Source organism: Thunnus albacares, chromosome 10 (genome assembly GCF_914725855.1).
Source record: "Thunnus albacares chromosome 10, fThuAlb1.1, whole genome shotgun sequence".
In the NCBI taxonomy this organism is placed as follows: domain Eukaryota; kingdom Metazoa; phylum Chordata; class Actinopteri; order Scombriformes; family Scombridae; genus Thunnus; species Thunnus albacares.
This window is the reverse complement of record NC_058115.1, coordinates 3708874-3853052: the sequence shown is the minus strand read 5'-3', so window position 1 is coordinate 3853052 and position 144179 is coordinate 3708874. Positions and strand designations below refer to the sequence as shown.

Sequence of the window (144179 nt, the reverse complement as noted above, 5' to 3'; positions counted from 1 at the left end):
GGCATTTCTGGCCGCCTCGAGTCTGGCCGCCTCTGGTCCATTACCAGTTGTACTGCGCTGAGTTGTGCCGAGTTGCATCCAAGATGGACCTTCTCCGACAAAAGCGCACCCGATCTCCCTCCAACGGGGTTGTGGTGACATCTCGCCGACAGCAGCCAACCCATGACAACCCCTCTTCTCCTGCTTCTCCCACTCTTGTTTTTAGACTCAACTATGTCTGTGTTAGAGACCTGAGAGGAAGCTGTTTTTAAAAGTCTCTCTGTGTTCAGCTCTCAGTGCTTTTGTAGATTCTAACTGAATCTCTGCGGTTTCAAGTTTAGTTTCACCTGCATCCCTGTTTGTACTTTCAGATATCTGCTTTATTTTACTGTTTCCTCGCTTGCAGACTGCAGATGAAAATATTTCCTGCTGCTGCTGCTTCATAGTAAAAGCTATTAAATAACAGGGGACTTTTATTGTGAAGAATAAACAGGAAATGAAATGTGTTTATCCACTATTTTACAGCCACAATTTTGACCACTAGTCACAGCCATGATGTATACAGCCCACTGCTTTTCGACTCAAGACAAGCGAATCATCAGTTAAAGACACACGTTCAAGCATGTAGCCCTGTTATAATGAAGATGCAAATCCCTGCCGCACTGTGCTGACATGCCGAGTCAAACCGCGTCAAGCCAAGCAGGCACATGTGTATGGAAAAGGCCTACAGGTGTCCTGCCTGATGTTCATTTGTAGGCATTCAGCATGCCTGCTAGACTCTATGCATACAGAGGATTAAATAAATTCAAATGAAATGTGACATGCCTGACAACAGTAGTGCCAGTGCCAGTTAATTATAATATGTTCACTTTATATAAAAGATACTGCAGCTGCATATGGAATCTCAGATAATCATTTGAATCTAATAACTAATAAGAGGTACTGGCACATGGAGACACTATAAGACTTTCTTTACTTTGCAGATGTTTCAACCAAAGCTGGTCTTCTTCTATCAGCAGATGAATCCTGGCAAAATATCATGTTAGGTTCTTCAGCCAGCAGTAATCACATCTCAGTGAACCTTCACAGACCATGATATTGCCTTTGCAAAGCCACAAGGCAGCTTCTTGGCTGTTGTGGGAGTGTCAGTGAGAGATTCATAACTCTCCAGCAAGGATGGAGCTGAGAGAGACAGTTCTGCCCTCCATTAAATCTTTACAGATTTAGCAAGGAGGGAAATACTGGAAGCTGCTGACAGCAAATGAATGCTTTCTAACACTTTTTTAATGTATTTTTTATTTTCCAAAACTCATCAAATGGAATGAAATTTGACATAAAACTCCTTTGATGTCTTTAAGATTGTCAATAAACATGCATTGAGAAAAAAGGTGAGGGAACACCCTGGAGAGGCTGCAAGTTCATTACAGAGTGAACACAGACAAATACATGTAGGTCATTTGGAGTAGTCACGCTGAGCCATGTCAGAATGTCTCGCCAGTGTTTTTCCACTGGCAAGATAAAATAAGTTGTTTACTTGTTGGAGGTGTGCTGGTTTGAAGAAAATGCAGTAAGAGTCTGTTGTCTGCAGCTCTTTATCTAACATCTAACTGTGGCTGTTTCTGCTTGCACTGTTCCTCCCTGAAGTATTCTGCTGACCAAATAGCTCCAAATATCTCCATATGTTGTTGTGTCAACCTGTTTTTTATTGAAGGATAGCACCACTAATAAAGCTCTGCTAATTCAGTGATAAACACATTTCATTTCCTCTAAGTACTTCACAATAAAAGCGTCCTGTTGATTTGTCAGCGGGAAGCTTTTAATATGAAGCAGCAGCAGTAGGAAATGTTGGGTTTTCATCAGCAGGCTCTAATAGGCCTGAAACAATAGTGAAACAGTAAAATAAGGCAGATATCTGAAACTCCAAACAGGAACGCAGGAGATAAACTAAACGTCAAACCACAGAGATTCACTTAGAAGCGACAAAAGTACTGAGAGCTGAACACAGAGAGACTTAAAAACATAGCTTTCTGTCTGGTCTCCATCACAGATACGACTTGAGTCTCACACCACACCGCTTGTTTGGCAAGCAGCGAAGATGATGCAAGCAGCAAGCACATTTGATCACAGGTCGACATGTTTAAGCAGACTGACTCGGGCAAATGGAAAATTATGCATTTTCTAATGAAGCTGTTGATTTTTTGAAATTATGATTTAAAAGTGAGAGTTTCATGTTGATCTAAGCTGTAAAAGTGCTCAAACTGTGAGTCACGTATAGAGCTGCCGCAGTATTGATTTTTTCCTTACCACACAAATTAGCTAAGCCTTTCAAACCATTGTGGTAACCGCCACTAAAAAAAACCCTCAGACATTATAACATAATTGGTTCCTATATATTATACTATGTAAATGCTTTGATATGTGGTTTCTTCTGCCGAACTATGTCTGTCATGTGACTTCACCTGTCTACATTAATCATGTGACTACTACCTGTCCATACTGATCATGTGATTACTTGCCAACATATATAAGAAGCAGCCTAAAGGCAACTATCTTGTACTTACCCTGATGAGGGCCTTAATGGCTGAAACGCATAGGCATGTTTTAACAATGACTAAGTAGCCATGAAATATTAAAGGCTTTTTATATTTATGACCCTCTCTTGGGGCTGCCTCAGATCTTTTCAATATCTCTAACCCATTAGGTTGTTTAGGTGTAGGAGTTGGTTTTTAAAGCAGTACTTTACATACAGCAGTCTTACATTTGGACTTACATGGTAAACTTTTTGAATCATTTATTCCTGTAGTCTATTCTTTATAAGCTCTATGGTCTAAATGTCTCTCTAGTGTTGTCATTAAGAGGCCGACTGCAGCAGGAATATTGGCGGGATTCAGCAGGCACATCATTCTTTACGTCAAGCTTGAGAGCATAACTAATGTCCCATCATTTGAGTCACTCACTCAGCGGTGATCAGCTTGACTCTGCGGTGGGCATGACATGATTGCGATACCACGGTAACCGCAGCAGCTCTGGTCATATGATGTTGTCTATGGGAAAAATGGATTATTCACTTCCAGAAGCAAGGGCAGCCGAAATAGCTCCTAACACTTTGCAACTCTGTTATTTCTGGCTGTGACTCTGAGTTGCAGTTAGAATCTATTGTAACTAATATGAATCCAGTGCTGCCCTTCTCTACCACAGAGAGATCCTGCTCGACATTCCTGCATTCTGTGTATGTGTGTGTGTGTGTGTGTATGTGTGATATTTACTCCGTCACCTCTCATTACACACTGAAGCAAGCATGGATTACTGTCACATACTTGAATGGGAAATGAAAATACTGCACACTTTTTCATGGTCGATGAAATCAAAACATCAAAATCAAAAAAGAGACAGACAGAAAGAAGAGGAGAGAGAGAGAGAGAGAGAGAGAGAGAGAGAGAGAGAGATAGAATGAAAGCACACACACAAATGTGACCTGAAATTCTAAAAAGCCAAATTACATATTTCAGTTGAGCAGGGGATTTTGTCGCCTCATCCAACTGCTGTCCTGTGTTTGTATTTATTCTATTTCTCCTAGTAATGAGTCTGTCCTCTTCATTGATGTGTCTCTCCTAATTTTGTCAATTTAGTGACCTCCATCGTAAACATAATGATTGTCATTGATGGAATATTGTTTATGACAGACACTACCTCAAATCAGCTGCTTTGTGGTCCTCTGTGAATGAATAGATGAACCGCTGTTCTCCTTTACATTGTTTATTCATGCCAACAGATGGCATAATGATGAGCCACAGGCTTAGTTTTGAATTTAAATGCCTATCACTAAAAATTCATTTGGTAAATGTTCCACCTTCACATTGTGAGGGTCTGCTAAAGATAAACTGTTGGCTACAGGGAGCTGCTTCAGTCAGAAGAGGAGAGCAGTAAGTACAGTAACTCTACTGTATTTGTACTCTTTACCCTGCTGTCATTGTGACAAAAGATTAAAAAATCCTGCCTCTGGCTATTATAAACAGTCGTGCAGTGTTTTGACATCTGATAAGCCTTCAAATTCACAAATCTGTTGCTCAAACTGGACTTCTTGGATTGTATTTCATGCCTCACAGGTACCTGAAGCAACACGTCTTTATTGTTTATTTTATTTGGTCCACTTAGGAATCACCCTCCCGACCATATACTGAACGTTTTTGTTACTAAGCTGTTTGGTTAGTAAGAAACTGCCAAGAGGAAGGTGGATTTTTAAAGACAAAGGATTACAGTAAAATATAAGTTAATTATTAAAAAGTTGTTCAAGAAATGACACCAATACCAAAGAAAAGCCCTGTTCTGTTCAGTTTGTTTCCTCAACAGAACCACTTTTACAATATGTGGAGTGTTCTAGTCAGTCCCTTCAGATGTAGACCTCCCTCTAGCAAGAAATATAGATAATCAGCATCCCAAGGCCTTTATCAGTGAAGCTATACAATCACATTGGATGACCACCAAGGTAGTAGCCGGAGGCTGGAGGCCAAATTCTGAAATAGCGCTCATGCATTCTCTCACATCATGTTGAATTGTGCATCACTTTACATCTGCTAGTGTGTTTGGACTGTTCTCCCTACCGCAGTTTCATCTGCAAATTATAGGTTTGCTTGCTTTGTTCCCTGCTTGAATCCTCATACCCTCATATCAGCACCATTGTATCCTGTTAACACAGAGCGACGGTCCACTCACCAACCAGTCGAGCAACGCGGGAGCTACAACACACAGGCTGTAAACACTGCAGGAGCCACTTTCACAGAGCAAACGACTGAGCCAGAGGTCAGAGGAGACATATGACATTATGTGAAACATGCTGCATCACAGTTTATCAAACAAAAGACCGTGGAGTGAGTGGCTGTTTAGGTGCCCTTTTTAACGTCCAGTTTAGCAGCTTGTTGTTGCTTTTATGTAGCTTGTTAGTTCAATACATTACACATTATTATGCTAATTGCTGTAATTAACATGATGCAAAGAAATTTTTGAAAGTGAGACTTTACATTGGCAGAGAATGAAGGAGTGAGAAGAGAGGAGACATAACTGAAGGAGGAACTCACAAATGCAAAAATTGAAGACAGAAACATGAAGGAGTGTACAGAAGGTGCGACTGATTCAAGATTTAAAGGACGAAAAGAGACAGAGACCAATTCAGAACCAGCCCAGTGATCAGCTGATAGAGAGACATGTTTAAATGCTCAAATTGTAATGGTCTAATTTATAGCTTTTCATGACATAACTTACATTCAACAAACATCTACAAAAAAGTCTTAATTTGCTATAAAATGATGAGATATTTCCATACAAGGGTCAACACTGTGGGATGTGTGCACAGCAGTAAATTGGTCAGGTAGTTTCAGTTATGAAACACACAAAATGCTGACTTCTCATTCAGTAAAGCTCTTCATTTATGAATGTGATGCAGCTTTGAGCTCAAATTAATTCCCCGTCAGTTTTATGTTGTATTCCAAACATTGATACATAATTCAGACCATATAGACTGTGTTTGATTCCAGAATATTTTTGCAATAAACACTTATAGGTCCATTTATCATCCATCATGGGCTGCAAAAGTGATCCTGAGGTAAGATAGGGTTTACCTTTTTATTTCGATCACTACACACTTGGTGACCACTATGAGTGCCTCTTGATCTATCTATATTTCATTGTCAAAATGTTCATGTAATGTTAACATGTATATATATATAGTATTATTACACATACATTGAAATACACGTAAATGCATGCTGAGTGGACACATCAATAACGTATTTAAAAAAATATGTAAAAAAAAAACCCAAGAGGGTAAAACATTACAAGTAAACAGTAACAAAATTTTAACATAAAAAAAAGTTCATGCCTAAAGAGGAGTGAATACACATAGAAAACAAATCTTGACTCAGGGATAATAATTCACTGACACAGAGGGAATACTGTGATACTGTGAGTGCAGCATTTTCTGTCTCATTATATACCACACCACCACACACCCAGACCTCCTCACACTCCCACTCTCCCCATTGCTTTCACCCTTCCCCTCTCAGTCCCCCCTGCTGAGCTCCTTGGACCCAAACCCTCACCTTTGAAGTGCCTTTCCTCTGCTGAGATGACAAGCACCCTCCCCTGTGACTGTGTCTACTGGCCAGGTTGGGAGACAGCTGGAGAGACTCGAAGGCAAGGCTGCAGGCCCAGACGGTATCAGCCCCAGGGTTCTGAGGACCTGTGCCAACCAGCTATCTGCTATTCTGCAACACCTCTTCAACCTGAGCCTGAAGCAGGAGAAGATACCGGTGCTGTGGAAGACAGCCTGCCTGGTTCCTGTTCCCTGTTCCCAAGAAGACGACTCCATTTGGCCGCAACGGCTATCAACCAGTTGCCATCATCTCATGTGATGGAGGTGCTGGAAAGGCTGCTCTTGGCCCACCTTAGACCGCAGCTGAAATCATCACTGGATCTTCTGCAATTTGCCTACCAACCTCATCTGGGAGTGGACGATGCCATCTTCTACCTGCTGCAGCCAGTTCACTTGCATCTGGATGGAAGAGGTTGCACTGAGAGAAGCACATTATTTTGATTTCTCCAGTGCATTCAACCCCATCCAGCCTCTGCTACAGAGAGAGAAGTTGCAAGCAATGAGGGTAGACATGTCCACCATTTCCTGGATTATCGTCTGACAGAGAGACCGCAGCTTGTTTGAAATCTTTTACCAGTCTGTTGTGGCCGGTGCACTCTACTTCGCTGTAGTCTGCTGGGGGAGCAGCATTGGAGCCGATGACACCACCAGACTTAATAAACTGATAAGAAGGCTGGCTCTGTAACCGGCTGCAAAAAAGACACCTTTGAAGTTATGGAAAATCCTGACCACCCTCTCCACCACCTACTGGACAGACAGCGGAGCACTCTCTCTACCAGACCGGTTCAGCTTCACTGTCACAAGGACCAACACAGGAAATATTTCCTGTCCAAAGCTTTGCACTTTGTATACTCATCTAATGTATATAATATGTTATCCTATGGTTCTATTTTATATTTTATTATATGTTTAATGTATTCTAGTATATTATTTATATTGTGTTTATGTTGTATATTTGTTGTGTTTATTTCTCTATAGACATACATTTATTTATTTTCCCTTGATGATATGTATATTCACTCAATCTATCTATCTAACTATCTATCTGTCTATCTATATATCTATCTATCTATCTATCTAAATGGCTGTCTGGTTTTTCCTCTAGTGTTGATTCCACCTTCATGACTTGTCCTCCTCACCCTGCTCCATGCTACCTTTCAATCTGACTTACAACACTAGCAAAGCATGGAGTTAAACTTTATAAAGCTTAACTCTAACATGTTGATGCAGTGGATAGGGCTGACTTGACTGACCACTATGACCAATATGTTTTTGTTTTTCACTAAGCCCTCCCCTGCTTCAGACAATACTGCCATTTCATACTGCCACAAAAAAATCCTCCCATGTATCATCAGCTTTATGAGGGATAGGAGACAAGCCATCTTGCCATTGAGATGTGCACAAAGCTGCTGCGATGCTCATATCTTGTATGAGTAGGTGGATATTCGTACAGAAAATATCTTGTGGGAAAAGACTGAGAGAGGAAGGGAGTGTGTGTGTGTGAGGGGGACTGAGTGTGAATCAGAGATAATGTTGGAGTGGAGATGTGGAAGGTAGATTACAGAACAACAGGTAGAAGGAGTGCAGGGTTTAGCTTCCCTGTTCACTTCAGTGAGAGAGAGGTGGCAGAGGGAGGGGAGGCAGATTAAGATTTAGACAGCTATTGCAAACAGGGGAGCGAGAGCGAGAGAGAATGATTGGCAGACCTTCAAAGGGATTATGGTTAGGAGGCATGTGGGGGATTGTGGGATAGATAGATTGAGTGGTAAACTGAAACAAAATGAAATAAAAAGCTTAAGTGGACTCCCTCCTCTGTGAGTTTTTTTTTTCAGCAAATAATCCCTTTGATCTGCAAAAAAAGGAAGAGTTGCTAACTTCTGAGCTCAGTGTACAGTATGTTTTGCACCATCGTACAACCATGCACGTAGACACAGAAAAAATCTCTAATGGTAAAAAGGAGAAGAATCCACAATCCACCCAAATTAATTTTTTTTGTGGTGTTTTTTTTTTTTTCTTTAGTTTTCCTGTGGCTAAGAATATTGGGGGTAGAGGGTGATTTACACCTCAGAAGATTGCAATGCAGTATTTTTCATTTTGAGCAAATGTTGCATTTAAAAGCCCATACATCTGTTATATAGCAACAAGTTCACACACCTGCTCCTAGCATTCTGGGAACCCCTCGAGAAGTCAACACATTTTGTTTGGTGACAAACTGGATGAAACATAATACAAAGTGTTCATTAGGTTTGTACATGACTGAAATTCTATGTTGCATCTCGTCTATAGTGACCTCATGTCTGTGTCTTCAAAACCCGTTACACATTACACATTAATAGCCTATGCTTTATGTTTTGACAACGCAGTTCCCTGGTTAGGTTTATGCACAAAAACCATTTGGTTAGCTTTAGGAAAAGATCATAGTTTAGGTTAATGTAAGTACTTTGTTATGGTTTAGGGAAACATGGTATTTTGAGGAAAGCAATGTTGCACTTTGAGTGTAAGATTGGGGCTATTTTGAACTCAAAAAGGTCTCAGTAAACAACAGTTGTTTGTTCATTTTTGGCCAGCACTTCCCTTTAAGAGCTTAGTGAGCAACAATTTACACTCAATAGTCATATTTACCCAGAGTGCAATGAAAACATTCATGATCTCCTCTGCACAATGTGTGATGGCTTATCAAGTTGTATATAATTGTAAGTGAGCAAACACTCTTTATTATTAAAACCTGTGATAACTTTTCTTTTGGCCACTTTGGGGCAACAAAAACAAGCTGCAAACACAACATGACATCACCTTTAAGTGATTAAGCTGATAAGGTGAATGTTTTATCAAACAGTTGCTTATTTAGCAATCATTTGGAGTTGTGTCTCTGGCCACCTGATGAATATAAATTCAGTGTTCAGCCTCCATTAGCTCTGCTTTTGGTCCTTCTGAGGGAAATATCTGGCTCTGTAGCTGCTAAATGTTCCTTTATGTTCACAGCTAGTCATCAACTGTGTCTGTCTGTTGTGATTATTCTTTTGTTACTCCAAGTGACAGTGGTGTCATGCAGTCCATTTTTTGTGGGGGAAGTTTCACATTGCATGTGTTAATCTTCACACCATACCAAGTAGCCTAGCAGTCTCCTTATTATCTGCTTTGGCTTCTATGTTTATGATCAAACTGTCCTCTTATCAGTAGCTATCATAGCTATGATAGTAGTAACTATCATTTAAAGTAATTTATTAACACTATATTGCATTTAACAGCAATATTGAACAAGAAAATATGTCCATCCCCTGTTCGTAGGAGACATTTCAGTGCTGCAAATTTGTTTTGACAAATACGATAATTTAGCTACAGATAATAGTAAAAGACTTGTGGGTTATAGTTAAAACTGCTGATAAAAGTCACTTTTAAGAGTCACTAAGTCACTTTTATAAGAGTGACTTAGAGTGACTTAGACTCAGAGTTAGAGTTTTTTTTTTGTTCTACACAACTTCAACAGCTGCCACTGAGCTCTACGAGCTCCACTGATACTACGTAGAGCTTTCTAGCTTGAAAGAACAAAGTAGCCTAAATGGAGAGAAGAGGTTTGTGTGTAGCAGGCAGAGTTAAATACAAATAAAAACATGCAGAAAAGCAACTTTTCCTTATATATAGATTTCTCTATGGTGAGAGATTTTCTGAACTGTATTTTTTTCAGCATCTCTACAAATGTGTCTTGGCAAAATAAGTTAAGAATCTGAGAATAAGAATCTGATTTAAATATGACATACGATGCACTGGAACTGAGCTAATGATTAGATACAGGCTGAATAAATGCAGACAGTGTACCATCACACATTTTTGCTTGTAATTTTTTATTTTATTGAAAGCATATAATTACAGAAACACATGCACAGTATATACATCCACAGACATACATTGTTCATTTTCATGTGTTGATGCTAACTTCTACAGACAAACAAACATACCATGAAGAATGACGTTATATTATGCCAGCTTGGTAATACTGTTTCTGTTGTTCCAACACTCGCACTCTTCAATCAGCATATAATGAGCTCATTCTTTTCACAGTTGGTGACATTTTAAACATGCATGCATATGTATTAGATGAATAATAGTGGACAGACTGGACTGATGGGAACAGAGGAGGAGATGAAAAAAAATTATCTTGGTCAGACTTTGGATGCTGCAACTACATGGCAGTATATAACAGATGAAACATCAAAGTCCTACTCACTTGTCATCTGTTGCCACACACACATGCATAAAGAAAGAGTTCGTAGCAAGGTCAGAGACTTTGTTTGAATGAAGGCACTGTCACGCTATGGGGATTTTTAAAGCTGCTGTTCTTTGTGTGTATGCGTGAGATGTATATTTCTGCTCTCTGTAGTTCATGATGGTGAAGAATTCTGGATCTATGGATAAAACAGTGCAGTCAAATCTAGGTCAGTTAAAGGTCCATGTTGTATAAAAAAAAGTTTTTTTCTGTCCTATTCTCTTAAACCAGAGAAATCCTGCTAATTAATAATAATCAGTTCCACCTTAAAGGTTTTCATTATAGCATTTTGAAACATCAATATATTATCAGTATATAACAAAGGTGCTAAAAGAAAAAGTGCACAAACAGAAACAGTTTTAGTAAAGAAACCATCATTAGTCCTGTAGACACAATATCAGGCTATAACAAGCCTTCACTTACCAACAACCAGTCAATCATTCAATGGGAGTGAAAATACCAGGAGACTTCCTGGTATGGTAATACCTTATCTCTTCACTCACATTGGAACATTGCTTTTTGCTGGAGTACCAGTCAAGACGGGCTAGTTTAAAGGCTTGGTTGTCACACCAGACATTTGTGCTAGTTAGTGAACTATTGTAACCAGCAAGCTAACTCACCGTGCTAGCCAGCAGAGCAAATGTCAGTCACAATTGCTCTCCAAGCTAGCTAGCTCAGTTGTTAACAGGACAATACAGTAAGTTCCCATAGTTAACTGTGTTATCAGTTATATTTTTATCCACCGGTCCCCAGAACAACACAGTTTAATTGAATAAAAATTTTTTGAGACACTTTACTTACATACTGATGTTAGCTCATTTACAATATATTGCATGTTACTTGTGTTTGGATTAAATCCAGATGTAATTTAATACACTTTCGGTTACACCTAGCCACATATACAGTATGTGTCTCTCTTGGTCAGATCACAAATCAGATTGCATTCCATCTTGGTTTTCCCGACTACATGCAATACAGGTCAGGCCTACTCCTTTCCAGAGGGTGGAGGTAACGCACCTGAAGCTGTTGTTAACTGCCATACACAAGGGAAGAAGAATACCCTTTGCTCTTTTTTTTTTTAGCAAAGTTACAATAAATGGTTAGCAATAACAGCTAGCTAGCTAACAACTATCCATAAACTAATACAAACACATTGATCAATCACGTTTATGAAGAGCGAGGCAAGAGTTTTATTGTCTTCACAGGTTTTCACTCACAGTGCTTCCTCATCCATACAGAACATTCAATAGACAAACGGATCAGGGCTCAGATAACAACAGCTCAGTGAGACTTCTGTATGTACTGAAATCAATGGAGGCATTTTTTCCTTTTGGCTAATTTTATTGTAACTTTTGTGTAACTAGCTCTTGAGTGCTTCTTGGATGCATTTACACTTAGCTTTTTTAAGATCGGATAGCTATCTGATCTGCCCAAAACACATGAAGACAGTGACTAAGTGTAAATGGGGTCATAATCTTGTGGAAAGCCCTCCCAGAAGAGTGGAGGCTGTTATAGCAGCAGGTTAACAATCACATATGGCTGTAATGTGCGGGTGTCCACATACTTTTGGCCATATTTTGATATGTAAACTTCACTGAGTAGTATATATTTTGTTGCTGCTTTAGACTTGGGCAGACTGCCTGTCTCTTGCTCTGTCTGGTCAATAGATGTGGTGCATATAACATAAAGCTGGTTCAATTTCTTGCATGCTCCTTGTGAACTGTTTTGTTTGCCTTGTATTTTCATCTGCTCCTCCAGAGTGTTTGTATTCTTAAAACTCCTCTGACTCAGTTATACCACCACACACTGTAGAGAAGTTTCCCCAAAACACCAGACACTGATGATCATCGTATCTGCTTGATTAATCATAATCAGAGCATTCTCCAGAACCTTTTGACTTGACAACGTGCTGGAGGATGAAAGAAACAGGGTTCAAAATCAGAGTAGTTTCCAGCAGTGAATCTCCATAATCGCCACCCATTTCCAATAAAACTGAGACACAAGTGATTGTAAATCCACTACTGATTGTACCACATTATTTCATGTGTTTTTTAAACCACTAAATGTCAGTGTTTTTCGTCCTGATGCTGCTTCTTCATAATAGCTTACTTTTGACTCCTTCAATTAGCTGTAATTGTTGGCTGACATGAGGGACAGAGTTTGTCTGCTAGCGATGGATGAGTTACAAAGATATTTATTAAAACTGGACATTGGGGTAGTAATTTTAATTTTCTCATGGATATGGAGGATATCTTAATAACAGTGTTGTACTTGGTCAGTGTTATAGGTCTCTTGTTTGTCATTCTGATGGCAGCAACACTGCACAGTAACCAGGGTAACCAGGCTACCTTACACCCATGAGCTAGCATACACTTATGAGCATGCTACAGCTAAGTGGTGCACTGCCAAAATGTTCCAGGTGAAACTTGCACGCTAGAATTATTGTTCAGCACATCAGAGTAAGTGAATTATTAAACTGTTTTGACAGTAATAGTTTAGGTCACGGAACATACCGAACTGAAGAAAGTCATGTACCGAACCAGACATCCTGTACTGAATGGTTTGGGATGAATACACCTACCGTTACACCCCTATTTTTGACAGCAACAGAGAAACTGAACAATTAAGAGCAGATGTTCTGGAGAGCATGCATCTCTCAGTGAATGTGCACATCTGTATCAGCATTAAGATCATGTTTGGAGCACAGATTCTGGCTTTGTGGAACACTGTGTACTGCAGTAGACTCAGAATTTGTTTGGCTTGTTTGGATAGTTAGTTGGCATCGGGGAAGAAAGGCCAGGATCAATTAGGCCTTTTTTTTTCTGAGGACAGGACCTCTGAGGTGACCCTCTGGCAGAATAGCCCATTTTACTCCTCCATTAGTTCTTTTTTCTTTGACACAAAGTTATGAATGCATTTAAATGTGTTAGGGGAAAAGATGCTGTGAAATTGAACAACCAACCAACAAGCACACGTGTTAAAGTAACAAGACTGCAGCAACTAGAGCACCAGTGCAAAGGTTTGTGAAACTGACACAAACCTACAGGAATATGATTAAAAATAACAATAATAAATATTTTAAACAAGGAGCTGGAAAAGGTGTGTGATTGAGTATGTAAAAATAACCTTATACAAACCCACACCTATTGTTTTTGGATCTGGAGCCAAACTAGTTTGCAGTTTCCAATTATGCCATTGTCATTGTTTTATGTCCAATTAACTGGTTAGAGAAGCCAGGTTAACAGCCAAAATGAAGGTTTAAAAAAAATGCAGTTAGTTTATAACAGAGCTGCTAACTAACCCTGTACTGCCCATATCACACTATCATTGCTATCATGCTTTCCAAATGATTCTGGCTACCTGTAAAACCACATTTCATGTTAGTATCCTGTTTTATTGATCAGGAGAACTATCCTCTCAAGTAAATCTGAATTCACTTGTCAGACACTAGCCAGAAACAAGAGCATCTTACTAGGAAGGCTAAGAAGGGTAAATTATGTCTCTCCAATACAATTATTTTTAAGTCACAATTCTATACCTGTCACATCTTGAATGGCCTTTTTGTGTTCTTTAGAGTTTCCTGTGTTTCACTTCTGTTGTCAGTCCTTCTGGTCATATGGTTTTGCTTATGATTTGGGTGGTGGGTTTAGAGGACTGCATTATTAGTTAGTTTATGTAATTCTGGGATGGTTTGATTTATGCTGGGTTGTGATTTAGAGTATTGTATTTTCTGGGTTTTGGTTTTCTGTTGCTCTGTGTTTCCCCTGTGTGTTCATGTACTCCTCCACACTTGCCCTGCATTTGGGCTCATTAGCCCTGCCCTGCACTGTTTTCCCTACACCTGCCCTGTGTTAGCCTCATCAGCCCTGCCCTGCTCCCTGTGTTTCCCCAGCCAATCGGCTCCCTGTCTGTTCCCTCCCCTCTCCTGAGTTCTCCACTCATCTCCCCACCTGCACCTCATCTCCGCATTAGTTCAGTTACTTTTTAAGCCCTGATTTTCTGTTTAGTCTTTGTTGGATCATTTGTTTTGGTCTACTAGTTCTGTTCAGTTCTGTTTGCCTTCTTCTGTTATTGACCATTTCAAGATTAAAGGAGATTTTCCTCAACTCTGCATTCCAGCCTCTGCATTTGGGTCCATTCCCGCTACCCCAACTTGACAATACCCCCTTAACATCCACCCTTTTTTTGGAATTTTCGCCTATTTGGCATACCCAAATTGAAATGCTTATGATGGAAGAACTGTAAGTCCAAAATGCATGTATGAGGCTTCATTTGAAAGGTAACATCTTCTAGTTTCTGAAGGAACAGTTTTAGCCAAGCATGGGCTTAAATACAACCTCAACTGCATCAGTTCAAACATGGCTCAAAAAAGTTTTTTGGTCCTTGTCTTTAATAAGTCATTTTTGTATAACAATTATTAGGACATGTTTTATGCCAGAACTATGCAAATCACCACGTAACTTCCACATTTGTCAACCACACCTGTATAAAATTACAGACCTATAGGCTTGAGTTCTGACTTTTCATACTGTGAACATCACATTATTAACTAACATTTAGAAAATCAATTTTTGACATTTGTGAATCGATGCAGAATCTTCCACATCCGCAGTGGGATGCATCTTAGAATCGATTTTTTTTTTCCTCCACCCCTAATGCCACCACTGTTTTGCTGCATGGGGAGCATGAGGAGAGCCTGATGTGCTGGGTGTCCTGCCTCTACCACGAACACCTCTGGCAGCACGGGACCCTTACAGACTAAAGGAATATAAATAATTGAGGGATGGACACATTCAGACTTTATGACCACTCCAAAGGTAGGGCACTGTGCAAAATACCCCAGAATCCAGAGATGGTTTTGTTCGGATATTTCGAACTATAACCCATGTATGATGAAATCTGTGTTAGATACTCTCCGACCACGGCATTGTAAGATCATATCTGGAGCATAACTTATCTCGCGAAAGCGTTATACGTGTGGGATCCATGGCAGGAAACATTGAGATATGAGATTCCCACTGGCTCCTGAGTGTGACAGTCAGTGAAGAACATCTGGTTTTTACAACATCAAAGTCCACAAATGAGATAGAGGATGAATGGGAAGTTACCTCTCTCTCTCTCTCTCTCTCAACAACTCCCCATCACCACATCTTTTTTTCCTCGGATCTACTCTGATTTCATAAATGGTCTCTATGGATTCTGACAGAAATCTATCGTAATGACGGAGAACTTTAATCCCTACCTTCTGTCGGATAATTATAGATATGATTCAAATCTGATCAAAGTGACTGTGGATATTCACCATTTATGACTTATTTCTGGATCATATTGGGATTGGGACCACTTTGATGCTATCAGAATATGGAGTTAAGATATTTTTCTGATAGGACTGGTGCTGTATTTTGAATGCCACACACATTTCTGGTGTGAGCATATCACATGATACTACCAAAATGTCTCACCCCATATATGTTAATATCTGGAAAGCATTATACGTGTGGTATCCATGGCAGGAAACTTTGAGATATGACTAATAGCTGTGTTTTGGATATTCCAGGATATGATTCAAATCTGATCAAAATTACTATACTCCCTGGTTTTAACTGACGTTTGGATTATATCTACGGGCTGGAAGCACTTTGATACTGTTAAAATGTGGAGTTAATATACTGTTTGAATGGCTTGCAGTCCTATTATGAGCCACACATAGCATTTCTTTTGTAAATATACTTCATATTAGGTCAGCCTTATGTTCATAACCAGAAAGTATTATACAGACAAAACTACAAACTTTATGACTAATAGATATATGTAGGATTCTCAAAAATATAATTACAACCTGATGAAAATTACTGAGGTTGCTCACCGTGTATGACTCATATCCTAATCAATAGCTATTTGAAGCACACAAAAAACTAATTTCTTGTAAATTACTCACATATCTTGATTCATATATGTAAATGTCTATTGAGAAGAGGATGCTTTCATATATGACTAATAACCTTGTAGTGAATATTCCATGATATGATTAAATGCTTTCATTCCCTGCTATCAGTCTGGATTGAGACCACTTCTAGAATCTAAAGCCTATTTACTCCTGAACTGTATGACAGTAAGAGTAAGATTTACATTTTGTGTCAGTTACAAGGAGACTTGACAGATTATGATCATGTGTCTGATATAAAATGTTCAATTATTAAAATCCTTTAAATTACACCTATTCATTCTCCCTCATTGAAAAATACATAATCTATGAATATGCAATTTTTTTTCAATTTCAAAAGTTTAAAAAATACTTAGAATAATGGCAGAACAGTAGAAGAACAATAATAAGTAAAAAACTGAGAATAAAAGCAGAACAATAACAATAATAACAAGCTGTAAAACTTCAGCTGCAACCATCCTGTCTTCCTCTGGAGCACAGTATTCGTCCTTATTCCTGCAAGGATGCAGAAGCTATTCTTTTAGAATACCGTCCTAGTGTAACATGGTGACGGATGGAGCGGAGATTCAGTCCTTCCCATCCAGCACCTTCTGGCAGGACATTACAATCCTTATCAGCCATGGTGCCCACCATTTTGGTGAACATTCGTATAGAGCTTTGTCCTCATCACTCCCCTTCCCTCACTGGCATCTGCTCCCTTCATGTCGTCACATCCAAGAAGCTTTTCCCCCACCTATTCAAAGACAGAAAGAAAAAAAAGAGTTGTGAGCTGGTAGCAGTGGTCAAATGATGTTTTCATACTGGCTTTGCAATGTTAACTCCCCAGCATTAGCCAAAAGACAATATGGGGGACATGATCCACAGTTCTTGTCCCATGCACAACTTAGTTCAGCCATACCTAATGTGATGGAGTTGCAAGTGCAAAAAGTGAATTTATAGGAAAAATATTAAACTTTGAAAAAATAGCTAATTTAATTTTCAAACTGTACTGAATGTGCTGATGCACCACATAATCTTTTTTGGCTGAACTGAGTGACCCAAACACTCAGGCTTGTAAGGAGTTTTGGCCTCTGAATGACCTCCTTATTGCCCTCAGAGTCTATCCTTGACTGGTTCTTGATATTCTCATATGCCCTGTTGCAGGCTTCTGGAAATAGATAATAAAACAAATGGAACAAATTATCAGTAATAGTAGAGTGTTTTCATCAAATCAGTGAGAATTGAACTCCTAAGGCTTGGTATCAACGAAATAACAGTGAGAACAGTCCTGTCAGCCTGGGCAGAAAGAGAGAGAGTGAGAGAGGGGAACAGAGTGAGAGAGCAAGAGAGGGAGAAAAAAGAGCGAGAGGGTGATCAGAGAGAAGACAGCACAGAGAGAGAGGGAGGAAGCAAAAGGAGAGAGATTCCCTCAACAACTTAAAATTGGCTCTGTTCACACAATATAAATTTATTAGTGATCTTGCCAGTACAAGATCTGCATTTCTTTCTCTCTCTGTGGACAGCAGATTGTAGGGTTATAATAATAATAATAATAATAATTATAACTTTATTTATATAGCAAACAGAACACTTGCTAATTAGCTGAAAGCCATAAAAACTAAGCACATTATAAAAACACAAATAAAGTAAAATGATGCTATAAAATATAATAAGATCATTGACAAGCAACTTTAAACAAGTGGGTTTTTAACATTGATTTAAAAGTTGAGACAGAGTTGGCAGCCCTGATCTCCTCAGGCAGGTCATTCCAAAGTTTAGGAGCCCTGACTGCAAAGGCTCTGTCCCCTTTGTGTATCAATCTGGACCTTGGAACAAGAAGCGATGCCTCCGATGATCTCAGGGAGCGGGAAGGGACATAAGGCAATAAGAGATCTGATAGATAGCTTTGGGTGAGGCCTCTCAGGGCTTTGTAAGTAATCAATAAAACCTTTAAAATCTATTCCAAAAAGCAACAGATAGCCAGTGAAGGGAAGCCAGGATTGGTGAAATGATCGAGTTAAAATTCTGGCAGCAGAGTTTTGGATGAGCTGGAAGCAAGAGAGAGATTTTTTTGCTGATGCCAGAGAGCAGGGAATTACAGTAGTCCAATTGAGTGGTTATAAAAGCATGAATGACAGTTTCCAGATCTTTGGCAGAAAGAAATGGTCTAATCCTCAAATTCTTTCTGATAAAAGAAGGACTGAACCATTGAATTAACATGTTTATCTAGGGTGAGGTTTTGATCAAAAATGACACAGAGGTTTCTGCAATGCTGAGTTATTGAATGGGATAATGAACCAAGACTGTTACAAAGTTGGTTGTTTGCACTATATGATTAATATCTCTGTCTTATCAACGTTTAACTGCAGAAAGTTTTGAGACAACCACACATGGATGTCATTCAGACAATTAAGCAGGTTGGCATTCTTCTGATAGTTGTTTTCAGGGTCACAATTTAGATAGATCTGAGTATTGTCTGCATAAAAATGAAAACTGATATTATGTCTGTATATGAGGTATCCTAGAGGGAGCATATAAATGGATTGGACCTAGCACTGAGCCTTGGGGCACCCCTCAGTGAAAACCTGTTGTAGCTGACCTGGAATCAGCGATACCAATGCAGAAGTGTCTGTCCTTCAGGTAGGACCTGAACCATTTCAGAGGAGTGCCACTGGTAACAACCCAGTTTTGAAGACAGTCCAAGAGAATATCATGGTCAGTGGTATTGAAAGCTGCACTTAGGTCCAGGAGAATAAGAATGGGTTTATGGCCAGCAACAGCTAACAGCAATAAGTCATTCACGACTTTGAGAAGAGTGGTTTCAGCACCATGTTTTTTTCTAAAACCAGATTGGTATTTCTCAAAACTACTATTTTACAGAAGAAGAAAAAGAATAAAAGAATAAAAGCAAGCAGTTGATCTGTTATAATCTTTTCTAAAACCTTAGCTAAAAATGAGAACTTAGAAATAGGCCTCAAACTGTTAAGATCAGAAGGAGGACAAAATGTTTTCCCCAAGGCCCCCCACCCCCGCTCATAACGCTTACTTCTCATGAGCTGCATACCATTGCCCTGATGGCAGTTTTCCTTACCTCCTCATTATGCAGTGTCCAGAACCTGGAAGCATAAGCATTTGTAATATTGGTAATAAATCAGATCACTCCATTAATATAACTGAAAATCATTGAATCAAATATATTAATTTTTATACCACAAAGGTTTTATCAAAAATATTGCTTATGTGCTGACAGGAAATCACAGTGACATACTGTGGGATAAAATAGACTATCAAATAGAAAGTTGAAAATTTAACTAAAAGAAACACAGTGTGTGCCATAACAAATGTATGTGATAATCTATTATAGATTATGTGGATTTTCCACTGAAGCTGTTCCCCCAGGCTTCTGTGAATTTGACAGACCAGAGTCTGCAAAGGGCATTCATTCAGTGAAACATTTAACATTTAATAATAAAAGAGAATTTAGTTTGGAACTCCCAAACTAAAATATTATTATTATTATTATTATTAATAGTAAGTATAAATGATATCAAAATTTGCAACGTGAACTACACATTCTTAATTCCTTGTCACATCTATTCCACAATTTAACCCCTTTGACAGATATACACCTATTGTTTTATATTTGTCCTTACCCTTGTTTCCAGTAATAATGGCAGTGGTTGTAACAAGAGCAAGATGATACAGAAAAACAACACACATAAAACAATGAGGTTAAAAATCAACAACAAAAATGGATGGTGTAAATAGGTAGTGAAATGTGCATTAGTAAAACATGGCTGTACAATTACTGAAAGAGAGGAAGTAAACCAAAACAGTCAAAAATAGCGCCAACTACTGTCCCAAAAACATTTTAAAAATTGAGTGTGATTTGAGATTCAGCTGGTGAAAAAAGTGGAACATTTACAAAGAGGCTAATAGGATACCAAACCAGATAACAAGAGAGTTAATTTTGGACATTATCTTCACCATGTGGTCACAAAAGCCACTCCAAATCAGTGATAATGATAATGAATTAATTAGGAATAATCCAGAACTAAACTGACATTTAGGCAATGTGTTTAGTTATTCACTTCCTTATTTTTAAGATGACTGATGTGTGTTTTACTTCAGATTTCTGTATAAGAACCAGGTAGACTTATTACAGTGAGGATGTTACACTTGCCTTGTGAGGGACAAGCTTTCAGTGTCTTATGGCAACAAAACTTCAGACACAAATATGATTATCAGTTGATCATACAGACTCATACTGGCCAAACTTACCGACAGCTCAAAGGGAATCTTTGTGATGCCTGTGCTGCTGCTTCCACCACATGCATCAACCTTCTCAATTACCTCTTCAACCTTTTTGTTGATTGATTTAATTGATGATTGATTGATTCAATTGATCCACTTTCTGAGTAAGAAGATGGATTTCCCTAAAAGGGGGAGCAGTACACAAGTTACTTGTCCGAGTTACATTTTACAAAATAATTAAATAAAAATATATTTACAATCAGAAAACTACAGTTACTACAGGTACATATGTAGACAGATAAATCATGTGTGTCATGGGCATAAAAATGGTATTAATAGGAACTTTATAACCTTGGAATGTAGCCATTATGTCTCAAACAACTTTATTAATTCATTTTCAGTCCATTATGTTTACTGCCACAGTAAAGAAATACATTTTTTATTCAAGTACAACCTCTTTTCTCCAACGTCATTTATCAGACTTGTTAAAGCTGCTACCAGCTATGTGTGATAGGCAAAAACTGAGACTACAGTAATTCAGTTTTCTGGTATTTCAGTTGGCTAAGCAGCTGACAGAAAGAATAGGCTTTTAAGGAGGAGCCAGAGAATTCAGTTGAACCAAACTGTCAAATCCAAGCAGATTTAAATTAGCTTTAGCTAGATTATAGCAAAGGGCAGTTTCTATATTTCTATTGTTGGAAAAATAACCTGTATCAACATTATATGCCAATATAAACCTATGTGATTATTTTGTACTGCACAAAAAAGTGGAGTTACTCTTTTACATTTTTATAGATGTTAAATAGGAAAAAATAGCATATGGGATTGGTATATTATTTTACTCAATGATATGTATGGTATAATGTATCAGAAATGCAACTGAACTGCCTATCACTTCTGCTAAACTACAGCATGCACTTTATTTAAATAAAACCAAACCAAAATGCTCAATCCTAACCAATCATGAAGTCCAACGACAGCAAACATAAGGAGAATTTAGGTTTATGTTGTCTTGAATAGCAAGACCAGTTTTGCACCAAGACAATAAAATCATCATCCTCATTCACTACATGATGTTAACATTATCATGAGAGAGGACGAACACAACACCTTGCTTTGCTTGGTCTGACACACGCACACACATACCATCCCACTATCTTTCCCTCTCTCAGAGTCCATTCCTCCAATCTCCTGTCTTTATCCATTTAGTAAAGCAACCTAAGCCTTAGAAGCTCTAGACACATTTCTGCTAATTTTATGTTTGTTTTAACAGAGCTAATAACAGCTAAGTTTGCCAAAATTAACATTGAGCATCTGTGAGGTTACACACAAGCTGGAGACTGCTAATGTTAGCATAAAATGACCTGCTCTTGCTAACGTTAGCTTAAAGTTTGTAAACCTTGGCCTAACCCAGTTGCTATTTATTTCAACATCACAAACTTTTAAGTTATAGCTACAAACTCCTTAGAAGCAGCAGCAGGCAAGCAAAAACTCTAACATATGAATTTTATGTCTTCTAACAATAACTTACAAGTTAATAAGTTATTGTAACATAGATCCTTACACAACAATGTTCCGTATGGATGACCTTTTACCGCTGATCGCTGAATAAATACTTCCAGGTCCTGCATAAAATATCTATCTGTGTCATCTTCATATCTCCCTCTTTCATCCCCAACCAAGACAGAGACCCCCTTGCCATTTGTTCCCGTATGATTTCTGTAAGTTTGCGAGGTGCGCTCACTATGTTTAAAAACAGGAACTGGGCAAGCTCCAGTCCAGACAGCGGCATGGGTGGGGAAATAACTAGAGCAGCGAAAACATACAATATGATTTATTTTACGCCTCTCACAGTACTACAGTCTGTATGAAATTATTATTATGTTATTAACAAATTGTTAAGTATATTAACTTTTGTTAAATAAATGCTTTGAAATGGGCAGTTTTTAATGTCACTTCTGGGCGATGACTGCTTGGCTCCACTCTCTGACTGACAATGAGACAAGCAGCAGTGAAGCAGCAAGTCTGTCAACACAGATGCTGTTTGCATGTCATCCTGCACACAGTGATGATGTTAACATCACAGCACAGCAGTGTTATTTATCAAGGGTCAATTAATGTTAACTTAAGTTAACTGAATATTTTAACATTTTAAATTTTCATTCTTTAACAGATGAAACATTAATTAATCTCTAAGGAGATGCTAGAGAAAGCAGTTGAAGAAGTTAAGGCAGGAGCAAGTTTGAGGGCAACATCCAAAAAAAATAATATTCCTCACAACACACTGCGGAACTACAAAAAAAAAAAAAAAAAACGCACACAATCCTCATCCCTTTTCGGCCCTTACACCTGTGGAGGAAGATGCCCTCATCTCCATCATATTCTGGATGGAAGACCATGGTTTACCAGTGACTAGATCCCTTGTCAAAGTGCTGGTCACTGGGATCATCAAGGAGAATGGAAGAACTGAGAGGACAATCTGGAGAAGGGGCCAAGTGATGTCTGGTGGTCCAGGTTTAAAGCCCGCCATCCAGAACTTCCCTCTCAAACTGCAGACACCCTGGACAGAGCCAGAGGCCACTGAAGGCTTCTTTAAGATGTATGAGGCCCTCTATGTGAAGCACCATTTGGAGGACAAGCCCCATCTCATCTTTAACTGTGACGAGACTGGATTTGGGGGACAAGTCTCAGTCCAGAGAGAAAGTCCTGTGCCAGACTGGGAGAAAGCATGTGTACCAGCAGCAGCATACAACCAAAGAGCACATCACGGTGTACTGCTGTGTGAGAGCAGCCGGGGAAAGCATTCCACCTTTCATCATTTACCCCAACTGCCTCCCAAGCAACACCTATAGGCTGGATGGGCCCCCCAATGTCCAGGAGAAGGAGTACATGGACACAGAGCTCTTCCTCAAATGGTTATGCCACTTTCTGAATCATGCTCCTGAGGAGAGACCAGTCATGCACTGCAGAGAAAATAAAATTGAAATACTGTGCTTGCAGGCACATACAACACACATTCTTCAGCCCCTGGACACCGCTGTCCTCAACCCGCTGAAAACTGCTTTCTCCACCATGGCTTTCAAGATGAGCGTGCGAAGGGATCTTGTGGTGGGGAAGAGGCATTTTTCACCTCTTCTGAAACATGTATACCCCACTGCTTTCACTGCCCAAAATATCAAGGCTGGGTTCTGGAAGGATGGAAGTGATGCCACGCCATCCAGTGCTCTCACCACTCTTACTCAACACATATAGCACTCCACCTACTGAAATAAACACCTTGGCCACTCCCAACACCTTGCCACATCTGTAAGAACAACTAACAACTGTAAGCTAGTTGTGAGTTAGCCAGCATGCTAACTCAGCTATCAAGATGACCGGGTGATCAGAGCTCACGGTACCCTGCCGAGAACAGCCTCATCTCAGGAAGTCCTTCTGAAATTTGCTACTGGCTCTGATGTCAATGTAGTGGTTAAATATGATATATAACTCTTATTGGGTATGTCTGACAGGGAATCTTTGGTCTCAGAGTCTGAATCTGTTCTTTTTCCAAAGCAAATCGGTTTGGCTGAAGGCAAAGTTAAGGTTTGGTCAATTAAATGTCTCTTGTGTTTTTCTGATGTTTTTCTGTGAACCAGTGGACTGTAGCACTGTGTGCCCAAGACAAATTTCTCTTTAGGGACAGTGATGTTTACTCTACTCTATTCTACTTTACTATACTAGAGTGCTTCCTTTGTGCTTTTGACCAAATTGTTTGCATTAGTCCCTATTGTACAAACTTGTTATAATGGTTATTATTGTGCATCAAAACTAGCATTTAAACAATATTTTAATCAAGGGACATTTGAGGAAACCCGGGCCTTCATTGAGTGGCGGGCAGCCAATGAGAAACTTTTCACTGGCTGGTGAAATTCATCAAAATCTGGATGGGAGTGAGGATTGATTTTGAGTGCTTGTATCATTGCCTGTAAGTCTGGGGAAGGGTTGGAGCCAGATTTTGGCAGTCTCCATCCATAATGATTAATATCTTATTGAAGTGGCAGTGTGTCACTCTTTGTTGATGTTTTTGTTATTCCCAGGGACTTTGTTACCACTTCTGGCCTGGCAATAACTGCCAAACAGGTCAAAAAGAAGTGGAACAATTTAAAAGAGAAATATAAGGTAATCTGTTTCTCTACTTTGTATTGTATATAGAGAGAGCCTTCCTCAGATTCATTTGAAAGAAAATACTTAACTTTAGTTTGCCAGGCTATATATGAAACCTAACACAGACAACAACAAAGATGTGATGGCTCTTGAAATTAAGTGTATTTTGGGATTGTGAATACATTCAAATATTCAGGTTCACAGTACTAATTTCAGGAGCTTAGGGACCCACAAACAGGCGAAGGGGTGGAGGCCGGTAGTGTGACTGCTGCCACCTGGCAGTGGTACAAACTTATGGATGCTGCACTCCAGGGGCAGCGCTCGATTAGTCCACCCCGGTTGTTGCAGCAAACCTGACTGCCACTACAGGTGGCACAGTCTGCACACCAGCCTCTGCCCCTTCTGCAGAAGAAGCCAGGGTCAGCCAGCCACGCAGGAAGAGGCCCAGGGAGAGTCCGGCTCTTCTCCTCATCCTTGCGGTTTCCTGGGCCTGGGCCTTCCTCCTCCTCCTCCTCACCTGCTGCCACACAAATGTTGTGGAGGATGTAGTAGGCAGCAATCACCTTCAGATTGACCAAAGTAACAATTTGCTGTGTGTGTATGTGTTAAAGTGTTCTTACTTGCTACAGGCTGGCAGTATGGTGACATAATAGCAACAGGACACTGCAGGCACAGGTATCCTTCATCTCCCTGTAGAAAGTACCCAGCTGCTGGATACAGGGCCTGTTGGTACATGGGGGATCTGTGTAGGACACATGCATCATGTACAGATCCTGGATTTCCAATGAACACATCCATTAATGCACCCATGGCATCATAGATTCCCTGCAGCATCACTGAGGGGAAAAGTTTTCTATTTAAGTAACCATCTACTGTGGCTCTGCAGGAGGAAGAATCCTGATGTGGCACCCATTGATCATACAGGCAGCACAGTGATATGCCTCATGGCCAGCAAGGCAAACACAGCTGGCCCCCACCTCCTCCATCTCCTCTGGTTTGGGGAAATAAATAGCTCTGTGGAGGATAGTCAACATTTCCTCCACGACGTTGTGGCGCAAACTGTGGTTAATGGTATGGCAAAGATGTCTGCAGTTACCCCGTAGGAGGCTCCACGGGCAAGCCAGTAGACTTGCTTATGATTGAGAAGGTTTCTGTTTCTTTCATTACTTGATAGGTAGTGTAAGGGCACACCTGTCTTCCCAGGTTCTAAGTCAAAAAGTTACTGTAGCCTACATGATTACTGTATCACACACATGAAATGTCCTGTTTGTGTTGAAGTCTATCCTGGTTAATGACTAATGATGTACATGACACAGATGAGGTACAGGTACTTCTTGCATTGATATATAGCAATGTTTGTGCACCAAAGTGTTCAAGGCCAGTCAGACTGAGTATTAACTTCTTGATGTTTGAGTACCAATAAGACAAACAGCAGGTATGTATGTGGAATGTAGACTAATCCATTTCAATATTAAACTATTAAAAGTATCAAACCTCCCCTGTACTTGCTAGTTTATTAGGTAGGCCCCAATAAAGCTGATGTAGTCTAATAAAACAGCCCTGCAATAAATGTTAACCTCAGCAAGGTTAACAAGTTTTTTATGTCATCTGTTTTTGAGAGGTGTTTGTCCATCCCATTTATATGAATGAGGATAGACTAAATATTAAAAACACCTCAGTATAACCCTGTACAGTTCCAACAGCACCACAAACTACAGCTGACACAAAAAAATAAACCAACACCTATCTAATAAAGACCCTAGACAATATTAAACTACATTAGTTTTATCTAAGTGTACCAAGTGAACTGTCAAGTCTACACACAAATGGGTAGACTGGTTAACAAAAAAGCACAATGATTAGACAAACGTACAAAGTTATGGAGACATGCTAAAATGGCACGTCTCCTCTCCATCCTCCGCCACATCCTGGCTCTCCTTTTGACAGATTCCTCTCCTCAGTTGGGCAGCCTCCTCTTTAGCTTCTTTATAAAATGTTTAGATTTTCCAATGTCTGATGTCTACTTTTGTTTCTCTCTGTTCATTCATTCACCAACAGCAATCTTCCACAAACTTTTTCCCACCACTGGCTTTTTACATGTAGACTACAGATCTTGTACACAAAATATATACATACATATATACATATTCATATTTTTTTTTATATGAAAATGTAAAGAGGCAGGGTTGTGTTTTATATTGTATTTCGTTCTATTGTAAATATACATTACGGTGAAGATAACCAGAGTAGACATGTACGCCTATTGCCAAGACAAGCTGTGATGGTGACATCATGTCCTCAAGTACGTTGCTGTTCCAACTGCAGAACGACCATACTGCATCCTCTCGTCCTCGGGAGTTTGTACTCCTGAGTCGAACTTGCCAAGTCTGAACTCCCAAGTGTGCAAGTCCGAACTTGGCGTACTTGGTATTGAGAAACGGCCTTGGAGAGGAAGGAGAGCGTGAGGCATTGTATTCTGCCAGCCTGTGTTATCACCAGCGACAAATATTTAAACCTGCTGGTCGAGAAAGAAGCTGAGGAGAAAGAGAAGGAAGAAAAGAAGAGAAAGTGAAAGAAAGAGATGGCAAAGAAAAAGGAGGGAAAAAAAGAAAAGTGCAAAAGGCCAAAAGGCAAAAGAAACAGCCATCTCCTCCTGCTGAGGAAGATGGGGAACACTGCAGTAGAGTGGTCCCACCTGGCACAGGAGGTGACGCCATTGATGAATGGGTCCAGTGTGATCTCTGCCATCTTTGGTTCCATGTGGAGTGTGCAGAGGTGGAGGAAATGCCAGATACTGAGTGGCTCTGTCATAAATGTTGTCTGTCTGCCTAAAAACACATAATGTTACACACACACAATGTATTTTTTTTAATCTTTAATCAATTTACTGTTAAATGTAAGTTGTAGTTGTAAACCCTCCACACACACACAGAAATAACAATCCTACTGCTCATGAATCGACTTCTATTTTGTCTGTTCACTATTAAGTTAAATATAAATAGTTGTAGATAGTACACACACACACATCCTGTTCATTTACGTTTTTTAAGGTTGTTTCAATTGTTTATAATTTCAATAACTATATTTTCTCAATTAATGCAAATTGTTTGTCCTTCTTCTTGTTCTACAGAAAGATAAGAGATGGTAACATTATTCACTAACGTTACACAAGGTTCATACTTAACTCACATGCCATAATTAACATGACAACATGATCATACCGAACATGCCTAACTCACATGGTGCTCTAGCTAATTAACGTAGCTATTAATTGAAGTCTTATCCAAATAAGGTACTCACCTTTATACTTTGTACTCATCTTCTTGATATAAGTATTCATTTAAATGATGTTTTCTTCAGTTAAAATAAATAAACAGCCCACAACTGATCCGTTTGAACATTCATTTTTGCTGCTGAAATCGAGTAATGCACTCTGTATGGAACATCATTGGCCACCTGTACGGACGACCGTTAACCCCTATGATCTTCCGTGCACAGACAGAGGAGGTTCTTTTCCCCAAATTTTTCAAATACTATTGGTCCAAAAGACATCCATCAAAGTGTTGACTGTACAATGGATATTCCCCAGGAGAACAAGCACACAAACTGCTTGCCTGGCTCATAACAACAGAGGAGTAGTCGCCGGCATGCAGTGAGGGGCGAAGAGTGTACGGAACATGGTTAGTCTACGTTACTAAGTTCATCTTACCTCTAGATATCACTCCTTGTCACTTGGCCAATCCTTCTCAGTGATAGTCCCTGCCTTCGGAGTGATCTGGGTGTGCTGGTAGATGGAGAAGAAGTTTGTTTAACATTTCTTTTTCTGTAAAATGAATTTTCCTCGTAAAATATCGGTGAAGTGGTGCATGGCATGTCTGCAGCGTTCAGTATCCTTCTAAGAGAGGCTGTCCCACTTGCAAGCAGTCTATATGGATGTCAGAAGATAACCAATCAGAATAGATGTCATTTAAAGCAAAAATCCACAAATCAAGAACCTTAGAAGTGGAACACATTTACAAGCTTAAAATGTTTTTGTTTTTTTTTAGAATTTAAGCATCAACACGAAAACCTCAACAAGAAACACAGTAATATGGCCATGTAACATTAAAAATTAAAGAACTGAATAAAAAACTGAATCCAAGAATTGTCTAGTGGGTGTGTGATTATGATAAATTAACATACAAGACAAAGATGTACATATATCAAGACAAGCTTACACATTTTTAATAGTGAGTTTAAAGTAAGTTTACAGCAATCTTTTCCTAGCTCAGCAAAGTGCTTTGAGTTGCCTAAACATTACCATAAAAATGTTAATTATGCTTTAGTTGCCACCAGAGCAACTACCCAGTTATTCATTTGGTCTATAAAATGTCAAAATGGTGAAAGTGCCCATCACCTAAAACCCGTGCTGACTTCTACAAATTGCTTTTTTTGTCCGACCAGCGGTAAAAAACAACAAAAATCAGTTTACAAAATCAAAATTTAAAGAAATGCAGCAAAGCCTCAAAATTCAGAAGCTGGAATAAGGGCATGTTTGACATTTTTTTGTTTGAAAAATGACTTTAATGCTTAGTTATGCTTGCCATTAAGTTTTCTATCAATGGATTAGTCAAGTAATTGTTTCAGCTGAAGCTGTCATGAGCAAATATGTGGATATATATAAACATGTTGCTACTTCTTAGATACTGTATGTTTTTTAAAAACATATTATTAAACTGATGAAAAAAGTACTATGGGTGAAATTACATTTCTTATTATCTTATTATTTTTCTTAGTAGTACATCAACAGTATTGGGGAGATCCGGTTGTACAGCATATATTGTGAGATATATAGTAGGCCTTTATTTGATAGTTGACTGTCTGTTGCGGTAGAGTACACTAAAGACAAGTGGCCACATGTGCAGCAGTACAAAGAAGAAGTGTTCATCTCCAAGGTGATTCCACTATTGGGAATGATAAAGCAGTAAGAGCAGGTGGACATTTGTACAGTGACAACATGGATAGAAATCCAACTGGGAGAAAACCTGATCACATTAATAAGCAAGCAGCTGTCCGGTGTGGAATCAATGAATATCATGTCAAGCACAACAATGTGTGACCCATGATTTAAACCCTGGGATTCTTCCACAAAGCTGCTGAGGCAGTAAAATGGAAGGCAGCTAAGTGTGCTTCCATAATCAAAGTGTCAAACCACTCCACCACCATCATCATCATTCATCATCATCGTGTCCATCTCCATCACCTATCTCAAAAGCTGCAGCATCTGCAACTTCCTCATGTGCTCTCATAAGTTTTTTTTTAACTATTATTGTCATTAAGTGGGAAGTTACCTCTTGTCTGTACTTGTGTTCTTATGGACATGTGAAATGTCATCAGTCACACCCTAGTACTGTCCCAACTCAAAGTCTGCTTTTAGTGAAGTATGGTTCAAATGTGCGGAAGTGTTTTTGCTCACACCATTTTCATGCTTTAGGAGCTGACTTCTGTGAACTTTTTTTTTTGTAGGTGAGAAATTAAACGTTGACTTTTCCAATATGTGGTCTATTTATCAAAACAATGGCTACTTAAAAATGTGCTCCAATTTTTAGAGTTGTGAGGACTAGATAGCGAGGGAAATATACAGTGAGGAAGGTGTATGTGTTGATGACATCTCAATGTCAATGTGGTTGAAAGCTTTGACAAGTATTAATCAGATCTTGGATGAGTTACTGACATCAGCAAGAATGCTGTACTCCTGATCATTTCCCCCCATTCTCGGAAGTCTGGACTCCCAAGGTCAACTTCCCAAGCATACAAGTTCAAACCTAGTGTACTCTGTATTTGAGAAAGCCCTACAAGGCCAGCACATTTTCATTTGCAATTCACTTGCAAATTAACCAACAGTTAAACATGCCTGTATTTCCTAAAATATCATTGTCAGTACCCAATGGAGAGCTACATGAATTATGGTGCATCTCAGTTGTCTAATATTTGCCGAAAGCTAAAAGTTAATTTACATGATGATTTGAACTGAGTCTGGAATATCTTCTGCTTAAGTCTGTTGTCCTTCGTCCTTGCAGACTTCACATTGAGCCTGCATTTCCTCCTCAGTTGCTATGTCCACTTCATTAAAATTAATGTGTGCCCATACATTTATTACTTTTTGTACTGTTGTAGAGAGTTAATGCTCTTTTACTGCTCCATTCACTTCAAAATGTGAGAGAGAGATATTATATTGTTAAGTGGAACCTGGGAGTCATATAAAACAGCATGTTTATCACTACTCTGAGATTGCATGTTCCCGCTTCAAATTAAACGCTGAAGTATCTCTTTATTATGTCTGAACTCTTGCATCTTGTCCCTGCTTACAGAAATGAGACAAGAAACATTAAAGGTACCATTAGCCAAACCATTCAGAGCCACAGAGATATCACCTCTTGCATTTGAAACTGTTTATCATATTGTTGGCAGTTAGACCATATTTTTACCACATTATATAGTTGTTCCTTTAAAAATGTACCAAGCTCTATGAGCAGTTTGGACTGACAACATTATCGCTGTAATAAATTCTGCCAAGATTATTGCAGACAAAGAGATGGTTGCATTTGAAATTACGAGCACCTTCTTTGCTCTCCTCACACAACTGCCTTCATTAATTTACATCCATTGTCTCCAGCATCTGCCTGCCATCATCACATTTAAGCCTTTCATGCATGAATTATGAGTCACGATTTTTTTCCTAAGTGTTTTTATTTCTCTTTAGGCAAGAAAAAAAGAATTGAACTTTTTTTTAAACACACATTTTCAAGGAGTTTTTTCACATGTCCACTCATACGGACAGCATGCGTTTGAGCTTTCAACTGAGGAATTATGTATTTAACAAACCAGTGAATAAAATGATCTATTATGTGAAAACTATAAAATTATATGTATATATATATAGATAGATAGATAGGTAGATAGATATAGATAGATATAAATATAGATATATATTTTTAATGTAGTTAAACTAATGTGTACACATATTTGAACATATTCTAATACTCTTCAATACAATGCAAAAACGTTGAACTTGCCTCCTGACTCCTCAGCCTCTCCCTTCTCTCTCACTACTCCTCACTCCTATCTCCTCCCCGCCTCATTCAGCTCCTCGCTCTTGACTCCTCAGCCTCTCCCTACCTTCCCCTGTTGAACTGTATATTTTTTCAAAGGACATTTTCTACAAAAAGTAACAAAAATATCGTCCATGGCTCTCCAAACACACTCTTTCAGATGTAATTCAGCAGTGTAGTCTCTTCACTTTTACTTGACTTCAGTTTTGACTTGACTTGTACATCAGTTCACCAAGTCTGTCTTTTATGAAAATTGGCAAAGCACCCAGAGCACAAAGCCACAAGACAATTGGAATATTATTATGAGCGTTACATAGCCTACATGTTTGACTGCACACACACAAACACACACCAAAAAAATGTTAGGCAGTAAAACAGCCCTGTGATCACACACACAAACATCACACTGTTTACATTTTTTTAAATAAAAGAAATTAAAAAATCAATAAAACAGAAAGTTATGTTGAATATGAAAACTCATTCATAGTTCATGCATTTTACTTCATACTTCTTAATACTGCATGTGTTGTGTTCATTGATATACTGAAGTTTATTCATTCAAGTTTATAAAAACTTATTTTTTTTAATGAACAATAAATATAGCAAATATAGCAACCCACATCAATTTCAGGCTTAAAATACAAATGTCTGGTTAGACCCTGCTCACTCTGAGTACAGATACGGATACAGATGGTTTAGTTGTTGAACGGATACAGATACAGATAACGGTGTACTTGATCAACTAGGGAGGAGATGTGGCATGTGCTGATTCACATACCACACTGTAGAAACCATCTAGCACAAACAAGCATTATACTGGTTGGTTTTTTGGATAAGACTTTTGGATTCTTTGCCTTCATTGTTTATGAGTTCCATGAGGTTTGGTAGCATACATTTCAAACTAGTGTGTTTGTGCTTCTCAAATATTAAGATTTCCCAGACATTTCATTTCTGGTGGTGTTGCAAAGAGCCTGCATCAAGAACAACAGCCAAAGTAATAAAGAATGCTGATTTATTTTTTTATACTTAAGAGTCTTTGATACCTAAGAAACTTAATTGACTAGACTGTAGTAAGTTCTGGGATTATATTACCCAAACAATTGTCAGCTTGGTTTCAGCCTATCTAAGATTAAATCACAGCTTGAATTCATTTTCAGCACTGTGTTCCCAACTTGTCCTTCAGTTTGTTGCAACCTTTTAGTAAAAGCAGATGAGCTTCCTATCATTCCTCTCTTGGGGAAGCTGCTTGTGTGTTGGGGCATATCGATTTTGCCAACACAACGTGTGCTGTGAAAGTAATCACAAGGCAGATTAGAGGGATATTGGAGGTTTGTGAAGGCTGCTGTCACAGGCAGGTATGAGCAGATGTGTGTGACTTGTGGTTTTTAAAGTTGAGATGAAATGAAAATACCTTTTTAATCCTTTTAGAACACATCCGTGGTCATGTTGTGCACCTATTTAACAACATATGCAAAAAAAAAAAGAATTTCTTTGTATTCTTATATCAAAATCCAATCATGTTTTCTCACTGTAAAACAAAATATGACATGCTTATGTAGGCTTGAACCAACAGGTTTCAATCAATAATATGATGACATCCACCCATCAATCAATCTTCAACTTTTAGCCACATGGAGCTAAGATTCATTAGGATAGGATGCAGGATTTCTTAATCAATATCAATTTTAGGGACTGAAGCTGCCAAAATTTGACATTTTCTGTTACAGTTCTGATGTCATAAAATTTGTGAATTTGAAGTTTGTATTGATGGTTAAAAAAGGCAAATTTAGCCTACTGTGCTGCTACTGGAATAGTTTCTTTTTAGTGTGTGTGTGTGTGTGTGTGTGTGTGTGTGAGTGAGTGTGTGTGTGTCTGTGAGAGAGAGAGAGAGAGAGAGAGAAAGAGTGAGTGAGTGTGTGTGTGAAAGTGGGTGAAATAATTAATGTTAAGACACACAAAACACTAGAAAACCAACAGCAGATGAAATAGTACATCCACAGTAAACAACAATACTTGAAGGCTTTATGTGTCCCCTTTTTCGTGCCATGAAGCATTTAATGCTAATGAGGTTGTAAAAAGCATCAGCTAACCCAAAGTATGCTTTGACAAGTCTTAGCCAACAGATCTCATAAACAAAGTATTTCAATCAGGCCAAAAGACACTGCATCCCTTAATCAACGGTCCAACCATGTCGACTGCAAAGTCTTTTTCATTGCCAGCTGCTTTCATGTCATACAGTGCTGCAAGTCACTTCTCAGTTAGAGTTTTATAGGAACAAAGAGAAGTCTGAGCGGGATAGTGGAAGACAAAAATAAGAGAGACAGCAGGAAATGGGCAGGAGCTGTGTTTCTATCCTGCCAGAAAAGTTGATTGAACTGTGTATGTATAATGCGCCCCAAATCCCAAGTCACTGTTTTTTCCAATTCAATTATAAAACAAAATGTTTCTTGCTCAGAAAAAAATAGACTGAACATCAGTGAAAACATAATTGTCAAAATATAATAAAACAGGGTTGCTTTGATTCTCCTTACTACATAGTTTATTGCAAAACCATTCCAGATGGCTTTAGGCTTTCTGGAGACTCTCCTCCAAAGAAAAAGGAAACAATGGGTTGTAATGTCAGTCAGCCAAAACAAAACATATAGTTACATTTGGATGACAGATGCCATCTTGTGGCCGTGGAAATTATGACATGGAGCAGTAGCGCTGTTAAGATGACATGTAAGTTGAAATTTTTCTTCATTTGAGGGTGGTGGGTACACAACAGTTGACAGTGGCCACAGGAGACCGCTGTTTGTTTCCAACCGCGAGTGTCACATTTCCAACCATGATGCGCAAGTTTTTTAAAAAGCGTAACTACTATCCTCCCCTAACCTTAACCCTGTGGTTATTACTGTAGCCATGATGACGAAGGTGGCCTAACTTTAAGGAAGTAGAAACTTTAATCAACATCATATTTTTCTCTAATCTTAACAAAGTGATCATTTTAAATCAAACCATTATATTTCCCTAAACCTGAGCAAGTGGTTTTTGTGTCTAAACAAGACCTTAATCACAGCATCATGACACCATAAAACATTGTTTTTTAACAGTGATTTGTAAGGCAAGGTATATACTAGCTTTTTAACCATGCATTCACGTAGACAGCTGTGTCATGAACGTAATTGTTCACATACTTGACTATGTACCGTATTGGCCCCGTACATAAGACAACCTCTTCAGACGTATTTCCAGGAAACTTCGGACCTATACAGTACTTTGTGTATTACTGTAGGATTCCACTAGGGGGCACACCAGAGAACTAAAGATATAAATAGAACTTTTGGATATGCATGATGTAAAATCTGCCAGAAAAGCATAATGTAAAAAATACATGATGACACTCAATGAGGTTACTACTGTGTTAATTCAAGCATATTTGCCCCTACCGTTCATGTGTGTATTGCAGCATGGTGTTAATTTCTGAGGATGTGCACAACCAATGGATGCAGGATACACAGGGCAGCAATCATACACACACAAACATGTAGTTAAAAGCAAGTATATTTCCAGCCTAACGGTTTTGGAAAGTACAGACAAATGATGTTGTCCTGCCGATTACTGCCAATGGTGCCAGATTAGAAAATGCTCCTGTGTGTCTTTCTGGAGTGCACAAGGTCAAACTCTGTATTTGGCTGTTAATTTTGAGGACTTGTTGACTTTCTGACATGACAAGTGGCCCCTCATAGTGAGAAGGGTGCGACTGCAGACCTGCAAAACTTCTTTAGCATATGAGCCCACTTATCAACTTTCACTGGAATTAATAGCATGCCATGTTGGAACAAGGTATCCTGTTTTTAATAAATCAAAGCAACCCAAGCATGAGGTCACTTCCTTTAGGGTTCACGAAATTGAGGTGCATCACTTCCTTTGGTGGCAGAAAACTTTAACTTTTACAGTTAATTTAATCCCTAACCCTTTTCACTCAGGAGAAGAAGGACACAGTACTAAGATCTTTGTAAACAAAGACTGCTATCATGCCCACAATGAACATGTTGATGTTTAGGAGGTATAATATTTACCATGTTCACTATCTTACATGTATAGAATTTTAGCATGCTGACATTTGCCAATTAGCACTAAAGAGAAAGTACAGTTGATGCTGATGGGAATGTCAGGAGTTTTGCTCAAGTATTTGGTCATAAAACAAATATTGGACAAACTAAAAGCTATTATAGTTCCTCCTGTGGTTAGCCATGTATTTGTTCAGCCATTTTAGCATAGTATTTCTTTGACACCTACCACACGACAAGACAGAATATTTAGCTCATTTTTGAACAAACAACATTAAGGTAACACTTCTTAAAGTCCTGAGCAGACAAACTCTAAACATTCCCAAATCTGGTTAAAAGGAGAAGAAAACAAAAAAGGCAGCTAATGGAGGAGATATACTGCAATTCTGGGACCCCAAAGGAAGTAACACATGTCACACCAGGGGACTCCACCCTTCCATTCAGCTAGAAACCAGGTATGAGGTCTGCAGTTGGACCCTCTTGCTTGTGGTTGCTCATGCATTAGCTTAGCGTCTGGCCTTTGTCTTCATCAGAAAGTGAATCACTGTATTCTGACATAGCTGATCTTATGCCTTTCATTTTTCCAATGGATGACACAGCTCTACAAGCTTGTTTTGTTGCCTCCACACCGACAGCTAACAGCTGCACATTAATTTGTTCTTTAGTTTCCATTTCAAAAGTTTGCTCAAAAATTCATTTGACAGCTGGATGGCAACATTGCTAAGAGCACAGACATGCAGAGAAGAGAGGAAAGGGGACTTAATGTGAAAATCCAAGCACAAGAGTGACATAAGGAAGAGGGGAATAGACCAAAGATAAAAGAGAAACACCAATGAGGGTCATGGAGAAAAAAGGAAGAAGACAGTGATAGATAGACAGGAGTGAGACAGAACACGAGAGAGAGTGAGAGAAACTGAAAAGAAAAGGAGCAAAAATAAGAGAGGCAGCTTTGCAGATGCATTGCAGTGTGGAAGAAAAGTATATAATCGCGCAGGAGGGGATTCCATCCCTGAGCTGCCTAATAAGGCCCCCTGTTAAAAGACATGTCACTCTGTGAAGAGAGGGCGGCATAAGGATGACTGGCACACTGAATAATACAAGAGCAGCCACAGAGGGCCGCTGCTAGCAGGGAGGCTATAAGGACATGGAGGAAACGGCTGAGAGAGAGGTTTTAACTCTGACTGCACTAAGAGAATTTACTGGTTTATTTGGCTCCAATAAGATGCCACTCTCTTATTTAAAGGATCAAGGATGACAGAATACACTTGAGGCAACTAGTGAGATTGAAACTCCACCTTTAAGTGAAATATGAATTTAAGTGCTATAGCAGTGGTCTTCATAAGCTCTATTTACCCGCACACATTATTTTGTCTGATCTCTGCAGTTGAAGATATTTGAATTTGAATTTATTAATAGGATAGCCCCTTGAGATGTAGCATCTCATTTTCAAGGGGGTCCTGAAGAAAGGAGAAGCTGAGAGTTTTTAATATCACCAACAATGAAATCCAACTGAAATTAACTGCATGTTTTTTTCTACTCTACAGCATACGGATCTGTTCTGCACTTAACATGTCCTGTGCTCTCTAGAGAGGAAAACATGTTTTATATGTTTTTGGTTTCATGACTGTACATATACTGCAGCAGTCAGGATGTTGTTGTTTGTCTTCATAGGTATTTACATAGCCAATCAAATGATTTAAATTTAAAGTGTATTGCATAAAGCAGTAACGTCACTGTTCATTGGCTGACAGTGATACTAACAGCCAGACTATCCCCTTCAACCAGTGGTGAAAAGTAACTCATTCACTCTACTTGTAGTAAGTGCAATTTTCAATCAGTCAATCAAACTTTATTTGTATAGTACCTTTCATACAGGTCAATGCTTCCAAGATGACTAACAAGCTGATAAGACAGAACAAATCTAAACTGTGAAATAACAATTTGAAACAATTCGAAACTAATGCACACAAGAAATAAAAATTATGAAAATGTAATAATAAACCAATAAAATAGATTTAAAAATAAAGAAGATAAAATATATAGAAGACATTGAAAAATAAAATCGATAAGAGGAAATAGAACTGGTTAAAACATGAATGCAACAAAATAAAGGATTCAGTAAAATACCTGTAAGGCCATAAAGCCTTCTGATCAAAAGCCAGGCTAAAGATGTGGGCTTTAACACTTTCAGCTGCTCTCAGTTCCTCATCAGACTGTTCCAGTGGCTCAGAGCATAAAAACTAAAAACTGCCTCAGCAAAACTTTGTGTCCTGCACTTTGGAACAACTAAGAGACTCCATCCTGGTTCATACATAAACAGCATGTCAGACATGTAGGCTGGTGCAAGATGTCACGAACCAGGCCACATGGTCATGACAAAGAAGGGTGACGCGCACAACAAAGCCAATTAATAACCAATTTATTTAAATAAAAGAAAGTAACCTAAGAGAAAAACCCAACCTAACAATGGCATGTCTAGTCAGTGAGATCAGTAGTGTAGGTGAGTGCATGAGTGGAACAGTGTGTGAATGTAGTGTTGTATGGTGCAAAAAAACAAGTCAAATATCAACCCAAAAGCCAAAAGGTGTCTCAGGGAGGAGAGCACCCCAGCGACTGCACTACAAAGGGTTTTTGAAGAGGCACTGGCACCCAGAGCCCCAGGTGTTGCCAGTGTTCCTGATAATGCTGCCACACCCACCTCCAACACCTGCAGAAACAACAGAGCAGCCACACAAATTGAAGCCACAGGCAGACTGGGCAGAGAGGGTCGTAACAAAGACCATGAATGAAGTGCTTTAAAGACAAGTAACAGAATTTTAAAATCAATATGAACACTGACAGGCAACCAATGTAAGACCTTTAAAACAGTCGTAATGTGTTCTGATCCTTCCTTCTGGTCACAGTCCTAATTTTGAGGCACTTATTTGAATATTTCCCTTTTCTGCTATGTTCTACTTCTATTCCACTACGTTTCAGAGACAAATACACTTTTCACTCAACCACATTATACTTGTTACTTTGTGGAGAAAGGTTTTACATACAAAACATATGATGAGGTTATGAGATATTATACAGTATTATTTATTAAAGTACATTATACGATATAAAGTAGTTAAAAAAAATAGGTCTGCATCAATGTAGGTAGTTACATATATTAGCTTTCTAGTCAATGTCTCCTTAACTCAGACAGATCATGACTTTCTGAACGAGCGCTGAAACTCAGTAAGTTAACAGGCTAGATAGCTAATTAGCAAGTCATCTGTTGTAGCACATTGAATAACTTAAAATTTCACCTGCAAATGCTTCCTTTGTCTTTCTACTTTTCAGAGTTTACCCTTTGCTAACTAATATATCTAAGGATCAAACCCATGTTTGTGTGGAGTTTAGTGAAAGAAAAGGGTTTATCTGGCTGCCAAAACACTCTTTTTCTCTTTATTTCCATCTTGCTGTCTGTCTTGTCTTGTGTACTCTCCATTGCAGCCAGTCACAAGTGTTATTTGATGTTATTTGCCTATTTGAGAGCATTAAGCTAAAGGTGTTACCTGCTACCTTGACTGCTATTGTGAATGACAGCACAAAGACAGTGACATGTCACATATCACAGAGATGAGGTCTGACAATAGGGTGGTGTTACTTTGGCTTTGGAATTGTTCTATAAATAATATAGTGTAGCTGAGATGTGAGACAGAGGTCACTGTGTAATGAGGCGGTTCAAGGTTGATTATCTGTCAGTGTGAATTATTAACATCAACACCAAAGAGAAATCAGAGATTTCCCAAAGTAAAATATAAAATATTATTCAAGAGAGGCCAAATAAAACAAAGTTTGTTCACTTTTGTAGATAATTCTAGTTTCTTAAATTCTTAAATCACAAAAAAACTGTGCAAGACTCAGTAAAAATAATTCACTTTAAGCTGCACTTAGAAATACTTAAATACTTTATAAATGTTGATTTAAGCGTCAAATCAAAAGAGAGAGAGAATTTTCACCCAACTCTGCAGTTCCCCTCAGCTCTACTGAACATTCCAGAATCTTTTATCTCAATGTTTTGGTATTACTGCCCAAAACTTTCTTGGTTGAGTCTCACTGCTCTCATCAGTGTTATTCCAGCAGCAGCAGCAGGCAACTGTTCATAGCAAAAAAAATCTGTTTAATCCACCATACACTCCCTGTTCAGCACCAAACGGCAGACAAAGTTAGCAGCTAGCGGAGATGTTCTTCTCAGGAGTCCATGGAGACAAAAACAGAACTATAAAGAGAGTGAATATTAGACTTATGTTCATCAGGTGGGCAGAAATAAAAATGTTAATGCTGCTCCATGTCTGCTGGATATGTAAATAGGCAACTGTTTGCTCAAATTTTCATCTTTATAAGGTGATGTCAGTGTGTTTACAGCTTGTTATGCTGGCCCTAAAGAGATGCTGTGTTAATTTTTTTTTTTAAATGCAGGATTCATTATAAAAATGTTTTTCCCCCTTTTTAAGTGTTTTTTTCTTACAAGACTAGGCAGGGTTTGTGTTTGTGATAACTACTATGCTTCATTTCTTCAACAGCTGTTGATTTACCCACTGTTAGCTCTCCTTTCACACTAATATTTCTAAGAACTCTGAGACTTTTGAGAGCTTAGTCCTGTGTTTATTCAGGAAAATATTTAATTGCAATCAATAAATGTGTAATTTTGGGTTCTGACACTCATTTATTAGTAGAGTAAAATATCTCTCATATCTGCTGTGTGGGCGTCTTTCTGTCAGTGTTTAGCTTTAGGAGAAATTAAAGCTGGCCTGAAAGGGCAGAGAGATGCTTTTTGAAAGCCACAGGAGCAACACAACACATACGCATTGATAGAAGCACATGGCACACACACACACACACACACCTGCACACACTCACACACCCACACATAGTATTAAGCACATACTGTATTCTGGATTATTCTGGATTAATCACACACTTGAGGCCCACTCAATATGCAACCTACTTCTGCTTTAACAACCAGCTCTTTCTGTACGTTTGTGTTTCCTCAGAACAGTGTGAAACTGGATTACACTGTCAGCATCAATCAGAAAATAACCCTTCATCCTGCCTGCATATACGCCGCGCCATTCGTCCACATGGGTTCAGAGGTATGGCTGTGAAGTGTGTGTGTCCATCTCCGTTCCTGTGTGTGCTTGTTTTTGGATACGTGTGTACGTGTGAGTGTGTGTTCCTCATGTCAGTGGTGAATGCCAGTAATAGCCCATGGCCTGCTGTCTGCTCATTGACATTTGACAAAGTTGAAGCAAAGGAGTGATGATTGACAGGAGGCAGAAGACGGAAACATTTGTCAGTTTTTCCCTGAAAGGAAACAGCACACTTCATAAAAACTGAGTGACAAAAAATGGAGGTTTCTCCCATTCATATGATCACTCTTTGTGTATTAGCCATATTAGGTGTGATGTCAATATTGTATTATGGTTGTTGATTGGTTAGGGAGGACATACACCATTGGAGCCTCATTTTATGTGTTTTGGCCAATAACAGATAAGTATGAAAAAATTAAGTACCACCACTTCACACACACACACACACACACACACACATTGTCCTTTCTCCTCCTGCCCTGCAGGTGTCGCTGTTGAAGCATTTTAATCAGAATTTCAATAATGGATTTTTCCCGAAGAAGAGAGAAAAATTATTTCATAAATGATACTGAGATTTGGTAATGGTTTATTTTAACCAAAATTGAAGTGAATTGAATTGTACGTCCTTGTTTGGCCTTTATAATTTACCTCTAACTATAGAGCACACAGTCTGTTCTGGTATTCTCTCCCACAGATGTTCCTCTACCTTCCTCTATTTCAGCACAAATGTGTGAATACTTAAAGCTGAAAGCCTCTTTCCCATTTTGAGCTATATTTCAACTCAGTAATTTGAAAAAAAAATAGGATTCAAAATTATTTTTGTGAGAAAGACAGAAGTTACAGGACAGGATTGGGATTCATTTGACATTGTGCTGGTACAAAAGCAATCGACTGTGTTGTGACTGGTGAAGGTAAAGTGAAAAGAACAAATAATCTGCCAAGATTTGATTCCTCACTTCTGCCCAAAGACTTCCCACCAATAGTCACACCATCACCACAGTGTGATTTGGATTTTGACAAGATGTTGCCATCACTCCGTATGAGTTCTTTTCATTAAGAATTGACATAATTGCAAGTGCATTATCCAATATTATTATTATTACTCAATCCTATTTCATGCCATGACTAATGACAAATGGAGCCATGATTAGAAAAAAGTAATAAGTGAACCTTTGAGTTGAGATCATTTTATTATTGTGTTGTCAGTCTTACAGACATCACTGGTACGGGACTGACAATGTTGTTTCAAATCACAGTGGATATACTGACGTAGGAAATGCTTAGTGTCTTTTTTCTACAGTAGCATTGAGCTGTTTTCCTCTTCATTTTCTGTCTTATATGTCTTTTTCTGGGTGTAAGACCCATAAATGAAGGCAGCTTTACCAGATTTTTAAAATACATTCATAAAATATTTGTCATTTACGATCTGGAAGTAAAAAAAAAAAAATTTAAAAAGTAATGAGTAATTGCCCAGAAGTTTCAACCATAATGTCCTCTGGGCAAATTGCAGGTTTAACAGATGTCTTGTGACTGTCTTTGAACTACAGCAGGCATCACCTTTGACCAGCTGTGCCATTAAATTTACGGTCTGAGGTATAAAAATGAAGTTTTAATCATCTGTATTTAAGTAAGTGTCATGTCTTTAATGACTGCAGCTCAGTCTTTCTCTCTATCCCTTTTTGTCCTTTAAATATTCAGGCACAAAGCAAGCAAATGTCAGCCTAGTTATACTTACTATTTAATACTCTGTCTTTGCTTATAAAGGACAGAATCCATTAACTCCAGCCATCTGTACTGCAAACTCTGTATACAGTTAAATAGGCTGGAATGTAATTCTTCTTCCTCAGCATGATGTATCATTAACATGGTCAGAGAGCAACACAATGGGGTTCTTTTCTCTGCATGGTCTCCAAAACACTGCAGCATTAAGCACATTTACTCAAAAGAGCACACATAATTGATATTTCCTGCAATTTTGTCACATATAATGAGCTGATTCTGCCATTATTTACACTGTAACCGTACAGGGACTTTCTGTTTTTTAAAAAAATCTTCTCACACAAAGAAAAATAATCTAACAGCTCTGACATATGCTAAATACTAAGAATAGAGTAAAAATGTTTCTATACATACAGTGAAAATGCTGAAAAAACATTCAATCAAAAGAATGTAACGTAATTGAAAATATATGGATAAACTGTGTGGAAAGTACTTTTGGAAGAACATAGCACATGTTTAACCTTTGGAGTGGAATGAGCTATATTTTTTATGCATGGAATAAAATGTCATATATTGTGAATGTTTTTGGAATCTCTTAAAATCCAATGAAATGTGATTTGGGGCAACTAGCTAACCTTGCTAATCATGTTAACCACTCTTGACCATTAGCTTGTGGGTTGTAGTAGCTAGAAGAGCAATATCAGGGGTCAGAGGTGTCTGTGTAGATCTTAGTCAGCAAAAACTTTATACATTTCCAAAAGAGTGTGGTTGTGCTATAACTTGCATATTCATTTCTGTGCCATCCTCCTCCACTAGAGCTAACAACAAGGGTGAGGGAGGTGTAGGTGGAGGCTAACAAACCTCTGCAGCTCTATTTCTCTAAAAACTCCAGGGGCCAGATGCATAAAACTCTGTGTAGATTCAGGACTAAAACTTTGTGTACGCACAAAGGCAGAAATATACATACACATTCTTTTCATCAGATTTATAAAGCTGTGAGTACGCATGGTTCTGTTTTATAAATCTCAGTCATTGTAGAGCTCGAAGCACATGCACAAGCCTCATTTCCACTCCCACAATTAGTCATAAATGGATGAAGACCCACCCTGAAGCAGCCGTTTTCATATCAGTTCACCGCCTGCTCCACCAGTCTGTACAGCTGTCAATGAAACAAAACGGCAAGGAAGACATGCAGTTTCACCAATTATGTTGCACCGGCAAAGTTCTCCAACAGCCAGAACAGCTGTCATTACACTTAACTGTTACGCACGGCCATGTGGCTCTTTATTCAATCCATATAATTAATTTATCACATGGACCCGTAAACCATTGTCATCTGTGATATCTCAGAAATGTAATCAGTGATTGATAATCACTTGTTTGTAGCGCTCATATATAAACTGACTTTAGGTGTGTCACAGCTAAGGATAAAATAAGAAGAATATTAAAAGCAAAATAAAATGTTGATTCCTATGTAAATTTAAAAAATGATCAAATTAATCACACAAAAGTAATTAATCAATGTTATGTTTATAAATGTGCCTTTGATTGGAATTTTACAAACCTCTGTGTAAATGCAAAAAAAAAAAAAAATCTGGTTTCAAGTGGCACTGCAATCTATGCCCCCTTTTGAGTGATCCAATCTGTAGTGAACAGTTTTCAGTCTTTATGCTAAGCTAAGCTAACATTGCTAGCTGTAGCTTCATATTTGCTGTTAAGACATGAGAGTGGTATGAATCTTCTCATCTAACACAAATGAAAAATTTCCCAAAATGTCAATCATTTGCTATTTATAAAGGATACTCTTTTTCCTGAGAGGCAGACTACATGTATAAGCAGTTAAACCAAACCAGAGCAAAGATCACCATGGTGGAACCTGGCTGCTGGTTCTAGTTTTCAGTTTTAGGCATTAGAACCATTCACCAGGATGGTTACTGTTGTTGAGGTGATGCTGTCTACTAGAGGTCTTCACAGTTACAAAATGTTGGACCTGATCCTCCTCCTCCTTGAACCTGACATCCACAAATTCATTTTTTAAAAGTAAAACCCAATGCAATGAAATAGACCCAAGGATATTTAAATCTGTCCCAACAGTCAACAGAGAGACCACCAACACAGGCGGCAGCATGATGCTCCACCAATTACCAAGTAGCTGTGGTCAAAAAGTAACAATACGTGTCTGTTTTTCTGTTTTTCTATGACAAACTTTGTGATCGGAACTGATAGCAAATTTGCTTGAATCCACTTGGGTATTAGACAGATTGACACACAGACCTGAGACCTGCTACAATAGAACATGACCCTACCCAGACCCAAGTAGACTGAATATAATTTAGACTGTTCTCATAACAAGGTCATAATGTTTCGCCAACGAAATGACCTTCCCCGAATCATTGGGGATTTTAAGAGGATTCCCTTATGCAATTATTTGCTGTATTTCATCCATGACTGACCGCTAGCTCGCCAGGCTACTTGACATTGAATATCTATTTGCAAAACATGATACAATAATGCAGATGATTGGCAGAGTCAGAGAGAGAACAAGAGAGACAATTTTATTATTCAGTTATATTCCAAAATAATCCACCCTGAGCTTCACCTGATCCCAAAGCTTTAGAAAAAAAACAACAAAAAAACATCACGAGTCTGCGCCATTGTCAGGACCCCGTCGAGTTCGGGTCAGGTTGCTGAACTGTATGCAGAGCCAATTTGACTTAGTATAATTTGGACTGGCTCCTGGATCCTTAGTCGACCAATCAAATGTTTGAAGAATCAAATAAATGCAGTGAAATCAAACCCAGGGATAAATAAAATTAACAATAATAAACACAGCAGCCCAAGGATGAGTAAAGTTCACAACTTCTCACATGATTATAAATAATTCAACCATGTGCACCTCAGACACTGTCACACTGTGTTTATCTTTGCTTCCAAAGTTTGGTGGAAAAATTGGAAAATGCAGGTTTCTTGCTATTATAAACCAGGAGAGCATCTCTTCATATTCAAAACACACCATTCAGCATAATTGAGCAAAATTGGCCACCAAAAAAGCTGTAAGAATGGGAGAATAGTTCGCAGTGGGCTGCATCATTAGCATGTCTGGGAAAAGAACACAGTTGACTTCTCACTCTGCACGACGCCAAAACACAACAGCATGAGGCCGACTCTGGCAGAAAAACCCAAGGAAACCTATCGATATTTTAGACACGCTGAACTTTTGAACTCTGCCATAATGTGACAATAATGTATGTTTATTGCATTATTCCAAAAATGAATACCAATAACACGGGATGAAGACCAGGAAGAACAACACAGCTGAAATGCTGGGGGGGGAGTTTGCAAGAAGAAACAAATAAGGCGTGAGAGACAAGAGAATTAGAAGGAAGGCAGAGCGAACAGAAACAAATAAAAGTTGTTGGTTGTTATGTTGCTGCCGCTGAGAGAGCTAATGCTAATTTATGGTTCATTTTCATTTTCAGAGTGTGCCGTGTTCGCCGGCTAACGAACAGGCTTCACAGTGACAGGTACCGTCTGTGAACATGAGCTACAAGCCAATTTACCTGCTCTCTGTACAGCAACACACACACATACACACACAAAGACTCACTCACCTGCAGGCACACACACACATACTGTACATGAAAACACTCACATACATGCACAGATCCCAGGCAGACGCTCTCCTCAGAGACAGACATCAAAGTGCAGAGAAAGCCGCGGGAATAAACAGGAAGTAGTCCACGTCATAAGTCAATGGGTTTCAAAATTTTCACTTTGAAGGCAACTTGCGGATTTTTACGTTCCTTCTTTTTGTCGTTTCTTCCATTCTCAATGTCATTTCTTAAATCATTTCACGGTGCTTTCTTTCTTTGATTCATTCCTGTTCATGTCTTGTTCTGCCATACCTGCCTCTGCCTCACACTGACTATGTTTTCATGCTCATAAGGTTACTGGGAGATGTCAGGTTAAGGCAAAAAATCTCTAATGTCCCAGTTAGTATAAAACCTGGTTTTCTAAACTGCTCGATAGGGCACATTTTAAAATCTTTGTGAAAAATTATTGGTACTTGACCTGAACAAAGTAGTTTTCAAAACCTTTTCAAAGGGTTGTCCTTTCAAAGAAAGTTAGTGTCATAAAAATGACATCATGTTTTTTTGGGGGGGGGTTTTTTTGGTTTTCGTTTTTTTCTGCTCTAGTTTTGTCTAGTGTCAGAGGGTTTACGGAACAGAATGATGTAACTGCATACTCAGTCAGATAACCATGTAATCCTTTATTAAGAAAAAAACACAATCAACAAGTTAGAATGGTAATATCTGTGACCATGTTTAACCAAAACTGAATATTGCCTTTGCAAGGCATCAGATAATACTTTGATAAGATTATCAACATGACATCTAAATGTATCACACGTTCAAGTCTTTTAGGGCCACAGATGCAGGGCAGACAAAAAACTACTAACACCTCTGTGTGCTGCATCATAAGAGTAGCACAAATCAGAAATCGTGGATTCAGATTTAGATTGGTTGTTGTTTCATGTTCAGTTTGATGGTGGCCACAGCGCTGGGTTAAGTGCCTAAACATTCAACAGTCTGGCCGGATGGATTCATGTCAGTAATTCTGGTCGCCTACCTGCAGTTTAAGCATGGTCTGATTTCCAGCATGGCTGCTGTCAAAAAATCTCTTATAAACTGCAGTGAGGTTGTTTTAATGTTATTGGAGTTGTTAAGGAGAGAAACCTCAGGAGACACTTGTCTGGGTTGGCAATACTATGGAATGACTCCAGTCAAACAGTCAGAACAGATTTTTATACTGGATGTTACAATGGGTCACACTGCCATTCTGTAAGGGTGTGCGTGGTCTGAGAATGATAGAAAATTAACAATATACATACAGCAGGAATCACTGAAGCATCCTAATAAGCTCACTCACAGGTTAACAACTAAACTGGCAAAAATGCATCTCCAAATAATACCAGCAAAATAATTATTAGTAGACTGACTTATAAAAAAAATGAAATACAGTTTCAAGTAAAAGTCTCCCATGCTGTGAATTACCTGTAATACTTGTAATAGTTACTGAAGCAGTCCATCTGCTTAGACAACATTAACAGAAGCCCCAGAGAAAGCAATGTGCAGCAAGGTAATTATGCTAGAGCATGGTCATAAATAGTGGCTGGCCAAACAACCTTTAACAAATGCCAAAATATGGAGATTAACAGGTGAATTTTTCAAATAATAGGTATAAAGGTTAATGATTACTTACAGTTATGTCATTTATGCACACAATGAGACAGGAGAGCAAGAGTAAACATCTGCACACACAATTCAGCTGAAACAACTGACCACAATGTGTAGCAGTCACTGATTGGCTCGAGCTTAATTACCAATTAAAAGGGGCTGCAGCACAGGTTTTTCTACAGGAGCTGCTTTTTACATGTTGCAGCTAACTGTAGTGCTGACTGTAAATATGTTGTAATATAAATAAAACCTGAACTTCCTGCAGAACAGACAGGCCTGTTCTTTTTTTTTCTTCTTGCTTTCCATTCAAAGTGAAGTTGCACAAAATTAAGGTTTTTTTTGTTGTTTTTTTGCCAACAATTGTGAGGACAAGGCCATCTTGTTTGAATAAGACTTTACTGGAAGTAGACAGAACAGAAGTTATACTAACACGCACAATATTATCAACCAAACTCCAGCAGTGAGTCTTGCCAAACTCGGCAGGCAGCCTGGAGGATTATCTACAAACTGATGAGCAGTGAATCTAATGTCTGACAGAAAGCCCTGACAACTCCAAGCCATATCTTTGGTAATTTTTGGCATACTGGTAGTAGTTGGGCATGTTTTTGTCAGTGTCTGACTTAAAGTTTATCTACACAGGAGGCATTTCAATCGTGTTTTTCAGTTGTCGGTCTCATGCATGTCTAATGGAAAGATACTCTTCTTTTTTAATCACTGCAGCTGTCCACACAGGCCACGGAACAGCTCATGCTATAAACACATAACCACAACTCAAACCTTATTTTTATGCCTCAAGTTTATTCTAGTTTATATTTAGTGTTTTGGGCTGTGAGCACTGTCAAAACACAGGTGACCTACACTCAATACTGTGCCTGAACACATCTGGTATTGACACAGATGGAGGATGGACGTTGCTGTTTTTGCTGTGCAGGCTGTGACTCACTGTCAGAGTGCAGGCCTAGACGCAGTACTTACCGGTGCAGAGCCAGTATGTACTCTTTAGAATTTGTTTGTTCATTTTTGTCAGCACCATCACAGAAATCTTTTCTTAATGTAATTTAATGCCGCATTAGCAGCAAATTTGCCTTGGCCTTTCATCTGGAAGAGGCCACCTGCTGCCTTGTAAATGGTAACAAAATAAAGTATGCAAAGCATGAACATCATCTGACCATAACTGCATCCCATTTTTAACTAAAACTAATTCCAGTCTGCTTTGGATGCACTTTGGAAGAACACACTTGATCTGTTTTACTTTGTCCATTCAGGTAACTACAGTTTCAAGTGAGGATATTCGTGAGAGCAGAGGCTGCTGTCAATATCCAGACACTGGACTTCATTCAATCAGCAGGCTAATTGAATCTAAAGTCCTCAGTGTATCTCAATCTGACACTTCCATTTACAACTTTAACTGTAACACAAGCAAACAACCAGGCCATGATGGGCAGCAGGTCCTGGCAGGAGAGTCATTACTAATATACTAAGTTCTGGTATTCCTTCTTTCTCTCTCCTGCTTGATTTCTTGATGCCGTCTTTGTGACCTTTCTCAGACTTTCCGCCCTCCGTTTATCCGTTAGAGTCTGCATGTGTGTTTGTGTTTGTGTATGTCTGTGAGAACAGCTGTTGCCGGAGGAGGAGCCCTCTGTCATCATCATAATCATCATCATCATTACTAACACTTTAAATAGGCCTCCATAGCCTATTTAAACCCCCACACTCACACACACACACGCACAAGCACACACATACACACACAGAGACACACACACACACACACACACACACAAGCAGACAAGCATTTGAAGGAAATGACACCCAGACAGTGAATAACCAATTTCAGAATGACTCAACACGACTGAATCACTGAACCAGAAAGTGACAGACAGACAGACAGACAGACAGACTGACAGACAGACAGACTGACAGACAGACAGACTGACAGTCAACAGAGCAAACACCATCAGAGCAAAAGCTGAAAATATACTGCACTAAAAAATGATGTTGCCTCCACACCAGTCTGGTAACTTTCTAGGCCAACCCTCAGTCACTGATGCAAGATTATTATGTGCTTGCATTTGCAGGGCATTTGGGCTGTCAGGCGAGTTTCATAAGGATCATTTCTTTAGCAGGAAACTTTAGACTTGGAGCTGTGAATTATCCATTCACCTCCACTGTACTGGGTGCTGACTGTGGAAAGAGTTGCTGCTGTTTAAATGTTTTTAATGCTTTTTCAATACTGCAAGCAGCACAAATGTAATTCCAATCATGAGCTCCTCATCATCTGTGACAGTGGTAATTATTAGCTGCTTGACAGATGATTTAGTCCTCGCTGTGTTTCTACAGTAAAGACTTCGACTTGTTTTCACTTGTCATGTATTTGTTTCCTCCACGGCAAAAAAAAAACATGTTACAAGAGCTGTCAGAAACTTCTGCAGGTTAAACTGAGCTAACAGAATACTTAACACTGACTCAAACAAATTCACTATAAACAGACTTGAAGACTCTCAGTGGCCTAGCAACATTCAGGCTACAAACAACCCATAATGCAACACAGCTATCTTTCCATTCAAAAAGAATATCCGAATATCTGTTGTTACCTCGTAATTGTCTAGTCCTCAAAGATAAGATGACCTCCACACAATTACCTGTTGTCGTATTTTGTGTTGTTTACTTTTAAGATTAGTAGTTGTGGAAAAGCTTCCATGCACACAGTGATGTCAATACTGCAAACACTGTGAGATATTATTTAAACAGCAAAACTGTCAACTCCCTGTAATAATGAACAGGACAGGAGAGGAAAAAGGGATATTATTCTCAAGAGGAAGCAGAGCTCAGGTCTCTTATTCAAAATGATTTGACTGGATAAACTTGGAGTCAGTCTGACTTGTCAAATGTCTGACCTGTCAAATGTGTAGAAAATCACAGAATATCATTACAGTTTAGATCTTGACTGATCCTGACACGGTGTCGGGAGATTTGATGCCACCTGCATAAAAATCTGCACGGTGCTTCTCTGAATGGAGAGACACACGCATCGTTCCTGCTGCTGTTTGATGGCTACAGGTTTTCACAAACTCAGAGGAGAGAATAGTACAAACAAACACAACATCAGTATGAACCTTTCTTCATTTTTGATGAAGTGGCTTTGTGACTCACTCTTATTTTAGATTTGTTTGGGCAGCAGGAGAGCGTGAGGCAGAGCCTGAAAGGGGGTGGCGACCCTGATTTATGTAAGAGGGTTGATTTTAGTTGACTGATAAAGGACTGGCAGGAGAAAACTGAGTTTAGATTAATGAGTAGTAACATCAAACACACACACGAGTGTCCCAGTACATATGTGTTAGTTGGTTTGCGACCAACAAACATCTTGATTTTGCTCTTTTAGTGTTTCTAATCTGTGAATTCTTACACTTTTTTGTCATATAACTGTTACCCATAAATGTTTTCTGCAATTTACTTTTTCCATGTTTTCTTTATTTTATCATTAGCTTATTATTAGTTTGTTGAACCTTAGCCAATGTATGGAGGCAAATCTACCTCAAATAATATATTAGCATTTGTGCTTTCCTGAAACATGTTCAAATCACCAGAGTTTGCTTCATATCAGTCACTGAAACAGAACAAACAACCAGTGATACTCACTCCTGAGATCTCTGCTCTCATCTTTCCTTTCAGAGGCCTTGGCTCACTCACAGCCCCTCAAACTGTGTACCTTGGCTTGACGTTTGGCAATTAGCCAAAAAAACAAACCTGACTATATAGCTGATGCTAGGAGGAGTCCATCTGAACTCCCTACCTGGCTCATTATGCACTACCTGGCTTTCTACTTCACAAACAAATACCTTAAACTCCAGTAAGTAATAACAGCAGTGGTCATCTTGCTTACCTCAGCACTTGCAATTGTCGGCTGGGATGCAACAGTGGAGCCAGCCCTACACACAGGAAGGGCTGTCTGTCACTGACTCACTGACACACTGAGTGATAAAGTTACACCATTGGTTGCTCTATCTACGCTGTCTCTTCTCCGCACCATCCCCACAGTAATGAAAAAGATTTTATTCCATAATGTCCAGGAGTTCTATGGAAACATGACACCAACAGATAACAGAAACAAATTACAGAAACAAAGGCAATGGAAAAAAGCAAATGGATGGTAATCACTTGTTGGCCAACTTCCACAATGTGACACTGCAACATCAGTTCAAACAGAAACATCCTTGTCATAAATAAATAGAGCACAAGAAGAAATACTCATTGGCTTTATACCAATTTTTTTGGCCATTTATGGTGCCACTAGTCAGGAGCATACACTCCTTTGCATACACTCGTAAATGATTGTCAGAATACACCACCCTGCTGCATGTGCGTATTGTATGTGTGAGCTCAATATTGTACTGTATGTGTACTGTGAATCTCTGCATGTTGTCTGATTGATCCACTCTCTCTAAACAGCCATGTGGGAATGTGAGAGGTCTGTTGAAGATGTAAATCTTTAGAGGGCAATGGAAGCAGAAAACCTGAGAGAGAGTACAATGACAGAGTTATGAGCAGATGAAATAAAGAAAGTAAATATGAACAGACAGATATGAACAGATGATTTGGTGTTCTAGTGCGTATTTCATGAAGCAGGACAGTGTGTGTGGGACTGAGTCAAAATAAACTACAGTGTGTGTGTTCATGGTAATGAACCTAGTGCAATAGTGTGGCTCATTGATGTGTTTTTGAACAACAATGAAGCTCTCTTACACAGAGGAATATGATATATCAGGCTTTAGATACATACAGTAGTTATAGCAGAATCCTTTAATTATTGGTTTTGTTGTGTACTCATGAGATTTCCTGAAAATAAGAAAAATACAGAATATCACCAAACTTAAATTCTATAATTTGAATAAGATTAGTTAAGTAATTCCTTTAAAGTTTCAATATTAATTTTTTTTTCAAGTTGAACTACATGACAATTTTTCAGTATTGCCCAATGATCTTACCATTTTGGTCACTTATTGAGGATACAAATCATACATGTACAAATACAGATTGATGATAATGTTCTCTTGTGATGAACGACAGGCTTCTGTGCTCTAAAAGCACAATTCAGCTTTATCTTTTACTGAGAGTATAAGACCTCAGATGATGTCTGTTATTGGCTTTCTCTTTGCCTTTTCAGCCATTATGATTATAGCTGCCCTTGCTAACTCCAGTTCTTCTTCTGTTTATTCCAAATAAACATAAATAAAATATTAGAACACATAAAACACATCTCCTCTTGTTTGTCATGAGAATTTGTTCCAGTAAGATCCAATTATATGTGGTCACTTTAGTAGTGTTGTGACATTAGAATCCAGGATTCCCTGGTAGCGTCTTACAGATGAAGGCTGACTTTGAGGACATTTTCAAGCAGGAGTGTTTTAGCTACCCGTTCTCCCATGTGACATGAATGCAGCATTAGCCTGAATTACTCTTTCCACTAAGTGGACAGAAAACACAAAGGCAACAGAGGCTTTAATGTTAGAGAAGTGTGCTTATGACTGAAATGTCAGCCACTTTGAAAATATTTACTAAAAATCTGAGCAGCATGAATTCAAGTGCTGTGCTCTTCTCTTGCTCCACAGTTAACATCAAGGCACTTAATCTCTCCACTGCTCTACTGGAAATATTCAGTGGCAGAGGACAGAGGGAAATTGCTTACACTTACTTTTATTTAGATTCCCATTAGCATGGTGGAGACAGCTGTTCCCCTGGTATCTACATAAAAAGTACCAACAATCACACTTTATCTGCCTTGTCCCCAAAGAACCAAATGTAAGAAATAAAGCCATACACTCATAGTCACATAGGAAACTCCTTATTTTACAGCTGGATATTCATGGGAAAGTGTCTCCCTGGGCATCAGAGCTTTTAGTTCATTAAGAAACTTATTTTCAAAGTTATGACCACAGTTTTCAAAGTAATGACCACCATCTGTATCCGAGGAATGACATATGATATGTGTAAGTAAACCACACATGATATATCTGTTTTCATTGTTTCTAGTAATATTGCCATGTCCCACAATGTCAATGAGGAAGTTGCTGAAACAAGTTATTTTTAAACAGAAGGTAAACCCATTATGTGCCATTTTTATGGCAACCTTCAAATTATCCTGATGACCAGTATTATTTATAGAAATTATTCAATCCAGATCATAAAAGCATATCTGGGTTCTTCTCAGGGAAGAAGCTCATACTAATCCCTTTATAGGCATGGGTGGGGACTGAACTCATGTTTTTTGGTTTGCAAGACCAACACCTTACCATCATGCTCTGATTTTTCAGGCAGAACATGAGTGTTCATTCTCCAAGATTGAATATAGGTGGATCCATTTGGTCAAAGGCAGTGCAAAAACATAGCGCACTGGACTGCTTCTCCATTAGGACATATCCACGAAGGGTGGTGCACTCAAGTCTCTTTACAAAGTGGAGCTTTTTTCTCCAAATGTTGTTTACATTTGGTGAACCTTCCCCTAATGCTTTTTCTTTTAAAGGCATGGAAGTCTGTGTGTTTCTCTTACCCAAATAATCTGGTGTTTGAACGAAATGGATATTTAACAGGCAGCATGTTTCTAATAAAATAATGCAATCAAGTTGCATTATTGGAAATGTAGGATCCAGATTTTTGTGGTTGCTTGATCCATACTAGGGACTGACCATTCTTCCCTTTAATATGTCTCTGGCAAGCCCCCTAACTTCATGGAAGTGTAATGTAATGTTTCTGGACAATATTTAATTAGTCCATTCAGTTGTCTCCACTAAAAGAGTGCCACATGAAATGTTCATTTACATACAGAATTGCTTTATGAAGCAAAATGCTTAGCTACAGATTGAACCAATTTTTTGTGGTTGTACCATGTTTTCAAACAAGGAGTTACCTGTACACCTCATTTGGCCACAAATGCTTAAGTCAGTTCATCTTATGGTAGCAGGGAAAGATCCATAGTAAGGAATTAATGCTAATCCTTTTAAAGGCATGGATGGGAATTGAACCCATGATCTTTGGTTTACAAGACCAACGCCTTGCCACTTGGCCACCATGCCTTGGTTAGACCCTGATTGTTTGTTCTCCAATATTAAGTCAATCAATCAATCAATCAATTTTTATTTATATAGCGCCATATCACAACAGAAGTCATCTCAAGGCACTTTTCACATAGCAGGTCAAGACCGCACTCTTTAATTTACAGAGACCCAACAATTCCCCCATGAGCAAGCACTTGGCGACAGCGGTAAGGAAAAACTCCCCTTTAACGGGTAGAAACCTCAAGCAGACCCCGGCTCTTGGTGGGCGGCCATCTGCTTAAGTGCACAGTGGGACACAAGACTGCTTTTCTATTGGGACATATTCACCAAGGCTGATGCAGTTAAGTCTCTTGACAAAGTGGGGCTTTCTCCAAATGTAACAAATTTTACAATGTGGCCTTCTGTGGCCTCTTGTTCTCATCTGTAACACAAGGTAGTATTTACATCTCCATCAAGCTGCTAGTAAATAGGATTGATACTTTTTGTGAATTTTCTTTTTTCTTATTTAATTCAAATTCCAATATGTGTGTCTTATGATATTGTAATAACTTACAAATTATTTTAATAGTTGTTTTTATTGAGACAATCCCACTTTGAAGTTGGTGAAGTCTGTGTGTTCCTCTTAGCCAAATGTATAAGTGCTTAACTCAATGATTTCAGTCACTTCATCTCATGGAAGCAGGGAAAGATCCATGGAATGGAATCAATCTGTACTTCTTTAAAGGCATGGATGGGAATTGAACCCATGATCTTTGGTTTACAAGACCAATGCCTTGCCACTTGGCCACCATGCCTTCATCTTTGTAAGTAGACCATGACTGTTCACTCCCCAAAAATTTAGTTTACATGGATCCCTTTTACCAAAAGCAGTGCAGAAACGAAGTACACTAGGCTGCTTTTATATAAGGACATATCCACCAAGCGTGACGCAATAAAGTTTCTTTACAAAGAGGAGCTTTCTCCAAATGTAACAAGTTTTACAATGTCTTCTGGAGAGTTGACACTTGTTCTCATCTGTAAGACGAGGTAGTATTTATATCACCATCAAACTGCTAGTAACTAAAGGTGAATATTTTCTGTCCAATATCCAATTACAATAAAGCCACTATGTGTTGATTTTATGTTAATGTATCATCAAGCAGGTTATTTTGATTGCATATATTTTATTATTGAGACAATCCCACTGGAAATTGGTGAAGTCTGTGTGTCTCTCTTAGCCAAATAATCTGTCGCTTGAACAAAATGGTTGTTCAATAGGCAGGCAGTTTCTAACAAAATAAAGCAATACACTAAAGAGCACCACATGAAATGTTCATTTACATACAGACTTGCTTTATGAAGCCAAAGACTTAGCTACAGAAAGAACCAATGTTTTATGGCCATGTTTTTGAATAGAGGGTCCCCTGTACACCTCCTTCAGCCACAAATGTTTAAGTCAAATTCAATGTGCAGGATTCATAACATGGACCAACATCCCACAATTTCAGTCAGTTCATCTCATGGTAGCAGAGAACGATCCATGTGAAGGAATCCATGCTTATCTGTTTAAAGGCATGGATGGGAATTGAACCCATGATCTTTGGTTTACAAGACCAACGCCTTGCCACTTGGCCACCACGCCTTGGTCACTTCAAATAGACCATGACTGTTTGTTCTCCAAAATTAAGTGTATGTGGATCTGTTTTACTAAAAGCAGTGCATTAAGCAAGCACACTAGGCTGCTTTTCTATTGGGACATATCCACCAAGGCTGATGCAGTAAAGTCTCTTTACAAGGTGGAGCTTTCTCCAAATGTAACAAATTTTACGATGTGGCCTTCTGGAGAGTTGACTCTTGTTCTCATCTGTAAGACAAGGTAATATTTACATCACCATCAAGCTGCTAGTAAATAGAGTTGAATACTTTCTGTCACTTTTCTTAAATTCAAATTCCAATAAAGCCATTATGTGTGTCTTATGATACTGTAACAACTTGCAAATTATTTTGATGGTTGTTTTTATTGACTCAGTCCCACTGGAAATTGGTGAGGTCTGTGTGTTCCTCTTAGCCAAATGTTTAACTCAATGATTTCAGTCACTTCATCTCATGGTAGCAGAGAAAGATCCATGGGAAAGAATCAATGTTTATCCCTTAAAAGGCATGGATGCATAATGGATGCTTGCATGCATAATAGTCTCCTCAGCCAGCCAAAAAAATATGTGCATATATTGGTATCGGCATCAGCAGTCGGCCACAATTAGTTGGAAATATCAGCATATCGGATATCGGCAAAAAATCCAATATCGTGCCTCCCTAATACAGAATGTTTGGTTGCTTGTATCATACTAGGGATTGACCACTCTTCTTTCCAATATGTCTCTGGCAAGCTCCCGAACTTCATGGAAGTGCAATGCTATGTCACTGGACAACCTTTAATTACTATTTGCGTCGAGAATTGCTTTATGAAGCGAAATGCTTAGCTACAGACTGAACCAGTCTTTTATGGTTGTACCATGTGTTTGAACAAAAGGTCATCTGAACATCTCCTTTAACCACAAAGCCAAACTCAATGGATGGGATTCATAGCATGCACCAAACTTGTACAATTCCAACCAAGTCATCTCATAGTAGTAGGGAAAGATCAATGGAAAGCAAGCAAAGCATATTCCTTTACAGGCATGGATGGGAATTGAACCCATGATCTTTGGTTTACGAGACCAACGCCTTGCCACTTGGCCACCACGCCTTGGTTATCTTAGGTAGACCATACCTGTTCACTCTCCAAAAATTTAGTGTACATGGATCTCTTTTACCAAAGCAGTGCATATACAAAGCACACTAGGCTGCTTTTCTATTGGGTCATGTCCACCAAGCCTGACGCAGTAAAGTCTCTTTACAAAGAGGAGCTTTCTCCAAATGTAACAAATTCTACAATGTGGCTTTCTGGAGAGTTGACCCTTGTTCTCATCTGTAAGACAAGGTAGCATTTATGTCACCATCAAGTCACTAGTAACTAAAGGTGAATGTTTTCTGTCTTATTTTGATGGCATACATTTTTGTTTTCATTGATGCAATCCTACTGGAATTGGTGACATCTGTGTTTCTCTTAGCCAAACAATCCTGCACTTTAATGAAATGGGTATTTAACAGGCATGCAGTTTGTAACAAAATAATGCGGTCAAGTTGCATTATTGGAAATGTTGGATCCAGAATTTTTGGTTGCTTGTACCATACTGGGAATTGACCATTCTTCTTTCCAATATGTCTCTGGCAAACTCCCGAACTTTATGGAAGTGCAATGCTATGTCACTGGACAACCTTTAATTACTATTGAGTCGATTCAGTTGTCTCCAGTAAGAGAGTGCCAGATGAACTCTAATTTACATACAGAATTGCTTTATGAAGCGAAATGCTTAGCTACAGACTGAACCAGTCTTTTATGGTTGTACCATGTGTTTGAACAAAGGTTCACCTGAACATCTCCTTTGACCACAAAGCATTAAGTCAAACTCAATGCATAGGATTCATAGTATGCACCGAACTTGTGCAATTCCAATCAAGTCATCTCATGGTAGTAGGGAAAGATCCATGGAAAGCAAGCAGAGCATATTCTTTTACAGGCATGGAAGGGAATTGAACCCATGATCTTTGGTTTACGAGACCAACGCCTTGCCACTTGGCCACCACGCCTTGGTTGTCTTAGGTAGACCATGACTGTTCACTCACGGCCACAATTAGTTGGAAATATCAGCATATCGGATATCGGCAAGAAATCCAATATCGTGCCTCCCTAATACAGAATGTTTGGTTGCTTGTATCATACTAGGGATTGACCACTCTTCTTTCCAATATGTCTCTGGCAAGCTCCCGAACTTTATGGAAGTGCAATGCTATGTCACTGGACAACCATTAATTACTATTTGCGTCGAGAATTGCTTTATGAAGCGAAATGCTTAGCTACAGACTGAAACAGTCTTTTATGGTTGTACCATGTGTTTGAACAAAGGTTCACCTGAACATCTCCTTTGACCACAAAGCATTAAGTCAAACTCAATGCATAGGATTCATAGCATGCACCAAACTTGTACAATTCCAATTAGGTCATCTCATGGTAGTAGGGAACAATCCATGGGAAGCAAGCAAAGCTTATTGCTTTAAAGGCATGGATGGGAATTGAACCCATGATCTTTGGTTTACGAGACCAACGCCTTGCCACTTGGCCACCACGCCTTGATTATCTTAGGTAGACCATGACTGTTCACTCTCCAAAAATGTAGTGTACATGGATCTCTTTTACCAAATCAGTGCATAAACAAAGCACACTAGGCTGCTTTTCTATTGGGACATGTCCACCAAGCCTGACGCAGTAAAGTCTCTTTACAAAGTGGAGCTTTCTCCAAATGTAACAAATTCTACAATGTGGCTTTCTGGAGAGTTGACCCTTGTTCTCATCTGTAAGACAAGGTAACATTTATGTCACCATTAAGTTGCTAGTAACTAAAGGTGAATGTTTTCTGTCTTATTTTGATGGCATACATTTTTGTTTTCATTGGTGCAATCCCACTGGAATTGGTGACATCTGTGTTTCTCTTAGCCAAATAATCCTGCACTTTAATGAAATGGGTATTTAACAGGCAGGCAGTTTGTAACAAAATAATGCAGTCAAGTTGCACTATTGGAAATGTTGGATCCAGAATTTTTGGTTGCTTGTACCATACTAGGGATTGACCATTCTTCTTTCCAATATGTCCCTGGCAAGCCCCCTAACTTCATGGAAGTGCAATACTATGTCGCTGGACAACCTTAAATTACTATTGAGTCCATTAATTTGTCTTCAATAAAAGAGCACCATTCATTTACATACAGAATTGCTTTATGAAGCCAAATGCTCAGCTACAGAAAGAACGAATGTTTTATGGTTGTATGATGTTTTTGAACAAAGGGTCAGCTGAACACCTCCTTCAGCCACAAGGATTCATAACATGCACCAAAGTCCTATGTTTTCAGTCAGTTCATCTCATGGTAGCAGAGAAAGATCCATGGGAAAGAATCAATGCTTGTTTCTTTAAAGGCATGGATGGGAATTGAACCCATGATCTTTGGTTTACAAGACCAATGCCTTGCCACTTGGCCACCATGCCTTGCTTGCTCTAATTAGATCATGACTGTTCACTCTCCAAAAGTTGAGTGTATATTTTTCTGTATTTTTTTAATATTAGAGGTAGTTTTAGATGCACATTGAGGAGCTGCTTGAAAAGAAAAATACCTAATGAAATACCTAGTTACAGTCAGTTAAGTTTAATTTAACTTAATTTTCTTTAAATATTTTCAAATCCTTTATGTATGTAATTATGTCATAACGTCATAGATATGCAAATTAGCACATGATGTCATCTACTTCCCACTGAAAATAGTTGGCAACACTGGCTACAGCCTTCCTGGCTGAACTTCAAAGTAGCAACTTAAAACAACACTGAAAGTCAAGTAAGGCAGATTAATGTCCACCATGATAAATTGTATCATTCAAATGATTAACTGTGTGAACTGACCTGTTACAAGTGCTTCAGACTTAGTGTAAGGAAACAACCTGTTAGGGAGTAGCAGAAGTCAAGCTTCTAAGAACAGAGGAGACAGCAGCTCAATGTGGGAGATTATTTTTCCAGCAAATAGTGAGCAACACCGTTTCAGAATACATAAAAGCTTCAGATCATCCAGGGTCTCTTTAAAAGACTTGTGCTGATTCCAGATTGACCAAGTCTATACACTAAGATAACTGCATACACCTACACAAGCTGTACGTTAACACAGGTTGACGTGTTTTGAAATTGTGAGTAACATTACATGACAACATAGTCAGTACCTGATGTTCTTTAGAAAAAAGGTTACAGCTTTTGTCCGAGAGACAACTAAACGCGAGTACTATGACTAGTGATGTGATGAGTACTGTGACTCAATCACCCAACAAGGCTTGTGACTATATGAAACACTTTTGAGGAGATCCATTAACTGATTCATTCAACTCTCACAAAACTGATTCATTTGTCTCTGCCAGGCAAGTTGCTGATGGGTACTGAATAAGCATACAGGAGGATGCTGCCAAAATGATGAAAGTGTGCTGAGTCAATGAAAATGGAAAAAATAATGAATAACAACAGAAGGAGAGTAAAAGACTGAGAGTGCTGATATGAAAAGTCCAGATCCTCTCCAGTCCAATGACCTTAAAGTGGAATTCTCAGAAGAAAGACCAAAAGGTTAAACCACTGATTTTACGTGGAGTTTGTGGAGAGAATGAGAGATATCCATATAAAGGGGTTAGGTACAGTGCCAGACAGAGGGATATTCACAGTAGAAAAAATAATTGAACAACCTGAGGTGCCCTTGATTTCTCTTCCCCAACATTTAAGACTATATTTGAAGGAAAACTACATCATTTACAAGCTAAATGTATGGGTCACTGTTAATCAGCAGATAATTGTGGCTGGAAGAGCTTTAGGGGAGCTTAATTAGTAATAGCAGATGCTAAAAAATCTGAAAAAAGCATGATATGATATAATAAAATCAGTGTATTTAGACCAGTTATACTGATGTAACAGCAGCACTGCAGTATTCCTTTTGGAAGACAAACTTTGCTCTCAGAGTTTAAAACTAATATTTGTTGCTGCCTCACATATATTTTGTCTGAAGGTAAAGTTAAGCTTCATGTTTTTCTTGGATAGATCAACAGTGCTACCTCTGTGGACTTTGGGACACCTGAGCTGATGATGCCAGCAAAAATGTTGCTGTTCCAATTGCAAACAATTGCAATTGTATTGTCTCCTCCTGTCTGCAAGGAATTTTACACTAAAATGCTGCCTACAGGGTAGTCCCATACGTGGCCTAAGCATTCTGTGACTTGGTCACACAGGCTTCTCAGGACTCGATTTTAAGTTGTCAAGTTCAAACTCCTGAGTACGCAAGTCCAAACTTGGTGTACTCTATATTTAGAGAAGCTTCATGTTTGTGAAATAAGCAACTCTAACTTACACATAAGCAGTGTTTGTGGTGTTTAACAAATGGGTCCAGATGGCAAAAAATATGCTCATGCCCAAATTCACCACTTCAGCAGAGTGAGGTCATTGTACTTGATGCGGGCTGGCAATAAAATAGACTCTCCTTGGGACATGTTCAAATGTTGAATCTAATTTAAATGTGCGTCTAAATTTTAGTGCCAGCCATCAGTGGTGAAAAGTAACTAAGTACATTTACTCAAGTACTGTACTTCAGTTACTTTTCAGATGAGGATTTGACATAAATCACACTGCATTATTAAAGATTAAACCAGCGGTTCCCAAAATTTTTGACTTGTGGCCCGTTACAAAGAATCAGTGTGTATTTGTGTCTCTTCCCCTCATGTAACTATAATAACTGTTCAAGGCCAACAGTAAAGAATGCAAAGATTAAAGAAAAGAAAACAATATGTAATCCAAATTGATGCAGCAAATCTTGTTTTTTCTTCTTTCGTAATCTATCATCTCACCACCCTTCACATTTATCTGGTGACCCTCAGAGAGTAGTTCAAGCCAGCTCCACCTCGAGCAGCTGCAACTGACTCATCAGTACTAATAATGTAATTTGTTTAATATATGTAAAACATTACAGCCTAATTTTCTGCAAAACCATTACTTTTACTTTTATACTTTAAGTACATTTTGCTGCTAATACTTAAGTAAAAATAAATATTTCTTCCACCACTGCCAGTCATTGTCAGGTTTAGAGGCTCTGTCAGGTTTAAGGTCCTCAGATCACTTTCAAAATCAAATGTAACATTAGTAATGACTTGAGTAGAGGAGGATGATGGATGTCTTAGTGACAAAATCACATTTTCCATTTGGAACTTGGCCTAAATTGGCTTGAATTAAAGTCCATGTCTAATGTCTTTTGACTTTTCTGCCACTTATTGTGCATTAGTGTTTATATCTGTCACAATTATGATTACTATTACAAACTTAAAATGCATGAAAGAACAATGAAAGCTTATCAACGCTAAAATGATAATGTCTCCCAATTTGCAGAGCAGTTGAATAATGAAAACCAATTTTATGGAAATAGATTTTATTTCCCCTTTAAACAAAAATAATGACATCTGCACTGCAATTTTAACTACTATCATGAATTCTTTAGGAATGCCTCTGCATCATATAGCACATAGAGTGGATATGAATCTGTATAATGTCTTAAAAGCTGAGCGCTGTGAGCAGTTTTGTTGCTGGCTGTTGTCCATGTTGTGCCTGGAGAGGAAGCTCACAAAGCTTGCCCTTGGTTTGGCTTGAGCTGGTGACAGACAGCTTTGTTAGGATTTAGGGTGTGATGAGTCATGTAAAATCTCAGCATATTTGTTCATCACAACACAAACCGAACTGAAATCCCTGTCTCAAGAGTTCTGAACTTTCATTCCCCTGCTGTTGTTCTTGTGTCTCGGCAACTTATTTCCAAAGAGTTACATAAATTCTTTTTAGTGTCCTGTAGTAAAGCTGGCGAAAGATTACCATTATGAGGCAGAGGAGGCTGAGTATTGACTTTAATAAGCACACTTTAGTTTATCCAAAGAGCTTGCTCCTTCAAACAGTGAGTCACAGTAGTTACAACTGTGACCTCCAAGTGTTAAAGCCCCAGTTTGTCAAGATTTAAAGGATTATGAAGGTTGTCAGTCACTACCAGAAATACCAGGATTTCATCAATGTAAACCCGGGGTGAAACTGGCATTTAAATTCAGTATTTCCACAAATTGTTCCCAGCTTTTCAGAAACAGAACTACAAACATGGCCCCACTGTTATCTTCTTTGCTGTATGAACTTTACGCTACATGCTCTGTGGCAGTCATGAAGTGTACAGGGTGCCAAGGTCACATATGGGGCTACCTGGGGTCAGTTTAATTTACACTTACAAAAACATATGTATAGTCACGTCCTTGTAAATAAAACAACACATTTTCAGTAACCAAGAAGAGGTGGGGCCAGTTAGAAGTAGCATTAGCTGCTAATACTAGCAGTTATTGCTTTGTGTTGACTGCTCATTAACTGTCAGAACAGAGTCTTCTTATATAAGTAGCGAGGTTTGAGGTGCCACTGGAACATTTGATGATACCGCTGGCCATTTTGAAGACTGCAAATACAATGTAAATGTCAGTAGGCGTTGTACAAGAGTGGTCTCACATGTGGGATTGTTGTGGAAGGAGGTATGTGATTGGAGAACAAGGCAAGCTGGAGGCACAGGCATACAGAAAGAGAGAAGTTTACTTTAAAAAAATGTTTTTGACAGCTGTATAGATTTGTTTCCCAATTTGGGTTGGAAATATTATTTTGGGATGTCATAAATTCTTCTTAAGTTAGGCGTTCTTTATTTCATAGGAGACAGGGCATGTCAGCTACATGTTGGAAAAACCATAGTTGTTTTTTTTTGCCATAACCACAATCTTTTCATAACCATAACCATACAATTGTGGCCATATGCAGATATTGTAGAAGAAGCAAGAATTTTAAAAACATTGCCAATGGATGGAAAAAAAACCCAAAGTTGTCATTGAACATAATCCAGAGTTATGCAGAATTGCTCAATATCTATGTTCTTGTTGGTGGGGTGGGTGTCCTAGTAAAGCTCCAGGCCATTCACCCATTCTGCCCTTTCATCCAATCACTGGTGACCTGGAAGATGTTTGGAAGTCACTTTGTTGATACATTCTCCCTCTTTTTCTCTGTTTATCTCTTTTCAAACACTCATATTTCTCTGTCTAGAGGTCTTTCATTGTGCAACAAGTGTCTGACTAATGCTTGAGATGGCATCTAGAGGACTGTTGTGTTAAGAAGATCTAATTTGCAGCTAAATTGCCCAGAGAGTCTTGAGGCTCATAACAAAGCACCACTGCAATGAGAAGCTATTTGAGTTTGGATTAGTCTAATGCTTCACCATCCATTGATGCCATATTACCAGTAGTACTACTGTGTTATAGTATTTTAATACAATAAATATTGACTGAAAGTTAAAATCTTGAATGCAACTGAACTCTGTGCTGCAAAGAGATGTCAAATGTTGATCTCAGCATCCACTTATATCCACTACTCATGTTATTCATCCTATTCATATTTTACTTAGGGACTTGCCAAAATCGCATCATTTGCGTATTCGCACAAAATGAAAATTTCTGTGAAAACTGCATATCACGGGGCTGGACTGGGGGATTCAGCCGCGGCCAGCCAACAGATAGCTGTTGAGAGCCAGCCAGCTCTGCAGCAGAGAGCTGGGAGTATGTTGGTGCTGTTGCTGATGATTTCTTGAGGAATAAACACACACTGGACCATCACACCGGTCACACCAGACTCTGCTCTAATCTGCAGCTGTTTACTGGTGGTAGGAGTTTATTTTTCACACTTTTGGGATAAAAAATTGATTTATCTTAACTTTCACTTCTCAACCTAACTTAGCCAGAGCTAACACCAGAGTCACACACTCAGCTACTGTCATCAATAATAAACATCTTAAATGCCGGTGAGTATATAATTAAATTACACAGTATGTAGATCTATGTGTATAGACAATAACGTCACTGTCATGTTTATGCCTTTAGCGACTTCATTTTGAGTGTGGGTGGAGCAGCTACTGTTTGCAAGGTATAGCTCTGATCGATCTGAACTCCATTCAGAAAACAAACATTTCGAAAGTTGTTTGCTTTTCATCTTGCATACACACCTGACAAAGCATGAATTCAGACTTTTCAGCATTATAATGTAGGTATATATATATATATATTGTTTATTGCAATTAAATCACAGCAATATCTAAGTTTATTTTGGGTTCATATCACTTTAAAGTCTGTAGTTGTCGTCTTGGAAGTGCAGTAAGATTGCAGAAGTTAAATTTCATGTGAGAATGCATTAATATTCTAATGGCATGAATATTTACATATGGGTGTTACAAATGGTATTGTTTAGTTTCATCAGAGAGGTTCAGAGGTCTGTGATTGGCAAGGACAACGACAGATTTGAACACATTAAATACACACTGCAATTTCACAAATGACGACACACAGCACACACAGATGTGCATCACATACAGTGACACAAACACTACAGTGCAATCTCACAGCATATCAGCATACACAGGAGACACATATTTACACATAAACATACAGTTACTCTGTGCAGCCACATACACACAGTGTCATTATGTTCAGGAGCCTGTCTGCTTTGCTCTGAGCTGTTTTCACTCATTCCACTGCACCTGGATATGTGTTCATTAAAGTGTCTCATTATTTTTGTATGAGGTCTGTAATGCAATCTATCTAATTATTTGTTTATAATATACACATTATACTATGTCCACAGACACTACTCACTTCTTATTCTTGAGACCAAACTCAACAAACAGTATGCAGGGATAGATAGCTTTACTTTGAGAAGTAACTGAAAGTTAGTTTCAGAGAGTTTTTTTGTCTTTTAGTTTTTAACTTTACTTCTTTATTGTACCAGTTAACATACAAACATGTTGAGCAGAACATTCATATTTCAGCTCCTTCATCACAACATACTGGGAGGGCTGAGCAATGAAAACAATCGTATCTCTTAAAAGAACATATTTGCTGTGGAAATGATCCTAAAACCCTTCATGAGTGATTCATCAAACTGTCTCATATCTCTAAAATGAGCCACAGGAAACCATGTGAGGACAAATCATCATCTAAATACTGGTTTGGTGCAGTAAAAATGTTATGCTGTATAAGAAATACTGTCTGTATGAAGTGGACAGTTTTCAGCTGTGCTGGAAACCTACAGTATTGAATGTTACAATTCAAAACCTAAATATGGCACTCTTTAACACAATAACTGATGTGTAATTCCAATCGTTTTCCATGTAGTGAGGATGAACATTTTGAAACTCATTTGACAGTAGTGGGTTAAACTTTCAAAAAGTACTGTGTTCAATTCCCAGCAGTGGTCTTTCTAGTTTGGCCCTGTCAAAAACAACTGGCAGTGTTGGTGGGAAGCCAGTGACAGCAGACACATATTAGATGGATTGCCATGAAATTTTGTACAGACAATAATGGTCCCCAGAAGATGAATCTTACTGACTTTGGTGATCACCTGACTTTTCCTCTAGTGCCACCATGAGGTTGACATTTTTAATTTTGGGTGAAATGTCATAACAAATACTGAATGGATTCATATTCATTGTCCCCCAGACTAAAAAATCCAGATTGCTTCGGTGATCCCCTGATATTTTCTTTAGCGTCACCATGATGTTGACTAGGTTGATTTTTGTCTTTTAGTGAAATATCTCAGCAACTATTTAATTGATTGCCATGAAACTGGTACAGCCATTCATGTTCCCTACAGGATGAGTAGTAATTACTGTGCTCTGAGCTCTTCCTCTAGTGCCATCATCAGAAAAATTTTAATCTGAACTTTCCTTTATTACTTTTGGTTTAAAACCAAATACCTGCAAAATTCATGACATTCCCCTCAACTGTACATTTTATATAGTGCTAATTGGCGAATGTTAGCATGCTAACATGCTATACTGAGATGGTAATATGGTAATTATTACCTGCCACATATTAACATGTCAGAATTGTTAGAATGCTGACATTATCATTTAGCTCAACTAAAGCACTCTTTCGTACTAGTAGTGTAGAATTACTAAGTACAGGCTCGTTGAGCTATAGCTGACTATAGTATTTTTAATGTTTATATCAAAATCCCACAAATTCAACTTCCAGGAAAACCACATATTTTAGTGGGTACTTGATTCCATTCCAGTAGATCACCATCACAAAAATAATAGCCCTCCTGCCCCCCACTCTGGCCCATACATCATATATAACCTGCAGCTCAGGACCTTTCAAAGTGACAGAGTGGTAACAGGGGATGGCAGTGAAAGCTCTACTCCCCTCTGCACCTGGCTGATTTATTCATTTATTTATTTATTTGACAAATCCATAATTTTAGCAGTCAGTCCTTGCGTTATGTGCCACCCCAGTTTCCAGTTAGAAGCAGAAATAATGTTAAGTTACTTCACAAACACCACTAGAAAGCTGTTACTATGTATATGTTTAAAGACGGACCTGTTCACTGAGCACCATTAAAAGAAGTGACTTACTGAAATTAGGTTTTACATGAAAATTTACAAAGGAGCTTTGAAATTTGATTTTGAAATTAAAGATAACAACTGCTGCAATTAGACCAATTATGGACACATGTTCTTACATTTTTTCCAGGTTAACCTCACTTTATGGGTGATGGGTTGAAATAAGTGAGAATTTTAACTCACAAATTACAATTCTCTTGGTGACAGGGGGTGGCTTTTAAAGTTTAGTGGATTTCAGAGGAAATTGAAATGGCTGGATGATGAACCAATATGACTCTTTAACTTTTAAGTAGCCTCTAAGTGGAGTTGAGAGGTTTGGAGTATAAGCAGCATCAAAGTTCTTATTGCTTAACAGCACTCTGGGGCTGCAAATTATCTCTGTCAACTGAGCCTCTTTGTTTGTTCTCAGTAAAAATGAACTCCAACACCAGGGATGTGTCCAATTTATATATTTGTTGAACATATTTATTTTATTTTTCATAAAGAAAATCTCTGTAAGTGTCTATTGGAACACTTTGAACTTAACATCATTTGATAAAATAGGAAAACTTGTGTGTACACATCTGTGAAGTAGACAATTATGCATATACAGCAGTATTTCGATAAAACAGTTAACAGTTAAAACAAAAGCCTTGACCAAAAGGGATGCATGAGTATGATTATGTCACCACAAATCCCTGTGGTGTTTAGTGGCAACAATGCAATCTATTGCAGCAATACGGTTCCTCCTTTGTGAGGCTCAGGATGTTCAGTTGTTGTGAGACTGAATCTGGGAGGAGTTTGTAGTGTTTTTGTACTGTATTTACCATATGTATCATGAGTAACGGCTTGATCCCACCGGACACGTGCATCACATTCTGGCTCCGACACAGCCACCGGATCTGATCACATGTAATATCTCTCCCATTTATGCTTATCTGTGTGCGTAATTTCTTTTTCTGTCTCACCAGTCACACCGGCAAACAGAGACAAAGAAGAGATTTTCTGTTTAAGATAAGGAGATGCAATTTTCTAACAGAAATCTCATTTTCTGTTATTTGTGTAATGGTTACACCTCAAAGAATAAACTTTAGCTTTGCTTCTAATATTCTTGTAATTAACTTATAATCACAACACACGTCAAGTAAATCTTTCTGAAAAATAAAAGAAACAATCCTAATTATCTTGTTTTGTTTAAGCTAATTTGCAGAGTAAAATAAAACCAGCATTTGCTATTGCAGCTGATGTGTTATTCATGAGGGGATCATTGTTAACTGTGTGCTTAATTGTATGCTTTCACTGTTGCACCACATGTATATTGGTGTAGTGGTTTTTCCTTTTCTCTGAAGTCAGATGAAAGGAATGAAAAAGAAAGACAAAACAAGTGATCCAACCCCCATTCAACGTGGCTTCGTTCACATCACAGCTCAATTCTGATTTCTGAGTCAGATCTGAATTTTTTGTTCTTGGTTTGTAAGTAACATGTAGCCAGCTCCGGTGTGAACACATAACAACAATAGCGCCATATTGAGTGGAAACACTAGAAAATGTAACTTTTGTTTTCATGCAAACAAAAGTTCCAGTTCATTAGGTTTTGAAAACCACATTAAAGAATCTACTCAATGTGGGGTTACTTTCCAGTTACTGTATTACAGTTGAAATATCACAGAATTTTCTTTCAAATTCTTTACACTTACCAGTTGATTGACGTTCAGCATTGACTTGTGGCTGTAAATAGGAAACAAACAGCTGTTTCCTGTGTTAGAAGTCCAATGTTTTAAGTGGCTGTGTTAAGTTGACTAATCAAGCACATAGTTTGCATAGACAACCTGAATATTCTTTGAAACCTGTGGTTCTGATGAGTCCAATGCACAACAATCAAACTATAACTTAAGAAGCCCACAGCACTGCAAGAGAAAGCTATTTGTTTTCTCACTTATTCTGTGTTTTCCAAGATATTTCCAGCTGTCATAACACTGTGAACACATTACAGACTCAAAACCTGCATTAGAAGTTACATAGAACAGCTAATTTTCCCAAATGCAACACTGAAGTTGCTTCTGATCAGTTTAAAGGCATTGATGGGGATCTAACCCATGATCATTGATTTACTAGACCAACACCTTACCACTTGGCCACCATGCCTGTCTATTGGTGTTGTTATTTGTTTGTTTGTTTTTTAGCCACAATTAGGGAGGGGGCTGAGGTGTACAGCATTTGTAGATTACTCTCTGGCCTCTGACATTTGTTGCATGTTGTATTTTTTACACTCCTCATTGTACAAGCGGCTCTCAAAGGGGGGTCCAGGGACCCCCAGGGGTCCTCAGCAGAAAGGGGAATCACTTATTTTCACTATAATTCCATCCATGAGTAACACAATGACAGAATGTATGATTATTTTGGTCATGGGTTTCATACACTTTCTGTAAAACATCTAAAAGCAAAAATCTTATCAAATGTCCATCCATCCACTGTGCCCTTCAAGATAATATTCCAATAATAGTTTGCACAACCAATAGTGGTCAGCCAACAGTAAACAATGCTAACAGATTAGCTTGCTAACAGTAGTGCTAGCTCAGCTACTCCCATTTGACGTGACCCTTGCCTCACAGGTTTTAGCGGTCCATAGAGACTCTCTCTAGTTCACCTACAGCACGAGCTATTCTGAGAGACTGTGTGGATTAACTTCACATTCTGATGTGACAACAGGCCTTTAAGTGGCAAGTAGTAATGAAATACCACAATGTATCCAAATTACTGGTGCTCGATTAATTATATAATCTTGTCACATACATAAAGGAAGTAGATGGAAACACAAACTGATTCACATTTTATTTTGCCAAAACTAAACCTGTGCAATATTTAAGCGGAAACTTAGTGTCTAAATGGAGCAGGAAAGCATGGAGAGCAGAATGAGAGTATTTAATAACGATTTAGCTTTGTGACAGTCTCACTGCCTCTTTCGCATTTGACAATGTAATGAGAAACCATAATTTAGATACCTGTCTGTATTATCTCAGGCTGTGATCTTTTGCGACATCAGATTGTAGGGAAATGAGTCTGATGTTAATGACAGCTGGAGCTTTTAAAGAGAAAAAAGACAGACAGACAAAAGGAAACTAAAAGAAAAAAGGACACAAGTGAGGGAAGTGCCTGTTTAAAGAAAGTCTCAAACAAAATGGCACAAAATGGCAGTCTTATTAAAATGATGCCTTACATGACGGGGTTTTTATACTATTCCCTGCTTGTATCGCTCCTTATAATTTCACAGCTCCCTCGGCCCACACACACTGCATTTTAGCTATGTGACTTGGGACACATAAAACACAATTAAAGCTGTTTCTATGACACTGTGCTACATCTCAGTGATTTAATATACATTTTTATATCATTATTGGGACTCAAACAACTTCATTCTGCTTCCTGAAAATATGCAACTCAATTAAAAAGTCATGTTCTGGTATAACTGTTTGTGAGAAAATTGTACGGACTTGTCCTTGATATTATTCTTAAGGGATTTTAATTGTTTTATGTTGAGGAAAACATCAAATAGTTCAAAACCGTTTGGCTCTCTTGAAAGCTTGCTGCTAAACCTCAAGCTGCAACAAGAGGCAGATCCAGTGTAGTTACAGACAAAGTTGGGATTGTGGCCTTGGTTCGTTGTAAACAGGCTTTAACGAAATAGACTTTTTTTTGTTGTTATTCTATTGATCTACTAACCTGTTAACAAAACATAACCTTCCAAATGACTCATATGAGCATCTGTGTGCCCAACCCTCCGCCCAATCTATTAGGGAGAAGGTTGGCTGAGGTGTATGTCATTTGTGAGTTTGACTTTGGCCTCCAACCTTTGTAGCATGTTGTTTTCTTGACTCTTCTCAATGTAGACTGCAATGTTTACCCAAATGTCAAGAGTAGTCAGTCAAACATCCACAAAGGATTTATGTCAAAACTCACAATAAGTCACATGAACCCTTAATCTAAGAGGTTAGCAAAATGAACACTCAAATCACTCACTCGAAAAAAAAAATGCTGAAAAGGAAATATATGTTGTGTGCCAATACTGGGTATTTATTTTTTGGTGAAATTATGTGGCCATTTGTACTCCAGGTCAGTAGGGAGCAACAACATGGATATGGTGGTGGCCCTCATTACTAGTTGATATAAGGCAACTTTGCACCTGGTGTTTTTGTGTTTGAATGGTGGGAGGCACGACAGTTTCTAAAAGTGAACACTACAGAAAGAGAAGACATCCATAAACAGAAAGCCTGTTCTTCAAGAAAACATCATCACACCTATGGCCAACTCAACACCACCATGAACAGTCATCTACTTCAGGTCAATGTCAACATAAATTCATTCACCACTGTGCTACTTGGTTAGCATAGCAGCTGAACAATAAGAGTGTTGTCGCCAATTCAGTAATATGTGTAGTAAAATAAACTGCTCAAATAGATTCACAAAGTTCAGACAGCAGCCTCCTAGAAGTGACGTTCATATATGGCTAAATTGCAACAGCAAATACATTTCACTAGAAATGCAATGCTGGCTGAATGTTTTCATGTTTTATGTGTCTCAACATATGAGAATATTTTGTTAATTAATGTATTTGGCAAGTTGCAAAAATGTTGATACTGAATGTATGAGTAAAATGTTCACTGACAACATATTTCTTTTTTCCCCCACCAAAATATTTGATCTTGCAGTACAATATCTGCCAGAAGAAACTACAGCAATATTAAACTTTGTATGGTTATGTTTAGGCACTGGCAGCACTTGGTTAAGGTTGGGGAAAGATTGTGGTCTTGGTTTAATACAGAACAAAAAAGTTTCTGTGACTTGAAGCCCAACATGGTTATTAATATTTAACCATAACCACGATCCTTCACTTACCTTAACCAAAGTTCTTTTGTTGCCTAAACCTGACCACACATGGGACTCAGGATGTGAACCCCGGGCTCTAGAGCCAGACACCTGCATCTTGTATGCCCTCCATCCACCCTGACCTCCTCCCACCGACTTTAGTGCATTATAGTATAAATGTATTGCCTAATTTGTTGGAAAAAAAACATTGCCTGTGAACATAATCCAAGCATTGATTACATTTGCAATTGGTAATACAAGTAATCTGTGCTTAAAACAATCCAAAAATGCATAAATGAATGATCAATGTGAATAGTGGAATCTCTGAAAAATCTCTAAAACAGGATGTCTATAATGGGGACACATAGCATGTAAAAGGAAAAAGATTAAGAACTATGTGACCCTGTAAGACCAAATCATTTTTATTTTTCAAAAGAGCTGGAAAAATGATGTAGAAAAAATGTCAAGAAATCCAAATAGAGAAAGGGCAAATAGCATGTAAAGTTTAATTTGATTCAGAGCTATATGCCCCTGTTAAATAGTTTGAACCCTTTCAAAAGTATATAAAAAATTTAGAAAAAAATATAAAGACAAAACACATTTACAAAATCTAGTCAGGATAAGTAGCATGTTAAAAGGAAACTAATCTGACCCTGTCAACTAGCTTAAATACTTTCGAGAGAGCACAATAAAATATGACAGACACAATTTCAAGAATACATGACAAGAATAAATACACCTACACTAATATAAATATGGAATCCTAATAAAGTAAGGACCTCAATAGATTGTAAGAAGCAACCCAACAGCAGTTCTTCGTTTAAACCCTTTGGGCTTTCAGTTTGTAATGTGTGAATCCATGCTTCTCTCTGTAACAGAAATCTGTCCCTATCACCACCTCTTTTAAAAGGATGGACCATTTCTATCCCTTGAAATTTAAGAGAACATACATCATGGCCAGCTGAATAGAAGTGTCTAGCCACTGGGGATTTTTCATCTTTATTCCTTGTGCTACTTTTATGTTCAGAAATCCTAGTTTTTAACTCCTGTTTAGATTTACCTATATATGCTAACCCACAAGGGCATTTCAAGAGATAGACAACATATTTGGTTCTGCATGAGATCTTGCTCTTAATTTGAACTTTTTACTAGTATGGGGATGTAAAAGAACATCACCTCAATCATAGCACTACACTGGGCACAGGTCAAACATGAGAAATGACCACATGGTAGGTTAGACAAAAAATGTTGAGGAGATACATAGCAATCAGCCTTGACCAAGGTTGGAACCCTTGAATTCCTATTGGCAAAGACTGGAAAATCTTTGAAAGAATGACCTACCAAAGGGTCACTGGATAAAATGTGCCAGTGTTTGATAACACACCCCTAAATGTATTTGCTTAACAGAGAAAACGTAGTAGCCAACACCTCTTAGAGGGCGGTTTAGCTATAAACTGTTTCTAATAAACTGTTTCTGTCTACACCTTTGTCAAAACTGTTCCTAATCACATGATCATTATAGCCTCTATCTCTGAAATGATCACACATATCTATAGCTTGTTCTTCAAATACACTTTCTATGCTCTTGAAACCTGGAGGATGGTAGCTACTGAAGTGTAAAAGTGTATTTCTATCAGTCTGTTTTCTATAGACACTAGTATTGAGATGTTTAGTTTTCTTTACAAGCACATCAAGGAATGGCAGATTCTCTGAAATTTTATTAAGACAGTGGTGTCTTTGAGGTAAGAAGGAAGCTGTTATACCAATTGTTTGATATGTAGATCTGTAAATTGCGATATGGTTTCCATAAGAGACTGGTTACCTGCAACTATAGGGCGCCCAGGGCCAGGTCGATGCATGATTTGTGAAATTTAGGGAGGGTATAGAAAATAGGAGGTACAGGGTGTTGCTGCAACATAACCTCAAACTCATTTTTTGATATCAGCTGATCATCTCTAACTTTACTAAGGAAACTTTTAATATCTTGGGCAAATTGAAGAGTGGGGTCAAACATAGAGGTCTATAGAGGTCACTGTTTCCAAGTTGGCACGAAATTTCAATTCTATAAGCTTCCTTATTTTGAACCACCACTGCACTTCCTTTATCAGCACTCCTTATAACAATAGAATTATCATTGGACAAAGTTCTTGATGCTCTTTTAAGGATACATTGGAGAAACCTTCATTCTTATCAGTTTTGAACAATGATGAGATCTCTTAGTCTACTATCCTGCAGAAAGTGGCTACAGAGGGATTGCTGACTGGGAGAATATGGGTACTTTTAGATTTCAAATTAGACAGAATACCTGTAGGTTCAACAGGAGGAGGAGGGGCATGCTGCATATAAGGAGATGGTGAAAGTCTTTTGTCAAAAAACACTCTTAGTTTAACAGATCTAAAGAACTTGAACAATTCTACTCTGGTTTGAAAAGAGTTGGCAGTCTTAAAAAGAACAAAAGATAAACCCTCTGACTATACCAGCAGGTCATCTGGAGTCAGGAGCCTGTTGGAGAGATTGACGACGTTCAAGTCCTCCCCAGGGCATTCAGTTTTATATATTCATTACCCTTCAGCTTGTGACACCAGTCATTGTTTTCACTGATTACTGAGGTCACACCTCCTTCATTAGAAGAGGCTATATCAGGGCGGTTCATTCACAGGTAGACTGTATTGTACAATTACGTATTCTTTTTACTGATTAGTGTTTGAACCTCACCTGTCCATATAAATCACCATTTCTTCTGTTTTTTCATATTACGCTGACGATGGCTTCTGGCTGAAATGTGTTTGTTTTTGTCCACAATAAATAATAAGATGATAGATCTGTGAGTGTTGCTGTTTTGTTTGTTTGATCTTGGTCACAACTGTGCACCCGATTTGTTCAAGACTCAGAGCTGTGTGTTGCCACTTTTCACTATATTTTATTTTGTGTTTTTCAAGATCCTTCTAGCTGTTGCAACACTTTGTTGCACTTAACAGACTCAAAAGCCACATTAGAGGTTATGTAGAACTGGACATGGACAACTTCTTTCTCATACAAGACAGCTCATTTAAGTTGCTTCTGATTCAATCAAAGGCATGGATGGGGATTGAACCCACGATCTTTGGTTTACGAGACCAACGCCTTCCCACTTGGCCACCACGCCTTCCTCATGGTGTTGTTTTTTTGTTTGTTTGTTTTTAACCAGAATTAGGGAGGAAGTTGCAGTGCACAGCTGAGGTATATGACATTTGTAGATTCCACTCTGACATTGTTGCATGTTGTATTTTTTATACTACTCACTGTAGACAGTAGCAGTTTAACTAAATATCCAGTCAAGCTTAGTGACTCAAACCTATGCAAGAATGGTGTTTTCACTCCAATCATAGAAACAAAATGTTCAGGTCCAAAAAGTCTAAACAACAAACTTTTCAATATAAAAACATAGAGTGTAGTGTGCCTGATTGTGCGTGTGTAGCAAATCTGAATGGGGGTCACTGAATGTCAGCCTCCTGGAAATGAAGAAGACTTTGTGAAGTCAAGTTATGTAAAATTAGCAGGTTAAAATGCCTCATGAAGTGGTTTACATTCAGGACTGTAGTTAAGCAGTCAGCCCCACTGTGGACTTGTAATATTATGTAACACAAGGACAGAGATGCTCAGCTGAACAGTTTGTTCACTACATCTCTTAACTATCTGTATCTGTTAATGTTGGCTTTGATTCACACACACAACACTCATGATTAGGCTTATTAAGATAAAGATCAAGTTGTATAACCCAATATCACAAATCACAAATTTGCCTCAGAGGGCTTTACAGTCTGTACAGCAATACAACATCCTCTGTCTTTAGACCTTTGATTCATATAAAGAAAAACTCTCTGAAATATGACCTAATGTCTATATTCCTCTCAGCTTTGTCCAGTCTAACATTAATTCTCCAGGTGTCCAGCTACACATATGTACAGATAGACGACATGTATTTGCCAGGAAACATTGTCCATGGACTGGCTGTGCATTACATTGTACAGATACTTATCAAAGAACAAGGAGACTCCAGCTCATGCATTTAACCTTTTCACAGCACAGCCTCCCCTGTCTGTCTTGTAAAATTTTCCATGTTTATTTATTATCTTCCAGCACGATTGTTTCAAAGCCCTACACTAGGTGATGTAGTTCCTACTTAGATAACTATAGCTGTGCACTACTCAGCTGGTTTGTTGAAATGACTCTCCAAGTTACTTGGCTTGCTATTTAGCAAGCCAGATAGCTCAGTTGCTAGCCAACCTACACAATGTTTATATGTTTATAATTTGACCCATTGCTCATACAGACAATCAAAGTTGCTGCTGATTACTTTAAAGGCATGAATGGGGATTGAACCCATGATCTTTGGTTTACGAGACCAACGCCTTACCACTTGGCCACCATGCCTTTCCTTCCCTGGTTGTATGTGATTTCAGTTGAAAAGGCATCTCCTTTAACCATCAAAGTCTGTATAACTTTGAATAAGAGGTCCAGATTCAATGACTGCAATGATTTTGCTCTACTAGTTGCTGACTTTGTCTGCTGTTTGTTGTTGGGCAGGTATTGTACAGTAGGTCTAAGGGAAACTGCACGGTTGGGAGATAAATGTGGGTTTATCACTACCTGACACCCTTCACATTACTTACAGTCATTTGATCCATTGTTATAACACGGAAATAGCTTGGTGCAGCTTTAACATGGGACACAAGATTTTTTATTTTTACAAACAAAAAAATGTGTTTTGTGATTTTGTATACAATTAACGGTAGCTAGTTGCACAGCATATGCAACATGTTTATTGATTTGTTGGTCCACTTTCATCTTCCACTTTCAGTCATGCTGACTCTAAAAGTGACTTTCAGTCTGAACAATTCTGTTGAATTCTGTTATGTTATGATACACACACACACACACACACACACAAACACCCTGTTAGCAAGTCCCTCTTTTTTTCAGGCTTTTGCCATCTGGTCACCTTGCATTATTTTCAGGGTCTTGGTAGAGGTTAATTGTAAAAGAAAAGAAGAAATGCACACACTCACTGAATTCCAGTTACACTGAGTGAACCTTGTTAACACAAACACCACTAGAAGGCAGACAAACACTCTCATCTCTACACACACCTTACCTTAAACACAATGCTTTTTTCTCTAACTTATTGTCTCTTTCTCTGTATCTCAAACACACACACACACACACACACACACACACACACACACATATGTTCCCTTAACATCCCTGGATTGTGTAACTGTTATCGGGCCACAGTGACCTCTTGCCTCCCTCGTTGTCAGGGTCTCAGCAGAGGTTAATTGTCTAATAACTGAACATGTCCAGACATCACCTCATTTCTGCTGAGACACACTGGATTTCTGTAACACCTGAGAAAAAAAGAGATTTCCCCAGGCAGAGCCATAGACTCTGTGTGTGTATGCATGCACACGCATGTGTGTGTGTGTGTGTGTGTGTGTAGAGGAACAGCACAGAATGTAAAAGGGTGGAAAAGAGGCTTATTGGACACATGCATATCCCCTTCAGCCACACACACACACACACACACACAGTACATACACACAATATTTTGCTGATTCTGCCCAGGTTTTGAAGGACCTGGGGTGTTAATCCACGTAAAGATGCCTCATGCCACATTGGCCTCACGTCCTCTACAACATCATTTACATTCTCTCTGTTTGTCTCTCCTTCTTCTCTTTTTCCTGAAAAATTCCTTATACTGGATTTCTTCAAAATAAATGTGGAGTTGAAACAAGTTTTCCTACACAAATATTTATTACTTTTATAAACACGACTTTGTAAAATGATGTTGCATTCACACATTCTGATTACTCATTCAAACTTATAGGTATGTATGGTAATTGAACACATGAACGTTGGTTTATAAGACCACTGCAGTTACCACAACATATGCAACAAAGGAAATCCCTCAGATTCCTTCAGATAAGCTTGTAGGCATGTCTGGTGTTGGAACCCATGACATTTGGTTTACAAGACCAACGCCTTACTACTTGGCCAACATGGATGCCATTTTTTGTTGGTTGTTGTTTTGTTATGTGACATAATATCTTTCCTGCCAGCGAGATTTCTAATTTACTAGGAACCCCTGCTTATCTTATTTTCTGCCGACCCTCCCTGTTTTTATCTCTATACATACATTGAGTCTTAAATTCTGTTAAAACATTTCCAACTGCAGGGGACAAAACTGAATCAGCTAACATTAAATGAAAAAAATGTCTTTTTTGTACATGCTTTTTACATAGCACAGCTCATTCCAAATGGAATCTAAATTTTCCAAAACGGAACATGCAATCTCTTACCAGTTCAAATAAAGGTATGGATGGGGTTTACACCCATGATCTTTGGTTTACAAGAAAAACGCCTTACCACTTGACCACCATGCCTCTTTAAATTAATTTTAAGTGAAAAGCTTCCTCCTTTTACAATCACAGTGGAAATTAGAGTTTGCATCTCCAGATCCAGTGGTAAGTCCAATACCTCACCACTTGGCAACCATGCCTTTTGTTTGTTTTTGTTGGGGTGTGATTCCACCATGAACTCACCATCAAGAAAGTTGGTGCACATCATAAACTACTTCTGGGGTGCATTCCAGAAAGTGGATTTAGTGAAAACTCTTTTTTGTTTGTTAACCCTGAGCTGAGGAAAACTCCAAATTTTCAGTTCCAGAAAGAGAGATAGCTTAAACTCTGGGTCAGTTGCCATAGTAACTTATTCTGTGAACCTAACCTGCTTGTTGGCAGGTTTACTTCAACAAACCCTGAGTCTCTTGCTGTCTCCTCCCTCCTGCATAGTCTTAAGCAGCTGTCAGACACAATGTTTCATTTCCTCATTGTTACAGTCCATATGAACGTGTATTGAAGCGCATTAGCAGAGGTTTACTGTATGTTAGAATCAAAATTCCAGTTCGATATTAGTTTGTTCCTCAAGGACTATCTTTAACAAAATTCCCACTTGTCTAGTCAGTCGTTTCTTTGAACATTGGTTTTTGCCCTCACATTCAAATATTATACCATATGAATTCACCCTGAGCTCAGAATAAAACCTCTGCATGTCCTTCTTTCAAACTCCACATCCGAGTTTGTAATACAAACTTTATGTGAAAAATACATTTTAAGTGTCCAAGCCCATATCAAGATGACCCTAATAACATCAGCAGTTATTTTTTCAGATTTGTCACAGCTCATCCAGAGCCACAGAATACATTACAGTATGTTACTGTTTTCAGAGTCTGTGTAATACATTTACATTAATCCATTTGGCAGATACTTTTGTCCAAAGCAACTTACAAATTAGGTACAATCAAAGCTACAACAGATCAAGGAGAAGCCTCCTTGTTTCACCTGAAACAAATGCAGGTGCTTGAAGTAGCATATAAGTACCAAGCATTTTTTTTAATGAGAGAGATACTGAGAAGAATCAAGAGATGCAGAAAGACTTGTTTATTTGCAGATTGTGGGGAATGAGATGGTGCATAAACCTGAATGAGGGAGTCCAGGTAGGTGGGTGCTGTGTTGGTGGCTACTCTGTAGACTAGTGTTAGTGACTTGAACTTAATGTGAGCAGCAATAGAGAGCTGGTGCATAGTAATGAAAAGTGGAGTGAAATACGTAGATGTGGCTAGTTCAAGACTAGAAGTGCTGCTTTTGGACCATTTGCAGAGGTTTTACTGTGCATGCTAGCAGACCTGTCAGAGAAGCATTACAGTAGTCAAAATGAGAGATGACCACTGCCTGTTGAGTTGAGTGGCATACCATATCAGATAGCCTGATCTTTCTGATATTAGATAGTGCGAAGTGACATGTCCGAGTGACCGATGCAAAATGCTCAGTGAGTTAGTTCATTATCAATCAAAACACCCAGATTTCTGGCAGACTTTGTTGGAGAGTGAGGAGGAACTAAAGAGGATACTAATGTTGTGCTGAACAGAAGGACTGGCTGGGATCATCTATATAGAGATATTCCTCAGGCAGGCTGAGATCTGCACTGAGACAGTCAGCTTAAAACAAAAGATAAATCTGGGTATCATCAGCATAGCAGTGGTAAGAAAAAACATTTGAGCAGATAATCAGACCAATGGAAATGGTGTATACTTAGAAGGGAAGGGGACCAAGAACAGATCCTTGTGATACCCCAGTGGAAAGAAAGTGATGTTTGGACTCCTCTCCTTGCAATACCACTTTGAATGACCGTTCTGTGAGGTAGGACTCAAACCAAAGTAGCGTTGTACCAGAGACACCTAGTTTGGACAGGGTGGACAGGAGGAATCAGTTGTTCACTGTGTCAAAGGCTGCCGACAGCTCCAGCAAGATGAGAACTGATGACTGGGCATTTCTCACTGACCTCAGGGTTTCTATCACTGACAGTAGTGCAGTTTTGGTGGAATGGCTGCTCTTGAAACCAGACTGGTTAGGATCAAGTAAATTATTTTGAAAGAGGACGCGTGAGATCTTGATGAAAGCCGCATACTCTGCTCTGAGACTGGCTCGCAGCTTGTGTAAAGCATCAGATAGCCATAGCTGGGATGGAATAGCTCAAGCAGGTCTAATGGGCAGAGGCCAGATATTGTCCAGACAAGAACTTAGTGTGGAATCTTGAATCTGTACCATAATTTACAATTACTAAGGAGAATGTGCTAGGAGGTGGTAGGGTGGAGGTGACTAATGTGGAAAAGTGAGCAGCCTCATGTTTGCAGAGATTGCATCATATAGAGACCAATGCCATGCGGCCGTCAGAAAGTTCACAAGAAATCCACCACAAACAGCACTGCACAAACAAAAAGCTGCATTCATGATCATGTTGCTCACTGAGCAAAAGTTGCATGTTTTACTATTAGTCAGTGAGTGAGTCTTTTGATCATTTGAGTCATTTGATCCTCCCCGCCTGATTAATCCACATCTTTCAAAGTCCACATCCTGAGTGTGAACACAATCTTTCTCTAAAAAAGACACATGAAGTCTCCAAGCCCAAGTCAGGGTTATGTCAGACTTTACAAAGCTCCTCCAGGGCCACAGAAGATATTATAAACTGTTTTCACAATCTGTCTTGTACCTTTTTGTGACAAGTTAACTGAATTTATGAATTCATGTATAAAATCACAGTCCGTCTAATTTTGACTCATTTCATTCCCCTGAAAAACAGTAATTAATTGGGCGTATCACCAAAAAATTCAAAATAACCGTTGCAGAAGTATAGAATATGATTTGGTTGGTACTGGATATGAATTCATTTTCTCAGATGCCACTGATTTTAAACTTGAAGAAAATTTTAACTGTGCAAATACCACAAGACACTGAAAAATGCAACGTAAATTAAAGCAGCATAAAATTAATTTTCATTGATAATTATGAGGATCCTATTTGTGGTGACTTTACCACAATATAGTCTAAAGTGGCCAATATACTGCTTGTATATACAGAAATGCTTGTTGGACTCTCACATAGCTTTGTAAACCCCCTACCCCCATATCTTTCCATTGTCGGGTTGGGGCAGGCTGTGTACAGCCATTTCTGTAAATGAACAAAACCGACAATTTGACATTCACAACATGATTAACCAGACATGCGGAGGTGAGAAAGGAGCCAGGGTTTGAACTTTTTCTTTCTTGACACAGCTATTATTTGAATGTCTTCCAGCAGAATGTCTTACAATGTGCACCACTATCCCTGTTTTTAAATGATATCCCATCTCCCCCCTCTCTCTGATGTCCAATTTTTCACCCTGGATTTCCGAACAGCTATAAACATATCACACTTCTGATCAAGCTTAAACCAACTATTATTGTTCATGAATGGATGGATATCTGAAAAAGAGGCAAGGATGGGGATTGAACCCATGATCTTTGGTTTACGAGACCAACGCCTTACCACTTGGCCACCCTGCCTTTGAACTCTTGGCCAAACCAGCCTTCAACTTTCTGTGGAAAAAGCTCTCGACCTGGAATGGTCAGTGTTTATGGAGAAGAGCTGGTTTCAAGAACATGAAAGGAGAGTCACTGTGTGTTCTGAACATGTGCATATAAGTGTGCTATCATGTCATTGTACATTCTATGGTGACCTGAACTGTATCACACATGTAATGATAATACCAATGACTGCACCTCAGGAGACCCCTCTGCTAAACTCCTAAAATTTGCAGATGATGCAACAGTCATTGGCCTCATCCAAGACGGTGATGTGTCTGTGTACAGACGGGAGGTTGAACAGCTGGCCCTCTGGTGCGGTCACAACAACCTGGTGCTGAATCTTGTTCAACCTCCCTGCACAAGCTCAGGAAGTTCAACTTGCCTCAGGAGCTGCTGATTCAGTTCTACACTGCAGTCATCTAGTCTGTTCTCTGCACATCCATCACTGTGTGGTTTAGGTCAGCCACAAAACAGGTCAGGAACAGACTACAACGGACAGTCAGGACTGCAGAAAAGATCACTGATGCCAACCTGCCCACCTTCCATGACTTGTACATCGCTAGACTCAGGAAGTGGGCAAGGAAAATCACTGAAGACCCCTCACACCCTGGAATAACTTGTTCCAACTTCTCTCCTCTGGTAGGTGCCGCAGGACACTGAGCACAAAAACAACCAGACACAGAAACAGCTTCTTTTCACAAGCCGTCACTCTGATGAATAATTAAATCAGTTGCTGTGCAATAACCCTGTAACACCAAAACATCCACCATACCTACAAATAAAAATTTACACTAGTTTGAAATACAAAATGTGCAATAACATGTAAACATATCATCCTTTACTATTAAATATATATTTGAGCAGTCTATACTACACATAACCACTTACTGCTTGTATATAAAGTAACATATTGCATAACCCATACAATATTTTTTTCAGCATTCCTTGAACTCTTAGACACCTTTAGACTACTTGTATCCTGTTTATGATTTACAAAAATGGTTTTACCTGTATGTAGACATTGTATGTTGTTGTCCATTGGTTGTTTCTATATGTATGTATCTATTTTTTGATCTACTCACTTGTACATAATAGTAATGTGTCCATGTTTCATTATCTTTGTTTTTCTAGTTTTCACTGCATGCCCATATCTTGTTGTATTGTTGTGTGTAAGTGAGTACAATTTTTTACATAGTGCTTTTCAAAAAAGCAGTTACAAAGTGCTTCACAGTTTTAAATAAAAATGCGTAATAATTCACAGCATGAAAACAGCAAGTAAAAATTCAGTTTATAAAATAGAAACAGACATTCAACCATAAAAGCAATATAAACAAACAAAGACGAATTGCAGTAGGAATTGCAAAGCAACAAACTTATAAAAATGCCTGCCTATACAAGTGGGTTTTTAAAACGTTTTTTAAAATGAGGTACAGATTCAGCTGACCTAACAGTGAGGCAGAGGTGATTCAATAATGTTGGAGCTAAAATGGTAAAAACACGGTCCCTCTTTGTTTTAAGCCTGGACCATGGGACACTTGAGAGCAGTTGGTCAGACGATCTGAGTAATCTTGGTGCAATGTATTGGATTATAAATTCGGAAATATAAGAGCGTGCCATGCCATGGAGGGCTTTGAATGTGATCAGGAGGATCTTGAACTGAATTCTAAAGTGTACAGGAAGCCAATGTTAGTGGGCCAGAATGGGGGTAATATGTTCTCTTTGTTTAGTGTTTGTCAAAAGCCTGGCTCCCAAGTTCTAAACCAGTTGAAGTTGAGCAATTGCAGACTTGCATAAACAAGAAAACGTGGAGTTACAGTAATCCAGGCATGAAGAGATAAAAGCATGGATGACTTGCTCTACGATGTTCTTAGGCAGTGCTGAACTGATATTTCTGGGTGGTAAAAAACAAGACTGAAGCAATTTCTTAATGTAATGGTTAAAATTCAGATTTTTTTCAAACATAACACCAAAATTTCTAGCAGATGGTTTTGTATTCCCTGCTAAATGCCTGAGGTATGGACTAACACTCTTTGAAGCTTTGTCTGGGCCAATGAACAAGATTACTGTTTTGTTCATATTTAGCTGTAAAAAATTCAGTGACATCCAATCTTTGATAGCAGTAAGGGAACAGTGTAGAGTATCCAGATCTTTAAGCTTGACAGATTTAAGTGATACAGCAGTCTTAACTGATGAATAATATAACCAAGGGGGAGCATATACAAGCTGCACAAGATGTGACCAATGATTGAAACTTGTGGGACACCACATGACACATGAGCCGACGATATGACAAAATCATCAATAGTCACCCTGAAAGATCTACCTGTAAAATATGAGGAAAACCATCTGAGGGTAGTTCCATCCATCCCAGCTCTTAAGTTTATCCAGCAAGATGGTATGATCAACAGTGTGGCTTAGGGTTTCAGCAGAGCAGTTTTAGTATTATACAGCTGGCAAAAACCGGATTGAAATGGCTCGAGAATGTTATTAGCTTCCACTATTTCCAGTAGTTGTTTAGCAACAGCTTTTTCAGTGATTTTTGAGACAAAGGGCAATTTAGGTATTGGTCTATAATTATGAGTGAGTGTTGGATCAAGACCAGGTTTCTTTAAAAGGGGCTGAATACAGGTTTGTCTGAAATAGTCTGGGAACAGACTGGAGGACAGAGACTAATTTACAAGAGAGAGAAGACAAGGGGCAATGACTTCTAATACCTCTTTGAAAAATCTGGGGGGGTGAGTCAAGGCCACAGGAGGATAAGTGCATCTGTGACACAATATCAAGTAGATTATTTAGGGAAATGGAGGTAAATTCACTCAATAATGTGGGGTAGGCATCTGGAGAAGTTATACATGAGGTAAGGGGCATAATAGAGGCTTTAACCTTCTCTCTTTTTTTTTTTTTCAAATCATCATCAGTGTGGCCTCTCCATCTGGCCCTGGCTGAGGTCTTCTTTTATATTTGTCATATTACTGAGATTTAGTAGGAAGGGAAAGAAAACATTTGAAGAAAGGTTGCCCTCTAGTGGCAAAAAGATCACACACGAGTATGAGGTTGATGTCAGTTTTAGAAAATGCAACTGATTTTTAGAAAATCAGAAAAATATGAAAATTTAGTTTGTATAAAACAGAAACAGTCTTGTTCATTCTTGTTTGCTGAACCATAGTTTTTTTTCCTTTAAATTATTTTTGTTTGTTTATAGTGCACTACAAGTAAAAAACATGAAAACCAACAAAAACAAGAAATAGACTCAAACAACCCAAAACAAAAGAGAGAAAAAAAAGGCAAAACAGAAGCAACAATAACAAGAATGACAATGAAAAGCACAAACCTAAAGAAAAAAAAGCATGATGTTTGCCTTAGATTATCTTATTGTAATACATGTGTTTAGGTAGGTAGGTGTGTGTGTGTGTGTGTGTGTGTGTGTGTGTGTGTGTGTGTGTGTGTGTGTTAATGTGTTTATGTGGATGGGTGGGTGGGTTTTCTGAGTGAAAGATATAGAAGGGAGAAAGAGCATAAGGGGAAGATAGTATTAACCACAGGAAGAAAGCCCTGGTTGGGCTCTAAGGACAAAGAGGTGCTGTGATGGATCCAGGGCGGGTCAGGTCAGGACATTTGGGACAGGGCATAATTTTGTGAATTAATTTATTTTTATTTCTCTTCCTTTTTCTCCTTTCTTTTTATTTTTGTTGGTTTGCTTGTTTGATCCTTTCTTAATTTTTCTTTTATAGCTCTTTTTCCCTTCTCCTCTTGCTTGCTTTCTTTGCTCTCGCCCGCTTTAGGCTGCCACCAGACCCATAGGAGGTGGTTGGCCTGTTGGAGGTCAGATCCCCTTTAGAACAGCCCCCACCTCTACAAGACGGGTCTGTTCAACTGGGTCTGAGGAGCAGCTTTCTATCTGGAGAGGGGCTTAACGGGGAACAGGTCTTCTGACTTCAGGCTGCCCCAAATTAGTCCAGTCCTCCCAAACCCGCCAATCCCTCCCAGTCACCAGAGCCCAGTCTGAGGTGGTCCCAACAATCAGATATGATTGGGATGAAGGGATGAATAGCACATCAAAAATAAACCATAAAAGATAGATAAATGAGTATGCAAAAAAGTTAATAAAATTAAGTTAATAAATGAATAATGAAAAAAAAGGGAGAGAGACCCTTAACTTTCTCAACAAAGTAAAAAAAACTTATCACAATCTTCAACAGAGGAGGCCAAAATAGTTGAGGAAGCAGGATTTACAAGTTAATCAATGGTGCTAAACAGAACTCTAGTGTTATGCTTTTTAGCAGCTACAAGGTTTGTAAAAAACATAAGTCTCTCTTTTTTGATTAATAAATTATAAGCAGACAATAACTCTCATATGAAGGAGATGGACTTGTAAGCTAGCTCTCTTCCACCTTCATTCTGCTCTTCTACATTCTCTTTTTAGTTGGCGAATATCATCACTTACCCAAAGTGGTGGATTTGACTGGCACGTTCACCTTGCTCTAATGGGGGCAATGTAATCTAAAACTGATGAACATAAAACATTAAACTGATCAACCAGTTCATTTACATCATGAAACTTAGTTAAGCTGCTACACTGGGCAGAGAAAACAGGACAAATTATAAGCAGATCTCTCATTAAGGATGCAAGAGTGAACTGTATGTTTTGGGGAAGGAACAGCTACTTGAAGGGCAATATAGAACAAGACAGTTTTGTGATCAGAGACAAAATCTTTCAAGGTGAGGGAGTAAACAGATAAACTCATAAAAAAAACTAAATCAAGAGTGTGGCCTCATTCATGTGTGGGATGTGATACATGCTGTTTCAGGTTAAAAGATCACAAATACTTAAAACTTCTGAAGCAAAGTGGGGTCATCCACATGAATATTAAAATCTGCAACCAATAACATTTTGCCATAGTTAAGAACAACAGAGGAAATAAAATCAGATAAATCTGATGAGAAGCTACTATTGGGTTTTAGGGGGATGATAAGTAAGGATGATAATGATGAATTGACTTTGAACATCAGCACATCAAAGCTGGGAGGTTTCTCCACCGAGATGAAGCTACAGTCAAAATTATTTTTAAGAGCCATAGCAAGTCCACCCCCACATCCAGTGAGTCTGGGGGGATTTAAATACACATAACTCGGGGAACAAAGCTCAGCAGAAGAACTGATGTCACCAGACTTAAGCCACATCTCTGTTAAAAATAGAAATGGAAAATCTTGCATTTATGAGGGCTAAATTAACAGGCACAGTGAGACTCATAGGTTGAGAAGCAGCTGTGATTGGCTGGAGATAACAGGACTGATCTTTCCAATTAACTATTTGGTTAGTTATTGACAGAGGGTCCCATACTTGTGTGAACCAGTATAGTGAGTGGTATAGCTGGGGTTTGAAAAGGGTGGGATAGGATATATATATATATATATATATTTATATAAACCCTTCTCCTCTTTTGTTTTACTGCCGAAGCCCAAGAGAAGGTATCCCTGTGGGCTGAGCAAAGCAGCTAGCTGCTCTTGGAGTTTAACTGTCACTGGAGGTCATTGATGAGGCTTCAATGGATGAAATTTCAGACTTAATGTCGGAGATCTCTGCAGCCGACTCCATCTTTGTTCACCCGCTCGCTCAAGTGGTCACACCACGACCGGGTGGGTTCCTCAAGCCCTCAGCAAGGAGAGCTAATGTTTTTAGCCTGGAGACGGCTAACAAGCTAACAGCTGACAGATAGTAGTACCTCCAGTGAATAAATGACAATCCGGAGCGAATAAAATGCAGATCATGTTAAGGGAGAAAGATCCAGGAAAATCCAACAAATGGTATTAAAAATCCATTTAAAAAACTAGTAAAATTGTAATGGTGATCTCGCTTAAACAATCAAATAAGGAGAAATGGCAGCAGAGTATCAGGTGCACGTATGCGGGAGAGAGGAAGTCAGAACTGTTGGGCTGACTGTGAAACTGCCTACTGCCCAGAGACCAGCTTCCATCAGGGTTAGTACATTGAGAGTTGATAGAAATTCAAATTCCTTGTATGTTTAAACATACATACGAAAGAAAGCTGATAGTAGGAAAGCTTTGAGGCATGGATGGGGGTTGAACCCATGATTTTTGGTTTACGAGACCAACGCCTTACCACTTGGCCACCATGCCTTGCATCATTTTAGTTCTAGTGTTTTTTTCCTGCCAAAAAATGAGACAATACACATCATTGGGCTGGAAAATTAATTGCAATATCAACACAATCTGTGTGTGAGTTATGCAAGGCCAGCTGGACATCTCAGGCTGATTTCCAACTTACCAGAAACTTCAGTTTCTCTTTTCTTTCTCTTTCTGCTCCTTGTCTCTGTACAACAATTGAGTTCTGTGACTCCTTTTAACTCCTTGTTTAGCTCACTAAGGCTAATCTGAGTCAGTTATGTTGAAATATAAGAATTACTGTACAAAGAGTTTTTGTTTTATTTATATTGTTCACACTGCTGTCTGTATATGATTATGAAATACAGACAGACTCGTCATTTTAATGCAATCGATAGCACTGCACTCAAAGGTACTTCCGCACTGGCTTCAGCCTCAAGCTGTGATAGTTGCCACTTGGGATGGAAACACATTTTCTTATGCAGATTTGATCAAAATTCAGTTAATTTGCACTACATTTGGACTTATGAATACTGTCCAAGAGAAACCGACAGTGTTAGTCACTAGTCAATTCCACAAATTTAAACAACAATCACATTTCTCTGTGATAGAAAGTTTTTCACAAACACACCTGAGCCTTAAGTGAGTTTCTTAAGGACATCTGAAATTTCATATAGCTTCAAAGGCATGGATGGGGATTGAACCCATGATCTTTGGTTTACAAGACCAACGCCTTTCCACTTGGCCACCATGCCTTCTATTTTTTAGCCATTCTTCCCCAGCCTTTACCTTTCTACTTTCTGATTGAATAAGGACTGTTCCTACAGTTGGTTAAAGGAGAGTAATTGAGTATGCATCATAGTAAGTGAAAGCAGGCTCTCTAAGGAATGGATGGAGACTGAACCCATGATTTTTGGTTCACAAGATCAACACCTTAGCATTTGGCCACCATGCCAACACAATATTCTTTCTGTGTTTTGTGTGTGTTTTCTTTGTGTCCTGTTGCTGTTGTGTATGAGTGTTCAGAGTGGTAGAAAGAAGATTATCAGTTCTGTCTCCCATAACTTTACTTCTACATTGAAATCAAAGTTAATGTTGAGTTTGTATCTAAATCTTCCACATTCCTGACACAAGCACAATGGTTGAGAGTTTAAGTCTGCATAAATGTTGTTATTGTTATTTATGGAGCCCAGCAAGTAGTATTGTTTATAATATGCCCCCACACACTCAAACACACACACACACACACACACACACATATTCAATCATTAATTATGACAGCACATGTCATTAATTAGGATTTGCTACATAAAATGGTATGAAGTGGTGCCCAACCGACTCCACAATGGCTTATTTGCTACTTCTTGACCAAGTTTTGAGAGAAGAGCATGTATGTAAAGATCAAGCAGATTTGTTTGCTTTCAGTGATAAGTGGCTCTAAAGCCGTCTTTGATTACCAAGGCAGATTCTTCAAAACCTGTGTGCCATTTTGGAGCCTCAAGACAAAATGATATAATCCCCCTCCACCTCATCTGCAAGTACTCATCACTATCGGTTTCCTGGCTACTGAGACCTTCTGGAGAGAGATTGGTGACAGGTCTGGCATATCTCTGTCCACTGTTCTCCAGGGAATCATCCACTTAACTCCACAGTACATTCAGTTTCCATATACCGCTGCTGAGCAGACCCAGATAAAAAGGGATTTTTATGCCATTGCTGGACTGCCCAATACTATTGGAGCAATCAGCTGTGCTCATGTACGTGTTGAGGCACCATCTCCAAATCCTTTCCCCTTCCTCAATAGAAAACAATTCCATTAAATCAACTTCCAAATAATATATGATGCACAGAATAACATTTTGAATGTGGTGGCCCGCTGGCCAGGGGTAGCGCACAACTCTTTCACACTGCACAACAGTTAGGTGGTTATGCGGTTTGAGGTGCTGCTGGAGATGGGTGGCTTATTGGTAAGTATTATAATATGTTAGAATTGTCGTAAGTCTGCATTATTACCATTCAACATAAATCCAACTTAATTAATTTAGGTGATCGCGGCTATCCGCTACTACCATGGCTTATGACATCACATACTAACCAAGCAGCAGGTGGCCTATAACCAGAAACTGAAGTGCACTCACCCAGTGGTGGAGCGCACTATTGGTATACTAAAAGGCTGGTGGCTATGCCTAGACACAGCAGGTGGCAAGCTTTTATACACACCTGAAAAAGTGTGCAAAATAACCATGGCCTGCTGTCTTCTGCACAATATGGTGTGCCCCCACCCCACCTGCCACCACCTGAAGACATGGAGGTAGGACCTGACCAGAGACATGTGACTTATTTCACTTTTTTAACATTTGATAAATGGTCTTTATTTCTTGTTTTTTAAAAGTTTCATTTTCTAATCTGTGAAAAAACGGAAGAGATATGCTGAAGAGTCTCTAATATCTTCTCTTGATTTTGTAGGACCGACTCCGAGATGATCTCTGCTCAGGTGGATCATCTTGATGGTCCAGGTGCACTCTGGGAGGTGGTTGGCGCACCAGTGCCAGATGCATCTGAATAATAAAATAAAGACTGTTAATACATATGTTTTTTGTTTTATTTATTCATATAGCAATGATTTAAAATGGGAATGTAGCTTAAAACAGAAATTGGCATGGTAGGCTATAGATGAGGTAAATTCAAGTGTGCTTAAAAAATACATTTAATGTGGAATCAAGTGAGGGAATCAACTTAACTAAATTCCCTTTGAGAATTAAAAATTTGGATTGATGCTTACCATTGTCTGCAGATGGTGCTAGTTGATCCTGGGGTTTGCTGTCGGGATGTTTCCTGGCTGTGGTAGGTCACTGTCCAGTGGAATATCAGACTGCACCCCCAACAGAGAAACCTCTCCAATGATGGCTCCGAAGCATTCATCCACGTCCGTTGTCTTGACAGTTTCCTGGCCCCCTCCCGTGGCTTTAATAGTATGCCTGGCAGCAGACAGTTGTTTTTTTATCATCTGTTTTCAGATCAAGCCTTTTTTTTAAATTCTCTAAGAGTTCTTTCTTCTGCACATATAGCATTCATTGCAATGGTGCATGCTTTGCGCTTTTCTGGACTGGTGACCCCACTGCTCACACTTGAAAATAAGTTTTTTTTCCTTAACGAAATTTAATTAAGTAGACTTTCTATCTTTGCAGATGAAAAGTTTTTTTTTCTTCTTGCTGCCCTTAGGTGGCATTTTCCTTTCCTTTTTCTTTCTTCTTTTGTCTGAGTTTAATGTTACCCATCAAATTGCTGTGGCTTGATGGTTTGGTGGTTTGCACACGGCACCTAGGTCTGCTGCCACATCCAATTTAAGATCAAACACAATTCATCAACATACGCAGGTGAGTAATAACAGACTTGGCTGTCAGTGCACATTTCATGAATCCCACATAGGTTTTTCTTATTTTCCTCTTATTGCTTTATACTATATATAAATATAATAGAAAAATAAGAAAACATTCATACATGAGGCCCAATGATGTCAATATTGTTGAAATCATTGTTTCTTGGATATACATACTATATTTTGTGCCTGAATTCAGTTTTAGGTTGGCGATCATTAAGACTTGGATCATTACTTGAGATATAGTTTAATACAAAGGCATACACAGAGTCACACAAACATCAGGAATTTCTTTTCTGAGAAGAGAAAAAAAGGAACATATGAGAAATATCCAAATACAAACATGAGAGTTTATGAAGCTCTAAAATACTGTGATGCTTCTCCCTTCAGGTGTATTAGCTGGGAGCTTTTTTCCAACATCATGTTGCCTAAACATTATCATGACTGACAGGACACACATGCGAGCATTGAAGCATGGATGTGTATTCACAGAGAAAACACATGCTGAGACTCCAAATGTCACAAACAAGAGGAAATATACATGTCAGCAGCAACACACACAGATATACACACTCAATTGTGTTTGCGATCACTATTATTAGTCTTGAGTCAGTCTACTGTGGCGTCCATTTGCTTACATTGTAATTCAAGTGACAATGGAAAATTACAAAGAATCTCAGAGCAGAAGCACAGAACATTGTGGTTTTGTGACAACTGATCACTCACCTAAATTACTAACCTAGGATAGCTGTTATATTGTCTTACTTTAGGCCTACATTTGAACACTTCATTTTTTGAACAAATGCGAATGTCTGACAAAACTAACAAAGAAACATTTGCACTCAGCAGCAAAAGAAATATGTTACATTATTCGTTACTTTACTTTTGTTACTCAGCTGTCAGCTCCATCAGCACCTTTAAAAAACTCAAAATCCTCCAAAGCCAAACGTTGCATCTTTTGTATTTAACACATGTCGAAAGAAAACAAGATATTTGTGGTTTAACAAGCAGGCAGGAAAAAGTTTGGAAGGATTTACTGACAACAACAGCTTGTTAGCATAGCCTCAGTGACTGCACACGGCACTCCAGAAGTCCTGCCCTCAGCTGCACAATTCACACACCCTCCAACTCTGAACTAAACCAGTGTCAGGTGATTCCTGAATGTAGGCGTACCCATGGATAATGTTAGCAAGCCAGCTAAGAACACACAACATGTTAATAAGACAACTTTGGAATTACCACAAGTCGCATTTCTCCTCCTCTGGAGCCGTCTGTCAGCTGAACGCAGAGACCACACTGATATCAACCCTCCATTAAGAAAGCAAGACAGCGATGACACCAACTCCTATGTGTAAAAGTAACAGAGTGTTACTGGGATTAGTAACTGTAATATAATTACTGAATTTCAAATTGTAATCCCTTACATTACCCATTACTGAAAAAAGTAATAATATTGCTGTAACAAGTAACAAAGTAATGAGTCATTGCCCAACACTGCTTACAAGTATTGTGTGTGTATGCAAAGTCTGATATATCTTATTCCTCTGAGCTGCAGACCTCCATTGTTGTCCAAAAGCTATTAAAAACACATAAGTGGGCATGCCCCATTGCCCTCCATCTGTCATTTCCTGTCATCTCTCCACTGTTGCTATAATAAAGGCATAATGCCATAAAATAAAAAAAAAAAAATAAATATACATAATGGCTGCACTGGGAGTGAGCTCCTCATTACATCTCAAACTTGGAAAAAGTGGAGCATTTTGCAAAATAACCTTCAATAATCTTCAGAAAGGAAGAAATAGCATTGAGTCGCAAGAACAGAAGAGAAAAAAAGACATATACACACACACACACACACACACACATATATATATATATATATATATATATATATATAGGACAGGAGCGCAGTTCTGTTTACATGAACATGATTGCTGTTAGTAGTCTTTGAAGCCATTTCTAAATAAATTACCAAGACTGTAATCTTCGTGGCAAATGCCATGTCACCCATAGGTGGCACTACAGTACAAATACACCTTAAAATTGGTTAGCAATGCTCTATCAGCACAGAATTGCATGAGTATGTAAAATCTGAGATTCTAAAATACTGTCTAAGTTGAGATGAATTGTGTTGCTGTAAAGCTTTCAGAGGTAAAGGTTACAAGCAGCCACAGCAGCTGGCAGTAATAGTTAAACAGTTAATTTTATCATTTACACCTGTGCTTTTCCTACTGTGACATGTAGAGATGTCTTCTGTGAAAAAGGCCTGTTCAACTGATCATACAGGTGGTGTGTGGCATGTCTTAGAATACATTTAATTGTCAAATTAAACACTGATGTTGTGTTATGTTTGCTGATAGTTTGGACAGATCTCAGTCTGAGACCAGGAGAAAGATGTCGTACCTTGTCATTTTGGATATGGCAAAATCCCTTGCAGTGCATATTTTCTCTTCATCATTCTGTCACTGAAGAACAAAACCGTTTTGACAAATAAAACAACACAGCTTGGTCACAGAATCCTTTTTGTTATGTTTTTTCCACACTAAAGCACTTGAATGTGTGACAAGTTGTGTTTACTGTCAGAATAGTAGGATGCTCTTCAGGTACTTAATCATGGGTAAACAATTCAGAGTAAGACAGCATTGCTTTCAACAGACCCGCTAAGATTGGATTGTCCAAAAAGAATTTGGATGACACTTGGTGTTTGTCAGTGGAGGTTCACAATTCTAAACCACAGATTCTGTTGCTGATGCATTATTCTGTCATATTGCATGCAACACCTCCATCACAGTGTATATTCTACATATGCATTAACAGCACATTAAGAAATTACCACCACCAGTGTTGTTTTGCTCTGTTGAAGTCTGAAAATAATGAAGAAAATGAAATGAAAAATGATTCGATGGGACTTTGTTTGGCAGTATTTTACATTAAGGTTTTTCATTAGAAAATGGGTTGATAATTGCAGAACATTTAGGCATCGCACATAACATAATAACCTCTGGCCAAGCTAACAATAATCGTTTATTAAAACACAAACAAATTGTGACTTATTAAACTGTCAAGCAGGTGACATTTAAGTTGAGAGTAGAAGTGAATTCTTGAACTTTGGAAAAAATCAGTTGAATGAAAAATCATTTAAAGATGTTTTCTGGTGTCAGATGTGAATGTCCTCTTTTTTGACCTCTTCCCAGTGGATGCTGTTTTGTTCTGGTGTTCACAGAGAGCTGATATTGTCTGTTTCTGTGTTTCTTTAAGACTCCTTGGAGTCATTGTCATGTAACTGATGTAGTGTTCCCCACAACTGTAACATATGATGTCATACACCACTCCAACTTTACTTTTCAGGTGTGGGAAGGGGTCGAAAGCCAATATCAGAGGCCATCTTTGAGCAGACACAGGGATTACCTTCTCTCCTTATGTGACCACTTGTTATCATGTGACCAAAGTTCAATGCTTCGGTCACATAATGTCAAAAAGCCACCTCTTGGAATTGATTTAAGCCTCCTGGAATAACTAAAAATGCTCTTGCTTGATCTTGGCTCTAACAAGTATTTTTGCACATTTAAGGAAAAGTGGTGTGAAGATCAGGAGTTCAGAACTTGGCTTCACAAAGTGAAAAATTTGAGGGCAGACATGTACTTGTATGTCATTCTGCTAGCCAGAAGCACAAGGGTTTGGATAAGCAACTAAGACAAACACCCCAGATCACCTCACAAAGTCTCTCTCACTGTCACTCGCCCTGATCTCACACTCCTTAGTGGTTTAATTACATCACATATTTTGACATATTTAAAATTTGCTGCACTTGTGCATATGTAGTTATACGGTTGGTGTTGTTTGTGAGGCAGTATTGTTGGCACTATTTGCTTTTTGGTCGTTGTTGTCCATAACTCTGTCAAACCAGAGTACACACATCAATCACACATTGTAAAAATCTATGGAATTTACCCTTTGCAAAGATGTGCACTGCTCTGAGATATGTTAAGAGCTGAATCCAAATGTCTGGACTTCACCGCACATGCAGAGTTTTGGACTTTGTGGGCACGTTCCCAGGAAGTCTGTGATTGCCAAAGTCTGTCCAAATCCACAATTTATCAAGTCCACCAGGGGCCTAAAACGGAATTTCTGCAGACTTCCAGAGACTCCGCTTGGATCTCCGCTTAATCACCATCATAATGGTATCTACCATATTCACTTTTGATGACATTAGCTTTTTTCAGTTTTGTTGCATAAGTTTATTGATGTAGTTGAAGTTTGATAATGCACACAGAATATTCATAGGCCTATAGGCTTAATAATGTGGATTTGTTTGTTTATGTAAATTATAATCTACTAAATTAGCAGTTCACGAAAAGGGAAAATATCACCAAGCATTCTGACCAGATTCGTTGTAGCTGCTGTTTAAATCAGCAGACCCGCACATATCGATACCATTAAGAACTGTTCAGAAAAACTTGACTTACAGGGTCTGGAATTTCAATTCATCTCCATGAGAACACTTGAGGTCTGGGCTCAGCCAAGGATTCAGCCAAGGATAAGCATCAGTAAATCTACTTCTAAATCATAGAAAAAAGTCTCCTTTCACAGATCTTTGTCCATATTCAACAGATGTATGACTTTTTCACCAGTAAAAGTAACCCAGTAGATCTTTTAACAGCTACATCCATACCTGTGTGTAAACTTGAAGAGTCAAGAAGCAAGGAGCAGATTCACTATAATGAATTTTTTCCCATAAAAAGTCACCTGAAGCATGTATTGTACTACTCACATGCAAAATGATCACATTTCTGAATCACTTAACTTTCTGAAAAAAACAATATATAGCATGCCTGGGTGACACATATAGCAACTATGTCATGAGTCTATAAATTAAAAAAATTATAAACAAGCAAAACAAAAAATCCCTAGCATTCAAAGCATTAATCATGTCGAGCCTTTTGAATTGACACAATCAATGTACTCTTGACTTGACTTTATTGTATAAAGAACTGAATAAAAGCATACAGCGGTTTGTATAAAAAACAATGAAAAAGGAAATATTTAAGTTATATACTGTATATCTCCAAGTGCTCCAAATGCTCTACAGTTGTAGAATTGCTGTCCAATCACAATACTTTGCCAGTGCTGTCAGTGATGACATCACAGACTCATCCTCCTTTCTAGTTCCTTCTTATATACCATTTTTTTCATATTATTTTCCCTTCTTTTTTATATTCTTTCTTCATACTTTCTTTCCTTTTCATCAAATTTTCTTCCTTCACTCGTTGCCTCCTTCCTTTTTTATCATTCCACTATGAATTAAGATGAGTAGTCCACATCAGCAGCCTCTCTTCACACTGTGTTGTTAACTACAATAAGGAGGCTCATAAACCATAGGTATATAATGACAGTACATTTTCTAGTCAATTTTCTTTTCTTTGTTCTCTCTCTCTGCCTCCTACATCTCTTTCTCAACAACAAAGAAAAAAGCACCTCAGCGTCATCAGACGAGCTGTGTTTTTCTCGCCGCAATTTAATCTCTGTCTTTAAATTCTATTCGCTGACTTTATTGCTTGCATTACAATATTGCAAAAGCAGTAAACAAAATGCAAAGTGCATGCATTAGTTTGTTTATTTAGGTTTGTCGGAACAGAGGAATGATGGGGAGGAGGCTGTGGGGGAAGAAGATTAAGCTGTGCACATAAAGTCACTTTACTAGAGAGAATGACTTGCGAGAGAGAAAAAAACGATATGAAAGTGATACATGGGTTCATTGCTTCACATGTATCGGTCTTACCCAACACTGCAACAACTGTGGAAATCTGTGTTTGACACTCGAAATGAAAGAACATGTGGCATACTTGACACAGTATTTGTGTTATACACATTGTTAGATAGGTTACCTGAACAGATTTATCAATTACTCATTACAGATAAGCCACTGAAAAATGAATTACATTGCTTTACTAAGTACACAACAGCAAAAGTATAGCCATTTTTGTTTCTCAGTCCAGTTCTGTGACAGATGCGTTTAAACAACTCCAAATCTTCTTAACCCACAAGTCACATCCTCTATACTTAACGAGTAGGAATACAAAATAAGGCCTTTCAGTTTAACAAGCAGCCCTGCAATATAGAGATATCTTCTGACCATCAGTAACTAGCTCAACATTTATCCATGGTGACTGCATGTAACAGCACTCTAGCAGCAACTATTTTCAGTGGAAAGTAGCTAAAGCCTGCAGGAAAAGTCATTAGATGTCGCTAGATGATGCCACATGCTAATTTGCATATCTGTGACATCATGATGTAATAACATACATACAATATTTTTAAAAATCTAAAGAAAATCAAGTTAAATTAAACTAAACTGACTGTAACTAACTATATCATTAGCCATTTCTTCAAGCAGCTCCTCAATGTGCATCTCGACCTAAAAAACTGTTTGATGCAAGCTGTTGTATCAACTATCAACTGAAGTATCATGAATGGAGAGATGATCATGCACTGGAATAAATTCACTATTGTTTACTCTGTCTGTTTTGACAAAACAAAATCAAACTTAGTAAAGTTAAATGATTTAGAATAAAAACAATGAGGATCAATGATTGGTCATTAGGTATACACATTCACAGATCATTCATGACTCTGTCTGGCTGATGATTGCTCCACTGAAGGTGCTGCTTCTCTGTCCCACCCACTGACAGTCAGTCCAGAGAGCCACATTAGCTCTCATTCATGGAGAAATACTGGTCTCCCTACAAGGAAAGGAGTTAAGATCCTTCCAAAAAGTCACTAGATATGTCAATAGCTGCTTTTTTGAGAAAAAAAGTCACTAAAGGGGTCTGAAAAGTCACTAAACCTAGCGACTAAGTTGGCAACACTGCACTCTAGTCCTCACAGCCGTGGGGCTCACACACCCTCCAACTCTGAACCCAACCAGGTAATTTTCTACTTTTGGCTTATAGAAACAACTGTGGAATCACTGTGAGCTGCAATTCTCCTTTTTCGGAGAGGCTAACCGCTCACCTCCAGCTCCTGCACCAAGCTAACCAGGCAGATCTCTCAGCTGAACGCAGAGACCACATTGATGTCACACTGAGTAACAGAGTTACTGAATTTACACTACTGAAAAAGTAAAGTAGCCTAATCACATTACTGAGTGTGTTATTCAGTAATGTGTCGATAGTTCTTGGGAAGCTTTCGCAGTCCCATGTCTCCTATATTTTGAGGAAGCAGCAGGATTTTCATACATGCTTACGAATATTAATCAGAATGAGTGCGTTTGTGCTCTTAACTTTTGTGACACTGAAACAGCAGGAATTTCATGCTAACGTTACTTGTGTGTTGTGTGCTTCTGTGCTTTTAACTTGATTTGCTTAGTTCAGACATTTTTTTTTCTATGCAGAGGATTCTAAAGTAGAGGAAAAAAGTTAAAATAACTAATTTGTGGCGATTTTGATGCCTGTGAGTCAAGTTTGTGCTAGGCTATGTGTGGGAAAATGACAACTATCATGACTCTTGTGTGTATTTTGCACAGACAGCTAGTTGAAACTGGGACATATTGATATATTTATGATATTCCTAAGGACACTTGGATGCTCCATTTAAAACCAGGACTGTAAATCAGGACATGTGGTCACCCCAATTTAAATGATCTTGTTTTCATTGTCCTGAGGCTTGAAGTTTGTCTTCTTTCACTGTAAACTGGAGTAAAACTGAGATTAAGACAAAAGACAGTGCTCCTCTTACCGTGTGGTAAAAATAGGAAACTACAGATTCATTACAGGCTGTGGATTTATTCGTAGAGGTCTATGATTGGGTTTCACACAAGAAATTCAATTCAAACTTTTAAAGCTGACTATATACAAAATGGGCACAAAATTAGTCTTGCAAAATAAATGCATGAATGGATGACAGCTGTGACATCAAGTGAAAGTAAAAAATGTTTTGCCAGCCAAGCCACAATTACATAAATGCCAGACTGATGGATATATACAATTCATTTCCATATAAATGTTTTTTCTCCTGCTGAGAAATCAGGGGTCACACGCAACATGTAAACCAAACTGCAAGTTCAATCATTCCATACACTGCAATTTCAAATTCTTAAATCATACAGACAACAAAAAGATAAAGTCTAAAAAAAAAAGCAGGGCTGGCCTGTGTGCATAAACATGCATATATATTCAGTATATAAAGCAATGGGCTCTTTTTTTCTTTTGTCTCTTCTTTCATCTCACACACACACACACACACACACTTGGCAACTGACTTAAAAGTCAAGAGCATCTTAAACTGAGGTTCAAAGGACAACTCTCGCTTAAAAAGGACGGTTCTCTCACAGTCATATCTTCTGTATATCATCAAAAAAGGCTGCATCTTTAAAATGTGAAATGGTTATAACAGAGTCACCACATCAGTGTGTGGGGTAGTGTTTGTGTATTAATAAATTCACATACATTCTGGAAAAGTAGAACGCTATTGAAGAAGTTATTATTTATTCATGTATGCATATACTACATTCTTGAAAAACAGACCCTGAAGATGGAACGTTGCTTTATTCTGTGTCTTCAGCTCTTTCACCCAAAAGTTTCAACATTTAAAAACTGGGTTTTCCCACCAGGCTGCATGCATCATGCCTTACAATGATTGGAAAAAGTTCAGTTTAAAAGAGGGTGTGTAAATAACTAAGTCATGTTTTTTAAAAGACCTCTAAACGTCTCTCTGGATTGTCATGAAAAACGGGATTATTACAGAAAATTGTCAATTGATGCAGTCATGTAAACAAATTAAAGGTACACTATGGAGTTCTGCCGGAGGCAAACAATGTTTTGTCTACATTCAGTCACCAAAACGCATTGTATCCTTGAGGCCTAGAAAATGTGTTGAATGCATTTCCTTCTACATAATGCATTTATAAAAGAGTATTTTAAAAATGATTTAAAACCTGCATTGTTTACATCAGTGTCATCTTCTCCTTTGCCGTTGGTGTGTTTTTACGTTTCTTGTCACCAACTGTGTCACTGGAATAGCGTAAAATAATCTCTGGGAGTGTGTATCACTGTATGTAAGCTGCCACTCAGTCACCATCCAGGATCATCTGTATTGTTTTCCCATTTAGTCTGTTCTCTCAGTTGTATGACACACTCACTTTCATTAACACAAGTGTTTAAAGTAAGTAAGGTATACAACTAATGTGACTGGCTGGGAGGATACAGGATATATCACCACAAACTCTTTCCTCTCTGGTTTACAATTGTGGGCTGCACTGCCTGTAGACTGTAGATGAGGTTGCAGCAGAATACTTGAATCCTGCTGACAGGATTTTACTATAAACCCCCTTTGACCGCAGTGTGGTCAGTGATGGCAGAGTGGCGCTGTTGACTCTGCAGGAAGTGGATCCGTGGAACCAGATGTATGTATGATGTATGTATGATTACTCTTGATGAGAGACTTTTCATTTCGGCTGATATTTAACTCAAACAGTTGTGTTTTATATTTATCTTGTGGTGCCCCTGTAACATTTTGCACCCTAATTGAGCTTATTTCTTTGCCATGTGCATAGAAGGCAGAAGGCCTGCTCAGGCTCACTGGCCAGGCAGCCTGATCAGAGCACCGACTCAGTGTTCAGGGGAGAATGTTAGTTCTTTTGCAGGAGGCTTCCCTCTTGTCTTCCCCTCCCTCTTACGTTTTAACGCCATCATTTGCGCAAAATATGGATGAGTAAAGTTTGGCACAGCTGTAATTTAGACTCTATTAAAATTATAAATTAAATTAGAAACAACATTTAATCTGTTTGACATTTAATTGAAAGAAAAGGTACCCAACACCCCCACCTACATGCACCCACATACCTCTCAGACACATCATTTGTTTGCAAGAATTAGACTTCTACTGTAGTCCTGCAATCTTTTCAGTGACTGAATTATTGAATGTGTTCATTGCTATATAAACATTTTTTCTGTGAAGCACCTTCTTGACTTTACTTTCATATACTACAGTATACAGTATAGTCACTATCAAGATAATCTTGATAATAAATGATATATACTGTAACCAAACACACAGCAAACACATTAAGGCTACATCCATCCTCATATGATTTTGTTTTAAAATGCATAACTTTTGCTACATTTACGCCTTGCTACTGTTTGATATCACAAACAGTAGCAAGCGTGTCTGGAGATTTAAATAAGTTATGCGGTTGTGCCTCCCACGTAAATGTGCACAGCATCTCTTCCTCAATGCGGAGACATAGCTGCGGGGGATTGCTGTATATAACTTTATACTTTTTATATACATTTGCTCGAAGCTGGCACTACAGCAAATCAATAGGATCGGGCATTGGATTTTCATGAGGGGACATGCAATGCATTGTATATTTGTTTATCCTGTTATCAAACAAGTGGAACACAGCTCAACAGGTTTGGATACTCAAAGTACACTCAAATGCTAATGATGTGTTTGAGAATCTAAGAAAGGAATGTGAGAAATAAGTCAAATTAAGTCAGATTGTTTTTTTTTATCTTACTTTCCTGTTTGTAATGTTTTGTATGACCAAATCACAAAAAGTAAGTGAAAGAGGGCATTTTATTCAGCCAAGTAACATAACAGAAGGGGACCAGCGACAAAGGGAATCCTAGATACGTCATAGTTTCATCACCCAACTTTTACACCCACAGGAAACCCCCACAGAGGTGTGTCATGTCTTATTCTTACTCAAACTACCATAACCTGTAAGAGGTTTGATCTTTTGTCTCCCTTGGAGAAAATCATCAGATAGCTCTGGTTGAGCCCCTAGTTGAGTTAGGGTCTATTTGTAAATTCGGCAAAAGTAGCCTAGGCTACTTTATGTCTACAGTAGATTGATGTTAACAGCAGATAAAGTCACTGTCACAGACACAGTTACTTCTTCACTGTATATCAGCCTGGAACCAGTGGAAGCTCTGTCCCTCTCCCTCAAACTAAACAAACTAAATAGAACTACTGTATGTTTACTGTATACTGTAATGTTTTTATGGTTACAGCATTCCATCAAATGGAAATGTTATCGATGTCTTGAGCATCATTTTAGAAACACTCCAAAAATTCAGCCTGAAACTGCAGTAGTTTCACCCCACCCCTGGATTCCAAATGACCCTGTTCAGTGGGTTTGTGTTTGCATATTTTTGGACCGGTCAAATGATATACACACAGTCACCTCTCTACTTCATATTCAAATACCCAGTTAACCCTCCTATTGTATTGGCACACAGCAAATGATCCCAAGCACACACACACACACACTTGTTGTGTGATTGAAATGAAGAAAGTTGTTGGTGGTTCTTTTTTTGTTCAGACCTACAATTGACACAGAAATAATTAATAACATATACAATTTGGGAATGATACACTCAAGTTTAATCTGTAATCTGTCTCCACCTCGTCACATGTGTCACATTCACCCATTCACACACATTCATACGCTAAATGGGTACAGGGGCTACCATGCAAGGTCCCAACCTGCCCATCAGAGGGAACTAACCATTCACACACATTCATACACTGATAGCACAGCCATCAGGAGAAATTTGGGGTTCAGTATCTTGCCCAAGGACACATCAACATGCGGAGTGGGGGAGCCAGGAATTGAACTGTCGATCTTCCAATTAGTGGGCGACCTACTACCTTCTACCTCCTGAGCCACTTATCATTATTATTATTGTAGTTGTTATTATTATTATTAATAACAATAATAATAATATAATAAGCTGAGCAATAGTTCTTATGTCAAGTTTTTATCTTTGTTTTAATATTTGCCTTTTTTAAACTCAATTGCAATTAAAATGTCAGTACTTAAAGGGTACACTGCCACTTTACTTACCTGTTGTTTTTGAACTACATTGGTACTGTGGACTTAACACATATTTACTTCAGCATTGTGCTAATCAATATTATGTTACACAAATAAAGAGATTCAGTATTGGATAATTAAACACATGGTATGCAACATATGAACAATGCTGTTAATGCAGTCTACATCACAAGGGGGTTTGTGTCAAAAGTAAAGAGGTTAAGTAGATGGTTTCCAGTGGCTCAATACAATAAATATACACAATAAAAATCATTGCACTCCATTAACATTCGTTTCCCACGCTGGTCATGACAAAAGTTAATACAGCAAGCGTTCACCATTCCACCATGTTTTCAAGTTGGATAAGATAAACACCACCTCATCTACCTCCTCTACTAACTAACTAACTACTCGGTCTTTACCATAGTGTACATGTCCTAATATCCTACAATGTCTTGCTATGCTTTCTTGCGCTGACATCACAATCCTATTCTCTCTCCATTGGTCACGTGTGCCACCTGGTGGTTGTTGGTGAACACTGCAGCTACTCCTGGATAAATAATTTTACCCCTATTCACTGTTGCCAGCATTGTGGTTATCACGTCAATTGAAACGAGTAACCTGTAATTTTCAAGTCTGTTGCACCTTGAGTGTGGTCAGAAGCGTGCGCTGCTGCACTTGTAACCACACGCAACAGTGATGTCACAGTATACTGACCACACCCTGGAATGCACTTTTACATCACTACAAAAAGATGAAAAGTAAAACTACCGGAGGTCAGCAAAAACAAGACATTCAGCTGCTGTTAAGTTGCTCTTTGAGAAAACATGACCTCAGGCATTTGTCTTTGTACGTGTATGGTAAAAAAATTAAAAAGCCAAAAATTGTAGTCCATAGACTCTAATTAGACTGCTGACTTGAGACGTCATACCCCGAAAAGTTTTATATGAATACATGTATTCTCCTAATCTGTATTATACCCCTGAGAGACTTCAGGAACAAACATAAAATCTTCAAAGTTCCACTATGTTTATAAGATGGTTGCTGACTGACTTGGACCTTGAAACCATACAAGCTTATAAAAACACAGTGTCTTATGCAAGAGTTATGAAGTAAGGAGACATCACATTTATATTGTTACACATTGAACATTGGTGAAAATGTCCTATAGAAGGACTGAAAGAATAAACAGGTTGCCAGTCAAGAGTCCCACTTTGGTTTGTTTGTAGCCACTTCAAACAATGCAGCATCACAAGAATTCCCCCAGGACAAAAGAACATTTCTGACGGTCCTTCTTGGCGGATCCTTGAAAGCTGTCGTGATGGAGGAAAACACTGGAAGTCGTTTTCAGATGACAAGCTGCCATAAAACACTTGCCTCAGGCTCTCAAGTCATACAGCCTCACCAGCCTCGCTGTCCTGTTTCAAGAAGTTTCTTTTTTTCCATTTGCTTGTGTCTTGACCTCAACACATAGAAGGTATTAGAGAATCATTACATGGGAGTCAGGCTACTTTGGGTTAGACCGGGGTTGAAAAATTAAATACTGTAATGCAACTGAAAGCATCTCTCTATATAAAGTGAGGAATCTCTATCATCTGTATGCACGTATGTATGTGTGTATGTATGTGGGTTTGTCCTTCGCATATCTCAAGAACTGTTCATCCGATCTACTTCCTTGGCCCATTTCAAACAGGTTTTGAACGGGCATTGCACTAGTTTTAAGAATTATTAGGTTTTCTCTGACCATTTCATGAGAATTGAGTAATGCACAGGATATGATATTTGAACATCTGAGTTTTTCAAGAACTTTTGGGGGTGTAACATCTAAAAATGTGATAGGCTACATAACAATTTTGCTAGAATTCAGCTAGAAATTTTCAACTGCAGTCAACAGCCTAAACACACACTTAACTCAAGAACATATTCATGTTTCCAGTGCATTTGTGAATGCAGCCTCTGAATTAAATGTTTCTTAGTTGTCTTTGTAATTTACAGTTAAAAGATAATTCTAGTTTTTTACAACTTGGATTTTATTTTAGCAGTTTTGGCCATTGTTTTGATTATGATATTTAACAAAGTAATTACTGTTATCTGGGAACACGGTGACAGCACTAAAAAGAAACCAGACAGGGAAAGAAACATGAGTGGTCAGACGATCAGACAGGTTGTAAACAAGCCAGCAGTTTAACCAAATTGTCTAAGTGAGCGCACCTGAAATGTTGTTGATAATCCCTCATTGCCAGCTATTATTACAATGTTATCTTAGTTGTGGGTTTGACAATGTTGTTTTCTGGCTCTATGTGCAAAATGTTACAATATACGCATTGTAATGTAACCAAGTGATATTGAAAACCATATTTGTGGTCTTTTACTACTGACAACATTCAGCTGTTGCCCTTTGACTATCTGATATTTCTCCAGTCAAACATCCTGAACAGAGTTGGTGGAAGCTGCTGGGTGACAGACCCACACATTAAATCTGAGGCAAGGCAAGGCAAGTTTATTTACATAGCCCATTTCAGCAACAAGGCAATTCTACATGCTTTACAAGAAATATTAAAAGCATTGAGAATAAGTGCAAAAGAAACACACAATAAAAGAACACTTAAGTACAAACAGTCATTAAAAAGCTGAGAGTAGAAAACAAGAAGCTAAAAGTCAGCAGCAAACAGAAAAGTCTTGTTCCAGATATGCGGTGCATAAAAACTGAATGCTACTTCTCCATGTTTAGTTTTGACTCTGGGAACAGAAAGTAGACCTGAATCAGCTGCAGCTGTCTGATTGATTTTTTTAGGGAAACCTGTAAAGACATAGTTACAGTAGTCGAGTCTACTGAAGATAAATGCATGGACAAGTTTTTCCAAATCCTTGTCCATGCATTTTTTTTTTTTCCAAAGGACATAAGTCCTTTAATTCTTGATATATTCTTCAGGTGATAGGCTCTTTGTAATTGTCTTAATGTGGCTGTTGAAATTCAGGTCTGAGACCATGACTACACCAAGATTTCTGGCTTGGTTTGTGTATTTGTGGTTTGTGGTGACTTAATCATTCTTCCTCAGCTCCAAATACAATTACTTAAGTTTTGTCTTTGTTTAATTGAAGAAAATTCTGGCACATCCAACCATTGATATGTTCAATGCACTTACTCAGCACTTGTATTGGACCATAGTCCCCTAGTGATATTGTTATGTAAATTTGTGTGTTGTCTGCGTACTTATGGTAACATATTTTGTTGTTTTCCATAATCTGACCTAGTGGGAGCATGTAGATGTTGAACAGAATGGGCCCCAGAATAGAGCCTTGGGGAATTCCACAGGTCATCTTTGTCCGCTCAGATGTATAATTACCTATAGACACAAAGTAGTCCCTGTCCTTTAAGTAGGATTCAAACCAATTCAGTACTGTGCCAGAAAGTCCTACCCAGTTTTTCAGAAGGTCGAGTGATATGTTGTGGTTGACTGTGTCGATTGCAGCACTGAGAATCAATAATACTAAGACTGCAATTCTGCCACTGTCTATGTTTAAGCGGATGTCATTCAAGACCTTAACAAGAGAAGTCTCACTGCTGTGGTGTGGTTGAAACCTGAATGGAAGACATCAAAACAGTTGTTTAGTGCCAAGAAGTTGTTTGTTTTCAATTATTTTACTTAAAAGCAGGAGGTTTGATATGGGCCTTTAATTGTTCATTAGTGAGATGACTAGATTGTTCTTTTTTTAAAAGTTGCTTGATGACGGCAGTTTTCAGGGCCTGTGAGACCTGAGAGAAGAGACATTTTGATAATTTGTAGAAGATCTGAGGCCATGCAATTTTGGAACATTTTTGAATGTTGTATAATGTCCTCCAGATTTTTATGATTGATTAGTTAAAACTGTGTCATACTAGAATTGATTTTAAGGGGACACAGGGACAATGCATACCCTGTACCTGATATTTTCTGGATTTTGTCAGTGAAGAAGGAGGCAAATTCATTGCAGGCCCTGGTAGATAGAAGTTCAGAGGCTACTTACACAGGAGAGTTTGTTAGCCTGTCAACAGTAGCAAATAACTAGTAGCTGCGACCAGTAAGTAACTCTAATAGTGTATTAAGTTCACTGAATTTGTTGCCCACTCATGCATGACAGAGACATGTAAGTAAATCTTGAATTGCACTTTCTCTCTCCTACTCCCTCAGTGTAAATACGTGGTATATGTGGTCTCTCTCTCTCTCTCTCTCTCTCTCTTACTCTGATCGGTGTTAATGTCTGATGTATATGGTTTTTCTCTCTCTCACACACACACACATTTCAGACAGTTTTGCTCTGTTTTGTTTTGATATGCTTTTACCATTTAGCTTTATTGACATTGTAAATGACACTGTACATATTGCCAAGGCATGTTTAAATGTTGAAAAGATAACATTAATTACAGAGCATTAACTTCACTAAAAATTAAAAAAGCTATATATAATCATACAAACTGATTAAGAATGTCAGTATGAACCAAAACAAAAACTCTGCTGTTTCATGACAAAAACTCAAGACAATACAAAAGAATGAATGATGGGATGTGTCGAAGCAACCTGATCTCAAAAATACGTGAAATGACCATGACCTCTTAACACCGCATTCCATGGTGGTGGCAAGTAATGGGTTAAAATTATGTGCTGGTACCATAGAAAGAATGGCAATGTAAAGTCAATTAGGATCCTTTGTTGTGGTAGACACACAAATTCCCTGGTTCAACAACGTTACGCAATGGGCGGTGGTTAATGTTGTTTTCTAGTTTAGAAAAACATTCAATTGTGTATGATATAACTGTCGTTTTAATGTAATGAGGTAGTTAGATTATAGTTATAGGAAGATAAATTGTTCCCCTTACGTTATTAAAATGGCAAACGAATTCCTCTTTTGTAATTTCCCCCTCAATAACAATAACATGATGATGATGACTTCCGCATTGGAATGACGAATTTGTTAAATATATTATTACAATGCTCACCCATGGTTAATGTGAGTTTTTGCTTTACTGTGAATTTGCATATAATTCTGTTGAATATGATTTGAAATAAGTATAAAATAAATATTTGCGGTTGCATGTACATCGTTGCAAGGCTGATATATATCTTTCAAATGTATTGTCTTTCATAGTAAGAGTAATAACATTATTATTAATAATGGCTAGTAATGAAGCAGAAGAAGCTCCAGTCATTACCACGGCAACGCTACATCATGCACACTTCTTACTCATCATCACTGCTTTTTCATTCATTTCTCTCACTGCCACCGACTACAGTAAGTATCTCAACCCAAGGGGTGTTCATTTGTTCAAAACATAGAATAACATTGCTGTTATTTCTTCCGTTGGACCCCAGTCTCTATAGCGTTTCATCCCTGGAGATTAGATTGAGTGTGTTTATGTGTTGCATTAACATTCAAAGTGCAAGGCAAATGTCAGACGTGTAATTGTTACGGAGATTACCACCATCAGGGATGTACTTGAGTAAAACGTGGCCCTGGAATTTTTCCAGAGGATTGGACTGACCACTCACTTCGCTGGTCAGACCTAAAACAAAAAATGTGTAATCAAATAGAGTGTCCCGCAGACACTATGGTGCCATACTTCTTTAAGTTATTGTCTTTCTAGAAGACACTGAACTCATCATGATATAAGATGATAACGATGATTGTTAGTTATTTGTGACATTGAGAAAAGATAACAATGGATGAGTTTAAATCTCACACACATTTTGACATATGTAAAAAAGAAACAACAAAAAACCTGCATAAACTATCATAATAAACAAAGCAAAACTTTCTTACACTTCTCATGTTGCCCCTGACAAGGTCAACAAATGCTTCAACTTCCTCATCCTTGGCCAGGAACAAGCCCTCATATATGGGCGACTCCTCAGTCCTGTCCATAAGTTAACATTAAAGTCAATAATAAAAATCACAAAGTATAACATTTATTATTATTTGTGAAAACGCCTGTTATGACTACTCAAAAACAACCGAAAGGACTAGTATTTGAATTAGCTGTGTTTTTTTTAGACAATCCTAAAATAAATGTCTGTATATTACCTATATTTACCCTTTTTATTTGCAAAAATGGTAGTGCTTTCTATGTCCATCTGAGCAGACAGCCAACATGTTGGACCTGGCACATATCCTCTTCTTTGTATTGACGGAAGGAAAATTCAAAGAAGCTGCACTGAAATGTATCAGCACAGATACTGCCTGTCTGTATATTAAAAAAGATTTGATTAGACTTTTTTTTCAAAGCAATGCCCACTATTAAATATTAGGTATACATTAATATGATTTTCTTTATTGCATGGTTCAGTGTGATTCAGGCAGATTTACCCTTCCAGCTTGAACAGATCTGTGCTCCAACATTTTCAGTAAGGCCTGTCTGGACATGGCTGGTGCTGTCACCTTCATCTGTTCAAATGACGTGAATACATCAAATTTGTATAGCGTCTGGCAGCTGGTGCTAGCTGGCCAGTACCGATACATGAGCAGGTCTTTCCACTCGGGAGTCCATTCTGTCCATTTTGTATAGAGATGTTATATGGCACCATAGTGTCTGCGGGACACTCTATTTGATTACACATTTTTTGTTTTAGGTCTGACCAGTCTGACCGGCGAAGTGAGTGGTCAGTCCAATCCTCTGGAAAAATTCCAGGGCCACATTTTACTCAAGTACATCCCTGTGGTGGTAATCTCCATAACAATTACACGTCTGACATTTGCCTTGCACTTTGAATGTCACTTTAACATGCATTAAATTGATTTAGGTAGCTGGTAGTGCCACCATCCAACTGTGCCAGGGAGTTGTCATGTAGCCTGCTAGCTAACTATAACACGAATCTGCTACATTGACGCGCCAGCTAACTTAGCATTAGCACACTGCATTAGGCAAGTGGTTGGCGGTTAGCTGTGTAAAACGTTAATGCAACACATTAACACACTCAATCTAATCTCCAGGGATGAAACGCTATAGAGACTGGGGTCCAACGGAAGAAATAATATTATATAGCAATATTATCTCTTGAACAAATGAACACCCCTTGGGTTGAGATACTTACTGTAGTCGGTGGCAGTGAGAGAAATGAATGAAAACGGAGTGATGATGAGTAAGAAGCATGCGTGACGTAGCGTTGCCGTGGTAATGACTGAAGCTTCTTCTGCTTCATGACTAGCCATTATTAATAATAATGTTATTACTCTTACTATGAAAGAAAATACATTTGGAAAATATATATCAGCCTTGCAACGATGTACATGCAACCGCAAATATTTATTTTATACAGATGATGTTGGAGCTCTAGTATTCATAAGATTTCTAATCATATTCAACAGAATTATATGCAAATTCACAGTAAAGCAAAAAGTCACATTAACCACGGGTGAGCATTGTAATAATATCATATTTAAGAAATTTGTCATTCCAATGCAGAGGGAGTGGTCTTCACAGTCATTATCATCATCATCATGTTATTGTTCTTATTGAGGGGGAAATTACAAAAGAGGAATACATTTGCCATTTTAATAACGTAAGGGGAACAATTTATCCTCTAATAACTATAATCTAACTACCTCATTACATTAAAATGACAGTTATATCATACACAATTCAATGTTTTAAGAGAACAAACAATCATACCTAATGCACTGTAATAAATTCAGTCAAATGACGATAAAAAATAGCGATAAAATAAAAGTTTTCTAAACTAGAAAACAACATTAATCACCGCCCATTGCGTGACGTTGTTGAACCACAGAATTCCTGTGTCTACCACAACAAAGGATCCTAATTGACTTTACATTGGCATTCTTTCTATGGTACCGGCACGTAATTTTAACGTGAAACGACCACAACCTCTTAACACCCATTACATGCCACCACCACGGAATGCGGTGTTAAGAGGTCGTGGTCATTTCAAGTATTTTTGTGAGCTCAGGTTGTGTTGAAGGCAGCAAGTGTAGTGCTAGGAATAGACTATTATATATTATCTATTATACTGCCACCATATGGCAGCTCTGCTGACTTGGGTTGAAAAAAATGTGTCCCGCACCGATGTTGAGTGTGTGTGGAAGAGGGCGAAGATGCCATGGGCGGACGAAATATCAGCGAAGAGAGTGTCTGAGATGGCACCACCCACAACACAAGGTTAGTAATTAATTTGCAAATGATGCTGTCTGATTTTGTTGCTTGTTTTGAATTATTTGCTTAACGTTATGTGGTTTAAAGCTATTGTATTATGTGAAGATGAATCGTATTTATCAAACGGTGCTAACATACACTGATGGTGTCTCATGCCATACTATTATTTCAGCTGGAATCAAAAGACCTGTCACCCAGGATGACAAGGACTGGGTACAGGCATCCCTGTCACAGCTTGGGCATTTTACTGGGATGGAGTGGATTTTGAGTCCAGAAACTCCTTGAGTACGACTTAGGCTATGTCTTTTGTACTTTGATATTACAGATATCAGACTGTCCGCTTTAATTGAAAGATATTTTGTATGCACTATGTGGCCACCTCACTGAAACCGCATTGACAAGGAAATCAACTATTTGTATTTGTAAAACTGTTTGCTTAACTTTAAATCGAGACTCTCTCCATCAGGACATTTCAAGGGCTGTTGACCAACCCAGGTTATAACCAAGCAGAGGACAAGGCTCTTTATTTGCTGTTATCACTTGCAGTCACTGAGCAGGAGAAGCAGCAGATAGAGAGAGCCACAGTTGGGCAGGCAAAGAACGCATTGTAGTAGGACAGTGCATTTATAAAAACGCAAGAACTGTCAAGGTCAGTGGTCACCAACCCTGCTCCTGGAGAGCTACTGCCCTGCATGTTTTGGGTATCTCCCCACTCTAACACATCTGTAGTAGTATATGTACAGTAATAATAAACTGCAGTGTAGATAGGTTGTGCATTCTAAGATACAGAGGAGATGAATGTGGCCTTTTAACCATGGGGAACATAAACATTAACAGTTTCAGAGCCAGTATATGCATAATGAGAACTAGTAAGGACAGGCAAAAACGGGATGTAAACAGGTAACGTTAACTGGATGTAGACAGTAGTATCAGCTGTGCTCTTGCTTGGTTCAAACAAAAACACCGTAAAAAACCCATAACATTAATCAGGGATATCCACAAAGGGTCGGTTTGGTTTTTGTGAGTAGGTGCAAAAGCTAGTGCTAACCTTAGCTAGCTAGCTAGCTAGCCAAAACTTTGTTTTTCTTCATTCGTTTGAGAATTGTAACTCACCTAAATAACTGCAGCCATTTCCTCTTCTCTTTCTCATTGCTAGGAGAGCGGTAGAATGACAATGGGGTCGTTTTTTTTGACTCAGATCTGTTTGAACGAGGAACACAGCACTGAGGCATATTGAAACGACGAGACTTTAACCCGGAAATAGTATTTTGAAAAGGTTTTATGTCACGACTTAAAGACTGGATACTGATAAGTGCTTGCTTCAATATTGCACGGTCCACAGTATTAAATGCCTTAGATAAGTCAATAAAAAGGGTTGCACAATGTTGCTTGCTCTCTAGAGACTCAATAAAAATCACTCACTATTAAGGCCGCTGTAGCTGTGCTGTGTTTTTTCCTAAAACCAGATTGAAAATCAGATAAGATTTTGCTTGTAGATAAGAACTCTTTCAGTCATTCACTCACAAGGGATTCCAGAGCCTTAATCAGGACAGACACTTTGAAGCTTATAATTGTTTAGGACAGTAGGGTCATCCCATTTTAACAGGAGCAGAACAAAAGCAGGTTTCCATATAAGGGAAATTTAATTTGTGTCCAAGGATTAAAAAAGATGTGTCAAAGGGGGCGCGATAAGATCAGTTGCTACCTTTAAAAAGTAAGACTCCAATACTATCAGGACCTGCTGATTTTCTAGTGTCTAAAAGTTTGAGGACTTTATGCACCTCTGAGACTGTAACTGGATTAAAACTAAAAGACGGACTTATTGTAACATGACCGTCAGAACAAATAGTAGAGGAATTTTCATGAGTAATGTTGAGAGAGTTCAACAAGGAACCAGAGGCAATGAAATGCTCATTGAAACAACCAAGCATTTTGGCCTTATCAGAGATTTTATGTGAGTCCTTAACAATGCATGGGGGGAGCTCTTTGCTATTTTTATTTCCAGCTAAAATTTAATAGTCTTCCAAATCAGCTTTGGCTTTTCTAATTGCAATTGTGAACGCATTGTGCAGTTGCCTAAAAAGCAGTCAGTCTGAATCAAGACTTGTTCTTCTGGCTTTTGCCCATGTCACGTTGCGCTCATGAGTTGAGTTGGATAAATCTGGATGAACCAAGCATTGTTTCGAACTTTTACTCTGTATTTTCTGAGGGGAGCATGCTTGTCAACAATTTCAGTAAAACCATCATAAAAGATTTTCCAGGCATTTTCAACACTAGCAATAAGGTTAATTTTCTCCAAATAAAAGTCAAACAGGTCATGAAAAAACCCTTATTCCATAAAATGTTTCATGCCACACTTTATAATGATGCATGGCTTGGTTTTGGGAATTTTAGTATTTCTAATTAAGGCAACAACACAGTGGTCACTAATGCCATTTGCGAATACAGAAACAGCTATGTATTTATGAGGAATATTGGTTAGGATTAGATCAATTAGAGATAATTTTTCAGGACATTTCAGATTAGGTCTAGTGGAACTCACTCACTTTCATATCAAGTATAATATGAAAGAGATTTAGCGAGTCACAACAGGCCTTAAAATCATTAGATACTAGTCGCAGTAAGTTCCAGTTTAGATCTCTGTGATATGCATGTCACTAACTTTGCTTCTTCCCCGGAGTTTTTTGTGCTTTCTCATCTCACAGAAAAACCTGACTCCCGGGCCGAACCTTCGCGGTCCTTCACAGTCCTGATGGCATCCTTCCCTGGCTGTTGCTGCTTGTGCTTGTTGTTGTTTGTTGTTGTCATTGTTTTTCTTCTGTCCCCCCTCCCCCTTTCCCTCTCTCTTTCTCTCTCTCAACCCAACCGGTCAAAGCAGATGGCCGCCCACCAAGAGCCGGGGTCTGCTTGAGGTTTCTACCCGTTAAAGGGGAGTTTTTCCTTACCGCTGTCGCCAAGTGCTTGCTCATGGGGGAATTGTTGGGTCTCTGTAAATTAAAGAGTACGGTCTTGACCTGCTCTATGTGAAAAGTGCCTTGAGATGACTTCTGTTGTGATATGGCGCTATATAAATAAAGATTGATTGATTGATTGATTGATTGACTAGGTCAATACAAGAATAGTCGCACGGGACAACAGACAAGAAACGTGCTGCCATCTTGGAGACAATTTTATACGTAATTCTGCTCTCTTGTAAAGATAGCATTTTGATGAGATTGAAAATGTATTATTAAACATCTCTTTACTTTTTTATAAATTGAACTGTTACAGCGTAAGTCTATTTGTTATGATTAAAATAAAGACAGTATTCATGATCACATTTCAGATATTCATTCAAGTGCCAACTCAACATTGCAATTGTAAAACATCTATTCATTCATTCATACAATTGTTAAAAGCTTTAACTCTTACCTTAAAGAACAACTCTGAACTTCAAACGGCATTGCCATATTCATACATTTTAAAAGTCAATGAAGTCTCTAACGCAGCTTAGCCGTGTCTAGTCAACACTAACTCTAGCCAGCTAACTCTAGCCAAACTAGAATAAGCAGTCCAGAACAGTTGATAGTTGAAAAGACAATATTATGTTGCAAAAAGAAAAGAAAACTAGGGCTTTGTTCTTCTCAGCAGCAGAACAAACCTGCTGATGAAACTATATGAAAAATATAAAGGAGTTTTCACCAAAAAGGCCAATACTGGTACAATTAACAAGGTGAAGGAGATAACTTGGCACAAAATTGATGACAGATTAAACGTATAGGCCTATCTGTAGGCGGGTAGTGATATCCTAAAGGTTATAGGAGCAAATTTATTACTAGAAGGTTGACGGTTCAATCCCTGCATACGGCTTCAGTCTTCATGGTGGAAGTGAAGAGCAGCACTTGTCCCTGTTCATGGTTAATAAATGATGATGAGATCAGTGACTGTGGTTATATTATCGCCAGGCTAGATAATATCAGATGTATATTTAAAATCATGGTGTAGGCAACATAAGAGAACCAACTTACTATTACCAGCATTATCGTACTCTTTGACACATTTTCTCTTTCACAGGATGTCCGTTTACAAGCGTCAATGAAAGTTAAAAATTAAGTTGCAGTTGGAGATGAATAAACTGGAGAGGGATGTAAGTACAGAGGAAACAGCAAATAGTGATCATGTCTCAGTGTTTCCCTTATATTCATTTAGCGGCACACTGCCGCTGCTAAATTACGAGCACCGCTGCTAAAATTTCAGACGATCATTAATATCAACAAGCTACTAATGATTTTCACTTGCACACTGTGCAACACCCTACGTTATTGTGGATTTTCTTTAGTCATCCTCCCTCTCTTCGTTCTTCAAAGGACATCTACGTGAAAGGTACATTCACATAGCTCCGTTAGGGAATAAGGCAGTGCGTGTGTGTGTGTGTGTGTGTGTGTGTGTGTGTGTATGTAAATGTGCACATGTAGTTGCGTGAGCGCAGAGGGTGAGCGGCAGAAACACAGAGGAAAAGTTTAGCATTAAGTTGTCAACCTGGCAGTAAATGTGCAGTACAGACTGTTTGTCAGTTAATAAATGCTGCAGCTCCTCAAGACAAAGAAAATACACACCTATCGAAGGGGGTTAGCCCCGAAGTTAGCAACAACGCGTTAGCTTAACTTGACCAGGCTCACTTCAGATGGACTGACTTTTAAGGTGGACCAGTAATTCTCATTTTAGTGTCAATCTCAGCCGCTGTTTAACAGAGAACGGAGAAATGTCTAGCCGATGAGTCTCTTGTCTTGTCCCCCACATATGACAACAACCCCCCCCCCCCCCGCCGCTCCAACGCAGTCAACCTAGGGGAAACACTGCGTCTGTCTGGGTCAAATATCACTATAAGCAGATGACTATTATAATCTTTTCTTTTTCTTTATTTGTCATGCAGAATACCATTGACTTTTGCCAATGACAAGTTCCTTATTTTCCCAGGCAGCAGAATAGGCGAAGATAGCGGTGAAATTTACTTAAATTTCTTCCCCCTCTTTTATTGTCATAAGTTTCAGGGAGAAATTTGTCACTGAGAGAAAATGATTTTCTGTCTCCGTCATGATTTCAGTGTGCACTCAGCAGCAGTCGCTTATCATGGGAGTAAAGTACAAAAATAGATTTACGTGATTTAAAATGTTTTTCCATATGTTGTCGTGTTTGTAGAGACCCAATATGAACACCGTAGGCGGCTTATTTCAACAGCATGAATGTTGTATAGGAATGATTCTGTCTCAGAACTTTTTGATCCATATAAACAGCTGATCACTGTATAGCAAAAATGATATGGCCCAGATCCGGCCCAGAGCCTCCATAAGTTGTGGGCCAGATCTGTAAAACGGACCCGGGCCGTTGTCCTTTGGAACAACGGGCCAATAACGGTGCGGATCCGTTTTTTCACTTCTGGGCCGGCACCGGGCCAGCTCCAGAACGGATGAGATTATTTTGTAGTCATTTGTCGTCCCCCCCCCCCCCCCCCCGAAAAAACCAACAAAAAAAACCAACAAAACTTCAAATAATTAAGTTTGTCCCACTGCCTGCTGTCCCTTCCACTTCCTCGTGCCACTTTCTTTGTTGGATCCATGAAAAACAAAAACTTAGAACATAATTTAAAGCAAGCAAGAAATGACAGAATGTTAACTAAAATGTGTGCATACAAATTAGCAAACTGTCAAAAAATAAAGTGTGTGCTGTAGGAAAAACAAAAGGCTATGTGTACTGTCACTACTTAAAATGTTTGTATGTTAACGGTGCTAAAAAGAAAACCACTGACACTCAGTATCGGTGTTTAGTGCGGCTGCCACAGTAATCAAGAATACAAAATATATGTAAAATATACAGTACCTTTATGAAGTCAGCCACTGCTGCTAAGTGGAATGTTGTGATGCCTATAAACAACCAATTGTGAAGTTAAAAACACAAAACATAAGTGCTGCTGAAAAAGACTAACACAATGCTTTATCTGAAATTTACCGTGGTTAATGCTTCTTTAGTCTTGGCACGGTCTTTGCGGCCACCTCCCTGGTCAGATGCCAAGTTAAACCACCTGATGATATGTGAGTCTATCTCACTATCTGGAGCGCTGCTCGCAGATTGGTTCTTCCTTACAGCCCCTGTTGAGAGAGAATGTCCATCACATTGTAAGACAGATAAGCTGTTAGCGACCGAAATTCTCCATTTTCCACTTAGCCATTCTAATAACTCACTGTTTTGATAGCTGCTTTAGAGGGGTTAAAAAAGTGGCCAATGGGTCAATTAAGTGATAAACAGATTATGCAACAGCTAGGGATGTCAACAATTAATTTTGTTCAGTCAAACAATTTAGTCAAACAATTTTGTTCAGTCTGTGCCAGAGCAATTCAACACAACACCATGAACAAACCGACTAACGTTACAAGTACAGAGGTGAGTGAACCTCTCTCTTAGCTAGTCACAACAACTAAATTAACAACCAAATACAATATGCTTCTCAATGGTAATACATATTTCAGCGCATTACACAACTTATTACACAGCGATCAGACAATGAATTACAGTTAACTTTAGATGAAATTTTTAACGTCTTTACGTTACTTCTTTACTTACTGTAAAACTTTAATTAACTTATAGCCTGGATTTGAAAATTACTGTAATGATGGAGAAATCAAAGCAGGGAAAAAAAAACTTACCCTACTGATCCGCGGCACTCTGGGGGAACCTGAACCTGAAATAGAGACCGGTTGTGCTGTCAAATGGTGCTGTTTCAAACTAATGTTAGCAGTTAGCCTTAAGGTTAGCCGTTAGCCTATATGCTACTGGCTATATGAGCAGCTAACGTAACGTTAACAGACAGTAAGATGCGGATGAAAAGCAAGTTGTGGGTGACATTGGTTGTAACATCACTAATAACAAACACAGAGTTGTTTATTCATTATTAATTCTAACTAACTTAGCTAGTTAAGTAAGCTAGCCCGGCTAAAAAGCTAGCCGTTGCAGATATAATATTATTAGCAAGCTTAAATGGGAAGTCAAAACCTTCTGAAATTATGTTAAGAGGCATAAAACCACTTTAAATACTGTTTTGTCACAACATTGTTTGCCGTACTGTAATAAAAATTTTTCCAACGCTGGAAGAAAAGCCGCCAACGGTCTCCTGCTTTTCCTTGGTCTGTTCTGATACAACTGAACAAAAGGAAAAAGAAAAAAAATCACGCGCTTGTTTCCATGGATCTGGCCCGTAACTACTTTGACTCTGCTGACTGATTGCGAGTCTAACTGACACACCCACTCGTCAGCCTGTATGCGGTCCGTATCTGGCACAGGGATGTAAAACCGGTGAGACTGTAACACGGATCAGTCTTTGGAGGCGGATCCGGTCCAGAGTCAGCTGCTATCTGGGATAACTGATCACTATAAGCAGTTACCACTGTATACATTTAAACACAGCAGAAAGTCATGGTTTGGACTTTATTTAATTTTCTTTTTGTCTTCACAGCTTGAACAAAATGAGTGAATGAATGAATAAATAACTTCAAAATAACACTGGCATACTTTTATTTCTTTAATTATAAATGCTGTTTGTTTTAACCATGTTTCAGTCAGACAGAGAAAGTCCAGATTTGAGTCAGACACAAGATGAGTTATCTGATTGCTCTTTGCAGTAATGCCTCTGATGTTAAAATATCCACCGAATAGCCCCCTCGGTTTCAGCCCAGGGTCCCATAAGACTTTTGCATGATTGACAGTTTGGAAGGTTTTGAACAGCCTCTGCCTTGATTTCGACACCGTGGTGTCAGCAGCAGGTTTTGTGAGAGAGACACTGGACCTATCAAGGTTTCCACAGCCCAGTATCGAAAAGTTATTTATTGAGACATCATGCCTTGTGTTAACAAAGTTTAGACTGTTACCGGTCAGGTTTTCGAGCTGGTAGAGACTAAGTTACAAGTAAACAAAATCATCGGCTCCTTAAAACTTCCGAAAGTAGAGATGCTTTCCAATTTGACACTATGTTTGTCAAATCACACAAAGATATTTTAACTCCCCCTATTGCTCATTTAATTAACTTGTCTTTTAAACACAGCTCCTTTCCTGATGACTGGAAATGTGCCATTATCACGCCTATTTTTTAAATCTGGAGTCTGCCTTGAAGTCAGTAACTACAGACCAATAAGTATACTGCCAGTACTCTCAAAGGTTGCTGAGAAAGTTGTCATTAAACAACTGACAACAGTTCATAATACAAGCAATTTTGGTTTACATTGTATGCAGTTTGGCTTTAGAGCAAATCATTCCACCGAAACTGCTACCTTGCACTTAATAGAGCAAATTAAATCAAGACTTGATAAAGGAGTAGTTGGTGCTGTATTTTTAGATCTGTGTAAAGCATTAGATACAGTCAATCATGATGTTTTAATATCAAAACTCTCTAAATTTAACTTCTCATCTAGAGCACTGGCATAGATGTCTTCATATTTATCCAATAGGATACAATGTGTTAAAGGTCCAGTGTGTAGTATTTAGTAACATCTAAAACAACAGCCTTGGTAAAAATTGAATAGATTATTTATAAGTGTATTTTAATTAGTGTCTAATCAGCTGAAAATAATAATCGTTGTGTTTTCGTTACCTCAGAAATACGCCTTTATGTCTACATAGAAGCGGGTCCCCCTCTACGGTGGCCGCCATGTTGCATCACCATGTTTCTACCGTAACTCCGTAACGCAGAAAGGATAAAACCTAATACTGGCTCTAGTGAGAGCCTTACGCGTTTTTAGATTTAGTGGGTGGCTACTGGAAATGCACCGGTTTGAAGTAGACGAAGAAGGAGAAAGTGGTTGCTTTTCCCCGCCAAACATTTTGTATTGCGAGAAGTTTTGGTGCCAAAAACACATGGAGGACCATACTTATCACTTAGGAAAATCACAGGAGCGTGAATCGTCATCGTCAAAGAAACGAAAACACAATGAAGCCAAACGGAATCGGGACGACATAAAACGAGGATCAACATCGGTTTCGCCTTTGCCAGATGGAAATCCCTGATGACAGAGAAATGTTTGCGGATGGTCGCCGAAGTTGCCTGTTTTCTGCTGGACAGGTAAGAGTAATGTTAAAATTTACAACCGAGTGTAATATATATTTCCCCCCTGTGCTAATAATTAAAAACTGAAAAGAAACGTCGCCACATATAACGTTATATATAAGCACACTTTAGCCTTTGTTTGTGCCTCTCACAAAATTGGTGGTAACGTAGCGTTAGCAAGTCTGAGAGACAACATAGAGGCGACGGCGTGCTAATAACCCAAAGATTTATTCATTTTCTGTGACAGTAAGACAACACACGGACCGATAACTTACTAAGATATTTAGCGCTGGTGATATGCTAAACACAGTAAGGCAGAGTAATGAGTTAACGTAGTGTGAAAGATAAACTGAGGAGAAGTCATCGCCGAGTAAATACATTCTCTGGATATTTTTCATAGTGCTCCATAATTTCTTTGTATGCTCCTAATTTGTCATTTAGGAGCACATGCAATTTTACATTTATCAGTCAAAAGTAGAATTTTTCTGTTATTTATTTTGGTATGTTTAGCCAGGCCACCCAAGGCTCCCAGCATCTTAGGATGCAGTCACATTACAAGGGTATGTGACTGTGTCATGTAGCACTTATTTTCTTGATGTTGCTGTTGTTTCTCCAGCTATAAGAGAGGTCCCACAGCATGGACTCCCATGAAGGGAAAACCTTTTCATGGCACAACTTCAGCAGTGCCTAGTATTGGTCTTTCTAGTGGGACAGACAGGCCAGTAATCATATTGAAATATTTGTGCTGTCCAAATATGTCTGATTACAAACAAAAAGTTGCTGATGAATTGTTTTTTCTAACTTTATGTTTACTGTACAAAGATGAGCATCTGGATGTCATTGCAGAAGCCACAGAAATGCAGGTCCTTGAACAAAGGTAGCAGTTCAACTGTCATGGCTTTTTGCGCTACATGTCTTGTATTTTTATATATTCATAATTTATATTTTTTTATTTATTTTATTTCTACAGTTTACATGGCATGAGTATTGTTGAGGAGGACATGGAGGAAAATGTTTTCAATGAACCCTTGAACAGTGTGTAAGTAGTACATCCTAATGACATTTATTACTATTTAGTCTTTTCTTTATAGAAGTAATTGTTTTGTGAATATGTTCTTTACAGAATTGATTGGGCAGATGAAGGTTCTCCTTCCTTTCATCGAAAAGATGATGGAAAGAATGCTGACAGTTCTGATGAAGAGTATCTTCCACCAATTAGTATATGGTGTGTTATCACTCAGTCTTTATTTAGCTATTTTTGTGTGGTGTCTGTTTTTTTGCAAATTCTTACACATATGCCTTTATGTTGTGCCTCAGCAGAATAGGTGGAGCATTACAGAAAGCACCATCTATTGATCGACTGGAAGCTATTGGAATTGACGAGACGGTGCATGACCAGCCTTCACATGAAGACCCTCTGGATGAGCCTTCTCCTTGTGATCAGGCATCTGTTTTCCCAGCCCCACAGTGTGTCCTTTGTGAAGATGACATCATAGGTGCCAGAGCTTCAATAGTATATGAGGACTGCTTGAGACAACTGGCTACACTTGTGATCCTGCCTGCAGGATGCCCCTTTGACATCAAAATCACTTCTAAGGGCACATCAATTAATATCGTATGGGTAAGATCCTGTTAATGTTTAAAACTGCACACTGTCCCAATCAATAAAATAAATAAAAGTTCACTCCAACACAGAAGTGATCATGAATAAAATGGGGATTTACTTAAGTATTTTTGTAAAAGTCCCTCACAGTTCTTCTATTTTATGTTTCTGAACACGGACAAGTGATGCGAGTGCAAAAAGACACTTGATGGAACAGTCTTTTGAGAGTCTGTTTTTGTCCATGGAACATTCTTTGACATACAGCTAAATTAAGCTTGACCATTAGCCTGCCACGGAGCAGGAAAGTTCTGCTGACTAAGTTACCATGGTTACCCCCCCAAGATAAATAAGTAAATAAATATTCTGAAACAGCTGGTAAATCAGAGAATCTGGGTTGCCCTTTCCTCTTACTTCCAGCAATAACTGGCAGCTCCACACATCAATACTCTTTCATTTTAGCATAATTTCCAAGCCAAATAACTTGTCTCTCCCGCAGTTTCTTCCTGGCAATGCAAGAATACCATTTCCTCTTGAATTGCCATGCTTGGCACAAACAGCGGGAAGGAGTGAAACTGATTATGTAAGTGCACAGGTCTGGACTGCTGTACAGATGCGCATACAAAACACACCTTCACAATTGAAAGTGTGTGTGTACTGTCCTCTGATTATGAAGAAACTTTAGCTCAGAGAATCAAGATTGGGGTGAATTTATATTGTGCAAAAATAACAATAGGAATATGAACATATTATGAAGCTAAATAAAGATGAATTCAAGTAGTTTGACATAATATTAACCAAAGCATCAACATATTTGAGACATTTATTAATTTTAATCATGCAATTCAGGTACAACAATGCTAAAACACTAGTTAGAAGCTCAGTAAAGTTGTTATGGCTAACATGTTAGCATATAGTAATCACTTAACATAACCTCTTTTAGGTGTCATGTTGGACAGGTAACAGCGAGACTAAACCATACAGTCCATACAGTAAGTTTCTGAATTACTACGAGCAACCTGTTCACATTACAGTTATTTGAATGGAATGCTAACATCAAACACATTGCGTAATGCAAGGGTACGTAAATACTGATGACATTCTTTGCAGTGTAGGCACACAAAAAGGAAGGTAGAAAGAAAATCTGGTACAATCCAAGACTTAGACACATAGCTAGCATCCCTTAGCACAAGCAGATCTGTAACTGTCCATCCTTTCTGTGTCCATTTTAGGTTTTCCATAAATATCTTACCTCCACCATTTCCTAATGAGAGATTACTTTGCAGTTCAGCTGGGATCGCTCATTCACTAACACTCTGGCTGGACTGAGGAATAGGAGAGGAGACATGAAATCTGTTTCACTCCTCTGGTCAAAGTCTCAGCCACAATCTGGCTCGCTGCCTTCAATGGGTTCGTCATGCAAGTCAATCCAGGCAAAGAACTTCTGTTCTTGCTTTGTTGCTTCTGCCAAACCAAGAGAGAGTCTGGAGCCTCGTCTCATCACCAGCACTGTCAGAACCCAGACGGCTGTGACTGAGTACAAAGCAAAAATGAGACGACAGCAGGAAGTGTAGAGCCTTCCAGCAATAGTAATGAACAAGGTCAACCTTGACTCCATCATCATCCTTCCTAATTCAGCAATCTTTCTTAAACAACCTGAAACAATATACCTGTTTTCCTATTTTACAAAAGTAGCTTTAGCAAAAAACTGTTGTCATATCTAGAGGTTTGTGGTGGGCTTATCCCTGATTGATCATTTGAAAGAGAGCTCAGTGCTCTTTCTGTTCACACTATAGTTTCTCTGTAGCTCAGACCTTTACTGCTTCGGATTATGGGCAGTTTTCACTTGGAACAAGATTGCTGCTGCTATACTAGTCTCTATAATTAGCCCACAGAGACAGGAAAAACTGAAGTATTTGTTCAGATCATATTTGAAAACAATAAGTGACTGAGGAGACTGAGAAGACTGCAAAGGAGATGGGTATGGAGGAGAAGAATTTTGCAGCAACATGACAAACTGATCAGGCGACATCTGATGCTATTAGCAACACTTGTGACACTTCAGCCCTCACCTGAAAGGTAGGTATTACATATAAAAGTGAATTCAGAAATGCACACCTGGCTAATTCTCATACCACTACTATCAACATCCTAATGATAGAACAAATTAACAGAAGTATAAACACTATGCTTCAAACATTAGCTCTTTTGGGTGGTGTTCTTTGTGTCAAACAAGCATATTGACGCAACAGTTTAGTTTGTTCAATTTAATCTGTTTTTCTCACCTTGTTGCTGCAGTGTTTTCTGTCTTCAGGGGCATGTTCCTGAGGGTGCACTGATTAGCAGGATTGGACACACCTGGGCCCAGTGTGCCCCGTGTATAAAGCTGGAGGAGCTGCCAGTTCAGGCTCTGTCTTCTCTCTCCTGTGTTGCTTTTTGGTTCTCTTTCCTTTGTTTCACAATACAACACCCATACACTCACTCATCCACTCCCTACATTACCAACCTCATAGACATATCCCACCCATTTGTTGTTTTTGTTTGTTTTGACTACTTTGATTTTTAAGTGTACTTCAGACACATTTTAAGACTCGGGGAGATTGTGCTTTCCAGTCGACAGCCCCTAAGCTTTGGAGTAGTTTCCCAATAAGCTTGACGTCCTTGAACACTGTGGACTCTTTTAAAAAAGCAGCTAAAAACTCATCTGTTCAGACAGATGTCTTTGTTTTATTTATTTGATCTGACTTGATTGTATTGGACTTTATTTCTTTATTCAGTAATACTGAAGGCTGCAGTAGACTATAAACTACAGTTTTGGGACATAAATGTAGGTTAGTCTGGAAAAGTACATGATACAGGACTGTTTGCAAACTCTACACTTTTGCAGAAAGGCTAGTCTGGGAGACTGGAAGCCATGGGTCCAGAACAGTGTTCATTTTGTCAGGTATTTTTTTATTTAGTCTGAGTCTTAGTCCTGTGTCAAATGTCTTTGTTAGTTTTTATCATCAAGACTCAGCCTCATCCTGTTTTTGTTTTGTTTTTTTTGGTTTGTTTTTTTGTAGTCAAGTTAGTTGACTAGTCTGGGCATTTTAGTCTTCTCTTAGTCAAAGAAACCTGTAAATATTGTAGTAGACTTTTAGTCAATGAAAACTATTGGCATTTTAGTCTCTCTTTTTTTTTTTTTTTTTAGCCTTCAGATCATATTGAACATTTCAGTAAATCTAGTCGAGCCAAAACCAATCAACCAAACCATTTTATCATTTTAGTCAAACTTATTTCACATTAGATTTTATCTTCTCATTATCTGATGAAAAACACATGTTGAATGATTAAGAATGCAGCTTTGCAGAATATAACAGTAATATAAGGAATACATCCAGACATGGAACATGTTCTGATTCATAAAACTATGAGAGTTGTACAGACAATACATTTTGAAACCAATTTTGTTGGTTGCCTTAAGTACAAACTTCCTTATTCTGTTCTGAACAACAGAAATAAAAGTAGGTTGCAAATGCAATCTGCTTGCACTAGAAAAAAATAGATCTAAGGTCAGCGTTAACAAGAAGAAAAATTGAGCCCCATCGACTTAATAAGTACTTAAGTGTTATGGTTCTGTTTGCAGTCTGACTCTGTGTCCCTAGCTGCCATTCTCCACCACTTCTCCAGAGGCCCTCAGACCTTTCTCCTTTTTTGTTTGGACTGGATTGAGTGGGAGAAAGCTGCTTTGACTTTTGTCTTTAAAAGACTATCCTGCATGATGATTATTTGTATTGTCTATTTCAGTTGGTCTGTCTTTGTTTTCACTCCAGTCTGAACTCATACAGCATATACTCTGTCTTAGTGATAAAGAGCATTGTGTGCATTTCTCCTTTCAACTTATACTGCAGAACTAGCCTGCTCTGTGGCAGGCTAACTGTCAAGCTTAATTTAGCTGTGTGTCAAAGAATGTCCGACAGGCAGAAACAGAATCCAAAAGATGGTTCCGTCAAGTGTGTTTTCACACTTGCATCCCTTATTTATTTATTTTTTACTATACTCCCATGATAAGCGGCCGCGGCACCAATATTGCCTACATGAGGCTGGTCCTGCATGCAGATTGAAATCATGACAGGAAAAACTAATTTTCTCTCAATGACAAACATAGTCTCCTCAAAGCTAATGACAAAAGGGGGGAATTAAATCTAAGGAAAGGATCACTGCTCTCTTTACCTGTTCTGCTGCCAGGGAAAAGAAGGAACTTGTAATCAGCAAAAGTCAGAAGCTCTGCTACTTCAAACGTGTGCACTCACTACGTCTAAACAGCTGTACTGTATTTTGAAACAGTCAATAAAATTCAGTAAATAGTGAAGCTGTCCGTTTCATTATTTTATCTTCATATAGGCTAATAAATTGGCTGTACAAATGTTAATTAGATAGTATTCTGCATGAGAAATAAAGATATAGTGACATTTGACCCGGCCAGACGTGATCACTATAAACAGTTTCCATTGTACTTATATCCTCCAGTTTCTTCATCTCCAATCGCAACTTCCTAACTCTTAACTTTTGATAACACTTGTAAATCAAACAGACGTCTTGGGAAAGTGAAAATGTGATTACGTAGTTGGTAATGGTAAGTTGGTTCTCCTAAGTTGCCTACACCATAATTTAAACATACATTAATATTATCTAGCCTACTGATAATATAGCCAGAGTCAGTGATCTGTATGTTCATTTATTAACAAATTCAACCATAAATAATAATAAATTCACTTTCCCCTCCCAGATTCATCCTGCTGGTCCAGGCAATAGAATTGTCAACCTTATGAGCTCATAAGGACTATAATTTACAGTTTTAAAGTCATCTCCCTCACCTTATTAATTGTGGCAGTATTGCCCTTTTTGGTGATGACTCCTTTATATTCATATAGTTTCATCAGCAGGTTTGTTCCACTGCTGAGAAGAACACAGCTCTAGTTTTCCCCTCTTTTTGTGACAGAGTTTTTTTTGACAATTGACTGTTTTGGGCTGCTTATGTACTCTGTGCATGTGCACACTGCAAGCTTATTCAAGTCTGGCTAGACTTAGCGTTGACTAGACGGCTGTGCTGTGTTAGTGGAAGAGCTTGAGCCTCAAGCGAAAGCTGACGTTAATTATAGCCAGAGGGGTGTGCTACAAAGCAAGTTCAACATACTCAGGCTTTCTTTGTGTGAGCTGGCTCGACAAACCCTCTACTCACGCTCAGAGGTAAGTGGTATCACAACAGTGGTTATCAACTTTCTTTGTTAATCCAGGCTTTCTGTTTCAGGCTTTGTGCGCACTCCCATACTTTGGCGCATCATTTGACTTCCACACAAAATTGACCGATCGATGCCACCTACTGTAGTCAAGCTGGCTAACAAGATAGCCTGGCTTATTTTGATAAGCTTCGCTAATTTAAGTGAGAGTTCCGTTCCATCGCTGCAGCTTATATGAGTCCCAGCTCAGTAACCATGGTAACCTAGTCAGCAGAACTAGCCTGCTCCATGGCAGGCTGACAGTCAAGCTTAATTTAGCTGTGTGTCAAAGAATGTCCGATGGACGGAAACAGACTCTCAAAAGACTTGCCCATGTTCGGAAACATAAAATAGAGGAACTGTGAGGGACTTTTACAAAAATACTTAAGTAAATCCCCATTTTATTCATGGTCACTTCTGTGTTGGAGTGAACCTTTTCATTTAAAAGCTTAGCATTTATAATTTAAGTGAGTGCAGCTTTCTTTAGCTGCGTTGATGGAGCACCCCTCAGGGTAAGTTCTGCAGCATCAGTTACCATGGTGATCTAGCCAAGTTAAAAGAGAGCCACCTTTATGACATTGAAAACCCTGGCTTTAGGCTCAATGCACCTCACTAACCCACTAATCTCACTTTGTAGTACACCCCTTGGGTTTTTTCAAGTAAGCACAGCATTCTTTAGATGCATTGATGGAACACCCCTAAGGGCTCTTGTTTTCTTTGGTTTTATCCATGCCTTGCTTTGGTTTTATTCTTCTATTTCTCATGTGTTGCTGTAGTCCTGCTTAGACTGTTTTCCCCTGCACACCTGTTCAGTGTTTAGCCTCATCAGCCTTGCCCTGCATTTTACGTGCCACACCTTCTTAACCACCTTGTTTCCCAATCATCATGATCCCTCCCTATTCTAGGGGCTGTTGCACAAAACCTAGATGGGGGATTATGCCAGGATTTTTCAGTTATCCTGGTTGAATTTAAATTACTATGGAGATTTATTCTGTGCAGCTAGCCTGCTCCAGACCAGGCTAAGAGGAACCTACTGTTCATATTGCTGTCAGGGGTTTGATGATTATGTATATTATTGCACATCTTGAGATGATTAGAAATGGCTGATGAAACCTATCCCTTACTAATAAAGGATAGTGTATGTCATTCTTCCCTGTGTACGTGTATTTTATTTGGAATTGGTAGCACACAGTTTGTGGTTGTTAATTTTCTTAATTGTATAATCTTCCCAAATTATAGTCTCACGTCACTTGACCGATAACTCTATAGTGTAGTGTACATTCATGAAACTGGGAGGACACCACAATGTGTTTTGACCTTTTTATTTTGCAGTCATCACTTGTCAGCTTGGAGCTTGGGAGAGAGAACAACAGTGATTAATACATTTTGTTACAATCATACTTACAGTATGCATTGAAATCACTTCCCTTTCTAGTTTCAGGATTTCCTCAGTGTCTTTGGTTTGATTTCCATGTTAAGGTCCATATCCTGCAGTTTTTTCTTGTGGACTTTAATCTTCACATCTGCCAGCTCTATTTGTCTCTCTAGGTGTTTGGTGTGTAGACATCTGACAGTTTGTGAATTCTGTAAAACACCTATCAATTAGCACAGCAGGAATTGTGCATAAGGTGGATTTCCTTTGGGCAATACTCACTATGTTTCTATGCTGGCTATCAGGCTGTACAGCCTCTGGGTCCTGTTACAAATGTGATATTTTCAATGAGCTACATCACTTACTACTTATGCATTATGGACTAAGTATCGTATCCAATAGAATTTGTATTGATCTAGCATTGACAGGATGTGCCAAACCTACGCCTTTAATGAATAACACTCACCAGATTACCGTCTGGTGGCTCTAGAAGAGCGAGTGTGTTGCCAGACACTGCAAGGCAAGCCAAAGTCAGACAGTCCACATAACACCTGTAGCGGTTTGGACAATTTGAATTACCCTCAATCCCACAAAGGATACATGGTTAACTCATGACCCTAAAAAAAAATGCTTTCAAAAGACCTTTTGGTATTGTATAAACAAACACAAAATGAACACTTAAATAAAGTTAATAAGGCCAAACACACCACCATTTGAATTTCACAAAATTATATTAGAGCACTCACACAAAAAAACAAAACTCTTCAACAAATCAGTCCAGGTCCATAAACAAAAATAGTGCTCCGTTCCGGGTTTTTCCCGTTTCTCAATACAGTTCAGTTTCAAACAGTCCAGTTCTCAAACAAAAATAATCCGCCTTGGGTTTTCCCGGAATTCCAAACAAAACCCAAAATAAGGAAGTCAGTTCAGCTTTTCACCGTCCTACCAACCCCAAAAGCCCAGTCAAAAAAGAAAAGAAAAGATAACGAAAAGAGCACAGTGAAGTCAGCCGGCTTTAGCCGACTCACGGTTCAGGGGAAGTGTGGAAACGTGCATTGTCCGGAGTTGTAAATACGGACGGTTCGGTGTGTTCGTGGAGATAAGAAGAGAGGCTGCAGTATCCACGGCTCGAGGGCAACCAAGGTGGATGTTAACGACGCGGACTGAAACGCGCGCTGATGGCCAAGGATAGGCTTACTACGGACATGGATGACTCACGCGGGTTCCTCTCCTACTGTTCACCTGCCGGCGACTCCCGCCATACTGAATTAAATCTCCTGGTACGAAAAACGGAAGAGGCTGGACTCCGAGGGAGTGGCAACGTGGAGCTAACTCACTGGCTGACTGGACTAGTGGGGTGTGGAAGTAAGTAAAAAAAAAAAAAAATGGGCAATCGCATGCCAAAACATAACATATATTTAAAGCATGAATGTAAGGTATTTGCTTAGTCACGAACATAGCACAGATACCAAACTGATACAAAACTTTCAAATCCTTATTTTTTTTTTTTTTTTTTTTATTCTGTGGGAGTGATCGCCACACATTGTATACATGGTTGACTGAGTTCCATGTGCAGTACTGGAATAATGTACCTTGTATGAAGAGGGCAGTTTCTGTAGGGACAGAGTCAGTGGCGTCCCCCCCGGATCCCTTCCATCACAGGCCTCCCTTGGTTCAGGTCAAGGGCCAGCTCCTCTGCTGGGGTGGGGTCTGGGGTTCGTGGGCCACCACCCGTGCCAGACACATAAGCCTTTTTCTTAAGTGCTAAAATCAGTACAGACAATAAAATATATGAGCAGGCACCTTCTAAGTACTTCATACACCTCATTTGTACATTATCATCAGCAATCAAGGCAGCCTGCAAAAAACGATTAAGCCTGGATGCACTGATTAGACTAGGTCAAGCCTCACTTTTTCAGTTATCCTGGATTTCTGAATTCTGCTTTTGTGCGATAGCCCTCTGGTCCCTGCTCACCCTAGCTGTGCCCTGTTTTGTGTAGTCCCCTGTGTATATATACCTGTCTGTTCTCTTAGTCGAGACCTCGAATCTCTAGATGACGAGACGCAGCAGCCTCGCATGAGATGCGCGTCTCATGTGGGCTGTGTGGCTGCTCTAACCTGTTAACATGGGCGCCGAAATGAAAAGCAAGAGGTTCTGCGATGCACATGTGCTGCTTATGCGTCCAGTGTGTCCCAGGCGTTATACACTGATATTTTAATCAATACAGCAGTCTATATGGGCTGCGTAATGGCTCACGTTTCATTCGCACTACATACACGTAAACATGGCCTGAAGTCTATTTTCCTCCGTTTTATGCATCTAACTAGTGATTGTGTATTGGGCTCTGAGCGCTTCAAACACATGAGTGATCTACACTCAAGTAGACACATAGACAGAGCACTCACTGCTGCTGCTGCTCTGCTGATGTGCTACTCAGACCACAACTCATGATTCTAAACTACATTTTAGTCTTTTTCGTCATGCTGATATAGTCAGTGTTTAATGATGTTGGTGCTGTCTCATCATCTTCTTGTCTTAGTCATGGGAAAAAGAGGGAGCTGACAAACACATTCAGTCATAGTTTTCGTTAATGAAATTAATAGTAGCTCAGAAACCATATCCTGAAGGACACGAGACCAGCAACAGTTGATTACAAACTGAGTCGAGCAAGAATGTATGTAGAAGGAGCTTTCCTTGCACAAAACATGCTGATTAATCACTCTGAGTTCATTTGGAGGGCTGAAAAGGACTAAGTGTGAAAACACCTGAGGGATCTAGCCCCCACAAAGTACAAACTGCAACACATCAGACACATCATGTATTGTTGCAGCATTTGACTTGTAGCAAACACTGGACACGCTGTACAGGCTGAAGAAGTCAAGGCACAGTAGCCAGGAAATAGATCAGTGGCATATCCTGACCTCCAACAGTAAGAGGTATTTCTGGTACTGCTGTCTTTGCATGGTGGATACCTCTATTAATGGACCAGCAAAAATTCCCACAGTGTAAGATGTTCAGTGATGCCATCACAGGTCAGATTGCTTGTTGTCTGTCAATGCCTAAAGCAGTCACTTTTGGTTCCAGCAGTTCTTTAGTAACACAGTTCTGCTGTAAAGTTATTGACCAACTCTAGGATGGAGGTGATTACATTCTCTCCAGTTCAAAATCCATGAAATGTGTCCATGAGAGATGGGGAATGAAATGCAACAACCATCCCCATCCGGACACTAACAAGGGACATTTATGTTCATGGCCAGTTCCTTAAATCCCTAAACCAAGAAGGCACTCCATAATGCTTCTCACTTCTTTGATGCAGCTGATTTCTTTCCAAAAGGATTACTTAATTAATGTGCAACTAATTTAATCGTACTAGTTACTGAATTTGTCAAAGCTGTTTGTTTGAAGATATTCTAGTTGATTAATTGTTTTCAACGATGCAGTTAGCACATCCCTGTCCCTTCATTATCTAAAACCACTAATGGCCTGTCTCCTGTGAGTATGAAAGCACTCTTTCATGTGTCAATAATGTACCCCGGAAGCAACTCTTTTTCCCTCTCCTTCTCATAATCCTCTTCAGTCATCTTCCACTTCTGAGAACTACACCTGAGCATACAAACAGATTTACAATGAGTGATGACTCCTCATCTTCATTGCCTCTGGAAAGCATTCCTTCAGCAAAAGGAGACTAGCACTGAATGGACTATTATCTCAGTCGTGCAGTCATGGTTACCCATTGTGTATGGCCGCGCTCCAGTCTGCTGCTGCTGCTGCTGCTGCTGCTGTAAACACTGACTACCAGGGCTTTCTCTGTTAGATACAAATTAAAAGGTTGGATGTGATATAATGCTATATACCTACGCAAAACAAATTTAAGGATATATTCAATGGTTAGTTAATATGCTATGTTGTGGAAGGAAAAAAATCTCCTTTCATTTTTGGGGGGCAAGGTCTGCCACTGAACTGTTTAGAAACCAACCTAGAAGGCATTGACACTGCCAAGATTAGGCTGTATTCAGACCAAATCAGGTGGTGCGGCAAAAACGTCAGTCCTCCCATTCATTTGAGTTGCTTTGCGTTTTCGGTTGAGATCGTTTAGGCCACAGCTGTGCTGCACCGGCCTGTAGCTGGAAAGTTGAGCCAGAATCAGCTTTTGGAGAAGTGCAACCTGACATCACTGTGCCAATCACAACTGGAGATCAGACTGGTCAGAGCTGTAAACCCTGCCATGAGGGAGTTTTTGTTTTATAATGAGATGTAAATGAGTTTGACAAGTCACCTGATTTATGATTAGCATGTTGACCAGTGTTCAAAAGACACCCTGACCATATTCTGAGTTATTGAATAATGAATTCCATTTCTTTCCATTTCTTTCCTTAGACAGACAATATTGTGTAGGACAGCACAGGCAACAGTGATGTCGCAGGCCCCGTCAGGTGGTGAAGACACTGAAAATGTGACTTTATAAGGCCCAATGCCATCTCAATTCGGGCCCTTGATCTTGCACGGGTAAGATAATTTGCTTGCTGCGCTGCTGTTTGAGGGTCTGCAAGGAGAGTGAGCAGGAATGGCTAACAGGCATAACTCTTGTCTCCCAGCAACATGCCAGAGAATTCACCTGAGAATACAAAATGTAATTGTTACAACTACATAAATAGCAAAGTAAAACTTTTGACACACTCATGATGTTCAAGGTTCTTATCAATAAAATTTGTGTGGCTTACTTTATGATAGTCGCTGGTAAATTGTACTGGTATGAAAGACCAGGCAACTTTGCCTCTAAATTACTAATTATGCACTCAGCATCACAGATCATCTGAAACAATAAGATGTAGCCTATTAAGGTCATTTAATGCACAGAATTAATATATGTAGTTGACAGTAGCCATAAGTCATTCTTACCTGAACTTTGATACTGTGGAAGGATTTTCTGTTCACAAAATCCCCTTTATGTGCCCCTGAGGGGTGTTTAATACGGGTCTGAGTGCAGTCCAGCGCACCAATGACATTAAGGAAAGCTGTAAAACAAAATAAAGAGTATCCTACTGTGACTGTTCTAATGTAATACTTTTTTGTAATTCATGTTACCAGCAATCTTGTAGAATTCCTCTTGAGTGTAGCAAATTCTTCTGTTGCAAGGTGCTGAAGATGTGTACCAATGCTTTCAATGCCAAATACACATTTCTGATAGAGTGGCAAATAGTGCCTTTATTCAGATTTTCAGCATCTCCAACTGAATATAAGAACATATAACTTGCAAAGAAACGCAGTGCAACACACACCATCTGTGGGTGGTGTGGCTCTGTGCTGTGCGGTGCTGAATTTTGGGACCCAGCAGTTTGCACATGTAATGAAAGCCATCACCAGAAAATCGATACCTCTCATGCAGGTAGTTATTGGGAAACGCCAATGGGTCCGACCTGTCCGAAACACTCTCTCATATCAGAAAGCCCTTCTCAGTATTAGTGCTTCTTCATCTAACACGTCGTCCAAAAAAGGACACGCCACTGTAAAGGAAGAAACACACGTGAATGGGACTTTATATATAGCCCTTCTAACTGACGTCATTGAAACCACCTCTGCAACTTCATCAGCCATTTCTAATCACCTCAACAACTGCAATAACATACGTATTTATGAAGACTACTGGTCATATTGCTGTCAGAGGTTTGATGAACACAATATAACAGTAGGCCTTATGGTAATAATGACTATCACATGAATGTTAATAAAAATGATAATGGTTACAATTAAAATAATAACAGTAGGCTTACTTAACTGAATGACAATGTATCTATGGTATTTTAATGCAGGCTAATAAAAATGAGGCAAAATACATACAGAAGACCATGTAATAACTGTAAAACACATTTATTTCTGGTCAGAGTGACAGCTGATTGGCACCAGGATTCATTAAGCCTGGCTGTTAGCCTGGTCTGGAGCAGGCTAGCTGCACAGAATAAATCTCCATGGTAACTTATGTGCCCTGGCTTTCGTGCTACCCAGTCATGGCTAAATTCACCTGAAATAACTGGAAAATCCTGGCTAAATCTGCTATCTAGGTTTTGTGCAATAGCCCTCTGAATATTTAGTTAAAGGCAGAGTAGTGGAATGATAAGACCAAGAAAAATATTTGATTATTTAATATTTTTTAAATTGCAAGTTTAAACAACATTGTATGAATTCATTTAATTTGCTCAATCATTTTTTTCTGTCAAACCAACAACTGAAGAACATTCAAACAAAGTGTTTGATACTAACTCTAAAATATCAACTAATGATTACATCACCAATCAACCAAGTATTGCTAGAAAGTAAAAAATAAATACATCTATAATATCACATCACTGAAAAAACATGTATTAATACCAGTGATGTAATATAACAGCAATGTCTTCGCACAAGACAGTATTCTTCATCTAATTTCAATTCACGTTTTAAAGGATTTATCGATTAAAAATGCCATTTAACTCAGTAACAGCATTTAGAGGTTGAAAACATCTAAGTACCAAAATTAAAAGAGCTTGTCAATGCAAATTAACAATACAGAACATCAAAATTAGAAATAACTTATTTTCTCCAAGATATATATAACCTTTATATCCCTGTTAAATTCTATTAACATGTTTCAGGTCTACCTTGGGATGCTGGGTGATCTTTCTGGTGAAGATTGGGGGGTCAAGACTGTCTGTACTGCTCTCATCAAATGTCTGTGTCTTGCTTGGTTCACACACCATGTCTATCTCTGAGCTCTCCTTTCTCTTTCACTCAGATCTCCAACTCTCTTCCTCTTTTGGATCAGGATATCATTGACATAACCCTGATGTCGTTCTGCCAAGCATTCTGCCCTATGAGAAGGGTCTGCATCTTTCCTCTGCCTGTACAGATCTTTGCTTTTCAGCAGTGCTCAATTTCGCCATACCTGACAAGGAAAAGTACAATGGTATGATGATAACCCTCCTCATGTCTTTTTGCAACTTTTATGTGCCTCATTTTATATGATTGTAACTGGTGTCACTGGTGTTACCAGGAAGAGGAGTAACACCATCGACTGTAACACCAATGACAATTTGGAGAAAAAAATTACAGTTTTAACAAAATAGCTGCCATGTGTCAGACCATATGTTTTCAAAGATATAAAAAAACATTAAACTATTAAATGTAATAAATTTTCATGTTCATTTTTTCATCCCAGTGACTATGAAATGAGTAACACAAATGACAGACTTAAAAGCTTCACTTAAAATACTAAAATAAATCATGACATTTTAAACAAATGAAGTAAGACATCTGACTTACCATATGCCTTTGTCCACTCACTTCATCCAATGACCTCTTGGTCCAGTAAGAACTTCAAAGGGTCAGTGCATTATTTCAAAATAAAAGTGTTTTGTGTAGGGGCGGCTATGGCTCAGGAGGTAGAGCGGGTTGTCCACTAATCTGCTCCTCCAGTCCATATGCTGATGTGTCCTTGGGCAAGACACTTAACCCCAAATTGCTCCTGATGGCTGTGCCTTCAGTGTGTGAATGGTTAGCTTCCTCTTCGGGCAGGTTGGGACCTTGCATGGTAGCCCCTGTATCCATTCAGCGTATGAATTTGTGTGAATGGGTGAATGTGATTCGTAGTGTAAAAAGCTCTTTGAGTGGTCGGAAGACTAGGAAGTCGCTATACAAGTACAGTCCATTTGCCATTTAGCATCACACCAAAGATGTAATTTTAGGTGACTGGTATTTATTTGATGTTATTTATAATAATTAGCTATTTTTTTACCATTTGAATGTTCAATTAAATGTATGTAATATTAATGTAAATGTGAATGAGAATTCATGGGAAAAAAATAAAATAAATGAAAAGTATATGGCTCCACTTCCATGTATGATCAAAGATTCCTTGATCAGCATTTTAAATAAATTGTTAAAATTAAACATTGAACATTAGATGAATAAACTTTGTGTTATCATTGCCAGGACAGTCTTTATTTGTTGAACACATAATTTATGCGATTATTAGGTCAACTTAAAGGATTTTGGCATCTGCAAAAGTGACAGCACTTCCACCATTTTTGTAGAATAACCCACACACACATGCACGCACGCACAGACGAACTACACACACACAACCAAACGCATGAGATGATAATTAATAAATAATATAAACACATTCTGCCAGTAGAAATGGTTGAGCGGGACACAGTACACAGTATCAATACAGAATACAGGTTTTTATTCATGTGCAGGTGTTTGTCAAACAGGTAAAAGGCTACAGCTGTTCTGGCAGCGATAACTGTTCACCTTTATTAGTATTAGCACAGTGCACATGTGTGCAGACACAAACTCCATCAAAATCAGTCATCAAAAAAAGGATGTGTCTAGAGGGGCTTAGAGTGAGGAAAAACAGGTGTATCATATGTGGAAGTCTTTTATCAAGGTGTGTGACGTATAAATGCCGCACCTCCTCATGTGGCACACAGTTTGAAGCATGGCAGGAGCATCTGTTCATAAATGTAAATGGTCCATGGTTGTTCTTGTTGCCATCATTTTCTTTAATAACAACTGTCTGTTCTACAATGAAAGAGCAGATTAATGCCACAGGGGGTCGGGAATGGTGTGTGTAGAAAAATGCTTAGTAGGTGTACACGCTACTTAAGGCTTAATGGTTCAATATTCTTGTCACACACACGTCCTCCATTATGCCTCGTTTTATAGAACATCTTAAATAAATGTTAATCAGGAGTAGAAATGTTGGGAATCTGATCAGTCTCATGCATTACAGGGATGAATGACGAGACCCTAAAGTTAATGAAACTGAGAGCAGAAAGTGACCACTTGCTCACAGAGTGGTGACACACTGCCAAACAGGCCTGGGAGTGAGTGATTAGTGCATTGTAATATATAATTGTTATAAATATTATGTATTATACTTATTATTAGGCTCAATCATATAAACTTAAGTGAAAAGCACCAAGCAAAGATATAAAAATATCACTAAACCTATAATACAATGAATACTTTTCTGTGCTCTACAAACAAATCTGTCCAGGGGCCAAAAAGGCAAAAAGTGCAGTACTTGACATTGATAATAATCATCTTACATATAGCTGTGAGAACAGTTTAAACATATAGCCTATGAGGAGAAGAAACTGACACCTGTATATGGGTAACACATGCCAGTGATATAATGGAGAGCACTTAAAGAATGGCCTGTAACACCAAACCTGTTTCACATCCCTCAGACAAATACTGTAGAAGTTGGGCCTGAAAGACACAGTCAGCCCCACTCAACAGACTAAGAAGTGGGACAACCTGAAAAGAAAATGTAAGGTATGTAGCTTATTTGTGTCCACTTTTGTTGTAGATGTGGTTTAATCTCATATGTTTATAAACTGTCTTAAGCTGTCTTTTCAATGATGCATATATGTGATGTCATAGGTACACACTTGTTCAAAAGAATCATGCCTTAGCCTCTAAGGAGGGGATGGGGACAGACAAAGGGAAGGCCAGAGCAGCCACCGGTCCCTGGTTTACTCCGATGCATGAGGCCATTGGGGGCAGGCCTTCTATTGTGCATTCTGTCCTAATGGAGTCATACAGTGGGGAGAACCAGGCACCAGTGGATACTTTGGACTGTGAAGGCAGTGGCCCAACTCCTTCTACATCTGTGGTGGCCCACCTGCTGACCAGCAAGCGAGGAGGATGAGGAAGAGGCACCAGCAGAGCCGGGCAAGTGTGACACAAGAGGATGGTGAGCCCTGCACTTCAGCCTGTCCTCGACCCCCCCAAAAGGAGGAGAAGCAGGCTGTTGCAGCTGCTATATGAGGAGGCCAGGAAAGAGGATGAGTGCTTTTGGACCAATCATGCATAAAATGAATGGTTTTTGGACCTCTTTGAAGACAGAGAGTTAACAAGAGTTAACTTTAAATTAGATTAATCGTCCATTTTTCTTGTTACAATACAGAGGAGCCCAAATACAACTTTAATTTATTACATTGTATTATGTGCCAACACAGGTTTGGTATTTAAGGTATTTTGGGTAAGCTTTTGTTTATATTGCCAATACAGTTCAATGCCGAATAAATTAAATAATGTTTATGTTTCTATCTCAGTTTGTAATCCTTAAGCAAATATCCATCAGATGGTACAAGTTTCAAGTTTGCAGTGTTCAACACAAACAACTTTATTAATCCCACTAGAGCCAAACTGTTAGGAGCAACTTGTTGTACACACAACACAGTAACACACAAACAAGCAGAGATAATATACAATATACAGCAACAAAGGAAACCAAGAACAGCAGGATGCTATATGTAGAATACAAATCCATAAATAAGATAAATGATAATGATAAATGACCTTGATGAACGCAATAATAGGATCAGATGAATGCGAGCACCCATACAATTAACACAATGTCTACAAAACAAAGGCAGGGCACGGACAAGATACATAAAAACAGTATGGCCTGGTAACTAGTAAAGAGGATGTTCAGTAATCATGCTCCCGTAACGCAGCAATACGTACAGATGGAGAGGAGAGTTGTCCAGCCATCCTGTCCCTCCAAACAGATGCACTCGTCTCCCCCCTCATTATCTGCGGTGGAGTCACAGGGGGGTCATCAATGTCCTGCACTGCTTAGAGTATGTCCCCTGCTGTGACATACTCTAACCAGTGCAGGACAGCAAAGCCAGTGATGACTGTTGGTGCAAAGTTGTGATTCACCTCCAGGATCTTCTACAGCTGGGACCTCCAGCAGGTCTTCAACATGTCAAACGCATGTTCAGTTTTTCAGCAGGCCTTGGTATGGTGCTGGTTGAACCTGCTTTGTACCCTCCCTTGCAGTGGCTCACGATACGGGGTGATGATGGAAATAGGATGGCTAATGCAGTGGTAGCCACCATCACCCACTATGGAGCACCCTCGGGGAGGGTACAGCGCACCTCTAAACACCCCGCTGTTCTTCAGTATCCTGGTGTTGTGGACAGATTCTGGATACCCCACATATGTTTAAGAACTTGACCGTCCCATTACACACAGCCTGTAGCTGGATGGATGTGAAGAGCTTTCTATTCAGCTAGTTCTGGCCATCGGGTCCTGGCAGGGGTTTTATTCTCATGTGGCATCCATCAGTGGCACCGACGCATGTGCCAAACACAGGACTGTTGGCCAGGAGCTGAAACTGGTGACCAATCTCATCCAGTTCCTGGGTGGTGGGGAATATAACTATGTCCTGGTGCAGGGCAGCAATCCTCCTCACTCCTTTGTGGACCAGCCTGCACACAAGAGTAGATGATGTATGGGCAAATGTTTAAGTGCTCCATATCATACTGTGGCAGAATTTATTTGCCTATGTTAATCGAAATTACATACCTGTAAACAGTAGACAGAAGTACTGCCAAGGCCCAGGACACGACACTGTATGACAGCCAGCCTTTCAGTCAGTACACAGTTATCAGTATTTGAGTAGCATCTGGTCCATGGGCTGGATGCAGCAGGTTCAGCTCCGACGTTACTACTTCTTTTATTTGTACTTTTTAACCTTTTGGTATAATTTATTATCATGCTGAGCTCCTCCACACACATACAGAGTGAAGTTAGCAAACAGCAGAGCACACATGAAGTGAAGATTACTTGAGTTGATGACAACTGCGCTCGTGACTGTAAGTGCAATAAAAACCTTTGCGAATAAAAAGCCAATACTTTATCAATACACCTGTTCAACAAGAATAAACATGTTGAAAAGCAATATTTCAATCTGCTCTGTCCGCAATCTCTCATCCACTACTATGCCCAGCTAATAGCAAATTGTTATGAACAAACTAAAATGAAAGCTGTCTGTATGTAGTCTAACTGTTTAGCTTAGCTTGTCATGAATATTAAAATTTGTCAAATTCTTGTAAACTTAGCCACAGGCTGAGACAAAGCAGCCTCTTCTCTCTACCAGTGGTACCTGCTGGCAGTGAATCACATCAGCAGCAGAGAGAGGAGGAGGAGGAGGAGGACAGGAGGAAGGAGGAAGGACTGATACTGACTGATGTCTGTGTTCTTCTTTCTTTCTAAACTTCACTCAGTATTTCAATGTCAGGAATATTTATTTTATTGATATTTTAGATTAGTTTCCATTGAGATATTATTGAGTTTATATAGTGAATTTGCAGTTGTAAACCTTACTGTTGCTGCTCTAGAAACAACATTAAGTTATATTTAAAATATGAATAAATTCTAATCATGTTCTGAATTTATCCTTTTTTAAAGTGATTAAATGTTTTTTAAAAAGAAATTATTTAGTAATAAATAAGAGTATTGATAAGACTAGTGATTGTCAGTGTGCAGTCGGAATAAGAGACAATGTGCAGTCACATATGTTAATAGGAAAATGTGTATGTTAACTTATTTCTATACTGACTGATGTAGATTCTGGTTGTCTTTATAGTTGATAAAGATAATAAGCAGCAGAAATAGGACACTGTCATAAAAATCATGACCAGAATGCCTCAAATTGCACCTTTAAAAAAAAAAAAAAAAATCGGGGGGGGGGGGCATGCCTCCTTTTCACTGTCATGATCAATGATGACTTCCAGAGTCTCCTGGACTGTCATCCTTTTGCTTCTGCTGCTCATTTTGTAAAGGTTTGCCTGACAGAGTGTAATGTTGGTAGGACTCCCATGCAGAGAATCTTTTATATGTTTTGTCCCTCCCCTGTTGAGTGTCCACTGAATGTGGGTGGAGTTTTCCCGCGAGAACATAAATGGTTCTCGTCAAATATCATAACACCTGCACCTGTGTGTGTGTGTGTGTGTGTGTGCGTGTGCTCTGTGTGTGCATAGAGTGTGTGTGTGTGTGTGTGTGTGTGTGTGTGTGTGTGTGTGAGAGAGAGAGAGAGAGAGTGTGATTGGGATGAAATATGTCTCACAGTTGCAAAGAAAAAAATAGTCTGACATTTCTGACACCCTTTTACCTCCAGTTTGACTGCTGGGTCAAATTGACCCGAACAGTATCTATGTGATATAAACATGCAGGGGGTGGTTGCAAATATGTGAGATGAACCATTTTCATATTATATGTTGATTACACTAATTAAGGCAAGCAGAAGAAGTTTCATACTCAAAAAATACTTTTAACTATTTTTCCTAGATCTTCAAACTTTAAAATGGGTCAATTTGACCCGGAACATAACAGGAGGGTTAAATAAAGGGTTCTGTGGACATTCATACCAGTTGGTTTGACAGGTGATACAGCTGTGCAGCACATCATAAGTAACTGATGTCACTTAAGACTGATGCTATGGAACTAAGAATTTCTTATTTGGCACCTTGGCTCCTCCATCCTCGTGTCTCTTCCTCACATCTCTCTCTCACATCCTCGCTGGGAAGAGCTAAGTCACGAGGAAGAGACGCAAGTGAGGGAAGTGACAAGCCGTGTTACCAAAATGAAAAGCACAAGTTAATTACTTAGTTTTAAATTAATTATAAGTTAATTGATAGTCCAATTTTTATTTCCTGGAGTAGGAGGAGTTGGAGCTTCTCCCAGGAGTTCAGACCATGCTGGCATGAGCAGGTCATAGTGGCTGTCTACTGCCAGGGGCCCAGACTTAAATGGGATATAGCCCGATGCAGAGTTCTTTTCTTGTTTGTTTCCTTTCATTCTTTTTTTATTTTAATTTTAATTTGGTTCCCAGTTATTTTTTCTTCAGTTTTGATTTTCTTCGGTTTTGGCAAAGCTGATCTGTACTGTGAATGCGCTACACTAATCCACAGCTGAAAACAAAACAAAAAAAAAAGGAAAATAAAGAATTTGAACTGTTGAACAGTTTAAGGACCCCTTTCTTTTTGCCTACACTGCTCAACCAACCTTACAGGGACGCTCATGTCAATAAAGCTTATTTGAAATTCAACAGAATTGAACTGAAAGAGTAAGTTATTGAAAGAGAGATGGAGGAGAGACAAAGAGGAGAAGAAGAGAGAGGGTTTGGGTGAATGAGGCGTTACAGCCACAAAGAGGGGAGAAAGGAGAGGAGTTGGCAGAACAAAGAAGTAAAATAAATAAATAACAAAATAAAAGAGGGAGGAGATAGAGGGACATTGTTTAAAGATGTGACAGATAGTTAAAGAGAAAGTTAAGACAGAAAAACTCAACTGGAAACCAAGACAGAAGGGACCCGAAAGTTGGCCTGCCTTTTTAAAGATGAAAGGAACTGTTCCCTCTATATACATAAATACACACACACACACACACACACACACACACACACACACACACAGTGCAAACTGCCATGGTCAAAAGGCTTGGTCTGGTTTGAAGTATGCTTTAAAGAAACTGTCAAGGGGAGAGTGAGATGGAGGCAGAGACACAGAGACAGATTGCTGGAGTCACAGAGGAAAATAACAAAGAGCGTGGGAAGAGGTGGACACACAAATATAATAATGAAAAAACAGTGCAAGACAGAGAGAGAAATTAAGGGCATGAACAAAATTCTTATAAAAATATACTGTAAAATAGATAATCTTATAACTTATAACAGCTCCTCCATAAAAGGCTTGAACAACAGACACACTATAGCCA

The 144179-nt window shown here is 38.8% G+C and overlaps 6 long non-coding RNA genes and 13 other non-coding genes across 20 annotated transcripts; 1 reads left to right on the top strand and 18 right to left on the bottom strand.

The window, feature by feature from the left end:
• Window positions 1-16702: 16702 nt before the first annotated feature.
• LOC122989953 lies at window positions 16703-20915 on the bottom strand. The gene is made up of 3 exons (XR_006405220.1): window positions 20596-20915; window positions 19361-19430; window positions 16703-17068 (listed from the first exon to the last, which is right to left on the bottom strand). It is a non-coding gene; the product is annotated as an uncharacterized LOC122989953 (long non-coding RNA).
• Window positions 20916-54928: 34013 nt separating this feature from the next.
• On the bottom strand, window positions 54929-55000 carry trnat-ugu. Its single transcript has one exon. It is a non-coding gene; the product is annotated as a tRNA-Thr (tRNA).
• A 704-nt stretch (window positions 55001-55704) lies between these two features.
• On the bottom strand, window positions 55705-55776 carry trnat-ugu. The gene has a single exon. It is a non-coding gene; the product is annotated as a tRNA-Thr (tRNA).
• A 755-nt stretch (window positions 55777-56531) lies between these two features.
• Window positions 56532-56603, bottom strand: trnat-ugu. The gene has a single exon. It is a non-coding gene; the product is annotated as a tRNA-Thr (tRNA).
• A 1032-nt stretch (window positions 56604-57635) lies between these two features.
• Window positions 57636-57707, bottom strand: trnat-cgu. The gene has a single exon. It is a non-coding gene; the product is annotated as a tRNA-Thr (tRNA).
• Window positions 57708-58579: 872 nt separating this feature from the next.
• On the bottom strand, window positions 58580-58651 carry trnat-cgu. The gene has a single exon. It is a non-coding gene; the product is annotated as a tRNA-Thr (tRNA).
• Window positions 58652-59119: 468 nt separating this feature from the next.
• Window positions 59120-59191, bottom strand: trnat-cgu. Its single transcript has one exon. It is a non-coding gene; the product is annotated as a tRNA-Thr (tRNA).
• An 839-nt stretch (window positions 59192-60030) lies between these two features.
• trnat-ugu lies at window positions 60031-60102 on the bottom strand. Its single transcript has one exon. It is a non-coding gene; the product is annotated as a tRNA-Thr (tRNA).
• Window positions 60103-70129: 10027 nt separating this feature from the next.
• trnat-agu lies at window positions 70130-70201 on the bottom strand. The gene has a single exon. It is a non-coding gene; the product is annotated as a tRNA-Thr (tRNA).
• Window positions 70202-75992: 5791 nt separating this feature from the next.
• Window positions 75993-76064, bottom strand: trnat-cgu. The gene has a single exon. It is a non-coding gene; the product is annotated as a tRNA-Thr (tRNA).
• Window positions 76065-77260: 1196 nt separating this feature from the next.
• On the bottom strand, window positions 77261-77332 carry trnat-cgu. The gene has a single exon. It is a non-coding gene; the product is annotated as a tRNA-Thr (tRNA).
• Window positions 77333-82766: 5434 nt separating this feature from the next.
• trnat-cgu lies at window positions 82767-82838 on the bottom strand. The gene has a single exon. It is a non-coding gene; the product is annotated as a tRNA-Thr (tRNA).
• A 6087-nt stretch (window positions 82839-88925) lies between these two features.
• On the bottom strand, window positions 88926-88997 carry trnat-cgu. Its single transcript has one exon. It is a non-coding gene; the product is annotated as a tRNA-Thr (tRNA).
• Window positions 88998-89665: 668 nt separating this feature from the next.
• Window positions 89666-89737, bottom strand: trnat-ugu. The gene has a single exon. It is a non-coding gene; the product is annotated as a tRNA-Thr (tRNA).
• Window positions 89738-91337: 1600 nt separating this feature from the next.
• LOC122989951 lies at window positions 91338-110164 on the bottom strand. The gene is made up of 4 exons (XR_006405218.1): window positions 109979-110164; window positions 94765-94826; window positions 91765-93706; window positions 91338-91540 (listed from the first exon to the last, which is right to left on the bottom strand). It is a non-coding gene; the product is annotated as an uncharacterized LOC122989951 (long non-coding RNA).
• Window positions 110165-115639: 5475 nt separating this feature from the next.
• Window positions 115640-116683, bottom strand: LOC122989957. The gene is made up of 2 exons (XR_006405224.1): window positions 116333-116683; window positions 115640-116212 (listed from the first exon to the last, which is right to left on the bottom strand). It is a non-coding gene; the product is annotated as an uncharacterized LOC122989957 (long non-coding RNA).
• Window positions 116684-117522: 839 nt separating this feature from the next.
• LOC122989947 lies at window positions 117523-119415 on the bottom strand. Its single transcript, XR_006405213.1, has 3 exons — window positions 119006-119415; window positions 118311-118450; window positions 117523-118225 (listed from the first exon to the last, which is right to left on the bottom strand). It is a non-coding gene; the product is annotated as an uncharacterized LOC122989947 (long non-coding RNA).
• Window positions 119416-123808: 4393 nt separating this feature from the next.
• Window positions 123809-126144, bottom strand: LOC122989958. Its single transcript, XR_006405225.1, has 2 exons — window positions 125281-126144; window positions 123809-124528 (listed from the first exon to the last, which is right to left on the bottom strand). It is a non-coding gene; the product is annotated as an uncharacterized LOC122989958 (long non-coding RNA).
• A 4764-nt stretch (window positions 126145-130908) lies between these two features.
• On the top strand, window positions 130909-141641 carry LOC122989949. 2 transcript variants are annotated; one of them, XR_006405217.1, is made up of 5 exons: window positions 130909-130990; window positions 134004-134132; window positions 136256-136566; window positions 138857-138944; window positions 139053-141641. It is a non-coding gene; the product is annotated as an uncharacterized LOC122989949 (long non-coding RNA). The 2 variants fall into 2 exon arrangements; XR_006405216.1 differs by having other exon boundaries at window positions 134004-136566.
• The last annotated feature ends 2538 nt before the right edge of the window (window positions 141642-144179 follow it).